Source organism: Rhinoraja longicauda, unplaced genomic scaffold (genome assembly GCF_053455715.1).
Source record: "Rhinoraja longicauda isolate Sanriku21f unplaced genomic scaffold, sRhiLon1.1 Scf000096, whole genome shotgun sequence".
In the NCBI taxonomy this organism is placed as follows: Eukaryota; Metazoa; Chordata; class Chondrichthyes; order Rajiformes; family Arhynchobatidae; genus Rhinoraja; species Rhinoraja longicauda.
Genome location: NW_027601314.1, coordinates 1 through 144,179, shown reverse-complemented (window position 1 = coordinate 144,179; position 144,179 = coordinate 1). Strand labels below are relative to the sequence as shown.

General features: G+C 44.2%; 3 protein-coding genes across 10 annotated transcripts in view; all 3 read left to right on the top strand.

The window, feature by feature from the left end:
* Nucleotides 1–52,454, top strand: part of LOC144589987 (transmembrane protein 39B-like) — a 56,435-nt gene extending 3,981 nt beyond the window's left edge. For 4 of the 5 annotated variants that reach the window (XM_078394907.1, XM_078394905.1, XM_078394904.1 and 1 more), the window contains 7 exons: nt 4,295–4,514; nt 13,399–13,482; nt 17,781–17,935; nt 24,519–24,852; nt 37,076–37,263; nt 37,864–37,984; nt 52,178–52,454. In XM_078394907.1, coding sequence (XP_078251033.1) covers nt 4,295–4,514; nt 13,399–13,482; nt 17,781–17,935; nt 24,519–24,852; nt 37,076–37,263; nt 37,864–37,984; nt 52,178–52,414 — 1,339 coding nt within the window. In that variant the 3' untranslated portion in view covers nt 52,415–52,454. Of the gene's footprint in view, nt 1–4,294; nt 4,515–7,376; nt 7,553–13,398; nt 13,483–17,780; nt 17,936–24,518; nt 24,853–37,075; nt 37,264–37,863; nt 37,985–52,177 lie in introns of those variants that run through there. The other variant, XM_078394908.1, reaches the window with a different exon arrangement.
* A 4,981-nt stretch (nt 52,455–57,435) lies between these two features.
* On the top strand, nt 57,436–118,614 carry LOC144589989 (importin subunit alpha-7). Of its 4 annotated transcripts, none has more exons than XM_078394911.1 (14): nt 57,436–57,522; nt 78,582–78,715; nt 81,256–81,351; nt 93,442–93,541; nt 94,316–94,410; nt 97,669–97,800; nt 102,431–102,519; nt 103,323–103,422; nt 103,612–103,775; nt 104,556–104,634; nt 107,196–107,321; nt 108,671–108,798; nt 112,810–112,988; nt 113,080–118,614. In XM_078394911.1, exons 1-14 carry the CDS (start codon nt 57,519–57,521, stop codon nt 113,265–113,267), a joined length of 1,614 nt encoding a protein of 537 aa, XP_078251037.1. In that variant the 5' UTR covers nt 57,436–57,518; the 3' UTR covers nt 113,268–118,614. The 4 variants fall into 4 exon arrangements, with proteins under 4 accessions (XP_078251037.1, XP_078251036.1, XP_078251039.1 ...); XM_078394910.1 differs by lacking the exon at nt 57,436–57,522 and adding an exon at nt 57,582–57,669; XM_078394912.1 differs by lacking the exon at nt 57,436–57,522 and adding an exon at nt 58,572–58,593.
* A 1,236-nt stretch (nt 118,615–119,850) lies between these two features.
* LOC144589990 (alpha-taxilin-like) lies at nt 119,851–143,983 on the top strand. The gene is made up of 8 exons (XM_078394914.1): nt 119,851–119,910; nt 120,766–120,842; nt 123,317–123,924; nt 134,081–134,172; nt 136,475–136,645; nt 137,535–137,729; nt 142,261–142,380; nt 143,888–143,983. Exons 3-8 carry the CDS (start codon nt 123,330–123,332, stop codon nt 143,981–143,983), a joined length of 1,269 nt encoding a protein of 422 aa, XP_078251040.1. The 5' UTR covers nt 119,851–119,910; nt 120,766–120,842; nt 123,317–123,329.
* The last annotated feature ends 196 nt before the right edge of the window (nt 143,984–144,179 follow it).

The window sequence follows — 144,179 nt, the reverse complement described above, 5'->3', positions numbered from 1 at the left end:
AACACAACATCCCTCATACCTCTTGATCATGTTCCCCCAATGAATACCAGGCCACTGTCTCCATGCCATCACAGATCTGGTCATTTGTGATCTCTCTCCGCAACCTCCAACCTTATGATTCACAAATCCACTACTGCTTGTTTCTATCTCCTACCCAATGAATAAACAAGACAGCACTGCCAGGCACGTTGTTTCTGCATGCTCTTGGCACACTGAATTCCTCCTAATTTGACTCTTTATCTTCTTGATGTCTCTCCCATCATTTTCTGCATCTGGAAAACCTCACTTGCTCTCCACCATTTCAACAAATCCAATTTCCTGTCCCCTGCAACCTCATCTTCACCATGGATGTCCAATCCCAACACATTCTGCTCCCATCAGGAAGGTCTTGGTGTTCTCTATTTCTCCAATTGCCAACACGTTCTTCTACCTAGTAGAATCTGCACTTACCTTGAATAAATTCTCTTTCAACTCCCACTTTCTACTAATCAAAGACAACAGTGGGCACTTACATGAGACCCATGTTCACCTGCCTCTTTATTGGTTAAGTGCGCATCTTTGTTCCAAAATTACTCTCAAATTCTTTCTCTGCTTCATTGATGACTCTCCATTCCTTTCCTCTCTAATTCCTTCATCTGCAGCCCTTTGTTCCCTCCACTAATCACTTCCCAGTATCTGTTGCTGTTTCCATCACTCTTCCCCAACTGACTCCATTCACCAATCTACCCCATCTCAACAGGATCCCTCTGCCAAATCTTACCCCACTCCCTAACCTTTTTATACTGGCTATCCTCCCTCCACTCTTTCAGTCTAGATACAGACTTCTGACCTATAATGTTCTCTGTCCATTTCCCTCTGCAGATGTTGCCAAGCCCACTTAGTTCCTCTAGCAGTTTGTCTTTTCCTCCAGAATCTGCATTCTCTTCTGTCTCCATCCCGACTGTTATATTCTGTGGTCTGACCTATCAAGAGAATTGTGCTATATATCTGCTTCATCACCCTTTCAATCTGTGTTGCAACTTTCGGGAAACTTGACTTGGACCCCAAGATACCTAATCAGCATACTTAAGTGCCTTGGGTGGTGGAGGCAGATACTCAATATTTAAAAAGCATTCCGTTTGAGTCCTTGAATCACCAAGACTTGGAAGGTTATGAACTTAATATGGACAAATAGTATTGGTGTGGGTTATGTGCAACTTTTAACGTGGACATCGTCAGCCAAACGGTCTGTTTCTGTGCTGCATGGCTCGGACTCTATGATACAGGAAAGGCATCATGATTGTATTGGGAAGTATTTGGATGAGGTTTACAAGCATATTGTCTGAGCTTGAAATTGTTGCTCTGAAAAAATGTTGTGTGAGCTGTGCAATAGACACAAAATGCTGAAGTAACTCAGCGCGACAGGCAGCATATCTCTGGACAATAGACAATAGACAATAGGTGCAGGAGTAGGCCATTCAGCCCTTCGAGCCAGCACCGCCATTCAATGCGATCATGGCTGATCACTCTCAATCAGTACCCCGTTCCTGCCTTCTCCCCATACCCCCTCACTCCGCTATCCTTAAGAGCTCTATCCAGCTCTCTCTTGAAAGCATCCAACGAACTGGCCTCCACTGCCTTCTGAGGCAGAGAATTCCACACCTTCACCACCCTCTGACTGAAAAAGTTCTTCCTCATCTCCGTTCTAAATGGCCTACCCCTTATTCTTAAACTGTGGCCCCTTGTTCTGGACTCCCCCAACATTGGGAACATGTTATCTGCCTCTAATGTGTCCAATCCCCTAATTATCTTATATGTTTCAATAAGATCCCCCCTCATCCTTCTAAATTCCAGTGTATACAAGCCCAATCGCTCCAGCCTTTCAACATACGACAGTCCCGCCATTCCGGGAATTAACCTAGTGAACCTACGCTGCACGCCCTCCATAGCAAGAATATCCTTCCTCAAATTTGGAGACCAAAACTGCACAAAGTACTCCAGGTGCGGTCTCACCAGGGCCCGGTACAACTGTAGAAGGACCTCTTTGCTCCTATACTCAACTCCTCTTGTTACGAAGGCCAACATTCCATTGGCTTTCTTCACTGCCTGCTGTACCTGCATGCTTCCTTTCATTGACTGATGCACTAGGACACCCAGATCTCGTTGAACTCCCCCTCCTCCTAACTTGACACCATTCAGATAATAATCTGCGTTTCTATTCTTACTTCCAAAGTGAATAACCTCACACTTATCTACATTAAACTGCATCTGCCATGTATCCGCCCACTCACCCAACCTGTCCAAGTCACCCTGCAGCCTTATTGCATCTTCCTCACAATTCACACTACCCCCCAACTTAGTATCATCTGCAAATTTGCTAATGGTACTTTTAATCCCTTCGTCTAAGTCATTAATGTATATCGTAAATAGCTGGGGTCCCAGCACCGAACCTTGCGGTACCCCACTGGTCACTGCCTGCCATTCCGAAAGGGACCCATTTATCCCCACTCTTTGCTTTCTGTCTGTCAACCAATTTTCTATCCATGTCAGTATCCTACCCCCAATACCATGTGCCCTAATTTTGCCCACTAATCTCCTATGTGGGACCTTGTCGAAGGCTTTCTGAAAGTCGAGGTACACCACATCCACTGACTCTCCCTTGTCAATTTTCCTAGTTACATCCTCAAAAAATTCCAGTAGATTTGTCAAGCATGATTTCCCCTTCGTAAATCCATGCTGACTCGGAATGATCCCGTTACTGCTATTCAAATGCTCAGCAATTTCGTCTTTTATAATTGACTCCAGCATCTTCCCCACCACTGATGTCAGACTAACTGGTCTATAATTACCCGTTTTCTCTCTCCCTCCTTTCTTAAAAAGTGGGATAACATTTGCTATCCTCCAATCCACAGGAACTGATCCTGAATCTATAGAACATTGAAAAATGATCTCCAATGCTTCCACTATTTCTAGAGCCACCTCCTTAAGTACTCTGGGATGCAGGCCATCAGGCCCTGGGGATTTATCAGCCTTCAGTCCCATCAGTCTACCCAAAACCATTTCCTGCCTAATGTGGATTTCCTTCAGTTCCTCCATCACCCTAGGTTTTCCGGCCCCTAGAACATTTGGGAGATTGTGTGTATCTTCCTCAGTGAAGACAGATCCAAAGTAACGGTTTAACTCGTCTGCCATTTCTTTGTTCCCCATAATAAATTCCCCTGCTTCTGTCTTCAAGGGACCCACATTTGCCTTGACTATTTTTTTCCTCTTCACGTACCTAAAAAAACTTTTGCTATCCTCCTTTATATTATTGGCTAGTTTACCCTCGTACCTCATCTTTTCTCCCCGTATTGCCTTTTTAGTTAACTTTTGTTGCTCTTTAAAAGAGTCCCAATCCTCTGTCTTCCCACTCTTCTTTGCTATGTTATACTTCCTCTCCTTAATTTTTATGCTGTCCCTGACTTCCCTTGTCAGCCACAGGTGTCTCTTACTCCCCTTAGAGTCTTTCCACCTCTTTGGAATAAATTGATCCTGCAACCTCTGCATTATTCCCAGGAATACCTGCCATTGCTGTTCTACCGTCTTCCCTGCTAGGGCCTCCTTCCAGTCAATTTTGGCCAGCTCCTGCCTCATGCCTCTGTAATCCCCTTTGCTATACTGTAATACCGACACTTCCGATTTTCCCTTCTGCCTTTCCATTTGCAGAGTAAAACTTATCATGTTGTGATCACTGCCTCCTAATGGCTCTTTTACCTCTAGTCCCCTTATCAGATCAGGGGACTAATGGAAGGAATGGATGACATTTCAGGTCGAGACTGTACAGTAACTGGTAAAAGGATTGAGGAGGTGGTCAGGTTACGACACACCATCTAGAGAGAGTAGTTCACCACCTGAAAGACCTAAACTGTCATGTTTCAAGCAATCTATGCTTTGTACTTGAAAAGCTATGATATCTGGGACTAAAGAACTAATTCTGAAAGAGTGAATTTAACTGGTTGTTTCTGCTGAACAGCAGCCCAATGATCAAATGCATATTTTGTATTTGAATGGTTTTCTGCAGTAAGATCCTTTCCCTCTACAGATGCTGTCTGATCTGCCTAGTTTCTCCAGCACCTTGTTTTTTGTTCATGTACTAGTAAAGCTGGGTGAGGAGGGAAAATATACTAATTTACCGTGAGAAGTGAAAAATAATGTTTGATTAAGTAATTGTGTGATTTCTTTAATTTCTCATAGATAATGTCATGCCACTGGTGGCCTTATAACATCAAATGAAATATCACATCAGCTGATTTCTTTTTTTGTTTCTTTATTTTAGGAGTGGGTCGGGAACTGGCTTGATAAGTCCTCCCCTCGCAACCCAGACTGTGATTCCTTTGAAACACAGCAAGATTCCTGAACTACCTCTTGAGAAAAGCATTCTATTTGAACTTCATCTTCTCTTCTGCCACCTCATAGCTGTGTTTGTTCATTATATCAACATCTATAAAACAGTATGGTGGTATCCCCCTGCTCATCCGCCCTCATTTACATCACTGGTGGGTAACGGGTTATTATTCTAACATTTATTTATGATGATTTATGAGTTCTTTAGATCAAATGTTTTAATAAATTCCAAATACCTAATAGGACATTCAAGTTTAAGCACATCCTATGAAGGAAAATGTAATTCCGTTAATATATATTCTGCTTTGAAATTCATAACATTGTTCTAGCAATTTCTTTAACTGCTATATTGTCTGTATCTAGAACAACAAATGCTGCCATAATGTCCACTGCTCCTATTGTGCTCTGTTGGGAGCTTGGTGCTTTGGGCTTCCGGGAAAACTTTAATAACAGCTGGAGGACTTTGAATTGAGAAAGAGGAGACGTGGCGGATTTGTTAAAAGCTAATCTTTTTGAATGAATGAATAAGTTTATTGGCCAAGTATGCATATACAAGGAATGTGCCTTGGTGCTCCGCTCACAAATGACAACACAAACATACAGTTTACAATGAAGAATAAAGCATAAACACATCAAAACAATAAGGATCCACCATTACGGTCTAAACATGTGGGTGAAAATAAACCAGAGCAAAAAAGAGATTACAGACATTGGTTATTGAGTTGAACTAGCACTCGTGGAAAAAAAGCTGTTTTTATGTCTGGCTGTGGCTGCTTTGACAGTCCGGAGTCGGCTTCCAGAGGGAAGTGTTTCAAAGAGTTTGTGGCCAGGGTGAGAGGGGTCAGAGATGATCTTGCCCGCTCGCTTCCTGGCCCTTGCAGTGTGCAGTTCGTCAATGGGAGGGGTGAAGGCTGCAGCCAACAACCTTCTCAGCTGTGCGAACAATCCGTTTTGGACTATTAAATTGTTTGATGTGGTAACAGTAGGTTAATGAAGGCAATGTAATAAGTGTGTATTTAGAGTCACAAAGTCATACAGCATGGAAACAGGTCTTTTGGCCAACTTGCCCACACTGATAAATATGCCCCATTTACATCAGTCCCACCTGCCCGTGCTTAGCCCAAAACATGTTAAACCTACCCTATCCTTGTACCTGTCCAAATGTCTCTTAATTGTTATGATGGTACCTGATAGTATTTGATAAAAATCAAAAGTGATTTGTGAATTGAACCTCATAGAATTAATCTCATATCCATATTGGCAGGAAAATGGCTTAAAGGTAGAAAGCAGAGACTCTAAACATTATTTCACACTGAAGGATTGTTGATAGTGTTGTTCACCAGGGACAAATGCTGGGACTACTTGTTTTTAATGCTTATTGGAATTGTTTAAGAAAGGATATATTGGCATTGGAAGCAATCCAAACAAGGCTCACCAAACAAATTGATTTATTCACAAAATGCTGGAGTAACTCAGCAGGTCAGGCAGCATCTCGGGAGAGAAGGAATGGGTGACGTTTCGGGTCGAGACCCTTCTTCAGTCTGAATAAATCGATTTGTACCAGCATCTGCAGTTATTTTCTTATACTCACCAAACAAATTGTTAGCTTGAGGCATTGTCCTATCAGAAGTAGCTGAAGAAGCTGGGTCTGAGTTATTTGTAGTTTAGAAAAATGAGAGGTGATCTTATCGGAACATGTAAGATACCTCTCCACGGTTTCATACCCTACCAAAAAGGTAATAATCTATAGATTGCTACCTGAGCCACGATCAAATTGGCACAGGGTCATTCTTTAATTTCATATTCATGTATTTTGTGTTTTATGACTGTTGGCAGATCAACTTCCCTCCTGGGATAAACGAAGTTCATCGTATCGGGTGTGTATGAAGGAACCAAAGATGGACACAATGCTGGAGTAACTCAGAGGGACAGGCTTGTCGGAGAACTGGCAAGGGGGAGAGATGGGGAGAGAGGGCAAGTTCTCTGACCAGTCTTACTGTCTCCGACTACATTTTATCTGTTTGCTTTGTCGTTACCTTCTCCCAGCCAACAAAGATCTATTCTACATTTTCCTTTTGCCCTGTTCTCACACCTACACACTTCCTTATCTATCTATCTATCTATCTCTCTCCCCCCAACGTCAGTCTGAATAAGGGTCTCCACCCGAAATGTCACCCATTCCTTCTCTCCAGAGATGCTGCCTGTCCTGTTGAGTTACTCCGGCATTTTGTATCTATCTTTGGTATTGGCGTCAAGCAGATTAAAGGGTTGAACTTGTGGCTCAAAGAAAAGTATCATATCATATCATATCATATATATACAGCCGGAAACAGGCCTTTTCGGCCCACCAAGTCCGTGCCGCCCAGCAATCCCCGCACACTAACACTATCCTACACCCACTAGGGACAATTTTTACATTTACCCAGCCAATTAACCTACATACCTGTACGTCTTTGGAGTGTGGGAGGAAACCGAAGATCTCGGAGAAAACCCACGCAGGTCACGGGGAGAACGTACAAACTCCTTACAGTACAGCACCCGTAGTCAGGATCGAACCTGAGTCTCCGGCGCTGCATTCGCTGTAAAGCAGCAACTCTACCGCTGCGCTACCGTGCCGCCCTAAAAGTATGTGGGAGAAGTGGATTTGAATTTGTGGGACATTGGCACCAGTATTGGGGAAGGATGGTGTAGATGATATGTGTGTACTCCTTTAATTGATAGTGACGATGTCCATGTTAACCACTCCCTCACTGGTTGGTATAATTGTAGCTTCCCCACCCCTAGCAGGGGCTCCAGTGATCGTGACAGACCATGTGCAGCTAGGGCAGTGATATGTGTACATTAAAGTAGTTAAAGATACAATGGTGTCCGGGAACCATCTCTACATGGTGTCAGAAGTGGTTCTTCCTGCGTCTTCAGTTTGTCGGGTTTTGTTTTCTTAGTTCCAGTTCCCCCTCCCTGTGCCGTGATGGCCTCTGCCTGTCGCAAACCTGACATCTTGGTCTTTGATGCAGACATCACTCATCGCTGGAGTGTGTTCCGACGTGACTTTGAGCATTATGCCACAATCGCTCACCCTGCCGTGGCCCCTGCGGTCAAAGCCTCCCTTTTACTGAACCTGGCTGGTCCCGAAGCGCTTGAGCGGTCGGAGTCATTCATCTATGGACAAGGCGAGAGTGTCCAGGACCCGGTATGTCTGCTTGCTAAATTTACGGCTATGTGTGACCTCCCCACGAACCACATCTTAGAGCGTTTTAAACTGATCTCCCGACGCCAAAACCCTGGGGAATCTGTTGACAATTTCGTGGCCGCGCTGCGCCGAATGGCTCGCCGATGCGACCTGCACGTCCTCACCCCTGAGACTCTAACCCGCGACATCTTGGTCTTTGGTCTACGGGATGGTAAGCTGCGCTCAGAGCTGCTACGTAAGCCTGATCTGACATTCCATGAGGCGTTGTATGCCTCTCGTTTAGCTGAGGCTGTCTCCTCTGCTGTACAGCCACCGGACCCTGTGGTCCACGCAGCTAGCTTCACCTCTGCTCCTCGGCGACAGAGGGCAAGCCCGACGCCGAGCTCTAGGCCGCGCCAACGCTGTCCGAACTGCAACTTTACTTCGCATCGTTTTAATGTCTGCCCGGCGATGGGGAAAACCTGCAATCTCTGCAATAAGCCCAACCACTTTTCGGCGGCCTGCCGTTCCCGTGGGAACCCTGCACAGCCACGGCAGAAACCCTCTCGCTACTTGACACGTGATGATACCGCGTCTGGTTCTCATCTCCAGCATGATGAACTCCCCCTGTCTGACTCTGGCTCTTCCCAGAGCGAAATGAGTGTGTTTTCCCTGCGAGGTGCACCTGCTCTGATAACAGACCCAACCGTCCGAGTCACGGTGAATGGCATGGCCTTCTCTGCTAAGGTGGACACGGGGGCTGCTGCCAATGTTATGTCAACAAGCCTATTCAAGAAGATAAGAGATAATGAGCTCGTTTCTACAGACAGTGCTGTTTTGCGTGCATATGGGGGCGGTGTACTTGTTCCTGTGGGGAAGGCCACTCTCCACTGCAAGGTGCTGAAGACCTCTCGGCCCCTTTCTTTCTTTCTGCTAGACGGTAAATGTGTCCCCCTGCTCGGCGTGGAGGCCTGCCAGGACCTCGGATTGGTGAGATTCCACAGCGATGTCCACATGGTGGAGGCACCCCTAAACCCGCTGGCCGAGTACCCGGACCGTTTTGACTCGAAGCTGGGGAAGTTGCCCTGCAGCTACAAGATTGCCCTCAACCCCGACATCACGCCGGTTGTCCGTCCCCCGCATCGGGTATCCTTCGCCATGAGAGACAAGGTCGAGTCCACTCTTCTCGAGATGGTGGCCACGGGCATCTTGAAGCCAGTAACGGTCCCCACCCAGTGGGTCTCCACTATGGTCGTCGCTGCGAAGAAGGATAAGAGTGAACTACGGATCTGCATCAACCCTAAGGACTTGAACTTGGCTATCAAGCGCCCGCATTATCCTATGCGGACAGTGGAGGATGTTGCTGCACAGGTCGGCCCTGCCACTGTGTTCTCGGTTCTCGATGCCAAGAGCTCGTTCTGGCAGATACCTCTGGACGAGCGATCCTCGCACCTGACGACCTTCAGCACCCCCTTCGGCAGGTACCGCTTCCTCCGCATGCCGTTTGGGATCAACTCTGCCAGCGAAGTGTTCCAAAGGACCATGGAACAACTGTTTGCTGGGCTCCCGTGTGCCATCATTGTCGACGACATTCTGGTTTACGGGAAGAATGTCGCTGAGCACGACCACCACCTTCGCCAGGTGCTACAGCGGGCCCGAGATGTCAACCTGAAGCTCAACCCGAAGAAATGCCGGTTCCGGGTCCCTGAGGTCACCTACGTGGGACACGTCTTCACAGCATCAGGGCTGAAGCCCGACCCGCAAAAGACAGCCGCAATATCCGAGATGCCTGCACCTGCTGACGTGCCTGGCCTACAGCGCTTCTTGGGCATGGCCAACTACCTGGGAAAGTTCATCCCCGACCTGAGTGAACTGAGCGCCCCTCTGAGGGACCTGGTGAAAAAGGACGCTGCCTGGGCCTGGTTCCCGCAACACCAGAAAGCATTCGACACCCTCAAATCTAAGCTGATCAGCATGCCTACGTTGAAGTACTTTGACCTCCAGCGCCCCATCGTTCTCACATGTGATGCATCGAAGTTTGGCCTAGGGGCCGCCTGCCTGCAGGTCCACGACGGGGTGCAACTGCCGGTGTCCTATGCATCCCGCACGATGACGACCGCGGAACAACGCTATGCCCAGATTGAGAAGGAGCTGCTGGCAGTTGTTTTTGCCTGCTCCAAATTCAAGGACTATATCCTGGGCACTTGCTTCACTGTTGAAACGGACCACCAGCCTCTGGTTACCATCCTCAATAAGCCGATACACGTGGCCTCCTCCCGGCTCCAGCGCATGATGCTCCAGCTACAACGTTTTACTTTCACCGTGGTTTATCGAAAGGGCAAGGACATGTTTGTTGCTGATACGCTGTCTCGGGCGCCCCTCCCATCCACAACCCGACATCCATACGAGGCGTCCGATCTGATAGTCCTAAACGTCAATTTCGTGCCCTCCAGTCAGTTGAAGTCCCTGGCCAAGCACACGGCAGCTGACGCTTCGCTACAACAGCTGGCCGCGATCATCAAACGGGGCTGGCCAGGCCGCCGTTCTTCCCTGCCGGCCGCAGCGGTGCCTTACTTCCTGGTTCGTGACGAGTTGGTGCTGCGTGAGGGTGTGATTGTGAAGGGGCACAAGGTGGTGGTGCCCGCAGCACTACAAGAACAATATTTCGAAACTGCTCATCGTGGCCATCCCGGGGCCGAAGCGACCCTTTCCATCGCTCAGAGTCAGTTCTTCTGGCCTGACATGCCTCGCTATTTCCGAGATAGAGTCTCCGCATGCCCTACCTGCAACAGCCTCGCTCCACAGCAACAGCGGCAGCCGCTCCTGCAGCAGCCAGCCCCTAACCTGCCCTGGTCCGCGCTGGCAACCGACATCTTCGAATGGCACGGAAAGCACTTTCTGGTGCTAGTTGACTCTTACTCCAGCTGGTTTGAAGTTGACCAGCTCCACTCCCTATCTTCCTCCGCGGTCATCGAGAAGCTACGCCGCCACTTTGCCACCTTCGGGTCCCCAGCCAGCATGCAATCGGACAACGGCAGCCAGTTCACCAGCGCCGAGTTCCGTGCTTTTGCTGAACGGTGGAATTTTCGGCACTACACCAGCAGCCCGGAATACCCGCAGAGCAACGGCCTGGCCGAGCGCGCGGTCCGCAGCGCTAAAGGACTGTTGGAACGTTGCCGCCTGTCCCGCTCCGACATTTACCTGGCCCTGCTGAACCTCCGCAACATCCCCCGCGATCATGCCCTGGGTTCCCCGGCTCAGCGTCTCATGTCCCGTGTCACGCGGCCCACGGTCCCGGTGTCTCAACAGTCCCTGTCTCCCTCTGCCCTTAAACCTGCCTTAGTCCGGAAACGCATTGCCCGCAGACACGGTATTCAGAAGCGCTCCCACGACGAGTCCTGCCGTGTCCTCCGCCCTCTTCTTCCCGGCCAGGTCGTCCGTATGAGGTCCATTTCTGGCCGCTCCAGACTGGCCGTGGTCGTTGGTTCTGCTGGCTCCCCCCGTTCGTACCTGGTCAACCATGACGGCAAGGTGTACCGCCGGTCCCGCCAGCATCTCCGGCTCGTGAACGAGCCCATCCCTCCCCCGGCGGCTCCGTATGCCCCTCCACTGCCACTTTCGCGGCCCAGTGACTTGCCCGCTCCTCTGGGCCCCCCCCCCCCCCGGTCCTTCTCCTGTCCGTCTTCCGGCTGCGGTCCCGTTTTCTCCGGCTTCCTCGCCCTCCTCCTCCTCCTCGCCGCCCCCCCCCGCTGCCTTCATCGCCCAGGGGTTCTCCCGTCCGTAGCCCACCCCGTGCCCCGGCACCGTCCCCGCTTGTTCCCGTCGGGGAAGGAGGTGATGGCGAGGTTCGGACCCGGTCTGGTCGCCTGGTCAGGCCGCCTGTCCGTTACGGCGATTACGTGTGATTCCGTATTCCTGTGCCTTACTGTCTGCATTTACCCTAGCGCATGGGACGTGGTCGCCCTGTCACTCACTGTTTGTTTTGTAGAGGAAGGATGTAGATGATATGTGTGTACTCCTTTAATTGATAGTGACGATGTCCATGTTAACCACTCCCTCACCGGTTGGTATAATTGTAGCTTCCCCACCCCTAGCAGGGGCTCCAGTGATCGTGACAGACCATGTGCAGCTAGGGCAGTGATATGTGTACATTAAAGTAGTTAAAGATACAATGGTGTCCGGGAACCATCTCTACAGATGGAGCTGTTCCGATGGGAAGGACTGCACTTGAACCTGGCTGGGGTTAGGATCCTGGCAAACTGCATAACAAGGGTCATAGATAGGGCTTTAAACTAAATAATGGGGGGTGAAGGTAAACAAATTGGTAATGTATGGATGAAGTTAAAGGGAAGGAGAGTGCAGGAGAAGTTACTCAAATTTCCAGAACTAATAGAATAGAAAGGTTAAGAAGGAAAAGAGTCTCAGGTCTGGCAAAATTGGGACCACTGTGTAAAGTGGGGTGGTGAACATCCCCGGAATGATTAGGTTAATGTATAATGCATGTTTGAGGGCGCTGGGCCTGTGCTTCCTGGAGTTTACAAGGATTGGGGGGGGGGGGGGAGCTCTTTGGGGCCTGGATAGAGTGGATGTGGAGAGGATGTTTCCACTATCTAGGACCAGAGGGCATAGCCTCAAAATAAAAGGATGTGCCTTTGGAAAGGAGATGAGCACTTTCTGTAGTCAGAAGGTGGTGAATATTTGGAGGTCATTGCCACAGAGGGCTGTGGAAGCCAAGTCATTGGCTACTTTTAAGGCAGAAATTGACAGGTTCTTGATTAGCAAGGATAACATCAAGAATAGCATGTTCCTGGAAGAGTAAAAAGCCAGTACAAATTTAGTGAAACATAAGGCCCATTAAAGATGGGGGGGGGTGCAACCTGCCATCAAAAATACAGTTGAGGTCCTAAAAATTAACAAACTTTCTAGTTGGTGAATTCAGTCAAAGGTAATGTGAATGTTTCATTAGGTTTAGGGTTAGTGCATAAATAGAGGAGGTACTCTATGCTCCCAACTCCCAATTCACTAGATATTTTCAAGAGAGAGTTATATATTGCTCTTGGGGCTCATGGAATCAAGGGATAAGGTGGGAAAGCAGGAACGGGGTACTGATTTTGGATGATCAGCCATGATCACATTGAATGGCGGTGCTGGCTCGAAGGGCCGAATGGCCTATTCCTTTAGTTTAGTTTAGAGATGGAACAGATGCTTTCGGACCATTGGGTCCGCGCCGACCAGCAATTCCCGCACCTAACTATCCCCCATCAGGGACATTTTTTACATTTGCCATGTCAATTAACCTATAAACCTGTACGTCTTTGGGGTGTGGGAGGAAACCGAAGATATCGGAGGAAACCCAGGGGGAGAACATACAAACTCCGCACAGACAGCACCCATAGTCGGGGTCAAGCCAGGGTCTCTGGAGCTGCATTTACTGTAAGGCAGCAACTCTACCACTGCGCCACCGTGGCCGCCCAACCTGCATCGAAATAGGTGCCTTCTGCACCTATTTTCTATGTTTCTATGACTCTGCTTGTGAAAAGAACTATGTCAATATAAATTTCCATAATGTTTCCATGAACATTTGGTAGTAGGTTGTTGATATTGTTAGGAGTTTTATGTGAGAATGTTTAAAATTATCTCCTAGTGGGGACATTTTCACTGTAAAGTCTGCATGATTCTTTAGTTGTTTAAAAAAATTGTGTATATTCTGTAATGTTTTGTCAATGATCATTTAACTAATTGAACATATAGAGTCCAATGTTAGATTAGATGAAACGTCTGTTTAATTTGTTTCATGGTCTGAATAAACAAATCGCTGCTCCAGAATATTTGCCTTGGCTGAACTGTTTCTTCTCTTTCCATTATAGAACTTCCATCTGATTGATCACAATTTATTAATCCTCATTACTATTGTATTGGCGCGTCGTTTTATTATAGCAGTTGTGAAAGAGGTAAGTAGCGTGCAGTTTTTAATCAAGGTCAGTATTAGAAATCTAGCTGACAGGTGGTTGAAATGTCAATGGGGAACATTTTAGTGATAATGGCAACAACAATGGAAGTTTCAAGGCAGTTATTGAAAGTGATAAGAATGGTCCAGAAAATAAGGGGAAAGCCGCTTTCAACATCATAAGACAGGGTGTGGCAAAAGTAAATCAGGAACATCTGCTTGCTGTTTTTCTGTATCAAATTAATAGGAATCAATCCAAAATGTCAGAGTCTGAAGCCAACTTGATCCCCGGATGGAGGAAGGTAACATCAGCGAGTCCAAGGAAATAAATGTCACTGGAGATCGAAGCTTGGATATAGGATTTTTACGTAGATGGGATGGTTAAAAAATTTGCAGACCACACCAACATTTGTGGAGTTTCAGGCAGTGAAGGATGTCAAAAGATGGATAGATCAGTTGTAGATATGGGCTGCGAAATGGCCAATGGAGTTTAGAACTTATAACAGGAGATTGTAGACAGCTGTAGGTCAAATAAGCTTGTTAGAGTAGGGGATTTTAACCTTTCCAATATTGACTGGGAAAATCATAGTGTGAAACGTTTAAATGGGGTGCAATTCCTCAAAAGTGTTCAGGAGAGTTTTCTTAAACAGTATGTAGACACGTGAGAGGACAACACTGGATCTAGTATTGTGAAGGGCAAGCTAATGAAGTGTTTGTGGGGGAGCCTTTTGGGACCAGTGACCACAGTTCGATTAGGTTTAAGATAGTTATGGATAGGGACGGAGAGGATCCACATGTTAAAATGCTAAACTGGGATCAGGCCAACTTTGAGGGTTTGAGACAAGGTCTCACTCAAGTTGACTGGGGCAGGTTATTTGAGGGGAAAAGAAGATCAGCCAAGTGGGATATGTACTCAGCATATGTACGTCCCCGTTAGAGTGAAGGGCAAAACAGGCAAACGTAAGGAAGCTTGGCTCACAAGGGAAATTGAGGCATTGGTCAAAAACAAGAAGGATGCATGCGACAGGTAAAGGCAACTGGGATCAAGTGCATCCCTGGTGGAGTTTCTGGATTTAACGAGGAAACTAAAAAGGGAGATGAGAAGGGCAAAAAGGGGCCAGGAAATAGTTCTGGCGGGTAGCATTAAGGAAAAACCCAAAAGATTTTATAAATATATAAGTGGAAAAGGGATAACTATAGAGAGACTGGATCCCCTCAGGAATTAAAGCGGTCATTTCTGTGTGGAGCCACGGGAGATGGGCAAGGTCCTCAATGAGTATTTCTCCTGTGTTTACCAAGGAGAAAGACAGTCGGATGGAGAAACTTGGGGCAGTTAATGGAAGTATCTTGAAAGCAGTCAGTGTTACTGTCGAAGAAGTACTGAAGGTGCTATCGTGCATGAAGGTAGACAAATCTTCAAGGTGTGATCAGATATATCTGAGGACATTGCGGTAAACTAGAGAGGAAATTGCAAGAGCCCTGGTTAAAATTTACGAGTCGTCCTTAAATACAGGAGAGGTGCCGGAAGACTGGAGGGCTGCAGGAAAAATGCTGGGAACTATAGGCCGGTGAGCTTAACGTCTGTAGTTGGAAAGTTACTAGAGAGTGTTCTGAGGGATAGGTTATACAGGCATTTGGATGGGCAAGGGCTGATTAGTGATAGTCAGCATGGTTTTGTACATGGGAGGTAGTGTCTCTCAAATCTGATTTTTTTTTTGAAGATGTGATGAGGGCAGAGCTGTAGATGTTGTGTACCTAGATGTCTGTCAGGCGTTCGACAAGGTTCCGCATGGTAGGTTGCTCTGTAAGCTAAAGTTGCATGGGATCCAAGGAGAGATAGCTGAATGGATTGCAAATTGGCCCCCTGGAAGGAAGCAGAGGGTGATGGTGGAAGGTTACTTCTCAGATTGGAGGCCTGTGACTAGTGGTGTGTCTCGGGGTTCGGTGCTGGGCCAGTTATTGTTTGTCATATACATCAATGATTTGGATGAGAACATACAGGGCAAGATTAGCAAGTTTGCTAATGATACAAACGTGGGTTATTTTGCAGATAGTGAAGGTGGTTGTTAAAGATTGTAGCAGGATCTGGATCGATTGGCCTGGTGGGCTGAGGAATGGTTGATGGAATTTAATACAGAAGTGTGAGGTATTGCATTTTGAGGTCTAACAAGGGCAAGACATACACAGTAAAATGTAGGCCTCTGGGGAGTGCTGTAGAGCAGGGGGATCTAAGTGCAGGTGCATGGTTCCTTGAAGGTCGAGTCGCAGGTAAATAAGATGGTCAAAACGATTTTTGGCACATTGGTCTTCATCAGTCAGTATTGAGTATAGAAGTTGGGAGGTCATGTTGCAGTTGTCTAAGACTTTGACCGCATTTAGAATATTTTGTAGTGTAAGAAAATAACTGCAGATGCTGGTACAAATCGAAGGTATTTATTTCACAAAATGCTGGAGTAATTCAGCAGGTCAGGCAGCATCTCAGGAGAGAAGGAATGGGTGACGTTTCGGGTCGAGACCCTTCTTCAGACTGATGTCAGGGGGGCGGGACAAAGGAAGAATATAGGTGGAGACAGGAAGATAGAGGGAGAACTGGGAAGGAGGAGGGGGACAGAGGAACTATCTAAAGTTGGAGAAGTCAATGTTCATACCGCTGGGCTGCAAGCTGCCCAAGCGAAATATGAGGTGCTGTTCCTCCAATTTCCGGTGGGCCTCACTATGGCACTGGAGGAGGCCCATGACAGAAAGGTCAGACTGGGAGGGGGAGTTGAAGTGCTGAGCCACCGGGAGATCAGGTTGGTTAAGACAGACTGAGCGAAGGTGTTGAGTGAAACGATCGCCGAGCCTGCGTTTGGTTTCGCCGATGCAAAGAAGTTGACATCTAGAGCAGCGGATACAATAGATGAGGTTGGAGGAGGTGCAGGTGAACCTCTGTCTCACCTAGAAAGACTGTTTGGGTCCTTGGATGGAGTTGAGGGGGGAGGTAAAGGGACAGGTGTTGCATCTCCTGCGGTTGCAGTGGAATGTGCCTGTGGATGGGGTGGTTTGGGTAGGAAGGACCAGGGAGTTACGGAGGGAACGGTCTCTGCGGAACGCAGAAAGGGGAGGAGATGGGAAGATGTGGCCAGTAGTGGGTCCTGTTGTAGGTGACGGAAATGTTAGAGGATGATTTGTTGGATATGCTGGCTGATGGGGTGGAAGGTGAGAATGAGGGGGTTCTGTCCTTGTTACGAATGGGGGGAGGGGGAGCAAGAGCGGAGCTGCGGGATGTAGAAGAGCCTCATCTATAATGGAAGAGGGGAAGGCCTGTTTCCTGAAGAATGAGGACATCTCTGATGCCCTAGTATGAAACACCTCATCCCGGGCGTGGACGGAGGAATTGGGAGTAGGGGATAGACGTTTTGCAGGAGACAGGGTGGGAAGAAATGTAGTCCAGATAGCTGTGCTGGTCAGTGGGTTTATAGTAGATGTCAGTCACTAGTCTATCTCCTGTGATGGAGATGGTGAGGTCTAGAAACGGGAGGGAGATGTCGGAGATAGTCCAAGTATATTTAAGAGCAGGATGGAAATTGGAGGTGAAGTGTATGAAGTCAGTGAGTTCTGCATGGGTACAAGAGGTAGCACCAATGCAGTCGTCGATGTAGCGTAGGTAGAGTTCGGGAACCATGTTATTGGAAAGATATTATCAAGCTTGAAATGGTTCAGAAAAGATTTACAAGGATGTTGCCAGGACTAGAGGGTGTGAGCTTTAGGGAGAGATTGAGTAGGCTGGCTCTCTATTCCATGGAGCGCTGAAGGATGACGGGTGATCTTAGAGGTGTACAAAATCATGAGGGGAATAGATCAGGTAGATGCACAGTCTCTTGCCCAGTGTGGGGGAATCGAGGACCAGAGGGTGGTGGGTGTATGGAACAAAGCTGCCAGAGGAGGTAGTTGAGGCTGCGACTATCCCGTCGTTTAATAAACAGTTAGACAGGTACATGGATAGGATGGGATTTGGAGGGATATGAACTAAGTGCAGGCAATAGACAATAGGTGCAGGAGTAGGCCATTCGGCCCTTTGAGCCAGCACTGCCATTCAATGTGATCATGGCTGATCATTCACAATCAGTACCCAACGTTCCTGCCTTCTCTGAGGATGTGAAACTTGGATAATCTAAAAATAGGAATGCAGATTAAGATTGGTAGCGTTTTACCTCGATGTAGAACCAAAAATAGCAATTTCATATCAGACCCATTTTCAATGTGTTACTCTTGAATTTTGTATTGCCTCCAAGCATCTTAATTTATCTTTTTATTTTTCAGGCCTCTCATGGAGGTAAAATCTCAGTACGCCAGTCAGTTATTTTTGTAACAACTCGATTCGCAGTTTTGACTGGAACAGGGTGGAGCCTGTGCCGATCACTCATTTACCTCTTTCGAACTTATTCTTTTTTGAATTTATTGTTCCTTTGTTATCCGTAAGTTGCCAACTTCCAAAGACTTTCTATTGTTCATGAAAAATAACTAGTATAATCGAACATTTAAATGGGAATTCAAAGAGCATTTCTTATGCTTGAAGATGTTCTTGGTTAAAAACAAATTAGTGGGACAAGGACAATGAGGTAACTGGAAAATAGCTTATTGATATTGAACGTATCTAAAACAGGGGTTAAGAAGAATAGAGACAAAATAAACTGCAGGGCAAAACACCAAGTGCTGGAGGAACATGGGTCAGGCAGCATCTAGGGAGGGAATGGATAGACAAAGTTTCAGGTCAGGGCCCTTCAGACCCGAAACGTTGTCTTCAATTCCCTCCACAGATGCTGCCTGACCCACTGAGTCAGCATTTTGTGTTTCGTTGAGAAAAATAGTTTATTCCAAGATTCATTTTGAGTGAGGCCCATCATTAAAATGGTTTGGACAGGAACAAAATAAATCAAAAAGACTTATGGAATGCTATCATGTCTTAAACTTGAGTGCAAGGATATAAGAATTACGATGCATCTTTACCATACCATGGTTCACCCTTTACTGATGTGTTAAATGGATCCGAACTGCTATGTCAAACATTTGGTGTTGCAGGTGCATTCATGAAGTGGCAATCACTCGGTTATACAGACAATCCCCCCCCCCCCACCCCATGGTCCATTATAACAAGGGTTTACACTAATTGCTGACTTCTCTGAAAAGATTTTGAATTATTAAATTGCTTCCTAATTTTGATTCTTCAATTTTTAATTGGATTTTTGTAGTAGGCTTATTTTAGTGCAGACCGTCAAATATATTGAATGGTTCAAATGTTTACATTACAGTGTTTAAACGACATTTAGACATGGATAGAAAAGGTGCATAGATAGGCGCATGGATAGGAAAGGTTAAGAGTGATTTGGGCTAAATGTAGGCAATGAGACTAGCTGAGCTAGACATCTTGGTAGGCATGGATGAGTTCAGTCGAAGGGCTTGCTTCCGTGCTGCATAACTCTATGATACTATTTGATATTCTTCTGTGTTGCTACCAATCCATGAGATAATAATCGCTTTGTTCCCATCCTGGACCTTTGCAATTCTGCATCCCTGCAAATTTGCCTTCTGTTATTCTACTACCCAGATGATCATCATCACTAATTTGAGATATAGTACCTTTGTCTCCTCATCTAAATTATTGAGATAATTTATGAACACTGGAGTCTCAGCACTGATCCCCATGTCACCCTACTCATCACAACCTGTCAACGCTAAAGTGAATCATAGCATCTCGCCCCGGTCACTCCCTCTTCTCCCCTCACCCATCGGGCAAGAGCTACAGAAGTGTAAAAACTTACACCCTCCTGATTCAGGGACAGTTTCTTCCCAGCTGTTATCAGGCAACTGGACCATCCTTTCACAGAAACATAGAAAATAGGTGCAGGAGTACGCCATTCGGCTCTTAAAGCCAGCACCGTCATTCCATCTGATTATGGCTGATCATCCAAAATCCAAGTCATCCCTGCAGCCTCATTGCACCCTCCTTGCAACTCACACTGCCACCCAGCTTTGTGTCATCTGCAAACCTGGAGATGTTCAACAACTAGAGAGCACTACTGAGCTACTATAAACCACAATGGAGCCTGGGACAGTCCGTCTTTAATCAGACTGTACTGGACTTTATCTTGCACCAATGTTATTTCCTTTGTTGTGTATCTCCACTGTGGACGGCTTGATTGTAATCACCTATAGTCTATCTACTGACTGTTTAACACGCAACAAAAAGCTTTACACTGTACCTCGGTACACGTAACAATAAACTAAACTAGAAACGGGGCCTTTGGCCCACCATGTCCATTCTGACCATTGGACCCATCTCTACTCATCCATTTTGTCACACATTAGGTTCATCGCCTTCTCTTCCTTTGTGAATCAATTATATGTGTAGATGCTTTTAAATTTTGTGCGAGCCTCTGCCTCCACCACCTCAGTCAGTGCATTCCAAATTCTGACCATTCTATGTGGGGGAAAATCCCCCCTCGGATCCTCACTAAACCCCCCGCCTCTCCAATCGTAACGCTCTGTTTACTTGGATGATTTTATTCCGACTGACTGTTAACCAATGCCCAGTACATTCGAGAATGTATTCCAAATCCCAGATGTTCTAATGGAGACATGAGAGACTGCAGATGCTGGAATCTTGAGACAAATACAAACTGGTGGAGAAACTCAGAATCAGGCAGCATTTGTGGAGAGAAATGAATTCTTCAAGTATTTGCTTTTGCCCATGTCATGGTGCCATATGCCATGGAAATAGAACCTTTGACCGAATTTGTCTGTGCCAACCAAGCGAGTCCAATTTACCCACATTTGACCCGTATCATTGTAAACCATTCATATCCATGTACGCGCTCAAATATATCCACCACGGTGCATTCAAAGTTGTCCCTCAGCTTCCTATTAAAACCTTTCTTCTCTCATCTTAAAACTCAAAGTTCTTGATTCCCCTACCCTGGGGAAAAACTCTGCATTAATTCTATCTGTTAACCTCATGTTTTTATGCACCTCAAGAAGATCATCCCAAAGCCTCTGGTATTCCAAGGAATGAAGTTCAAGCTGATCAACCTCTCCCTATTGCATCGGCCTTCGAATCTGGGCCATACCCTTGTGAATCTACTCTGCACCCTTTACAGTTTAGTGGCATCTTTTCTACAGCAGGGTGCCCAAAAATGAACACGGTACACCAGTACTCCAGTGGCTTCAAAAATGTCTTGTATAACTAACATAACATCAAGGGGAATTAGCAGGTCCTTTTCAGAATGGCAGGCTGTGACCAGTGGGGTGCTGAAACATTTTCACCCAGAGAGTTATGAATCTGCGGAATTCTCTGCCACAGAAGGCAGTGGAAGGCAATTTGCTGGGTGTTTTCAAGAGAGTTAGATTTAGCTCTTGGGGCTAACGGAATTAAGTGATATGGAGAAAAAGCAGGAACGGGGTACTGATTTTGGATGATCAGCCATGATCACATTAAATGGTGGTGCTGGCTCAAGGGGCCGAATGGACGACTTCTATTTTCTCTTTTTCAATCACAAATTCTACATTCAATCCTGGTTTGATGTGCCAAACTAGGCAACATTTTTGGCTTCATCTGCAAATTTACTAACAATTTTAACTATATTGTTATCATCCAAATCATTAATGTAGATAACAAACAGCAGTGGATCTGGCACTCACCCCAGTGACATTCCATTGGTCACACGCCTCCAATCAGAGAAACAACCCTCCACAGTTACGCTTTGATTCCTTCCTCCAAGCCAGTTTTAAATCCAGTTGGCTAGCTCACCTAAGATTCCATGAACTCTTATTGTTCCAGACTAGCCTGCCATCTGGGACGTTGTCAAAGGACTTGCTCATGTCCATATAGACAACATCCACTGCCCTTCCTTTATCAGTCATCTTGGTGACCTCTTAAAATATACCTATCAGATTTGTGGACACCGTTTCACCATTAGTGATAATTTTTCAAAACTCTTTAGATTCTGGAGTAGTTCCTGAGGATTGGAGGGTAGCTAATGTAACCCCACTTTTTAAAAAGGGAGGGAGAGAGAAAACGGGGAATTATAGACCAGTTAGCCTAACATCGGTAGTGGGGAAAATGCTAGAGTCAGTTATTAAAGATGTGATAGCATCACATTTGGAAAGTGGTGAAATCATTGAACAAAGTCAGCATGGATTTATGAAAGGCAAATCATGCCTGACGAATCGTATAGAATTATTCGAGGATGTAGCTAGTAAAGTGGATAAGGGAGAACCAGTCGATGTGTTATATCTGGACTTCCAGAAGGCCTTCGACAAGGTCCCACATAGGAGATTGGGGTACAAACTTAAAGCACACGGTATTGGGGGTTCAGTGTTGAGGTGGATAGAGAATTGGTTGGCGGACAGGAAGCAAAGAGTAGGAATAAACGGGTCCTTTTCGGAATGGCAGGCAGTGACTAGTGGGGTACCGCAAGGCTCAGTGCTGGGACCCCAGTTATTTACAATATATATTAATGATTTGGATGAGGGAATTGAATGCAATATCTCTAAGTTTGCGGATGACACGAAGCTGGGTGGCAGTGTTAGCTGCGAGGAGGATGCTAGGAGGCTGCAGAGTGACTTGGATAGATTAGGTGAGTGAGCAAATGCATGGCAGATGCGATATAATGTGGATAAATGTGAGGTTATCCACTTTGGCGGCAAGAACAGGAAAGCAGAGTATTACCTGAATGGTGGCCAATTAGGAAAAGGGGAGATGCAACGTTACCTGGGTGTCATGGTGCACCAGTCATTGAAAGCAAGCGTGCAGGTGCAGCAGGCAGTGAAGAAAGCGAATGGTATGTTAGCATTCATAGCAAGAGGATTTGAGTATAGGAGCAGGGAGGTTCTGCTGCAGTTGTACAGGGCCTTGGTGACACTGCACCTGGAGTATTGTGTACAGTTGTGGTCTCCTAATCTGAGGAAAGACATTCTAGCCTTAGAGGGAGTACAGAGAAGGTTCACCAGATAGATCCCTGGGATGGCAGGACTTTCATATGAAGAAAGACTGGATAGACTAGGCTTATACTCACTGGAATTTAGAAGACTGAGGGGGGATCTTATTGAAACAAGAGGTTGGAAAGGCTAGATGCGGGAAGATTGTTCCCGATGTTGGGGAAGTCCAGAACCAGGGGTCACAGTTTAAGGATAAGGGGGAAGTCTTTTAGGAACGAGATGAGAAAACATTTCTTCACACAGAGAGTGGTGAGTCTTTGGAATTCTCTGCCACAGAAGGTAGTTGAGGCCAGTTCATTGGCTATATTTAAGAGGGAGTTAGATGTGGCCCTTGTGGCTAAAGGGATCAAGGGTTTTGGAGAGAAGGCAGGTACAGGTTACTGAGCTGGATGATCAGCCATGATCATATTGAATGGCGGTGCAGGCTCGAAGGGCCGAATGGCCTACTCCTGCACCTATTTTCTATGTTTCCCTTGCACCACGCCATGCTGACTATTCCTAATCTGTCCGTTCCTATCCAAATGTTGGGAAATTCTGACCAACAATCCCCTCTGAAGTCAAGGCTGATGCCTGGAGCTCCGTGTCTTGTCCTTGCTGGTTTTCTTTAATAGCAGTACATTAGGCGCCCCCCAGCCTTAAGGACTTCACCTGTGGCCAAAGATGATGCAAATACTGCTGCAAGGGCCTCCTCAATTTCCTCTCCAGCTTCCCACAAGGTCCGGTTCAACTCGTCCATGCCAACCAAAATGCCCCACCTAAGCCACTCTCGAATGTCAGTTGAGTTGAATAAAATAGGATTAGTGTGAATGATGGTCGGTGGGGACTGTTTTGTGCCATATTTCACTGACTATGATGATATTGGTGAGTTTATTAAGATGGCAGAGTAATCAAAAGTGAAATTTAATTCTCATGAGTGATATTATTCACATTGGGAAGAGCTAATATGGCTTTGGAATAAATAATGAATGGTAGTGCCCTCAGGAATATTGAGGACCAGAAACCAGAGGATCCTTGGTGTACAAAGTGGCAGAACAGGTGAGTAAGATAGTGAACATGGTGCACAGAATATACAGGGCACAATTGAGGCTATAGTCCAACATTATAAAATATGGATTAGGCTGCAGTAAGAATACTGACACACTATAGGAAGAATGTGATTGCACTGGAGATGATGCAGAGAAATTTCACCAGGGTGTTGCAAGGGAAGGATGAGCTGGGCTTGTTTTCCATGGAGTAGAGCTGTCTGATGAAGAAACTGACAAAGCTGCAAAAAAATAAGACATTTTCTTCCCCATAGCAGAGTTGTATAAAAGCCAAATGAATAGGTGAAGGTGAGGGATGTTGGATTAGAGGTAATCTGATGAATTGTTTTCACCCAGAGGGTGGTTATGTTTTGGAAAACACTGTCTGAGTGGACAGGTTGGTGGGATATCCTACAATATTTAAGTATCCAGTTTGCCACTTTAATCACCAAAGCACAGTAGACGGTCCAAATACTGAACAATGTGATTAGTAGCTATGTCACTGCCAGGCTTTTCCCTCCTGCCCTCTTGAAAAGACAGACAACATTTTTTGTCTTCCTGTTGTCTGGTACATTTGTGGTCAGCAAAGATTAAAAAATCTCAGTTAGAGCTAATGCAAACTCTTCAGTTCCGCTGCTCACAGCCTGTGATAAATTTCTTATGGCTCCGGAAGATTTTCACTATCAAGCTTTCTGAAAATATTAAATTCCTCTTTATTTATGGAGACTTGCAGTAGAATTTCACTTTCCCCATTGCATTCTCCCAACTCAAATCCTCTGACCTTTCCTGACGGGGCTTTGCATACCTTTTTTCTAATCCTGAAGTGCTGAGTGATCTTCTGACTCATAAATTAATGCATATTTGTCAGTAAGAAATGCAGCAATGAATTATGATAGGTAGACAAAATGCTGGAGTAACTCAGCAGGACAGGCAGCATCCTCTGGAGAGAAGGAATGGGTGACGTTTCGGGTCGAGACCCTTCTTCAGACCTGTCTTTGTAATGAATTATGATAGTCGCTCTTTATATTTATTGTTTTTGCAGGTTTGGAATGTACATCCCTTTCTTCCGTTTGAAATACAATGCAAAAAAGTCTAATCTCTCATCTGTGGCGAACATAGGCCCCAATGAAACAATAACAGCAGTTGAAAGAAGTAAAGATTATTTAACAGTTTTGAAGGAAACTTTAAAAAATCATACAAACCAGCTGCACAGCTTAAATTCTATGCCAACACATGCATGCTGCTTGTCTCCAGACTTGATAAGAAATGAAGTGGAACACCTGAAAATGGACTTCAACTGGCGCATGAAGGAAGTTCTGGTTAATGCAATGCTCAGTGCTTATTATATAGCATTTGTGCCTGTTTGGTTTATAAAAGTAAGTAATGCAGTTTCTAATGCATTGTGTATAATGTTTCAAGGCTCATTGTGCTTGCAAATAATGATTTACAAGTTTTCGTAAATAACAAAAGGAAATTGACGAATGTGTAACTTTAGGATCTTGACTTGCACATAGCTTATTTTATTTTGCAAATGAAACTACATTGTTATACACAAGTCAGGATGCTTTGCGATGGAAGCTGCAAGGTAATATAGCTGTTTTTTCTTGCTTTGATGAGTATTGGTAGTCAGCTGGGAGTGGTGTTGATGACATTTACAATTTTTAAAAACACTTGGACAGGTTCATGTATAGGAAAGCTTTAGCGGGGTATGGACCAGACACAAGTAAAGGGAGTTAGCTTAAGCATCTTGGTTGCCATGGACGAAAGTCAAGTCAAGTTTATTTGTCACATACACGATGTGCAGTGAAATGAAAGTGGCAATGCCTGCGGATTGTGCACAAAAAAAGAATTACAGTTACAGCATATAAATAAAGTTAATAAGTTACTATAGTGTAGACAAAAATTTAGTCTCCGGAGTTATAAAAGTTGACAGTCCTGATGGCCTGTGGGAAGAAACTCCGTCTCATCCTCTCCGTTTTCACAGCGTGACAGCTGAGGCGTTTGCCTGACCGTAGCATCTGGAACAGTCTGTTCCTGGGGTGGCAGGGATCCCTCATGATCTTGCTTGCTCTGGATCTGCACCTCCTGATGTATAGGTCCTGCAGGGGGACGAGTGTAGTTCCCATGGTGCGTTCTGCCGAAAGCACTACTCTCTGCAGAGCCATCCTGTCCTCGGCAGAGCTGTTCCCAAACCAGACTGTAATGTTGCCGGACAGGATGCTCTCTACAGCCCCAGAGTAGAAGCAATGAAGGATCCTCACTGAATTTCCTCAGCTGTCTAAGGTGCTAAAGGGGTGCTAAAGGCGCTGCTTTGCCTTACCCACCAGTGCGGCAATGTGCGTTGCCCATGTCAGATCCTCTGTGATGCGGACTCCCAAGTATTTAAAACTGCTCACCCTATCCACAGTAGACCCATTTATCTCCAGTGGCGTGTACGTTTAGCCCTTCTAAAGTCCACAATCAGCTCCTTCGTTTTAGTGACATTCAAGAGGAGGCTATTGTCCTGAAACCAGAGTGCCAGATCAGCCACCTCCCGGTAGGCCTTCTCATTGTTGTTGGAGATCCGGCCCACCACCACAGTGTCATCAGCAAACTTGATGATGGAGTTTGAGCTGAACCTGGCCTGTTTCTGTGCTGTATAACTATAAATTTATGTCGGGTGCAGCTTAATCTTTGCTTGTCTATTCCATTTGTGTAAACTGTCAACAAGTCTCTGAGAGTCAGGACTGAAAGTTTATTTTCTTTTGTTTCCTTGATAGATATTGAGGTTATTAAATTTGGAGATGAGCATCCATGCTTCAGTATTAGGCAATGTCAATTGCCAAAATTTGAATGCTAACCAAATTTTGCACCATGCTGGATTATATGGATTAATTATCTGATGAGTTGCACATTTTGAAATCATTCACATCTCCATTTACCACCTTGTTTTGGTGGCCAAATATAATTGAAGCTATCAAATGTGATTGGATTTAGGACTGGTGTTGAAAATTACACAGCACTGTTCATGACTCATTCTTGAGTGAGCCCATGACATCTAACAGCAGTGTAGCGAGACGGATAATTTTATTATGACAATTGTAGCCATCCGTTATGTTGGGTATGTTGGCATTGTGATTTTGCACATTGTAGTGGCTTGCTTGGCTAATTCTGTTATTTATGCTGTTTTGGTCTGGAATTACACATGGGTCAGACCAGATAGGGGCAGCAGGTTTGCTTTGCAGAAGGAGTTGTAAGTTGAATTTTATGCTTCACTGGTTTCATATTTACTATGTCTGAAGGAACTGCAGATGCTGGTTTAAACCGAAGATAGACACAAAAAGCTGGTGGATAGAGAGGGAATGCTGGGGTTACTTGAAGTTAATTAATATTCATACCACTGGGCTGTAAGCTGCCCAAGTGAAATATGAGATGCTGTTCCTCCAATTTGTGTTTAGCCTCACTCTGACAATGGAGGAGATCTAGAACAGGTAGGTCAGTGTGAGAATGGGAAGGAGAATTAAAGTGTTTAGCAACCGGGTGATCAGATGGGTCCCGGCACACTGAGCGAAGGTGTTCAGCGAAACGATTACCCAGTCTACGTTTGGTCTCCTGTCTTCATATTTACTATGTGTAGGAAGGAATTGCAGATGCTGGTTTAAACTGAAGATGGACACAAAAAGCTGGAGTAACTCAGCGGGACAGGCAGCATTTCTGGAGAGAAGGAATGGGTGACCTTTCGGGTCGAGACCCTTCTTCAGACTGGTTAGGGAACCATCTGCCGCTGAGTTACTCCAGCTTTTTGTCTCTTCATATTTACTTTTATTGATGGTCCATCCTTTTTTGAAATTTAATTATTTTATATTACCCATTTGTAATGGTGAGATTCAGAATTTTGGTTCTGGTTCATTGATCTTTGCCTCAAGATAATGATGAACAATTTAAGACACAGGAGAGCTTGTGGTTTATTGATTCTGTTCGAGTTCAAAAAGAGATTACCTCTTTTATTTTTCCCTCTATCTGAAATATTTTCACGAGAATAATTATGTTCTTCTCAGATCTGTGCACAGTATTCTAGTTGGTGTCTCTCTGGGTCTGCACACAATTTGGAGTATATCATCACAGAGCTTGAAAAAAAACATTTTTTTGTAACACAGATTCATAAATCTGTTTTGGTGTCCTCTGCAACGATGTTTTTGTTATACTTTTTAACATATAAACATTTCAGGATTTACAGCTGCATTGGAGGGCCAACAATTATATTTCTTAAAGTAATGAGGGGCTTGGAGGACAATAGACAACAGGTGCAGGAGTAGGCCATTCGGCCCTTCGAGCCAGCACCACCATTCAATGTGATCATGGCTGATCATTCTCAATCAGTACCCTGTTCCTGCCTTCTCCCCATACCCCCTGCGTATGGTGTTCCCATGTGCATGTTGCTGTTTTTTTTGCTTTCTGGGAAATGCTGTTTGGGTAATTAGGGGAAATAACTAGTGTACTTTGTAGATAGCGTACACTATGGTGACCTGACAGTTGGAAAGCATTGGTTTTAATTTATAGTTTCCTTTGACAAATTGCATGTCAGTACTTTAGCACAGCATCCTGTTTGAATTTTATTGGTTTCTGTGAGATCTCTACTCAATCCTCTATTCTTGGTGAATATAAGTCTAATTTACCAAGTTTCCTTACAATACGATAGAACTTTATTCATCCCCGGAGGGAAATTGGTCTGCCAACAGTCACAACACACAACAAGTTCCATGAAAACTTGAAATTAAAATTAAATTAAAGTGAAAAAAAAAGAAAAAGACAAGCGACTGTTGGCTGGTTGCTGTGTGCACAGCGCCTTAACCGGAACAAACAAACAAATGCAGGCTTATCCCCATGGCAGAGGATTCTGAAACTAAAGCCCCCCCCCAACCGGGTCCCCCTTTGTTCTCCCACCGTCCCTCACAACAGGAAACAGGATTCTTGCTATTGAGGGCGTGCAGCGTAGGTTCACTAGGTTAATTCCCGGAATGGCGGGACTGTCGTATGTTGAAAGGCTGGAGCAATTAGGCTTGTATAAACTGGAATTTAGAAGGATGAGGGGGGATCTTATTGAAACATAAGATAATTAGGGGATTGGACACATTAGAGGCAGGAAACATGTTCCCAATGTTGGGGGAGTCCAGAACAAGGGGCCACAGTTTAAGAATAAGGGGTAGGCCATTTAGAACGGAGATGAGGAAGAACTTTTTCAGTCAGAGAGTGGTGAAGGTGTGGAATTCTCTGCCTCAGAAGGCAGTGGAGGCCAGTTCGTTGGATGCTTTCAAGAGAGAGCTGGATAGAGCTCTTAAGGATAGCGGAGTGAGGAGGTATGGGGAGAAGGCAGGAACGGGGTACTGATTGAGAGTGATCAGCCATGATCGCATTGAATGGCGGTGCTGGCTCGAAGGGCTGAATGGCCTACTCCTGCACCTATTGTCTATTGAAACCAGGTCGCATCTTCCATTTTGCCAATCTGTTAATCTGACATTCTTTTGGAAAAACAAAGTGGATAATTTCATATTTAAACACATTAAACTGTATTTGTTTAACTTCTGTAAATATCAATTTTTGGGACGTCAGCAAACTTTGTTAATAACAGCTCCTGTGTTTGTGTCTAAGTCACTAATGCATGTAACACACAACAATGCTCCCAATTATATTTTGTGGCCCTCTTTCCTCTCAAATCTTTTTGTAGGTGCTCCCTGACCTGCCTCTTCACACACTATATAATAAATATATGCTTTGCTTTTTTTCTTTATCAAACCCTTGGTAACCCTAGACATCAAAGGACCCCTGGACTTCCTGTCCTTGCAGGGACATGTTTGCCCTGAACTATTACTGTTTAAAAAGACTCCTACTTCCCTTACCTGCAGGTATCTGCTCCCAGTTTGTTTTCCAATCTTCTTTAATGTTGAAATTGTCCTTTCCCCAATTTTGTCACAGTTTCTGAACACTTGTGGTCCATTTTTGTAACTACTTTGAAACTTTGAGTTTGGCACTGTGCCCAAAGTGCTTTACCACCGGCACAATCATTCGCCTGGCCTCTAGGATTGTGAATCACTGATGGAATAAAGGGGATTCATGATTACACATGAGATGGAAAAGGAGGGCTGAAAGGGGACATAAGATAGCTTTAGCAGAAAAGATCAGGGAGAATCTAAAGAGTGTTTTTATATAAAGGAAAAAAAGAGTAGCTCAGGAGACAAAGTGGACCTCTGTATGGTGCCAGAGAAGATGAGCAGCAGTATTTCTCCTGTTTTTTACAGTGGAGTAAGACACAAATATGACAACCTGGGAAAGTTAATGGGCAATTCTTGGGGATAGTCCACATTACAGTGGAGTAAGTGCTGGATATCTGAAAACATAGGAAGCTAGATAAATAGTTGAACCTGATCGGGTATATCCAATAATTCTCAGAAGCTAAAGAATAAATGTTGGGTGTTAAGGTACTGGAGGGGATTCTGAGGAATAAGATGCATGTGCATTTGGAAAGACATGGGTTGATCAAGGAGTTACTGGAGGGGATTCTGAGGAATAAGAAAACGGGTTGATCAAGGATTTACTGGAGGGGATTCTGAGGAATAAGAAGACATGGGTTGATCAAGGATTGTCAGTATGGCCTTATGCTTGGAGATCATGTCTCAAGAATTTGATTGAGTGTTTTGAAGAAGATGTATAAGGGCGGATGGAAGACATCGTTTATATGGACTTCAGGTTTTGATATGGTTCTGCATGTAAGGCTGCTTCGGAAAGCTAGATTCCAAGGAATTCAGGGAGAAATACCATAATTGGCCTGGAAGCAAAGAGTGGTGGTGGAAGCTTGTTTGGGATGGAGACCTGTGACTACTAGTGTGTCTTAGGGTTAGGTGTCGCAGATGTTTGTGCAGGGCCCATTGTTGTTTCTCACCCACAACGATTTGCATGCAAATGTGTAAGGCTATGTCAGGTTGGTAGATGATACAGGTGATATCACAGGTCATGAAGAATGTTATTAAGAATTGCAGTGGGTTCTTGATCAGTCCATCTTACAGGTGGGTAAGTAGATGGAGGAATGGGAAATAAAGTTTAATTCAGCTAAGTGTGCAATGTTATATTTTGCAGAGTCAGGCCAGGGTAGGGCCCTGGACATTGTTCTAGAACAGAGAGATCAAGAAGTATAACCGACGATAGACACAAAATGCTGGAGTAACTCAGCAGGACAGGCAGCATCTCTGGGTAGAAGGAAAGGGAATGGGACACATACATGGTTCCCTGAAAGTGATGTCACAAATGGGCATCATGTTGAAGGCTTTTGCAAGCTGTTCGTGAGCTACTCATGGCCTTGATGAGTAGTTCCTACTCATCAAGGCCATGAGTAGGGACATTGAGATGTTATGTTGCAGTTGTACAAGATGTTGGTGAGGTCGCACCAAAGAAATTCTGTTCAGTTTTGATAATCCTGCTACATGAAGTCTTGCTATTATAATACTATTATGATGTTGTAAGGACTCAAGTGCCTGAGCTATTGGGAGAGGTTGAGCAGGCTAGGACTTTATTCCTTGCAGCGTAGATGATTGATTGGTGATCTTACAGAAGTGTATAAAATCATGAGGGACACAGAGAGAGTGATACAGCTTTATCTACATATGGGGAATCAAGAATTGGAGGGCATAGGTTTCAGGTGAGAGGGGGAAGATTTCATAAAAACATTTTCACACAATGTTTTGTATATTGAACGAGTTGCCGGAGGAAGATATAACAACAACGTTTATTTGGATAGGTAAATGAATAGGAAAGGTTTGGAGTGATATGGATAAAATATTGGCCAATGGGGCTAGCTTAGAAGGGGCATCTTAGGCAGTGTGGATAGGTTGGGCTGAAGGGCCTGTATCTGTGTTGTGAGTCAATGATCTGTTTAAATGTCTTTTAAGCTTTGTAACTATTCCTGCTGTAATATTTTAAATGGACCTGAAGGGCATTTTTTGGCACAGATGGTAGTGCATGTATGGAATTAGCTGCCGGAGAAAGTGGTTAAGGCAGGTACGATAATAACGTTTATGAGATTTGGGCAGGTACATGGATAGGAAAGGATTAGAGGGACATGAGCCTAAAGCAGGCAGTTGGGACTCGCTTTGATGAGCATCTTGGTCGCCAAAGGCAAGTGGGGATCAAAGGGTCTGTTTCCAGGTTCTTCTAATCTATGGCTCCGGATTTTGATAGTGTGCACTTGGTGATGTTAATATGTAACGGGTGGAAGGGTGTGCTCTCTCTTGTTGGAAGTGAGCATTCCTAGACACTTCTCTGGCATGTATGTTTCTTGCCACTTATCAGCTCATGCCTGAGCATTTAAGTCATTTTGCACATTCACATGAACTGTTTAATCATTAAAGAGTTAAAATGGAAATTAACTTTTTGGATTTGAATATTGAGCCAACATCCTCAGTCCCAACCTTATAATAAAGGAAGGTGATTTGTGAAGATTGTTGGGCCAAGGAAACTACCTTGAGGAGCCTCTGCATTTGTAACTTGGAGTTGGGATGTTTGATCATCAGCAACCACAGACATCTTACTTTGAGTACGGTACGATTGCAAAGATTTGAGTATTTTCCCTTTTTAATGCTCCTTCCAGTTTGACAAGTCACTTTGATGCATACTTGGCCAATGGTGCCTTAACTTCAATGTTATTTGCTGTGCTTGTCTCTGGAATTTATTGCTTTCAGTCCATAATGGGACCAGGGCCATGATAAGGGTTGGAGCTGAGTGGTCTAGTTAATGACAAGTAAATACCATTTGACAACACTTGTCAACAACACATTTCATCTCTGTTGATTATTCAAAATAAATTGATTGATAAATAGTGGACTTTATTTACACGCCTGGGCAATTTTCCATATAGTCACTGTTGTGATTGTTATTGAGTCACACAGCATGGAAACCAGTCCACTGCCTAACTTGCTCATCCCAATCAAGATGCATCATCTACACTTGTGCTGTCTACCTGCATTTCGCCCATATCCCTCTAAACCTTTCCTATCTATGTAGCTGTCCAAATGTCTTTTGAATAGTTCTGAATAATTTGCCTGGAGTTGTAAGTTGTCCTGAAGCACAGATATTATTACAATATCTGGGATGTTGACTAATCCCTCTGTTTTTTAGAAATAAATCCAGTGCTCATCCATTTGTTTTATTTTGTGAAATGACATCCAGCTTCTTTAATGATGAGGATCTCGGGAAGAAGTCGAGATATATCATGTACTTCTTGCTTCTGGCTGAGTGCTGAATGTTTCAGAGTCGAGAGAAATTTGAGAAGTGCATTGACCTTGATGCCTATCTGCACGCATAGGCATTAGGCCCGTAACCCTCCATTGCCTTCCCATCCGTCCAAATGCTTCTGAAACTTTGTAATTGCCAGCTCATTCCAGATATTCATCATGCCCTGTGGAAAAACTTACCAGATCACCTTTACATTTATTTCCTCTCACCTTAAACCTGTGCGGTCTAGTTCTAGATTCCCCTGCCATGACAAAAGATTCTAAGTGCCTATCTCATCTATGGCTCTTATAATTTTATAAACCTCTAAGATCATCCCTCGGCTCTACGTTCTAGCCGGAATAAATTGAGCCTGTCCAATTTCCCCTTATAACTAATATCACCCATTCCAGGCATCATCCTCATGAATCTTTTCTGTTCACTACCCATTGTTACCACATCTTTCTCATAGTGTTATGGCTTGTGCAACTGCAACATGACGTTTCAACTTGCATTCAGTGCCCTGGCCTGTGGAGATGAGCATACCGAATTCCCCTTTCATTATCATATCCAGCTGTGTCACCATTTTCAGAGAGCTTTAGACTTGCATCCAAAGGCCTCTGTCTCAACATATTTGATCTTCCAAAATATATAGCATCACACTGGCATGGAATAAATTCCTACTGTTTTGCCCAACTTTCCAGATGATCTTTTTCCGTTTTAGACAATTGCCTTTGTTATCTTTAGCTCCACCAACTTTCTTGTCTTGTCTTGTAAGAGGCAACCGTGACTGACAAGGGAAGTTAGAGATGGAATAAAACTAAAAGAAAAGATGTATAACATAGCAAAGAGTAGCAGGAAGCGAGAGGATTGGGCAACTTTCAAAGGAAAACAGAAGATAGCCAAAAGGGCAATACGGGCTGGAAAGCTGAGGTACGTAGCGAAGCTGAGGTACGTAGCGAAGCTGAGGTACGTAGCGAAGCTGAGGTACGTAGCGAAGCTGAGGTACGTAGCGAAGCTGAGGTACGTAGCGAAGCTGAGGTACGTAGCGAAGCTGAGGTACGTAGCGAAGCTGAGGTACGTAGCGAAGCTGAGGTACGTAGCGAAGCTGAGGTACGTAGCGAAGCTGAGGTACGTAGCGAAGCTGAGGTACGTAGCGAAGCTGAGGTACGTAGCGAAGCTGAGGTACGTAGCGAAGCTGAGGTACGTAGCGAAGCTGAGGTACGTAGCGAAGCTGAGGTACGTAGCGAAGCTGAGGTACGTAGCGAAGCTGAGGTACGTAGCGAAGCTGAGGTACGTAGCGAAGCTGAGGTACGTAGCGAAGCTGAGGTACGTAGCGAAGCTGAGGTACGTAGCGAAGCTGACCACGAATATAAAGGACAGTAAAAGCTTCTTTAGGTATATTAAGAGAAAAAGATTAGTAAAGACAAATGTGGGTCCCTTGAAGGTAGAAACGGGTGAAATTATTATGGGTAACAAGGAAATGGTGGAAGAGATGAACAGTTACTTTCAGAAGAATGAGAGGCGATCTTATTGAAACGTATAAGATCGTGAGGGGCCTTGATCGGGTGGATGCGCTAAAGATGTTTCCGATGATCGGGGAGACTAGAACTAGGGGGCATAGTCTTAGAATAAGAGGGGGCTCTTTTAAAACTGAGATGAGGAGAAACTTCTTCACTCAGAGGGTGGTTAGTCTGTGGAATTCGCTGCCTCAGGGAGCTGTGGATGCAGGAACGTTAAATAAATTTAAAACAGAAATAGATTGTTTTTTAATAGACAAGGGAATTAGGGGTTATGGGGAGTGGGCAGGGAAGTGGACATGAGCTATGGTTAGTATAGTAAGACCTGAGTAATCTCCTGGACAAGTTTCGATCGCCTAGCTTGGGGTCGGAGAGAAATTTCCCGGATTTCTTTCCCAAATTGGCCTGGGTTTTAATCCGTTTTTTTGCCTCTCCCAGGAGATCACACGGTTCTTTTGAGTGGGAAGAAGGGCGATAGTGGGAAGGGGGTTGGGGTAGGATCAGCCATGATCGTATTGAATGGCGGAGCGGGCTCGAGGGGCCGGTTGGCCTACTCCTGCTCCTATTTTCTTGTGTTCTTGATCTGTCTTCACTAAGGAAGACACAAACAATCTCCCAGATGTAGTAGAGGACAGGATCTAGGGGGATAGAGGAACTGAAAGAAATTTGCATCAGGCGAGAAATAGTATTGGGTGGACTGATGGGACTGAAGGCTGATAAATCCCTAGGGCCTGATGGACTGCATCCCAGGGTACTCAAGGAGGTGTCTCTAGAAATCGTGGGCACATTGCTGATCATTTTCCAATGTTCAATAGATTCAGGATCAGTTCCTGTGGATTGGAGGGTAGCTAATGTTATCCCACTTTTCAAGAAAGGAGCGAGAGAGAAAACGGGGAACTATACACCAGTTAGCCTGACATCGGTGGTGGGGAAGATGCTGGAGTCAATTATTAAAGAGGTAATAACGGTGCATTTGGATAGCAGTAAAGGGATTGGTCCAAGTCAGCATGGATTTATGAAGGGGGAATCCTGCTTGACTAATCTGTAGTTTTTTGAGGATGTGTCAAGTAAAATGGATGAAGGGGACCCAGTGGATGTAGTGTATCTAGACTTTCAGAAAGCCTTTGATATGGTCCCACATGGGAGGTTGGTGAGCAAAATTTGAGCACATGGTATTGGGGGTAGGATATTGACATGGATAGAGAATTGGTTGGCAGACAGGAAGCAAAGTGTAGGAATAAACAGGTCCTTTTCAGAATGGCAGGCAGTGTTGAGTCGTACGCCGTAAGGCTCAGTGCTGAGGCCGCAACTATTTACAATATTTATGATTTGGATGATGAAATTAGAAGTAACACTAGCAAATTTGCAGATGACAAAGCTGGGTGGCGGTGTGAACTGCGAAGAGGATGTTAGGAGGTTGCAGGGTGACTTGGACAGGTTGAGTGAGTGGGCAGATGCATGTCAGATGCAGTATAATGTAGATAAATGTGAGGTTATCCACTTTGGCGGCAATAACGAGGCAGATTATTATCTCAGTGGTGTCAGATTAGGTAAAGGGGAAGTGCAACGAGACCTTGGTGTCCTTGTACACCAGTCACTAAAAGTAAGCGTGCAGGTACAGCAGTTAGTGAAGGAAGCTAATGGCATGTTGGCCTTCATAACGAGAGGATTTGAGTATAGGAGCAAGGAGGTCCTGCAGTTGTATAGGGCCCTGGTGGGACCACATCTGGAGTATTGTGTGCAGTTTTGGTCTCCTAATTTGTGGAAGGAGGTCCTTGCTATTGAGGCAGTGCAGCGTAGGTTCACGAGGTTAATCCCTGGGATGGAGGGACTGTCATACGAGGAAAAACTGGGCTTATATTCACGAGTTTAGAAGGATGAGAGGGGATCTTATAGAGACGTATAAAATTATAAATGGACTGGACCATCTGGATGCAGGAAAAATGTTCCCAATGTTGGGGGAGTCTAGAACCAGGGGCACAGTCTAAGAATAAAGAGGAAGCAATTTGAAACTGAGGTGAGAAACCTTTTCACCCAGAGAGTTAGTTGTGAATTTGTGGAATTCTCTGCCACACAAGGCAATAGAGACCAATTCACTGGATGAATTTGAAAGAGTTTGATAGAGCTCCTGTGGCTAGTGGAATCAAGGGATATGGGGAGAAGGCAGGCACAGGTTACTGATTGTGGATGATCAGCCATGATCACAATGAATGGCGGTGCTGGCTCAAAGGGCCAAATGGTCTCCTCCTGCACCTATTTTCTATGACTTACAAATCAAATCCCTTTCATTCTCGTCCAAGTCAGTAAACAACAAAATACCAGCACCAATTAACTGCAGTGCACCACTTGTTATAGACTTTGAGTTGGAAGAAAAACCCAGCCCATTTCAGATCTTATTTGCCCACAAGTATCAGATCGCCTGTTTATTAACTTTTTGAATCATGTGGGCCTTGTCAAAAGCAGTACGAAGTCAGGTGTAAGTTCGTGCCATCTTGTTGGTTGCTTGGACACACCCCATGAAAATTTATGGGATTTGCTTGAAACCAATATTTAATTATTTCCATCTCTAAATAGTTAGTGCAAATAAATCATGTTCCTCTGTGGGTTTATCCACCAATGGATAATATGTGTAAACTGAAAAAGGAAAACCTGTAAATAAAGGTAGAGAATAAGGACTTTGGCTTGTGAATTGTCCACTAGCTTAATCATCTTTGATTTCAGCATTTAAAAAAATCAATTTCTGTGTAATTGATATGTGCATACAAATTCTCAAATTTTTTTTTTTCATCCCAAGAAAATAATATGTATTCAGTAATATGTTAATATATTTATGTTTTTACAGAGTACTCAATATTATGACAAGAGGTGGTCGTGTGAGCTTTTTATCTTGGTTTGGGTCAGCACCTGTGTAATACTCACAAGGCACCTCTTACCACCACGCTATTGTGACCTGCTGCATAAGGCAGCATCACATCTGGGTTGTTGGCAGAAAGTAGATCCTACACTCTGTTCCAATGTACTTCAGCACCCGTAAGTAACTTTTAAAATCTCAAGCACTACATTCCTTGCTTTTACCAAATTTTTGGTTGAAGTATTGATGAGGTTCGTACCTTTTTGTCTTTTATTCAGATTTGTATTGTTTATCTGAGTATGTAGTGTCATGCTAAAACCATTAACACATTACCGTCCAGTCTACTTTAAACAGAGTTAAAGATTATTTCCAAACAAAATGACTGTGTTCTTGTAATGTAGAATAAAAATTATTTTAAAAATCGTTATGAATGTATCCTTTGAAATTTCAGCAAAGTTCATACGTTCTAGGAGCAGAATAAGGCCATTCGGCCTATCAGGTCTACTCTGTTAATCAATCATGGCTGATCTATTTTTTCCCCTCAACCCCAAAAAAAGTTGTATTGCATGAAATTTGGAGGAATGCATTGAGGAATTAAGACCACCTTGCAGTTCAGGAATTGAATATTTTTGGGCAGAGTTCCTAGATTACTGGCGTATATTTTATTTATATATATATATATATAATATGGCTTTAAGTTTGGAATAGTGACTAATAGAAGCTGGTTATTTTTTACTTTGAATATATATTGATTGCTTTTATTTGTTCCATACTTCTAGCTGGTCAGAAGAGTATATGTGGCCACAGGGAGTATTAGTAAAACATAATAAGAATGTATACAAAGCTATGGGAAATTACAACGTGGCAATTCCTTCCGACGTTTCACACTTCAGATTTTATGTAAGTATGGCTTAGCATCTTAAGAGAATTTTCTATTTTTATTATAACAACTATATTTGTAATCATTTGATTTTAAGAATTCCCTACTTTGTATTTATTTTAAATGTGAAATGTTCTTTGTCACAAAGCACAGAATCAGGCCCTTTGGCCCAACTTATCCAGGCTGACGCAGTTGCCTAACCAAACTTGTCCCTTTTACCTGCACCTGGCCCACATTCCTCCAAGCCTTTCCTATCCATGTACCAGTCCAACTATCTGTAAAATGTTGTTCCAGCTTCTATGACATTCTATCCTGTAATCAATACAATACCAATGAAGGCAAGTGACCAATAGCCTTTTTCACAACCCTATTTGCCTTTGATGCCAACTTCATGGAATTGTGTGCCTGCAGCCCTTGGTCTTTGGTTTACAACACTTCTTTGGGTCCTATACATAAGTCCTATCCTGGTTAACTGTGCCAAAATACAGCAGTTTATTTATCTGATTTAAATTAAATTACAAGAAGTCATGGTCATACAGTACGGAAACTTGCCCATGGTGACCAAACTGCTAACACTCCACTAGTCAACCTGCCTAAATTTGGCCCACAACACTCCATGTCCTTTCCTGTCCATGTACCTGACCAAATGTCTTTTAAATGTTCTTGTAGTGAATGAATGAGTTTATTGGCCAAGTATATGCTATGCATATACAAGGAATGTGCCTTGGTGCTCCGCTCACAAATGACAACACAAACACAGTTAACAATTAAGAATAAAGCATAAACACATCAAAATAATAAGGATACAACATTACGGTAAACATGTGGGTGAAAAATAAACCAGAGCAAAAAATAAACTACAGACTTTGGTTATTAAGTAGAACCAGCTATCAAGACAGATGTGTATAGCAATTCATTCTTCCCTCGCACAATTAAAGCGTGGAATAGTCTTCACCCTACTATAGTTACTCAACCAGACGCAACTAAACTTAAGGCAGCTCTTCTCCAAGAAGCCCTTCTTGCTAAGTCCATACTCCGCCACCTCCAGTTTAAATTCCATTTAGAATATTTTGGAGGACCAAGAACCAAGACTGAGGTAAAACCACATCCAACTGATGGAGCATGGAAATTGGCCATTAGGTCCACCATATCCACACCAACCAGTGGTCACCCGCCACATCCAGAGTTGGCCCATGGCCTTCTATACGGAGGCAGTTGTCTTATCTGGAAAATTGGCTTACTGGAAGGAAACAGAGGGTGATGGTGGAAGTTAGGGTTAGGCCTGTGACTAATGACTGACTACTGATTCAGGTTTCATGCCAAGACCATTTCTGTTAGTCATCTGTATCAATGATTTGGATGAGAACTTACAAAGCATGACTAGTAATTTTGCAGATGACACTGAAGTAAGTGGGTGGTAGCGAAGATTGTTGTGAAAAATGCAACAGATCATGATCGGTTGGACAGGTGAGCTGAGGAATGGTTGATGAAATTTAATAAAGAGAAATGTGAGGTGTTGCATTTTGGGATGTGTAACCAGGGCAGGACCCTACACAGTGAATGTTGCAGCTTTGGGGAGTGTTGTGGAGCAAAAGGATCTTGGAGTGCTGGTACATAGTTCCTTGAAAGTAGCGTCACAGGTGGTCACAAGGGTTTTTGGCACATTGGCCTTCATCAGTCAGAGTACTGAGTATAGAGGTTGGGAGGTCATGCTACAATTGTACAGGACACTGAGGCCACATTTAGAGTTGTGTTCAGTTTTGGTCACCCTGTTATAGGGAAGATGTTGTTATGCTGGAAAGGGTGCAGAGAAGATTTACGATGGTGTTGCCAGGACTCGGGCGGCCTGAACGATAGGGAGAGGTTTAACAGGCTAGGGCTTTGTTATTTGGAACGCTGTAGGATGAGGGTCTGGGAGGTGTGTAAGATCATGAGAGGATTAGATAGGGTAAATGCACAGTCTTTTACTTGGAGTAGGGGAATCAAGACAAGGCAAGGCAAGTTTATTTATATAGCACAATTCAGCAACAAAGCAATTCAATGTGCTTTACATAAAACATTAAAGAGCAGTTAAATGCAATTAAAAACAGTCATTAAAGAGAATAGAAAATAAAAACAAGTTAAAATGGAATAAGACAGGTATAAAATACAAATTTAAAAGATACAGTGCAGTGTAAGAAATGAATAAATATTTGATTTAATAAAAGGCAGCGTCAAACAGAATAGTCTTTAGCCTCGATTTAAAAGAACTGAGAGTTGCAGCGGACTGCATTTTTCTGGGAGTTTGTCTCGTATATGTGGTGCATAAAAACCAAACGTTGCTTCTCCATGTTTAGTTCTGACTCTGGAGACAGAAAGCTGACCTGTCCCAGTTGACCTGAGAGGTATTGATGGTTCATAATATAGCAGCAGATCAGAAATGTATTTTGACCCTAAACCATTCAGTGCTTTATAAACCAACAGTATGCCCCCCCCCTAAAACCTGCGTACGTTAGGCACAAACGTGACGCAACTCACTGACTAGGTGTTGAGGGTAGAGAGTGACTTCCCAGACTCCATGGTCATTGTTTTGGGGGACTTTAACAAGGCCAACCTCAGTCGTGAGCTCCAAAAGTACAGACTTCATGTTACCTGCCCCACCAGAGGGGAGAGGACACCTGATCACTGCTACTTTTCAATCAAGCACGCATATTGCTCTGTTCCTCGGGCAATTCTGGGTCTCTCCGATCATTGTTTAGTTCACCTTATTCTTACCTACAGGCAGAAACTAAAATCTGCTAAACCTGTGGTCAAAACAACAAAAAGGGGGTCAAGCGAGGGCATTGAAAAACTAAGTCCTGCTTTGACTGCACTGATTGGAATGTGTTCAGGGAAGCAACCACAAGCCTCGGAGTACATAGACACTGTGACATCAAATGTCAGCTTTTGCGAGGACAGTTGCATTCCCACGAAGACCCGGATCTGGTTCACAGCAGAACTCAGACAGCTCTGTCAGTCAAAAGATGAGGCCTACAGGAGCGGGGATACAGACCTACAGGCAGGCCAAGTACAAGCTGAGAAGAGGAATCAGAGCTGCCAAGGAAAGGTACTCTGAGAAGCTGAGGAAGAAGTTCTCAGCTAATGACCCTTCTTCAGTTTGGAAGGGCTAGCAAGAAATCAGCTACAAGAGGAAAACCTCCGCGCTCCTTGGACAATCATCAGCTGACCAACGACCTGAATGAGTTTTACTGCAGGTTCGAGAAACAGAAACATAATCCTGGGATCCTCCCCCCCCCCCCCCTCCAATCATCACTTCACATGTACTCGCAGCCTGACCGTTCTGAAAAGACTGGATCCTTCCCCACCCATTCCTCCCCAAGCAGCAATTCACACCTACTCACAGACATACTCCAGTTTGCAAAGACCAATTTGCACATACAGCCTGACTCCAGACTGGGCCCCCGTCCTCTGCCCAACGTCAGTCTGGCCACTTCTTCATCTCCAACAATAGAAATTGCGGAGGTGGAGAGGCTATTCAGGAAACAGAAAAGCCGGAAATCTCCAGGACCGGACAATGTTTCGCCCTCTACCCTCAAGCTCTGTGCTGAAAAATCTAGCACCGATCTACACAGACATTTTCAACCAGTCCCTGCAAACCTGCACTGTCCCTGCCTGCCTCAAGGTCTCCACTATTGTCCCTGTACCCAAAAAGACAAGGATCACTGGTCTTAATGACTACAGGCCTGTCGCACTGACCTCTGTAGCCATGAAGACCTTTGAAAGACTTGTGCTGGCCCAGCTGAAAAACATCACAAACCCCCTGCTGAACCCTCTGCAGTTTCCATACAGGGCCAATAGATCGGTGGATGACGCAGTTAACCTAGGCCTGCACCTAGACCGCAAGGGGACCTATGCCAGGATTCTGTTTGTGGACTTTAGCTCTGCATTTAACACCATTGTGCCAGAGCTACTACACTCCAAACTATCCCAGTTGACTGTTGCCTGAACCCCTCTGTCAGTGGATCATCAACTTCCTGACAGACAGGAAGCAGCATGTGAGGCTGGGAAAGCACATCTCAGACCTGCAGTCCCTCAGCATAGGAGCACCGTAAGGCTGTGTACTCTCCCCTCTCCTTTACTCTCTCTACACCAACGACTGCACCTCCACAGACTCCTCTGTCAAGCTCCTCAAGTTTGCGGATGACACAGCCCTGATTGGACTGATCCAGGATGGGGAGGAATCTGCCGACAGACGGGAAGTGACACAGCTGGCGTCCTGGTGCCATCGCAACAACCTGGAGCTCAATGGTCTTAAGACAGTGGAACTAATTGTAGATTTTCGAAGAGCTCCCCCTCCCCTCCCCCCACTCACCATCAACAACACCACAGTCACATCTGTTGAGTCATTTAAGTTCCTTGAAACCATCATCTCCAGGGACCTTAAATGGGGGGCCACCATCGACTCCACAGTCAAAAAGCCCCAACAGAGGATGTACTTCCTGCGGCAACTGAGGAAACACAATCTGCCACAGGCAATGATGGTCCAATTCTATACTGCTATCATTGAGTCCGTCCTCACCTTCTCCATCATGGTCTGGTTTGGCTCAGCCACCAAGCACGACATCCGGAGGCTGCAACGGATCGTTCACACAGCTGAGTATGTTGCTGGCTGCAACGTTCCCCTCATTGACGAACTGTACACTGAGGGCCAGGAAGCGAGCGGGCAAGATCATCTCTGACCCGCCTCTCACCCTGGCCATAAAATCTTTGAAGCACGTCCCTCTGGAAGGCGACTCCGGACTGTCAAAGCAGCCACAGCCAGACATAAAAACAGCTTTTTTTCCAAGAGTAGTGGTTCTACTCAATAACTAAAGTCTGTGGTCTCTTTTTTTGCTCTGGTTTATTTTCACCCACATGTTTAGACTGTAATTTTGTATCCTTATTGTTTTGATGTGTTATGCTTTATTCTTAATTGTTAACTGTGTGTTTGTGTTGTCATTTGTGAGCGGAGCACCAAGGCACATTCCTTGTATATGCACATACTTGGCCAATAAACTTATTCATTCATTCAACAGTAGTATTTTGAAATCAATTATTTGACAGACTGGAAGCCAGTGTCAAGAACTGGAGTGATGTGATCCACTTTCTTGGACTTAGTGAGGACTCGAGCAGCAGCGTTCTGAATCAGTTGCAGCTGTCTAATTGATTTTTTTAGGGAGATCTGAAAAGACAGCATTACAATAGTCAAATCTACTGAAGATAAATGCATGAACAAGTTTTTTCCAAATCCTGCTGAGCCATAAGTCCTTTAACCCTTGATATATTCTTAAGGTGATAGTCGGCTGACTTTGTAATTGACTCAATGTGGCTGTTGAAATTCAGGTCTGAGTCCATGACGACACCAAGATTTCTGGCTTTGTCCGTGGTTTTTAATATTGCCGATTGAAGCTGAGCGCTGACTTTTAATCGTTCCTCTTTGGCTCCAAAAACATGACCTCAGTTTTGGTTTCGTTTTGGCATATCCAATTGTTGATTTGTTCACTGACTCAGTGTTTGTAATGGACCACACTCCCCTGGTGATATTGTTATGTAACTTTGTGTGTTGTCGTTCATTATGGTAACTAATTTTGTTGTTTTCCATAATCCGAGTCAGTGGAAGTATGTAGATGTTAAACAGAAGTGGCCCCAGAATGGAGCCCTGGGGAACTCCGCATTGTCATATTTGTCCGCTCTGATGTGTAATTACCTGTATACACAAAATAGTCCCTGTTCTTTAAGTAGGTTTCAAACCAGTTTAGTACTGTGCCAGAAAGGCCAACCCAGTTTTCCAATCGGTCTAGTAATATGGTGCGGTCGACCTTGTCAAATGCAGCACTGAGATCCAGTAATACTAAGACTGAAATCTTGCCACTGTGCATTTAAGTGGATGTCATTGGAGACCTTAACAAGTGCAGTCTCAGTGCGGTGGTGTGGACGAAAACCTGACTGGAAGACATCAAGCTGTTGAATAATAGCTTTTTCAATAATTTTACAAACGGGAAATAAAAATCAAGAACCAGAGGACATGGGTTTAAGGTGAGGAGGGAAAGATTTAATAGGAACATGAGAGGCAACTTTTTTTGTACAAAGATGATTATTATATGGAATGAGCTGCCAGCGGTGGTGGTTAAGGCAGGTACTATCACAATGTTTAAGAAACTTTTGGACAGGTACATGGATAGGAAAGGTTTGGAGGGATATAGTAGGTGGAAATAGTTGTTGGTGGGCAAGATGGTCAGCATGGGTCAGTTGGGCTGCTTCCACGCTATATGACTCTGTAACTATTAAATACTGTCAGCCACTCTGCATCCTTCAGTTTTTCAGGGTATTTCTGGTACTCGCCACTCTGGGTGAAAAAGATCCTCCACAGATACACTACAAATCTCTTGCCCCTTATGCTAACCATATGTCGTGTGATTTTATCTATCCCTGATATGGGGGAAATGCCTTGCATTCTACCTTAGTTACACCTCTGATGATTTTGTATTACTCAATCATATTCCCCCTGAATCTCCTCAAGGGAAAACTGATCCAGTCTCTCCATTTTCTCCTTGTACCTGAAATGTTCCATCCCAGACACCATGCTGGTGAATCTCCTCACATAACCCCACCGATGAGCACCAGACCTTAATCACTAACACCATCACTGAGTTCACCAATTCCGGAGCTCTGCCCTCTAATGCCTCCAACCTTATCGTTCCCCAGCCCCGCATGGCCTGATTTTACCTTCTCCCTAAAATCCACAACAGAATTGTCCTGGAGACCCATTGTTTCTGCCTGTTCATGTCCCACCAAATTAATCTCCACCTGCCTCGAGCTCCATCCTATCCCCCCTGGTCAAATCCCTCCCCACCTATGTCCAAGACACCTCACATGCTCTCCGTCTCCTCAATAACTTCCGGTTTCCAGGCCCCCACTCCTTCATCTTTACCATGGATGTCCAGTCACTCTACACTTCTATCCACCACAAGGATGGTCTTGAAGCTCTCCGTTTCTTTCTCGACCGTAGAACCAGCCAATCCCCATCTACTAACAGTTCTCCACCTAGCAGAGCTGGTTTTTATCCTCAACAACTTCTCCTTCGACTCCTCCCACTACCTCCATGCCCGAGGCGTAGCTATGGGCACTCGCATGGGCCCTAGCTAAGCCTGCCTCTTTGTCGGGTACGTCGAACAATCCCTGTTCCAGACATACACTGGCCCCATCCCAGAACTCTACGTCCGCTACATTGACGACTGCATTGGTGCTACCTCTTGTACCCATGCAGAACTCACTGACTTCATACATTTCACCACCAATTTCCATCCTGCTCTTAAATATACTTGGACCATCTCCGACATCTCCCTCCCGTTTCTGAATCTCACCATCTCCATCACAGGAGACAGACTAGTGACCGACATCTACTACAAACCTACTGACTCCCACAGCTATCTGGATTACACTTCTTCCCACCCTGTCTCCTGCAAAAGGTCTATCCCCTACTCCCAATTCCTCCGTCTATGCTTCATCTGAGCCCAGGATGAGGTGTTTCACACTAGGGCATCAGAGATGTCCTCATTCTTCAGGAAACGGGGCTTCCCCTCTTCCATTATAGATGAGGCTCTCACTAGGGCCTCCTCTATATCCCGCAGCTCCGCTCTTGCTCCCCCTCCCCCCATTCGTAACAAGGATAGAGTCCCCCTTGTCCTCACCTTCCACCCCATCAGCCAGCGTATCCAACAAATTATCCTCCAACATTTCTGTCACCTCCAACGGGATCCCACGACTGGCCACATCTTCCCATCTCCTCCCCTTTCTGCTCTCCGCAGAGACCGTTCCCTCCGTAACTCCCTGGTCCACTCATCCTTTCCTACCCAAACCACCCCCTCCCCAGGCACTTTCCCCTGCAACCGCAGGAGATAATAGACAATAGGTGCAGGAGTAGGCCATTCAGCCCTTCGAGCCAGCACCGCCATTCAATGCGATCATGGCTGATCACTCTCAATCAGTACCCCGTTCCTGCCTTCTCCCCATACCCCCTCACTCCGCTATCCTTAAGAGCTCTATCCAGCTCTCTCTTGAAAGCATCCAACGAACTGGCCTCCACTGCCTTCTGAGGCAGAGAATTCCACACCTTCACCACTCTGACTGAAAAAGTTCTTCCTCATCTCCGTTCTAAATGGCCTACCCCTTATTCTTAAACTGTGGCCCCTTGTTCTGGACTCCCCCAACATTGGGAACATGTTTCCTGCCTCTAATGTGTCCAATCCCCTAATTATCTTATATGTTTCAATAAGATCCCCCCTCATCCTTCTAAATTCCAGTGTATACAAGCCTAATTGCTCCAGCCTTTCAACATACGACAGTCCCGCCATTCCGGGAATTAACCTAGTGAACCTACGCTGCACGCCCTCAATAGCAAGAATATCCTTCCTCAAATTTGGAGACCAAAACAGCACACAGTACTCCAGGTGCGGTCTCACCAGGGCCCGGTACAACTGTAGAAGGACCTCTTTGCTCCTATACTCAACTCCTCTTGTTATGAAGGCCAACATTCCATTGGCTTTCTTCACTGCCTGCTGTACCTGCATGCTTCCTTTCAGTGACTGATGCACTAGGACACCCAGATCTCGTTGAACATCCCCTCTTCCTAACTTGACACCATTCAGATAATAATCTGCCTTTCTATTCTTACTTCCAAAGTGAATAACCTCACACTTATCTACATTAAACTGCATCTGCCATGTATCCGCCCACTCACACAACCTGTCCAAGTCACCCTGCAGCCTTATTGCATCTTCCTCACAATTCACACTACCCCCCAGCTTAGTATCATCTGCAAATTTGCTAATGGTACTTTTAATCCCTTCATCTAAGTCATTAATGTATATCGTAAATAGCTGGGGTCCCAGCACCGAACCTTGCGGTACCCCACTGGTCACTGCCTGCCATTCCGAAAGGGACCCATTTATCCCCACTCTTTGCTTTCTGTCTGTCAACCAATTTTCTATCCATGTCAGTACCCTACCCCCAATACCATGTGCTCTAATTTTGCCCACTAATCTCCTATGTGGGACCTTGTCGAAGGCTTTCTGAAAGTCGAGGTACACCACATCCACTGACTCTCCCCTGTCAATTTTCCTAGTTACATCCTCAAAAAATTCCAGTAGATTTGTCAAGCATGATTTCCCCTTCGTAAATCCATGCTGACTCGGAATGATCCTGTTACTGCTATCCAAATGCTCAGCAATTTCGTCTTTTATAATTGACTCCAGCATCTTCCCCACCACTGATGTCAGACTAACTGGTCTATAATTACCCGTTTTCTCTCTCCCTCCTTTCTTAAAAAGTGGGATAACATTTGCTATCCTCCAATCCACAGGAACTGATCCTGAATCTATAGAACATTGAAAAATGATCTCCAATGCTTCCACTATTTCTAGAGCCACCTCCTTAAGTACCCTGGGATGCAGACCATCAGGCCCTGGGGATTTATCAGCCTTCAGTCCCATCAGTCTACCCAAAACCATTTCCTGCCTAATGTGGATTTCCTTCAGTTCCTCCATCACCCTAGGTTCTCCGGCCCGTAGAACATTTGGGAGATTGTGTGTATCTTCCTCAGTGAAGACAGATCCAAAGTAACGGTTTAACTCGTCTGCCATTTCTTTGTTCCCCATAATAAATTCCCCTGCTTCTGTCTTCAAGGGACCCACATTTGCCTTGACTATTTTTTCCCTCTTCACGTACCTAAAAAAGCTTTTGCTATCCTCCTTTATATTATTGGCTAGTTTACCCTCGTACCTCATCTTCTCTCCCCGTATTGCCTTTTTAGTTAACTTTAGTTAACTTTAAAAGAGTCCCAATCCTCTGTCTTCCCACTCTTCTTTGCTATGTTATACTTCCTCTCCTTAATTTTTATGCTGTCCTTGACTTCCCTTGTCAGCCACAGGTGTCTCTTACTCCCCTTAGAGTCTTTCCGCCTCTTTGGGATAAATTGATCCTGCAACCTCTGCATTATTCCCAGGAATACCTGCCATTGCTGTTCTACCGTCTTCCCTGCTAGGGCCTCCTTCCAGTCAATTTTGGCCAGCTCCTGCCTCATGCCTCTGTAATCCCCTTTGCTATACTGTAATACTGACACTTCCGATTTTCCCTTCTGCCTTTCCATTTGCAGAGTAAAACTTATCATGTTGTGATCACTGCCTCCTAATGGCTCTTTTACCTCTAGTCCCCTTATCAGATCAGGATCATTACACAACACTAAATCCAGAATTGCCTTCTCCCTGGTAGGCTCCAGTACAAGCTGTTCTAAGAATCCATCTCGAAGGCACTCTACAAACTCTCTTTCCTGGGGTCCATTTCCAACCTGATTTTCCCAGTCTACCTGCATGTTGAAATCTCCCATAACCACCGTAGCATTACATTTGTGACACGCCAATTTTATCTCCTGATTCAACTTGCACCCTATGTCGAGGCTACTGTTTGGGGGCCTATAGATAACTCCCATTAGGGTCTTTTTACCCTTACAATTCCTCATTTCTATCCATACTGATTCAACATCTCCTGATTCTATGTCACCCCTTGCAAGGGAATGAATATCATTCCGTACCAGCAGAGCAACCCCACCCCCTCTGCCCACCTGTCTGTCTTTTCTATATGTTGTGTACCCCTGAATATTCAGTTCCCAGCCCTGGTCCTCTTGTAGCCATGTCTCAGTGATCCCTACAACATCATACTTGCCCATGACTAACTGAGCCTCAAGCTCATCCACTTTATTTTTTATACTACGCGCATTTAAGTACAACACTTTAACTTCTGTATTTACCTCCCCTCTCACATCGGTCACAAATGGCCCTGCCCTTAATCTCTTTTCCCCTCTAGAACTTCTGTTCCCATTCTTCCGAGAGTCTTCTGCAATATCTCCTGTATTCCCTTTAACCTCATCTTCATATTCACAATTTGTTAACCGCTCCCCCGCACTACTTAGTTTAAAGCCACAGGTGTCGCACTAGCAAACCTGCCTGCCAGAATGTTTGTCCCCCTGCTGTTAAGATGTAACCCGTCCCTTTTGTACAAGTCACCCCTAGCCCAGAAGAGATCCCAGTGGTCCAGAAATCTAAATCCCTGCTCTCTGCACCAGCCCCTCAGCCATAAATTCATACCCTCTATCTCTCTGTTCCTGGCCTCACCAGCACGAGGTACCGGTAGCAGTCCAGAGATAACCACCTTCGACGTCCTACTTCTCAGTCTTTTTCCTAACTCTAAACTCCCGCTGTAGCACCTCCTTCCTCTTCCGCCCGACGTCATTCGTGCCCACGTGCACAACGACTTCAGGTTGTTCGCCTTCCCTCACTAGGATTTTCTGAAGCCGGTCCGTGATGTGCTGAACCCTGGCACCAGGGAGGCATCCTCAAGTCCCTCCTGCCACAGAATCTTCTGTCCGTCCCTCGGACGATGGAGTCACCCACCACTACGGCTCTTCCTGACTTCGGTCTCCCCTGTCGAGTATCCTTGCCAACAGGTCCGCCACTCGGACTGGAAACGTCTTCTGCCCCGACAGTTCCCAAGAGGGTATACCTATTTGCAATAGGCACAGCCACTGGGGTCTCCTGTAGTCCACGTCCACTCCCCCCTGAAACAGTCTCCCACCTTCGCTCGACCTGAACCCTTGGCGTGACAGCCTCACAATAGGTCCTGTCGAGGAAACTCTCGCATTCCCGGATGGCCCTGAGGTCATCCAACTGCCTCTCCAACTCCACCACACGTCCATTCAGGAGCTGCACCTCGACACAGTTCTTGCAGGTGTAGCTCCCAGAAGCTCCAGCGACTTCCCTATCTTCCCACATCCTGCAGGAAACACACTGCACCAACTTTTCCGCCATTACTTTGTGTCTATAAACAGTTCAGGCTTAAAACAATCGTAACCTCCTCACCTCAGCCTCCTCGCCGAAGACTCGCAGCCAAAGACTCGCACTTTTCTTACTGGGCACTAAGACTCGCACTTTTCTCACTGGGCACTAAGACTCGCACTTTTCTCACTGGGCACTAAGACTCGCACTTTTCTCACTGGGCACTTTTCTCACTGGGCACTTTTCTCACTGGGCACTTTTCTCACTGGGCACTTTTCTCACTGGGCACTTTTCTCACTGGGCACTTTTCTCACTGGGCACTTTTCTCACTGGGCACTTTTCTCACTGGGCACTTTTCTCACTGGGCACTTTTCTCACTGGGCACTTTTCTCACTGGGCACTTTTCTCACTGGGCACTTTTCTCACTGGGCTGCACCCTTTTGCAAGTCTTGCTTATATCACCAATTAAATTGCCTGATTGTCCAATTTACCAGACTTCTCACTTAAATGATCAACCAATCCACGTATTCACTTCTAACTGACTTATTACACTGTAATTGCCACTCACTTACTTTCAGCCAACGGTGGTCCTCTCTCCAACTTCCCGACCTTTACAGACTGATTAACAGTGCCCTATTGGCGCTCTTTTTAAACTGCCGTTCCTACCACTATTAGCAGGTACTTACTTTCAGCCAACGGTCGTCCTCTCTCCAACTTCCCGACCTTTACAGACTGATTAACAGTGCCCTATTGGTGCTCTTTTTAAACTGCCGTTCCTACCACTATTAGCAGGTACTTACTTTCAGCCAACGGTCGTCCTCTCTCCAACTTCCCGACCTTTACAGACTGATGCAACACCTGTCCCTTTACCGACTCTATCCAAGGACCCAAATAGTCTTTCCAGGTGAGGCAGAGGTTCACCTGCACCTCCTCCAACCTCATTGTATCCGCTGTTCCAGATATCAACTTCTCTACATCAGCGAGACCAAACGCAGGATCGTTTTGCTCAACATCTTTGTTCAGTCTTCCTTAACCAACCTGATCTCCCGGTGGCTGAGCACTTCAACTCCCCCTCCCAGCCTGACCTTTCTGTCATGGGCCTCCTTCACCGTCATGAGGCCCACCACAAATTGGAGGAACAGCACCTCCTATTTTGCTTGGGCAGTTTACAGCTCAGCGGTATGAACATTGACTTCTCTAACTTTAGATAGCTCATCTGTCCCTCTCTTCCCCTCCCCCTTCCCAGTTTTCCCATTGTCTTCCTGTCTCCACTTATATCCTTTATTTGTCCCGCCCCCCCCCCCCCCCCCCCCCCCCGGACATCAGTCTGAAGAAGGGTCTCGACCCGAAACATCACCCATTCCTTCTCTCCAGAGATGCTGCCTGTCCCGCTGAGTTACTCCAGCATTTTGTGATAACATCTTTCCTAAAAGTGTGCTGAATAGAACTGCATATGGATCTCCAGCTGGAGGCATGTGTGGTCAGCAGGTGTGATTGTGGGATCTCAGCTGGACAAGAATGGTTCTGTTCCGATTTAAATTAGGCCAAAATTATTGTCATCACTTTTTTTTTAACTTCTTTATGACCCGGTGTGGGGGCACCGCTGTGAGGGAGGGAGGGGGAAGAACAATGGAGACCCAGCGTGGAGGGAGGGAGGGAGGGGGAAGAACAATGGAGACCCAGCATGGAGGGAGGGAGGAGGAAGAACAATGGAGACCCAGCGTGGAGGGAGGGAGGGAGGGGGAAGAACAATGGAGACCCAGCGTGGAGGGAGGGAGGGAGGGAGGGAGGGAGGGGGAAGAACAATGGAGACCCAGCATGGAGGGAGGGAGGGAGGTAGGGAGGGAGGTGGAAGAACCATGGAGACCCAGCGTGGAGGGAGGGATGGGGAAGAACAATGGAGACCCAGCATGGAGGGAGGGAGGGAGGGGGAAGAACAATGGGGACCCAGCATGGAGGGAGGGAGGGGGAAGAACAATGGAGACCCAGCATGGAGGCACGGGAGGGAGGGAGGGGGAAGAACCATGGAGACCCAGCGTGGAGGGACTGCTGGGAGGGGGAGAACATAGGTGGACCTTGTGAGGGATACTTTAACTTTGTCAACACCCTTTATATGGCGACTTTACAAGCAAAGAATTTTGCTGTGACTTGTCACATGTGACAATGAAATATTCAATCAATCAATCATGACGTAATATTTCTACTCATTTTCGTCTGTGTTCGTTATGCATGCTGCAAATTTACTGCTTACACCATTGCTACCAAATGATGCCTTCATTCAAAAAATGAAAAATATGTAGCAGGACTGAAGTTTGCTGCACATGTGGCTGTTGAGTAAAAGTTCTGGTGTATTTTATCTCTCTGCAGTTTTTCTTCAATAAACCACTGAGGATCCTGAATATTCTTATAATTATAGAAGGACTCGTCATCCTCTATCAGTTGTACTCCTTAATATGTTCTGAAAAGTGGCATCAAACAATATCTCTTGCATTGATTCTCTTCAGCAATTATTATGCCTTCTTTAAACTACTCCGAGACAGAATCGTTCTGGGCAAAGCATATTCATATTCTGCAAATGGAAATTCGGAGAGTAAAGTAAACTAGATATGTTGCCCCTTACCCACAATGTCTATTAAAACGATCAAGCTTTGTATTTTTTGTTACAGTTCTTTTCGTGTAACTTGCATTAAAATATTTTTGTATGTCAAACAGCCATTATTCTTTGATCTTTTGTGCTTGATGACTTTCTGAAAAAGATAATTAAGCTTGCTCTGCTTGTCAATAAACTCTGCTGATCTCCTCATCCTAACATTGACCATTTAAAAAAAAAACTGGTTATGTTGGAAACCTGAATTGAAAACAAAGTGCGAAAAACATTTTGCACTTCAGGGAACATAGTGAAAAGAGAAGGAATTTTGAGATTCACTTTACACATTGCTGCACGACCTCCTGCATGTTTTCAACACTCGTTTTCTACCTCCCCTTAGTTTTTCTGATACACATGACTGCAAATTTGGACAGTTACGTAGATAGGAAAGGTTTAGAGGAATATGGGCAAATGGGACCAGTGTAAATGGGGCATCTTGGTCGACATGGGCACGTTAAGCCGGAGGGTCTGTTTCCATGCTGTATGACTCTGATATTATTTTGGTCTGTTTTATCCATAGAAGACAGAGTTGTGGTGAAAGGTATCTTCTTGCGTTTGAGGCAGCAGAATTATGTGACGCCCTCCAGGCGCTGTAGCCAGTGCAATGTGCTATTGTCGACGGCCGTGAGATCTACCCCTCCACCAGGGGGACAGAGGACAGTGCAGTCGAAAATGAAGTGCTGCGCTGTTTGCTGGTCTGCTCCACACATGCAGGCTGCTGATGAAAGCAACCCCCAACGATGCATGTTGGCGTTGAACCGGCCGACCCCTGTCAGGAGCCGGTTCAGGGCGACCCACTCTTTGCGGGGCATGTCTGAGCCGGGTGGGGCTAGGGTGTTCGGAGTGACAGTGAATTGAGGAGGTCGCGATGTCTGTTCCCAGCTGGTTCTCCATGCTCCTAGTATGTTGAAACCGGAGCCACAGAGAGTCGCTGCATGACGAGAGAAAGGGCGACGAGATGACAGGCGTTGAGGTCCCAGTTGCTGTGAATCCTGGGCGAGGTGGTGCAAAGGATGTTTGGTGAAAGGTATTATTCTGGCTGGATGTCTGTAGCAAGTGGTGTTCCGCAGGCATCTGTAGTGGGACCTCTGTTTGTGATATGTATAAATCACATGGACGTAAATGTAGATGGTTAGTCAGTTTGAAGATGACACCACAATTGAAGTTACAGACAGTGAGGAAGGTTGTCAAAGAGTGAAGGAATAGATCGTCACAGAAATGGACAGAGAAATGGCAGATGGAGTTTAAGCTGAATGTGAGGTGTTGCATTTTAGGGAGGTGGAATGCAAGGGGAAAGTATACAGTTATTGGCAGGACCCTTAACAGCATTGATGTACAGAGGGATTTTGGAATTAAATTTCACAGCTCCCTGGAAGTGGTAACACAAGTAAATAGTGGTAAAGAAGGCATAGAGTATGCTTGCATTTATCGCTCAGGCATTGAGTACAAGACAGAAAGTCTTGTGTATGGAGTGCACAGCCTCAGGTTGTAGGTCAAGGGTAGACATCCAGGCCAGGGCAGCATCAGTTGCTGGGTGGATGGCCTTGATGCCACCAGGGAAAAGCCTCAGTGAGCAGTCATTCACGACGTGTGGGATGGCCTGGTCTGGATATCCGCAGTCACAAGAAGGGCTGTCTTTCATCCCCCACTTGTGCAGGTGATGGGCTGTTCTTGCATGGAGGGTGCGGATCCTGTTCAGGATTAGCCATTGCTTGCGATGGTGGTCAAATCCCGGTGGTTTCACTGGGGTCTGTGATGACCTCTCCGTTGTTGGTGTTGGCATCTTTCCAGGCTCTGCGCCACTCAGTCTTGGGGTCAAAGTCTTCCAGAGATTTGGCTGAAGACCAGAAGGGTTTGCGGGACTTCAGGCGTATGTTCAAGTCAGCATGGATGGAAAGGTTAGGGTTAGCCTCGATGGTGCACCAATCTTTCAACATCCTCTCCCTTCTGCGTATGCTGGGAGTGGCGATGTGGGAGTGGACAGGGAGCCACTGCAAAGGTGTTGACTTAAGCGTCCCTGTGATGACCCGCATTGTAGAGTTAAGGACAGTGTCAACTCGTTTGGTGTGGCAGCTATTAGACCAAGCTGTTGAGCAAAACTCAGCTGTTGAGTAGACCAGGGCTAAGCTTGCGGTACGGAGGGTGTGTACATTGGATCCCCAGCTGTTGCCTGCAAGTTTCCTGATGATGTTGACCCTTGCTTTCAGTTTATCAGCCACCCTCTTCAGGTGTTCACGATAGGTGAGGGTGCAGTCCAGGGCAACTCCAAGATACTTGGGGAATTCCTCATTCTTCACCAGCTCACCACAAAAGGACGCTCGGATCTTTGCATTGGCGAGCCAATTGCTGAGGTGAAAGGCAGTGATAGTTGTCTTGGAGCGATGTCGCCATAAGGTGAAGTACTCCTCCATCCCCTTCAAGTCTTGGTTTAGCACTCTGCTGATATCTTCAAGGGCAGCTCCCTGGTAGGCAAGGGCAAGGTCATCTGCATATGCAACCTTCCTGGACAAGGTATTGAGTACAAGAGACAGAAAGTCATGTTGATTTTATAGGATTTTGGTTCAGCCACATTTGGAGTATTATGTAGCTCTGGTCATCCCATTATAGGAAGGATGTGGAAACTTTGGAAAAGATGCCGAAGATCTTCATGGCTGACCCTTATTATGGGTTTGCAGCCCCTTATTCTTGATATGTCAACGTTGCATCTGCACTTTTGAGCCTGTTTGGAATTTTGTGTGTGTCAATGTGATCACCTCTGATTCACATTAACTTTCGAGTAAATGCGTGGTCACTGTAACCTCTCCTCTTGCAGCCATTCTCCATCCCAGCAATCTGTCCAGTAAACCTCATTACACTCCCTCTATTGCAAGTATATCTCATCGTGGGTAGCAAGGCCAGACCTACACACATTATTTCAAGTGTAATTTCTCTTGGGACCAATATAATTTGAGAATGACATCTTTATGTCTGCAAATTCTTTTGTGATAAAAGCCAATGTACCGGTTGCCTTCCTAATTGCTTCCTTAACCTGCTAATTTGTGGTATTTCCTGGGCTGAGACACTAGAGTTCCTCTGAACCCAAAACCTTTCAATTTGTCATCATTTGAAGAAAAACGTTTTCCTACCAAGATGGATAGCCTTTCTTAAAATATTTTATTGAATTACTGTTATCATTTTTTTCTAACTGACCCTGTCTGTGTTCTTGAAGCTTCATTCCCACAAGTTACACTGTCTTCACCTGAGTGTCATCAGCAAACCTAGATGTGCTATATTTGGTGCCCTCATCAAAATCATAAGGTCATAAATGATAGCAGAATTCGGCTATTTGGCCCATCCAGTGTACTCCGCCGTTCAATCGTGGCTATCTATCTTTCCCTCCTAACCCCACCCTCCTGCCTTCTCCACATAACCCCTGACTGCCGTACTAATCAAGAATCTATCTCTGCCTTCAAAATAGTAATTGACCTGGCTTCTACAAATAATTCCAGATTCACCTTCCTCTGACTAAAGAAATTCCTCATCATCTCCTAAAGGAATGTCCTTTAATTCTGACGCTCCGACCTCTGGTCTTAGGCTCGCCCATTAGTGGAAACATGCTCTCCACATCCACTCTATCAAAGCCTTTCACCAATCGGTAAGTAATGAATATATATTGTGAACTACTGGAATTCCAGCCTGATCCTGCAGCACGAGACGTGTCGGATGAACCCAGGTGCAGAGGGGTTGATTGGGTGTGGGGCGGGCAAGGGTGAAGATCGCACGAGGCACGGGGAGCATAATTGGAGACTATGGAGGGCTGCAAATTATGGAACCATTAATTCTGATCGAAAACGTTGAATCAAATGAGGGAGGAGAGGAAAGCCAGTGGACAAAGTATGTCGGTGATGGGCAGATGGCATTGGGGGTGAGGGGTGGAAACTAAATGATGGGGGGGGGGGGTTGAAAAAAGAGTATGTGAGAGGACCAGAGCATATGGGAGGAGAGAGCAAGGGATAGAGGGGGAGCTGGTTACCTGAAATTGGAGAATTCAATATTCATGTCTTTGGTTTGTATATCACCTCGACTGAATATGAGGTGCAACTTCTAGTTTCTTCTAATTTGTATTTGGCCTTGGACAAGCAGGGGAGGAGGCTGAGGACTGCCTAGGTCGGCGTGGGGAAGATGAATTCTCCAGGTGACCAAAACAGGAGTGTTGTCATCTCACAGTGAGTCATCTCGCTGATGTAGAGGCAGCATGTCTAGGACACTGGATCTAACATGAGTTGGAGGAGGTGCAAGTACATTTCTGTCTAACCTGAAAAGGTTGTCTGGGTAGTGGTGCAGCAGGAGGAGGTGGTTAGGGACAATGTTGGTTGCAGGGGAAATGCCCAGAGAAGGGTGGGGTGTGTGCTGAGGTTTGAGTGCGGAATGAGGGAGTTTCGGGGAGAGTGGTCTGTGCGGAAGCAGAAAGTTTGGGGTGGGGGAAGAGAGGAAAGAAATGAGTGGGGGTGAAGCGCCGGGCAATGGCAGAAAAGTGGGACTCTGGTAGAATCTCACCTGTGGTCTGGAAGGGAAGGGGGATGGGGAGGGGAGGGGAGGGGCAACTGCAGCTCTCTGTCGCTGCTGCCTCCATTGTATCTTATCCAAGGTTGTCTCAAAGTCTTTATGCCCACGGTCTCTGAACATTCTTTTATGTAATTGTCAACGTTGTTATTTATTTAACATAAAAATCCAATATAAAACATGAAAGCTGGTGTTGGGTGTGTTTTGTTCCGCTCGGCCCGATCACTTCAACCGGACCCATGTTTGGAACGAATCGCAACCGCAGCGCCGCCACTCGGCTTCCGTAGCGCCGCCACTCGGCTTCCGTAGCGCCGCCACTCGGCTTCCGTAGCGCCGCCACTCGGCTTCCGTAGCGCCGCCACTCGGCTTCCGTAGCGCCGCCACTCGGCTTCCGTAGCGCCGCCACTCGGCTTCCGTAGCGCCGCCACTCGGCTTCCGTAGCGCCGCCACTCGGCTTCCGTAGCGCTGCCGCCATCTTGGTTGTGAAACATTCTGGAAACGGCGCGCGGGAGACAAACCATGGGTGAGTGGGGAACACGGGGAGTGTGACACACGGACACACGGGAGTGTAACACACGGACACGGGGAGTGTAACACACGGACACGGGGAGTGTAACACACGGACACGGCCCGGAAACATTCTGGAAACGGCGCGGGGAGACAAACATGGGTGAGTGCGGACACCGGGGTGTGGAGACACGGTCATGGGGAGTGTGGAGACATGGGGAGACATAGACACGGAGGGAGAGAGACATGGGTGAGGGGCGAAGACACACGGATATGGGCGAGTTTGGGGGGCAAAAGAGTGCAAGGTCAGGACAAGGGGGAGACACGGACACAGAGACATGGGGATGTGACCGGGGGATAGGGGAGTATGGGCACGGGGAGACGGGGGAGTGACGGAGACTGGGGGAGACATGGAGAATGTGGAGAGACCGGGGGAGTGTGGGGAGACATGGAGTTATGGGAGAGACGGGGAATGTGGGGAGAAATGGAGGGTGAGTGGGTAGAGAGACGGGGAAATGGGTGTGAGTGGGGAAGTGACACGGAGAGTGGGGGGAGACTGATGGGGAGAGTGTGAGGGGAGACGGGTGAGTGGGGGGAAGACAGGCACGGGTGTGTCGGGGAGATAAGGGGTGAGTGTGAGGGGTGAGAGGGATGTGGCGCCAGAGACGGGATATTGGTGAGTGAGGGGAGACAGGGACAGGGATGATATGGGGTGAGAGGGATGGGAGGGGAGAGAGACAGACATATATGGGTGAGTCAGGTGAAGAGTGAGGGCAGACAGGGAAGATAGAGGCATAGGTTAATGCGAGGGGAGTGAGGAGAGGCATGGGTGAGTGTGTGGGGACGGGGGAGACATGGGGGAGTGAGAGGAGGGAGGGGCAGGCAGAGTGAGTCAAGGGGAGAGTGTGGGGGGAGAGGGTTAGAGGGAGATACAGGCGTGGGTGAGTGAGGACGGGGAGAGGGGAGGGAGAGGAAGAGGCATGGGTGAGTGACGGGAGATGGGTGAGCGTGGGGAGACAGGAACAGGGGGAGACATGGGGAGATAGGGGCATTGGTGAGTGACGGGGAGAGGGAGACAGAGATACGGGTGAGTAAGGGGAAGACAAGGGGATGGAGGGAGAGTAAGGGAGGGACAGAGATATGCAGGTGAGTGTGTGGGGAGAGACAGGGACAGGGGGAGACTTGGGTGAGTCGGATGGGGAGAGAGGGAGATATGGGTGAGTTACAGGGAGTGGGGGAAGAGTGTGAGAGGAGATGCAGAGGTGGAGACATGGGTGAATCAGTGTGAAGGGGACAGAGACATGGGTGAGTGTGAGGGGAGAGGGACGGGGACAGTGAGACATGGCTGTAAGTCGAGGGGAGGCGGTGCAAAAACCTTGGCTGGGATGAGCAGGTCTATCTGCTATAACCAAAATTCTTCATATTGGGGCCCGTTAAAATAAGGGTTAACTGTACTTCTATCAGGTCACTGCCTTAAGGAATACAAGCCCAGCCTGTCCAATCTCTCCCCAGAACTAAAATCTCTAATCCAGGCAACATCCTGGTGAATCTCTGCACTTTCTCCAATGCAATCGCATACTTTCTATGTCATGATCAGAATTACTTTAGGTTTAGTTTTATTATTGTCATGTGTGGCAAGGTTCGGTGTTTTGTACACTATCCATGATATGCATATGATGAGCGTTTGACGGCTCTGGACCTCTCCTCGCTGGAGTTTAGAAGTATGTGTGGGGACCTCATTGAAACTTACCGAATAGTGAAAGGCTTGGATAGAGTGGTTGTGGAGAGGATGTTTCAATTAGTGGGAGAGTCTAGGACCAGAGATCGTAGCCTCAGAATAAAAGGGAGTTCCTTTTAGAAAGGAGATGAGGAGGAATGTCTTTAGTCAGAGAGTGGTCACAGCTTGGTTTGGGAACAGCTCCATCCAAGACCGCAAGAAATTGCAGCAAAATGTGGATGCAGCCCAGACCATCACACAGACCAATCTCCCTTCTATTGACTCCATTTATACCTCACGCTGCCTCTGCAAGGCCAGCAGCATAATCAAGGATGAGTTGCACCCTGGCCATTCCCTCTCCTCCACTCTCCCATCAGGCAAAATATATAGCAGTATGAAAACGCATACTTCCAGATTCAGGGACAGTTTCTTCCCAGCTGTTATCAGGCTGCCTCAGAAGGCGGTGGAGGCCAATTCTCTGAGTGCTTTCAAGAGAGAGCTAGATAGAGCTCTTAAAGATAGCGGAGTCAGGGGGTATGGGGAGAAGGCAGTAACGGGGTACTAATTGGGAATGATCAGCCATAATCACATTGAATGGTGGTGCTGGCTCGAAGGGCCGAATGGCCTATTCCTACACCTATTGTCTATTGTCACTGAATCATCCTACCACAACCAGAGAGCATTCTGAACTACTATCTACATCATTGGTGACCCTTGGACTATCCTCAATCGGACTTTGCTGACTTTACCTTGCACTAAATGTTATTCCCTTATTATGTATCTATACACTGTAAATGGATCGATTGTAATCATGTTTTGTCTATCTGCTGACTGGTTAGCACACAACAAAAAGCTTTTCACTGTACCTCGGTACACGTGACAATAAACTAAACTGAACTGAGCTGATGAATCTGTGGTATTCATTGCCACAGAAGGCTGTGGAGGCCAAGTCAATGGATATTTTTAGGGCAGAGGTAGATAGAATCTTGATTAGTGCGGGTGTCAGGGGTTATGGGGAGAAGGTAGGAGAATGGGGTTGAGGAGGAGAGTTAGATTAGCCAAGATTGAATGGCAGAAAAGACTTGATGTGCTGAATGGCCTAATTCTGCTCCTATCACTTATGAACATGACATATCCAATCAAGTCAGATAATACTATACATAAATTCAAGCAAGCAAAACTCGAGTACAATAGGTAGAGCAAATGGGAAAATATATTGTGCAGAATATAGTTCTTAGCATTGTAGCGCACATAATACGAAAATAGGTGGAGGGGCAGATAGTGTCGAGAAAGGAGGGAGTCTGCAGAAGGACCTGGACCGTGGCAGAGAAGTAGCAGATGGAATATAGTGTAGCAAAGCGTGGAGTCCTGCATTTTGGTAGTACGAATAAAGGCGTAGACTATTTTCTAAATGGGTAGAGAATCCAGAAATCGGAGGTGTAAAGGGACTTGGGATTGCTGGTGCAGGATTTCCAAAAAGTTATTTTGCAAGTCGAATCGGTAGTAAGACGGCAAAAACAATGCTAGCATTTATTTCAAGAGGACTAGAATACAAAAACAGGGATGTAATGCTGAGGCTTTATAAGGTGCTGGTCAGGCCTCATTTGGAGTATTGTGAGCAATATTGGCCCCATATCTGAGGAAGGATGGGCTGACTGGGCTCCAGGGGAGGTTTAAAAGAATTATCCCAGGAATGAGTAACTGGAGCCTGGGTCGATGGAGCCCCCAATGCCAGAGCCTGCATTGATGGAGTAGAGGTGTCAGGAATGGACCCAGTGGCGATCGTCGAGGAGGTCGATGCAGCAGTCATCAAGGTAGCCGGTGGTTGGGAACGGGCCACGTGGGAGCTGGAGATTGCGCCGCCTGGAACCGAGGAGGACCCGGCCTGGGGGGGGGGGGCAGGAACCAAGGAGGACTCGGCCTAGAGGGGGAAGGGGGGCAGGAACCAAGGAGGACTCTGCCTAGAAAGGTGAGGCAGGAACCAAAGAGGACTCAGCCTGGGCGGGGCAGGAACCAAGGAGGACCCGGCCTAGGTGGGGGGAGGGAGGAACCAAGGAGAACTCGGCTTAGAGGGGGGGGGTGGGGGGCAGGAACCAAGGAGGACTCAGCCTGGGGGGGTGCAGGAACCAAGGAGGTCCCACCGTGGGATACTTTGTAACTTTGTTGGCGCCATTTATGAAGCGGCTCTTTGCATACCTTGCATATGCAAAACAAAGAATTTCACTGTGACGTCACATGTGAATAAAGAATTCGTTCATTCATTCATTCATTCATTCACTGGGCCTGTACTCGCTGAGTTTAGAAAGATGAGAGGGGACCCCATCGAAACTTACCGAATCATGAAAGGTTTGGATAGTGGATGTGGAGGGGATGTTTCCACTAGTGGGAGAGTCTAGGACCAGAGGTCATAGCCTCAGAATTAAAGGATGTTCCTTTAAGAAGATGAGGGGGAATTTCTTTAATCAGAGGGTGGTGAATCTGTGGAATTCATTGCCACAGATGGCTGTGGAGGCCAATGGATATTTTTAAGGCAGGGATAGATTCTTGATTAGCACGGGTGTCAGTAGTTGTGGGGAGAAGGCAGGAGAATGGAGTTAGGAGGGAGAGATAGATCAGCCATGATTGAATAGCACAGTAGACTTGATGGGCCGAATGGGCCTAATTCTGCTCCTATCACTTATGAACAATAAGTATGACCAAACCAGTGGATTATAAAGTTACAATGTAAGTTCACAACTCTTATATTCTATGTCCTGACCTAGGAAGACAAGCTAGCCATTTGCCACCTTCATTCTGTTGATCTGTGTTGCCCCTTACAGGGATCTATGGACTTGGACCCTCAAGGTGTCTGTTCATTGACATTCTTTAGTGCCCCACTGTTTACAGTATATGTTTTACCCTGAGCATGGACCCTCCAGGAGGAGTACCTCTCTCTGCCTACCCTTCCTTTAGGATTCCCTACCCCATACTTACTCTTCGTACTGATGTTAAACTCCACCTTCCAATAACTTCTTCCAATTTCTGACTTACTCCTCTGGTTTCCACCCCATGACCTCTCTAGTTTAAGCCCTCCCGAGTAGCAGTCTTGCAACCCATCCCTCTTGTGTGGATCAGGTCTGTTCCAGAAGAGATCCAGTGGTCTAAAAATCTGAATCCCTGCCCCCTGCACCAGCTCCTGAGTCACACATTTGTCTGGCCTAGCTGCCCATTTCTACCCTCACCAGCAGGTTGAGTTTATCATTGTCATGTGTACCGAGGTATAGTGAAAAGCTTTTTGTTGTGTCGGTCCGCATTGACAAAACTGATCTCCCGGTTGGCCGAGCACTTCAACTCCCATTCCCAGTCTGACCTTTCTGTCATGGGCCTCCTCCAGTGCCATAGTGAGGCCCACCGGTAATTGGAGGAACAGCACCTCATATTTCGCCTGGGCAGCTTGCAGCCCAGTGGTATGAACATCGACTTCTCCAACTTTAGATAGTTCCTCTGTTCCTTATTTTCCCCTCCTCCTTCCCAGATCTCCCTCTATCTTCCTGTCTCCACCTATATCCTTCCTTTGTCCCGCCCCCCTGACATCAGTCTGAAGAAGGGTCTCGACCCGAAACGTCACCCATTCCTTCTCTCCTGAGATGCTGCCTGACCTGCTGAGTTACTCCAGCATTTTGTGAATAAATACCTTCGAGGACATAAATTTAGACAGGTTGGTTAGTAAGTTTACAGATGACATCAAAATTGGATGGAGTTGCAGTGGAATCTAGATCAGTTTCAGAGATAAATTCATAAATTTTAGGAACAGAATTAGGCCATTCGGCCCATCAAGTCTACTCCGCCATTCAATCATGGGTGGTCTATCTTTCCCTCTCAACCACATTCTCCTGCCCTCACCCCATAGCCCCTGACACCCGTACTAATCAAGAATTTGTCAATCTGCGCCGTAAAAATATCCATTGACGACCTCCACAACCTTTTGTGGCAATGAATTCCACAGATTTACTACTCTGAATAAAGAAATTCCTTCTCATCATCTTTCGAAAGGTACGTCCTTTAATTCTGAGGCTATGACCTCGGGTCCAGTGGAAACATCCTTTCCAAATTCACTCTATCCCAACACAGCAATACCATATGGAGTTTAATCCGAGCAAGTGTTACATGTTGCTGGTTTAATGTAGGTAGATAGTTTTCAGTTATTGGCAAGTCTTTAACAACGTTGATGTGCAGAGGAGTCATGGGATCCAGGTCCACAGTTTCCTGAAAGTGGCACACCAGTAGATAGAACGGTAAGGAAGGCACGTATAATGCTTGCCTTCATTGGTAGGGGCATTGGAGCATTGTGTGCCATGCTGGTTGTCCCATTATAGGAAGGATGAGCTTGCTTTGGAGAGGGTGCAGGAGAGGTTGGGCAAACTTGGATTCTTTCCTCTGGAACTTCAGAGGTTGAAAGGCGACTTGTTGGAAGTATATAAAATTGCGAGAGGCATTGATATGGTAAAATCAGAACCCTCTTCCCAGGATGTAAATGTCAAATATTAGATCAAATAAATAAAAATTAAATAACACAAACTTTCCCTCCTCTCAAAGGAATCAATCACATTGTTCATCTACAATCTTTTCTTAGTTTTAGAGCCATTGCATGGAAGGAGGCCGCTCAGCCTGTCAAACCCGTGTTGACTTGCGGCAATACTCTTTTTATTTTGAAAGCCACGATTAAATTTGCTTCCATTGACTCTTCAGGCAGTGAGTTCCAGATCAGAGCGATTCATTACTTCAAAGTAAATCCAAGCTGACGACTCTTGATTAATCCATGACTTTTTAAATGAAAATGTGTAAATGGCTTCTGAATTTTCATTGTTTTTGTCCCACTGACATTTGGCTAATTGGCCTTTGTTATACGTTACTTTGCGATGCAATGTTCGAGACTGACTGAGCAAGTTTGCAGTTTGGTGCTAGGAATGCTAACAAATGGAGAACCCACTGCTTTATTCCTGTGCTATAACTTAACCATTGGTGTTTTGCTGTCATGGAGTTTGGAAGATGGAAAGCAAATCACAAGATTTGACATTTCAACAGCTATTGTAAATTGCACACCCCAGAAGGTGGAATGCTCCACATTATACACCATGATGCTAGACTGCCTGCACATCTGGGCACGGACAGTCACCCTCCATCGTCCAGCTGTGAGAATGAGCAGAGTCCACAAGAATGCACAAAGGGCTGCAAGAAGTGTTTCTTCAGCTTCATGATTGGCCATTTCATGATTTGAATAATCTTTCTTAAACCATTTTCACTGAAAAAAATCCCATGGTTCCCATATGGGTGGGTAGGTTATCTTTGCAAACAGAAGTCATTCTATTCAATGGATGTGCTTGGATACTAGGTAATGCATTTTTTAGTGCTTTTTCAAACATACTGGCTACCAAAAGGTTACCATTTTCCATTTATCCATATGTTTTAATAAAGAGTAACTGATAAATAATTTACTTTGCATTTTAAATGCAGGAAACACCTCAAGGGGACAGACCATACATTAATGCTCAGATACTTGCAAGGCTTGCGTTCACCCTGTGATCATGTGGGTTTCCTCCAGGTGTTCCAGTTCCTACTACATCCCAAAGATATGTGGGTTAGCAGGTTGATTGGCCACTGTGAATTGCCCCAGTGTGTAGGTGAGTGGTAGAATACGAGGAAGGTTGATGAGAATGTGGCGAAAATTGTTTAGAATGAAATGAGTATAAAAATGGGTGTTCAGGTATTCGCACAGACCTGGTGGATCCATGGTCCTGTATCTGTTTTATCGCTCCAAACTCCCTCTCTTATTCATTTGTCTCTGAACATTTGTCCTTTGCTTATGTAACAGTGACCTGTATTACTGCTTTTGGTAACAGAAACTTGCCCTTGCATAATTTACAAATCACCACAAAATATTGAGACGTACAATAAAATTCGCTCTCATGGTATTTATGTGAGAAAAGTAACTGAATAAACACAAAATACATTCTTTTTTATAAATTAACGATTGTAGATGCATGTCCTGGTGTACCATGGATCATTTTCGAGGAACAAACGTCGCTTAATGCCGGGGTTACCTGTACCCACAGCAAACGTTACTAAACTAACAAGTCACTGAAAGGAAGCATGCAGGTACAGCAGGCAGTGAAGAAAGCCAATGGAATGTTGGCCTTCATAACAAGAGGAGTTGAGTATAGGAGCAAAGAGGTCCTTAGCAGTTGTACAGGGCCCTAGTGAGACCACACCTGGAGTATTGTGTGCAGTTTTGGTCTCCAAACTTGAGGAAGGACATTCTTGCTATTGAGGGAGTGCAGCATAGGTTCACGAGGTTAATTCCAGGAATGGCGGGACTGTCATATGTTGAAAGGCTGGAGCGATTGGGCTTGTATACTCTGGAATTTAGACGGATGAGAGGGGATCTTATTCAAACATATAAGATTATTAAGGGATTGGACACAATAGAGGCAGGAAACGATGTTGGGGGAGTCCTGAACCAAGGGCCACAGTTTAAGAATAAGGGGTAGGCCATTTAGAACGGAGATGAGGAAAAACTTTTTCACTCAGAGAGTTGCGAAGCTGTGGAATTCTCTGCCTCAGAAGGCTGTGGAGGCCAATTCTCTGGTTGCTTTCAAGAGAGAGTTAGATAGAGCTCTTAATGATAGCGGAGTCAAGGGATATGGGGAGAAGGTAGGCATGGGGGTAATGATTGTGGATGATCAGCCATGATCACGGTGAATGGCAGTGCTGGCTCGAAGGGCCGAAGGGCCTACTCCTGCACCTATTGTCTATTGTCTAAACCTTGCCTCACAGTAATTTTTTGGTCAATCTTTAGCTTCAGCATTGTTAAAAGAGCTGTTGGACACTTTAAAATTAGGATGGTTGATAATTAATTATTAAATGTAGCAGAATTTTTTACAGGACTGTTTGTCGTACGCATTGACAATAGAACAATTACATTCTTACTTGCAACAACATAACAGGCATGGAAACACAATACATATGGATAATGTACAATAAACAAAAATTCTTTAAATTAGTGGCCCCAATACAAATGCAAAAGAGCCTGAAGTCCTTGGTGCCACCAAAGACCATCTATCGTTCAAAGGGTGGTGTTGTTCAGTGCTCAAGAGTCTCGTGGTTGTTGGAAAGAAGCTGTTCTTGAACCCGGTAGTCACGTCATTTCAATAGACAATAGACAATAGGTGCAGGAGTAGGCCATTCAGCCCTTCGAGCCAGCACCGCCATTCAATGCGATCATGGCTGATCACTATCAATCAGTACCCCGTTCCTGCCTTCTCCCCATACCCCCTCACTCCGCTATCCTTAAGAGCTCTATCCAGCTCTCTCTTGAAAGCATCCAACGAACTGGCCTCCACTGCCTTCTGAGGCAGAGAATTCCACACCTTCACCACCCTCTGACTGAAAAAGTTCTTCCTCATCTCCGTTCTAAATGGCCTACCCCTTATTCTCAAACTGTGGCCCCTTGTTCTGGACTCCCCCAACATTGGGAACATGTTATCTGCCTCTAATGTGTCCAATCCCCTAATTATCTTATATGTTTCAATAAGATCCCCCCTCATCCTTCTAAATTCCAGTGTATACAAGCCCAATCGCTCCAGCCTTTCAACATACGACAGTCCCGCCATTCCGGGAATTAATCTAGTGAACCTACGCTGCACGCCCTCCATAGCAAGAATATCCTTCCTCAAATTTGGAGACCAAAACTGCACACAGTACTCCAGGTGCGGTCTCACCAGGGCCCGGTACAACTGTAGAAGGACCTCTTTGCTCCTATACTCAACTCCTCTTGTTACGAAGGCCAACATTCCATTGGCTTTCTTCACTGCCTGCTGAACCTGCATGCTTCCTTTCATTGACTGATGCACTAGGACACCCAGATCTCGTTGAACTCCCCCTCCTCCTAACTTGACACCATTCAGATAATAATCTGCCTTTCTATTCTTACTTCCAAAGTGAATAACCTCACACTTATCTACATTAAACTGCATCTGCCATGTATCCGCCCACTCACACACCCTGTCCAAGTCACCCTGCAGCCTTATTGCATCTTCCTTACAATTCACACTACCCCCCAACTTAGTATCATCTGCAAATTTGCTAATGGTACTTTTAATCCCTTCGTCTAAGTCATTAATGTATATCGTAAATAGCTGGGGTCCCAGCACCGAACCTTGCGGTACCCCACTGGTCACTGCCTGCCATTCCGAAAGGGACCCATTTATCCCCACTCTTTGCTTTCTGTCTGTCAACCAATTTTCTATCCATGTCAGTACCCTACCCCCAATACCATGTGCCCTAATTTTGCCCACTAATCTCCTATGTGGGACCTTGTCGAAGGCTTTCTGAAAGTCGAGGTACACCACATCCACTGACTCTCCCTTGTCAATTTTCCTAGTTACATCCTCAAAAAATTCCAGTAGATTTGTCAAGCATGATTTCCCCTTCGTAAATCCATGCTGACTCGGAACGATCCCGTTACTGCTATCCAAATGCTCAGCAATTTCGTCTTTTATAATTGACTCCAGCATTTTCCCCACCACTGATGTCAGACTAACTGGTCTATAATTACCCGTTTTCTCTCTCCCTCCTTTCTTAAAAAGTGGGATAACATTTGCTATTCTCCAATCCACAGGAACTGATCCTGAATCTATAGAACATTGAAAAATGATCTCCAATGCTTCCACTATTTCTAGAGCCACCTCCTTAAGTACTCTGGGATGCAGACCATCAGGCCCTGGGGATTTATCAGCCTTCAGTCCCATCAGTCTACCCAAAACCATTTCCTGCCTAATGTGGATTTCCTTCAGTTCCTCCATCACCCTAGGTTCTCCAGCCCCTAGAACATTTGGGAGATTGTGTGTATCTTCCTCAGTGAAGACAGATCCAAAGTAACGGTTTAACTCGTCTGCCATTTCTTTGTTCCCCATAATAACTCATCCGAATATCCACGGATATAAGACAAAATATTCAGACAATAAAATATCATTATACGCTGATGATGTACTTTTGTACATCACAAAGCCTCATATCACTATACCCAATATTTTAAATTTAATTGAGGATTTCGGTTCATTTTCAGGTTACAGAATAAACTGGAGTAAAAGTGAAATCATGTCAATAAAACCGAAAGATTCTATACATCTCGTACAATTTCCTTTTAAAATAGCGGGGGGAAAATTTAAATACTTGGGCATTGAAATTACTAGAAGATACCAAGACATGTTTAAAGCAAACTATAACCCTATACTTAAGAAATTACATAATTTAATTAAATTCTGGAAAACCCTCCCGATGTCTTTAATAGGTCGAATAAATGCCATAAAAATGATTTTTTTACCTCAAATTCTATACTTGTTCCAATCAATCCCACTAAATTTACCCAAAAAGTTTTTTAAAAAATTGGACTCAGATATTACAAATTTTATTTGGGATTATAAGACCCATAGAATACAAAGATCACACCTGAATAAACCCAAAGTAGTAGGGGGATTAGCACTCCCTAATTTTATGTATTATTATTGGTCGGTAAATATTAGAAACATGATTCAATTGTTGGATAACGCTCTTCATCAACCGGAATGGATCATTATGGAAAAAGAGGATTGCTCCCCATTTAATATTGGTGCAATCCTTCTTTCACCAATGACGGTGAATAACACAAACTACAACAAAAACCCAATTATACATAGTACAATCAGAATTTGGAAACAAATAAAACACAATTTAAAATTAAGAAACTTATCTCTCCTATCTCCTATTGCTAAAAACCCTTTGTTTAAACCCTCGATTATAGACAAAGCATTCATACATTGGGAAAGAGTAGGAATTAAAACTTTGGGAGATTTGTATGATACGGGAAAACTATTATCATTTAAACAATTACAACTAAAATACAATCTGGGTAGCAATCAGTATTTTAAATATTTCCAAATATGTGATTATTTGAAAAAACATGCGCATGAATTTCACAACGTCCCATCAGACTTACTAGATGAAGTAATGAATACAAAGGCGGAATCACCAAATTTAATTTCACATATATATAATATTATACTAAATGCAGTAATACCAACAACGGAAGGTATTAGAGGTGAGTGGGAAAACGAACTAAGCATAAAAATTTCCACTGAAAGGTGGAAACAATACTTATTAAATGTGCACAAATGCTCAATTAACGTAAGACATACTTTAATACAATTTAAAATCATACATAGATTATACTACTCAAAAACTAAATTAAATAAATTTTTCCCTAACGTTTCACCAATTTGTGATAAATGCCATTGTCAAGAAGCTACTATAGCGCACTCATTCATCTTTTGTACAAAAATTCAAAAGTTTTGGACTGAAATTTTTGAAATTTTCACAAAAGTGTTTAAAATAAAAATGACACCAATGCCAGAATGGATTATTTTCGGAATGACAGAAGGTAGTTCGGAATTAAATGCGTATCAAAAGAATTTATTTGATTACGGTTTAATAATAGGAAAAAAATTAATCTTAAAATTCTGGAAAAATGCTCCTATACCAACATTAAATATGTGGATTTCAACTATGTTTGAAACACAACATCTGGAAGATATGAGACTCCGCCTGGAAGGAAAATCAGAACGCTTCTATCAGACGTGGTCTGCATTTATAGAATTATTACAAAGATAGGGTGGAGGAGTACCTCGGGCCTTGGTAGGGGGGGGACGGAAAACTATCGAGTTGGTGGATTCCTTTTGCGTGATAAAAGGTTTTTGTTTTTTTTTGGTTTTTTTTCTCTCTTTTTTTTTCTCTCTCTTTCTCTCTTTCTTTCTACTATTTTTCTTTTAAAGCCATAAAATTATGGGGTACAATGATTGTAACAAGATATATGTGAAGTACATTGATGTATTTAACCTCTAATAAATAAATAAATAAAAAAAATAAAAAAAATAATAAATTCCCCTGCTTCTGTCTTCAAGGGACCCACATTTGCCTTGACTATTTTTTTCCTCTTCACGTACCTAAAAAAACTTTTGCTATCCTCCTTTATATTATTGGCTAGTTTACCCTCGTACCTCATCTTTTCTCCCCGTATTGCCTTTTTAGTTAACTTTTGTTGCTCTTTAAAAGAGTCCCAATCCTCTGTCTTCCCACTCTTCTTTGCTATGTTATACTTCCTCTCCTTAATTTTTATGCTGTCCCTGACTTCCCTTGTCAGCCACAGGTGTCTCTTACTCCCCTTAGAGTCTTTCCACCTCTTTGGAATAAATTGATCCTGCAACCTCTGCATTATTCCCAGGAATACCTGCCATTGCTGTTCTACCGTCTTCCCTGCTAGGGCCTCCTTCCAATCAATTTTGGCCAGCTCCCGCCTCATGCCTCTGTAATCCCCTTTACTATACTGTAATACCGACACTTCCGATTTTCCCTTCTGCCTTTTCATTTGCAGAGTAAAACTTATCATGTTGTGATCACTGCCTCCTAATGGCTCTTTTACCTCTAGTCCCCTTATCAGATCAGGATCATTACACAACACTAAATCCAGAATTGCCTTCTCCCTGGTAGGCTCCAGTACAAGCTGTTCTAAGAATCCATCTCGAAGGCACTCTACAAACTCTCTTTCCTGGGGTCCATTTCCAACCTGATTTTCCCAGTCTACCTGCATGTTGAAATCTCCCATAACCACCGTAGCATTACATTTTTGACACGCCAATTTTATCTCCTGATTTAACTTGCACCCTAAGTCGAGGCTACTGTTTGGGGGCCTATAGATAACTCCCATTAGGGTCTTTTTACCCTTACAATTTCTCATTTCTATCCATACTGATTCAACATCTCCTGATTCTATGTCACCCCTTGCAAGGGAATGAATATCATTCCTTACCATCAGAGCAACCCCACCCCCTCTGCCCACCTGTCTGTCTTTTCTATACGTTGTGTACCCCTTTCCCGATTGTTGGAGTGAAATTAGATCTTGGCCAGGGTGGTGCGGGTCCTTGATGATGCCTTTTGGAGACAGTGCCTCCTATAATCTCTCGATAATGGGTAGCCAGACTCAGTTCCCACAACCTTCTCCACAGTGCAATTCCATCCATTTTCATTTTGTCTGCAAACTTGCCAACCAACCCATCTACATTTACATCCAAATCATTTATATATATCACAAACAGCAAAGGTCCCAGCATTGATATCTGGAGAACACCACTGGTCACACTCCCACATCCCTGTCTTCTACAGTTAAAACAATTGTGAATTCAGACTACCAAGTTACTGTGGATCCCATACATCTTAATCTTTCACATCTAGCTACCATGAGGGACATGGTCAAATGTTTTCCTGAATGCCATATAAACAACATCCATTGCCCTACTCTCATCAATCACCTTTGTCACTTCCTCAAAAAACCCATTCAAGTTTGTACGACACGACTTGCGTGACAAAGCCATGCTATCACTAATTAGACCATTCTCTTCCAAATGCGAATAAATCCTGTCCCTAAGAAACCTACCTTTCCAATAGCTTTCTTACCACTGATTTTCGGGTCACTAAACATATTGTGTGGTTTTGTTAGACTAATAATATTGATCAATCATGAGATGCTACTTGGAGAGGGAGGAGAAATAAGATCATTTGTATGTGACATTTGTCTGAGCATTGTTTACACCTTTGTGACCTCACAAAGAACTACACCCAATCATTTGCTGCTGAAATATAGTCACTTTTAGGTAACCATTCACAGGGTAAGATCCCTGAGATGAATGGCGACTTGATCTCTTTTTAGTGATGTTGGTTGAGGAATGAATGTTGGCCAGGATAACGGAAGAATTTGCTTCTCATTTTTGGGAAAAACTGAATGGAATCCTCTACATCTTCTTGACCACACAAACAAGGTCTCTATTTTATCATTCTTCAGGAGGTGGGCATCGCAGGGAAGGCAGGAATTTATTGACAGTTCCTAGTTTTCCTTGAAGGTGGTGCTGGATCTTGCCGAAGCCATGTACTGAAGGTATTACCACAATGTTGTTAGGTAGGGAGTTTTCTGCTTTTGATCCAGTAACGATATGGAGTCATACAGCATGGAAACAAGCCCTTCGGCCCGACTCGCACACACCGACAAGGTTTAGGTTCAGAGGGATATGGGCTGGTGGGCTAGTGGTATGTGGTATTTCCATTTATTCCATTGTATGCTCACTTGATAACCCATTCAAGTATTATCGCAGCATTCAATAAACATTTAGACAGATACATGGATAGGATAGGTTTAGAGGGATGTGGGCCAAATGCAGGCAGGTAAGACTAGTGTACTTGGGACATGTTGGTTGGCTTGGCAAGTTGGGCCAAAGTTTTCAAGCTGTATGATTCTTTGACTCTCACGGCCCATTTACACCAGTGCGACCTGTCTACGTTTGGCCCAAATGCTTCGAAACATATCCTATCCACGTAAACTAAAACAATAAACTAAACTGAACCGAACTAAAGTCCAAATATCTTTTAAACATTGTGATAGTACCTGCCTCAATAATCTCTGGCATCTAGTTCCATTTACCCACCACCATTTGGGTAAAAAAGGTTGCACATCAGGTTCCTATTAAATCTTTCCCCCCTTACCTTCAGTTCAGTTTAGGTTATTGTCACATGTACCGAGGTACAGTGAAAAGCTTTAGTTGCATGCTATCCAGTCAGCAGAAAGACAATACATGATTGAAAGACACCCAGTCTGAAGAAGCGTCTCAACCTGAAACATTACCCATTTCTTCTCTCCAGAGATGCTATCTGTATCGCTGAGTAACTCCGGCATTTTGTGTCTACGGTGTAAACCAGCATCTGCAGTTCTTTCCTACACATTAAGTTTTAGATACATGATTATAATTGAGCCATTTACAGTGTATAGTTACATGATAAGGGGATAACGTTTAGTGCAAAAGAAAGCCAGTAAAGTCCGATCAAAGATAGTCTGAGGGTCACCAATGAGGTAGATAGTAGTTCAGCACTACTCTCTGGTTGTGGTAGGATGGTTCAGTTGCCTGAAAACAGCTGGGAAGAAACTATCCCTGAATCTGGAGGTGTGCGTTTTCACACTTCTGTACCTTTTGCCTGATGGGAGACGAGAGAAGAGGGAGTGCAGAGAGAGGCAGGGTGAGGTATAAATGGAGTCAATGGAAGGGATCACGGGTTTTTGTTGCAATGACAAAGCTAATGTGGGAGGTAAGAGAAAATAAGGATGTTGCCAGAACTAGAGGGTCTGAGCTACAGGGTGAGGTTGAGCAGGCTAGGACTCTATTCCCTGGAGCACAGGTGGAAGAGTCACCTTAAACCTCTGTCCTAGTATGGTATGGTAATTTGTCCAAAATCAAAACATTAGTGACTAATTAATCAATAAGAACTAGGAGCATGGGTTATATTTTATGTTTTTATTCTGAATGTATGATTATAATTCTATGCGATCTTGAGCTATAGGTGTGGAGTTGGAGAAATGAAAAGTTACTAATTTAAGAAGGGAGGTGAGAATGTAGTGACCAACTAACTACAGGTCTGTCAACCTAACGTGAGTAGTCAGCAAATTGTTGGGTGTCAGCAGTTTCTTGGGTGGCATAAAAGTTTTACTCTGCAAATGGAAAGGCAGAAGGGAAAATCGGAAGAGTCAGTATTACAGTATAGCAAAGGGGATTACAGAGGCATGAGGCAGGAGCTGGCCAAAATTGACTGGAAGGAGGCCCTAGCAGGGAAGACAGTAGAACAGCAATGGCAGGTATTCCTGGGAATAATGCAGAGGTTGCAGGATCAATTTATCCCAAAGAGGCGGAAAGACTCTAAGGGGAGTAAGAGACACCTGTGGCTGACAAGGGAAGTCAAGGACAGCATAAAAATTAAGGAGAGGAAGTATAACATAGCAAAGAAGAGTGGGAAGACAGAGGATTGGGACTCTTTTAAAGAGCAACAAAAGTTAACTAAAAAGGCAATACGGGGAGAAAAGATGAGGTACGAGGGTAAACTAGCCAATAATATAAAGGAGGATAGCAAAAGTTTTTTTAGGTACGTGAAGAGGAAAAAAATAGTCAAGGCAAATGTGCGTCCCTTGAAGACAGAAGCAGGGGAATTTATTATGGGGAATAAAGAAATGGCAGACGAGTTAAACTGTTACTTTGGATCTGTCTTCACTGAGGAAGATACACACAATCTCCCAAATGTTCTAGGGGCCGGAGAACCTAGGGTGATGGAGGAACTGAAGGAAATCCACATTAGGCAGGAAATGGTTTTGGGTAGACTGATGGGACTGAAGGCTGATAAATCCCCGGGGCCTGATGGTCTGCATCCCAGGGTACTTAAGGAGGTGGCTCTAGAAATAGTGGAAGCATTGGAGATCATTTTTCAATGTTCTATAGATTCAGGATCAGTTCCTGTGGATTGGAGGATAGCAAATGTTATCCCACTTTTTAAGAAAGGAGGGAGAGAGAAAACGGGTAATTATAGACCAGTTAATCTGACATCAGTGGTGGGGAAGATGCTGGAGTCAATTATAAAAGACGAAATTGCTGAGCATTTGGATAGCAGTAACAGGATCATTCCGAGTCAGCATGGATTTACAAAGGGGAAATCATGCTTGACAAATCTACTGGAAGTTTTTGAGGATGTAACTAGGAAAATTGACAGGGGAGAGTCAGTGGATGTGGTGTACCTCGACTTTCAGAAAGCCTTCGACAAGGTCCCACATAGGAGATTAGTGGGCAAAATTAGAGCACATGGTATTGGGGGTAGGGTACTGACATGGATAGAAAATTGGTTGACAGACAGAAAGCAAAGAGTGGGGATAAATGGGTCCCTTTCGGAATGGCAGGCAGTGACCAGTGGGGTACCGCAAGGTTCGGTGCTGGGACCCCAGCTATTTACGATATACATTAATGACTTAGATGAAGGGATTAAAAGTACCATTAGCAAATTTGCAGATGATACTAAGCTGGGGGGTAGTGTGAATTGTGAGGAAGATGCAATAAGGCTGCAGGGTGACTTGGACAGGTTGTGTGAGTGGGCGGATACATGGCAGATGCAGTTTAATGTAGATAAGTGTGAGGTTATTCACTTTGGAAGTAAGAATAGAAAGGCAGATTATTATCTGAATGGTGTCAAGTTAGGAAGAGGGGATGTTCAACGAGATCTGGGTGTCCTAGTGCATCAGTCACTGAAAGGAAGCATGCAGGTACAGCAGGCAGTGAAGAAAGCCAATGGAATGTTGGCCTTCATAACAAGAGGAGTTGAGTATAGGAGCAAAGAGGTCCTTCTACAGTTGTACCGGGCCCTGGTGAGACCGCACCTGGAGTACTGTGTGCAGTTTTGGTCTCCAAATTTGAGGAAGGATATTCTTGCTATTGAGGGCGTGCAGCGTAGGTTCACTAGGTTAATTCCCGGAATGGCGGGACTGTGGTATGTTGAAAGGCTGGAGCAATTAGGCTTGTATACACTGGAATTTAGAAGGATGAGGGGGGGTCTTATTGAAACATATAAGATAATTAGGGGATTGGACACATTAGAGGCAGGAAACATGTTCCCAATGTTGGGGGAGTCCAGAACAAGGGGCCACAGTTTAAGAATAAGGGGTAGGCCATTTAGAACGGAGATGAGGAAGAACCTTTTCAGTCAGAGAGTGGTGAAGGTGTGGAATTCTCTGCCTCAGAAGGCAGTGGAGGCCAGTTCGTTGGATGCTTTCAAGAGAGAGCTGGATAGAGCTCTTAAGGATAGTGGAGTGAGGGGGTATGGGGAGAAGGCAGGAACGGGGTACTGATTGAGAGTGATCAGCCATGATCGCATTGAATGGCGGTGCTGGCTCGAAGGGCTGAATGGCCTACTCCTGCATCTATTGTCTAAATCAACATTTTGAGTGGTAAAAGTTATTCAATATGAATCTCTTGGGGTCATTTGTGTTTTGACTGACAGCAGATCAATCCAAAAAGTTGCAATCCTCAGAATGTGAAAGTTCAATTGTAAATTTGCTCAGTGACAGGAAGCTCTTAATTGTTGACAGGAATTTTAGTGACTGGATTACTGTATTTAATGGGATTCCATGGTGCTCACTATATCGTCCCATTGTATTTGTGGCAGAAACATAGAGCGATACATGGAACAGGCCCCGTTGCCCAACCTGTCCGTGCCGACTAAGTTGCCGAACCAAGCTCGTCGTATTTGCCTGCTTTTGGCCCCTATCCCTCAAAATATTTTCTATCCATTTACCTATCTAAGAATCTTTTCAATGCTGTAATAGTACCTGTCTCTACAATTCCACTGGTAGCTCGTTCCATACATATACCACCCTTTGTGAAAATGTTGACAGTCAGGTCCCTTTTAAATCTTTCCTCTCTCATCTTAACCCGTTTGTTATAGACTTTCCTGTGGGGAAAAAAGTTTATTCGTCCATCTTTGCCTGACTTGATTTTATAAGCCTCTAAAAGGTCTCTTGGCTTCCTACGCTCCATGGAATAAAGAGTCAAGACTATTTAATTGTCACATGAACTGACAACGGAACAATGAAATTCTTACTTGCAGTAGCATCGCAGGCCTGTAAACATAATACACACGGATAATATAACACTGGATGGTGTCCAGCATTTTTTTAAATCTCCTTCGTTCCTTGGTGTTTGAGTTGCCGAACCAGGCCTTAATGCAACCTGTCAATATACTCCCTGCTGTACACCAGTAGAAATTCATGAGCGTATTTTCATTTGACGTACCAAATCTCCTCAATCTTCCAAGGAAGTAGAGGTGTTGATGGTTTTTTTTAATGATTGCTTCAATGTGCTTGGCCCAGGATATTGAGATATGTACACTTAGAAATTTGAAGTTATTAACTCTCTCCACCTTCAACCTGTCATTGAAGACAGATTTGTGGCTCCTTCCATGACTTTGATAGGTTTGGAAGAGCTGATGAAGTTGACCATCGAGCTATAGTCTAGGAACAGCTTGATGTATGTGTTCTTATTGTCCAAGTGTTCCAGTGTAGAGGGAGAGCCAGCAAGATCGCACCCCCCATTGGCCTTCACCACCACAGACATTAGTGCCACTGGTCACTAGTCCACCCTATCACTAGTCACTGAAGCATGTCACCTTGCTCTTCTTGGGCAGCGATATTATTTATGCCCTCTTAAGGCAGTGGGACGCCTTGAACATTAGTAATGGGAGATTGAAGACGTCTACAAAAGCTCCAACCAGTTGGTCCATGGACAGGTAAACCATCAGGTTCAGAAGCTTTCTGAGGGTTCATGCTTGTGAAGATTATCTGCCGTCAGCCTCAGTGACTGTTACAAAGCCATTGGGAGCTAAGGGAATGAAAAGGTACATTGGTGTTTTGCCTCTTGAAGCAAACATAGAACACAAGTAGACAGAATGGTAAAACAGGCGTTAACATATGCTTGTTTTCATTGGTTGGCACACTGAGTATAGGAAGTCATGATGCACCTTTATCGTACTCTGGTTGGCCACATTTTGCATGAAATTCCAATCGCCACATTATTGGAAGTATGTGGAGGCTTTGGAGCTTCATAACTTCATGTAATTTGAGCAGAATTTAGCTATTCGCCCCATCAAGATTACAGAAGAGGTTTACCTGAATGCCATTTGGATCAAGAGTATTTGTTATAAGGAGAGGTTTGGACACACTTGCACTGTTTTCTCTGGAATGCCGGAGAACCTGATAGTAGTATATAAAATCATGCGAGGCTTCAATAGGTCAGAATCTTTTTCCGTGGTGGACTAGAGGGCATGGCTTTAAAGTGAAAGGGGCAAAGTTCACAGATGTACGGGCAAGTTCTTTTACACACGAGATGGTGGGTGCCTGGAATGCTTTGCCAGGGATGGTGGTGGAGGCAGATATAATTGTGCTCTGTATGAGCCTTCTAGATAGGCGCATGGATATGCAGGGAATGGTGGGATATGGATCATGTGCAGGCAAATGAAATTAGTCTACCTTCGCATCATGTTCAGTACAGACATTATGGGCCAAAGGCCCTGTACCTTTCCTGATATTTTCTCTTTTATATTTTAAATTAGGGTATAAATTCATGATTGGAAGATCAGGGAGCACACAATGGAGTTTTAATGTAAGCTGATTGCCACCATTCAATGAAAATCAAAAAAGCCTGCTGGACATTAGAAATAAAAACAGAAAATGCTGGAAACACTCAGAAGGTCCGGCAGCATCTGTAGAAAGAAAAGTAATATTTTGGAGACATTTCCTCCAGTTCTGACAATTCCCGGATTAGAATCATTAACTAGATTTCTCTTTCCAGGTGTGTTGCGTGGCTGGCTGAGTGCTAACGGTGGTATCTGTTAGGGAGTTAAGTTGCATTGTTTACATTTTTTTTTTCTTTTCACTTTAGAAACCACCAGCAGTCCAGCAAAAGAAAACTATAGAATGAATCGTTACAAGAACAAAGCATTAAATCCTGAAGAGATGCGTAGGAGAAGGGAGGAAGAAGGAATTCAGCTAAGGAAACAAAAACGAGAACAACAGGTATAGCACTATCTTAAGGATTGTTTATTGTAGACGACACAATGCAAATACAAATTCACCAATTTAAACAACTAAAGGCAAAGAGTGGCAATAAAGGGGGCTTTTTCTGGTGGGCTGCCAGTGACTAGTGGTGTTCTGCAGGGGTCGGTGCTGGGGCCGCTATTCTTCACTATATATATAAATGATTTGAATGAGGAAATTGAAGATTTTGTGGCCAAGTTTGCAAATTGTACGAAGATAGGTGGAGGGGCAGGTAGTGTAGAAAAAGCAGGGATTCTGCAGAAGGACTTGGACAGTTTGGGGGAGTGTGTTTAAGAAGTGGCAGATGGAATATAGTGCAGCAAAGTGTGGAGCCATGCATTTTGGTGGTAGGAATAAAGGTGTAGAACATTTTCTAAATGGGGAGAGAATTCAAAAATCGGAGATGCAGAGGGACTTGGGAGTGCTGATGCAGGATTCCCAAAAAGTTAATTTGCACGTCGAAATGATAGTGAGGAAGGCAAATGCAATTCTAGCATTTATTTTGAGAGGACTAGAATATAAAATCTGGAATGTAATGCTGAGGGTTTATAAGGCACTGGTCAGGTCGCATTTGGAGTATTGTGGGCAGTTTTGGGCCCCATATCTGAAGAAGGATGCGCTGGCTCTGGATAGGGTCCAGAGGAGGTTTAAAAGTATGATCCCAGAAATGATCGAGTTAACATATAATGAGCGTTTGACACCACTTGGCCTATACTCACTGGACTTTAGAAGGATGAGGGGACTCATTGAAACGTACTAAATAGTGAAAGGCCTGGATAAAATGAATTTGGAGAGGATGTTTCCACTCGTGGGAGAGTCGAGGACCCAAGGCCATAGCCACAGAATAAAAGGACGTACCTTTAGGAAGGAGATGAGGAGGAATTTATTTAGTCAGAAGGTGGTGAATCTGCGGAATTCATTGCCACAGATGGCTGTGGAGGCCAAGTCAATGGATATTTTTAAGGTGGAGATTGACAGGTTCTTGATTAGTACGGGTGTCATGGAGTTATGGGGAGAAGGTAGGAGAATGGGGTTAAGAAGGAAAGATAGATCAGCCATGATTGAATGGCGGAGTAGACTTGATGAGCCAAATGGATCAATTTTGCTCTGATGATTTATGAACATGAATAAAGTTCTGGGTGGAAATATAGTGTTAAATATTGTCTAGAAAATGTGAGCATTTTTTAAAATGAGGTGTCGATCAATTCAGAATTGATATGTTTGTTATTCAACACTGACAGTATAAAACTGAAAAAAAAAAGTTGAGAAGGAATAAAAACAGGAACTTCTAGAGATGGGTGGCAGGCATGACACAAGCAGTAAAACTAGTTATTGGATATTATCTGGGCAAATGAATTTTGATCAACACCTTATGCAAACAACTAGGGAAATAGAAACCATAAGTGAATAAGTTAAAAGAGATGTGGTCGGAGGATGAGGATTGGTTGATGGAATTTTATATAGAGAAATGTGAGGTGTTGCATTTTGAGAAGTCTAACATGGGCAGGAGCTACACAGTAAATGGCAGAGCTCTGGGGAGCATTATAGAACAGAGGGATCAAGGAATGCAGGTACATAGTTCCTTGTAGGTGGAGTCGCAGGTAGGTAAGGTGGTCAAAAAGGCTTTTGCACATTGAACTTCATCAGACGTTGGGAGGTCATGTTGCAGTTAATATAAGACGTTGATGAGGCTGCGTTTAGAGTATTGTGCTAGGTTCTGGGCACCGTGTTATAGGAAAGATGTCAAGCTGGAAAGGGTGCAGAGAAGATTTACAAGGATGTTGGCTGGGCTAGAGGGTGTGAGCTATAAGGAGAGGTTAAGTAAGCTGGATCTCTATTCCTTGGAGCGCAGGAGAATGAGGGGCGATCTTAGAGAGGTGTATAAAATCATGAGAGGAATAGATCGAGTAGATGCACAGTATCTCTTGCCCAGAGAAGGGGAATCGAGGATCAGAGGACATAAGTTTAAGGTGACGGGGAAAAGATTTAATAGGAATCTGAGGGGTACCTTTTTCACACAAAGGGTGGTGTGTGTATGGAACGAGCTGCCGGAGGAGGTAGTTGAGGCAGGGACTGTCACAACGTTTAAGAAACAGTTAGACAGGTACATGGATAGGACAGATTTGGAGAGATACGGGCCAAACGCAGGCAGGTGGGACTAGTGAAAATGGGACATGTTGGCCGGTGTGGGCTAGTTGGGCCGAAGGGCTGCTTCCACACTGTATCATTCTTTAACTCTCGCTCTCAACATGAGAGCAGACGTCCCTCAATGTTAAATGATCTTGGAAGAAGAGTGGCAGTGAATTAAATAGTTTTGTAAAAGAAAGCAAGTGATTATTTGACTGACTATTACTATTAGACTATCATTGAAGGAAAATTCATCCCATCTTTTTACCTACAAACTTCTTGATTACTGAAAGTCATCAACTCCGATTTCCTAGTTTTGTTAATCTCAAAATATTTTTCTGCAGATTGTACTTGTAATTTCTTGAGATTTGATTAATCTTATTCTTTCTCAGCTGTTTAAAAGGAGAAATGTGGAACTTATCAATGAAGAATCTGCCACATTTGAAAGCCCTCTCCTGGATTCGTTTGTTAGCTCTTCTGCAGCAGGGGTAAGAATTGTATGATTTATAATTCCATTCGACTAGTGTCAATGGTTCTCAAAAAGCAACGAGTTTGTGAATTCATGTGTCGAATTGAAAAACTAAATTCAATACAATTTCTAATTTTTAGAATAGGAAAAATGAATAATACTGAACTATCATTATTTTTTTGTTAAAACAGTGAAACCTTCAAGGAAGGAAAGCCACCAATACCTACAGTGGCTTGCAAGCGATTCAGCTTGACATTGCTGACAGGCTATCTGGCCAGGCATAAAGCAAAATTGCAGTTTAATTCTCATAAGCAGTGTACGACATTAAGGGACAGACTTTAACAGTAATATTGCACCACTGAATGCAGTCAAATCGAAGGATTACAGCAAAACGACAGAAATTTTAATAGGAATCCGAGGGGTAACTTTCACGCAAAGGGTGGTGGGTGTATGGAACAAGCTGCCAGAGGAGATAGTTGAGGTTGGGACTATCCCATCGTTTAAGAAACAGACAGGTACATGGACAGGACAGGTTTGGGGGGATATGGACCAAGGACAGGTAGGTGGGACTAGTATAGCTGAGACATTGTTGGGCGGTGTGGGTAAGTTGGGTCGAAGGGCCTGTTTCCACACTGTATCACTCTATGACACTCTAATCATGGTACTTGGATCCGCAAAGAATCAAGCGCATCTCTTTCAGAGTATTTAGGAACAATGGAATACCTAGTGGAACAATAAGGAACAATGCAATACATCTGTTACAGTTGACGCGTGTTTGTGAGTGCTCTTTCCATTTGGCTTTGGTATCTCATCAAAGTATCTTGGGCTATAAATAATGTTTAGTCTGGATAAAGCTCGTGGCATATTTAGAAGCATAAAACTTTAAAAGTTAATACAAACACATACACACTGATCCATCCATTGGATCACAGATGGAGCAGCAGGACACCAGATGCCTTTGGCAGGGGCTACGGACTATAACTAGCTACCGGTGAAGCCCCCCCCTCAACCGGAAGTCACAATATGATAAGTTTTACTCTACAAATTGAGAGGGACAAGGGAAAATCGGAAGTGTCAGTATTACAGTATAGCAAAGGGGATTAATGAGGCAGGAGCGAGCCAGAATTGACTGGAAGGAGGCCCTAGCAGGGAAGACGGTGGAACAGCAATGGCAGGTATTCCTGGGAATAATGCAGACGTTGCAGGATCAATTTATCCCAAAGAGGAGGAAAGATTCCAAGGGGAGTAAGAGGCACCCGTGGCTGACAAGGGAAGTCAAGGACAGCATAAAAATAAAAGAGAAGAAGTACAACAAAGCAAAGAAAATTGGGAAGCCAGAGGATTGGGACTCTTTTAAAGAGCTACAGAAGATGACTAAGAAGGCAATACGGGGAGAAAAGATGAGGCACGAGGGTAAACTAGCCAATAATATAAAGGAGGATAGTAAAAGCTTTTTTCGGTATGTAAAGAGGGAAAAAATAGTCAAGGCAAATGTGGGTCCCTTGAAGACAGTAGCGGGGGAATTTATTATGGGGAACAAGGAAATGGCAGACGAGTTGAACCGGTACTTTGGATCTGTCTTCACTAAGGAAGATACAAGCAATCTCCCAGATGTTCTAGTGGCCAGAGATCCTAGGGTGACGGAGGAACTGAAGGAAATCCACATTAGGCAGGAAATGGTGTTGGGTAGACTGATGGGACTGAAGGCTGATAAATCCCCAGGGTCTGACGGTCTGCATCCCAAAGTATTTAAGGAGGTGGCGCTAGAAATTGTGGACGCATTGGTGATCATTTCCCAATGTTCTATAGATTCAGGATCAGTTCCTGTGGATTGGCGGGTAGCTAATGTTGTCCCACTTTTTAAGAAAGGAGGGAGAGAGAAGACAGGAAATTATAGACCAGTTAGTCTGTCATCAGTGGTGGGTAAGATGCTGGAGTCAATTATAAAAGGGGGCGTGGCTGCGTTCTGCAGCTGCGGCTCACCGGCAGTCTCTCTGTCTTTTTTTTGTTTTTGTCTTTGTTATCGTCTAAATGTTTCTTTTGATTTATTTTTAACTCTGTATATGTGGGGGGTGGGGGAAACCTTTTTTTCTAATCTCCTCCTCAACGGAGATGCGACCTTTACCGTGTCGTATCTCCGTTCGTGCTACGGCCTAACACCATGGAGTCGGCGGCCTCCAGCTGGGATCGACCTTGAAGACTCCGGTCGCAGGGCCTGGACTTACCATCTCGGAGGCTTCAGCCGTGGGCCCTGCAGACCGCAACATCGGGAGCTTGCAGGTCCCTGGCTGGCGACCGGCTTTCGGGAGCTCCAGCCGTAGCAACTTCGACCGCCACGGAGCGCGAGGTTTGATCGACCCGCTCGCAGGCCCTTCATCGCCCTGCGTGGCCTGGCCGCGGCACTTTCCATCGCCCGGTGGGGGCTCAGGACCTTCATCGGCCTGCTCGGCTCGGCCCAGGGACTTTCCATCGCCCGGTGGGGGCTTCAAAAGTCGGGAGCCTCGATCGCCTCGTGGCACCATGGGAGAAGGATGAGGAGGAGATAAGACTTTTCTTTGCCTTCCATCACAGTGAGGGTGTGCCTGGAGCAATCACTGTGATGGTTGTTTGTGTTAAAATTGTAATTGTGTGTCTTGTGTTTTTATTGTCTACTGCCGGACCCTGACGTGAGAGGACGCTGGCGCTATTTGTTCGCCGCTTCTCCGTCAGGATAGTTCGTCTGTTTGTTTTTATGTCATGACTGTTTTTGTAAAGCGTATTTGAGCACTTGGAAAATCGCCATATAAAATAAATGTTTATTATTATTATTATTATTATAAAAGAAATTGCGGAGCATTTGTATAGTAGTAACAGGATTGTTCCGAGTCAGCATGGATTTACGAAGGGGAAATCATGCTTGACTAATCTTCTGGAATTCTTTGAGGATGTAACTAGGAAAATTGGCTGGGGAGAGCCGGTGGATGTGGTGTACCTTGACTTTCAGAAAGCCTTTGACAAGGTTCCACATGGGAGATTAGTGGGCAAAATTAGAGCACATGGTTTTGGAGGTAGGGTACTGACATGGATAGAAAATTGGTTGACAGATAGAAAGCAAAGAGTGGGGATAAATGGATCCCTTTCAGAATGGCAGGCGGTAACTAGTGGGGTACCGCAAGGCTCGGTGCTGGGACCGCAGCTATTTACAATATACATTAATGACTTGGATGAAGGGATTAAAAGTACCATTAGCAAATTTGCAGATGATACAAAGCTGGGTGGTAGTGTGAACTGTGAGGAAGATGCTATGAGTTTGCAGGGTGACTTGGACAGGTTGTGTGAGTGGGCGGATGCATGGCAGATGCAGTTTAATGTGGATAAGTGTGAGGTTATCCACTTTGGTGGTAAGAATAGGAAGGCAGAGTATTATCTGAATGGTGTCAAGTTAGGAAAAGGGGACGTACAATGAGATCTGGGTGTCCTAGTGCATCAGTCACTGAAAGGAAGCATGCAGGTACAGCAGGCAGTGAAGAAAGCCAATGGAATGTTGGCCTTCATAACAAGAGGAGTTGATTATAGGAGCAAAGAGGTCCTTCTGCAGTTGTACAGGGCCCTAGTGAGACCGCACCTGGAGTACTGTGCAGTTTTGGTCTCCAAATTTGAGGAAGGATATTCTTGCTATTGAGGGCGTGCAGCGTAGGTTTACTAGGTTAATTCCTATAAAGGTGGGACTGTCATATGTTGAAAGACTGGAGCGACTAGGCTTGTATACACTGGAATTTAGAAGGATGAGAGGAGATCTTATCGAAACATAGAAAATAGGTGCAGGTGTGGGCCATTCGGCCCTTCGAGCCTGCACCGCCATTCAATATGATCATGGCTGCTCATCCAACAGTATCCCGTACCTGCCTTCTCTCCATACCCCGTGATCCCTTTAGCCGCAAGGGCCACATCTAACTCTCTCTTAAATATAGCCAATGAACTGGCCTCAACTACCTTCTGTGGCAGAGAATTCCACAGATTCACCACACTTCCCCAACATCGGGAACAATGTTCCTGCATCTAGCCTGTCCAACCCCTTAAGAATTTTGTAAGTTTCTATAAGATCCCCCCTCAATCTTCTAAATTCCAGCGAGTACAAGCCGAGTCTATCCAGTCTTTCTTCTGGATAGTCCTGCCATCCTAGGAATCAATCTGGTGAACCTTCTCTGTACTCCCTCTATGGCAAGAATGTCTTTCCTCTGAAACGTATATGATTATTAAGGGGTTGGACACGTTAGAGGCAGGAAACATGTTCCCAATGTTGGGGGAGTCCAGAACAAGGGGCCACAGTTTAAGAATAAGGGGTAGGCCATTTAGAACTGAGATGAGGAAACACTTTTTCAGTCAGAGAGTGATGAATCTGTGGAATTCTCTGCCTCAGAAGGCAGTGCAGGCCAATTCTCTGAATGCATTCAAGAGAGAGCTAGATAGAGCTCTTAAGGATAGCGGAGTCAGGGGGTATGGGGAGAAGGGGAGAAGGCAGGAACGGGGTACTGATTGAGAATGATCAGCCATGATCACATTGAATGGTGGTGCTGGCTCGAAGGGCCGAATGGCCTCATCCTGCACCTATTGTCTAAGTGCCGGCTCCTCCTCAGCTGATGACGTGAACTCTTTTTATGCACGGTTCGAGACGGGTAACACCACCAGCTCGCCGTCTAAAAACAACACCGACGGGGCGCTGGCTAGCGAGGCTGGAGGGGGATCCACCGCCGGGGATGTACACACATTCTCGGTGTCCGAGCACGACGTGAGGAGGGCTCTGACGCTCGTGAACTCGAGGAAAGCTGGAGGCCCAGATGGTATATCTGGGCGAGTGCTATAGTCTTGTGCTACTCAGCTTGCTCCAGTGCTCACCACAATATTTAACCTCTCCTTGGCCAAGTCTGTGGTCCCTGCGTGCTTCAAAAGATCCATTATTGTACCAGTGCCAAAGAATGCCTCTCCAGCTTGTTTAAATGACTACCAACCGGTGGCCCTCACCTCGGTTGACATGAAATGCTTCGAGAGACTAATCAAGAAGCACATCTGCGCCCTCCTTCCTCGCAACATGGACCCACTACAGTTCGCATACCGTCCGAACAGATCCACGGATGATGTGGTCTCCCAGGTTCTGCACACTGCTCTCTCTCATCTGGACAGCCAGAAGGGGGGTTATGTGAGGATGCTGTTCATTGACTTTAGTTCAGCTTCAACACAATAGTCCCCAGCAGACTGGCTGAGAAGCTGCTGGAACTGGGGCTTAGCACCCCTCTGTGTGCCTGGGTCCTGGACTTTCTCACCGCCAGGCCCCAAATGGTCAGGATGGGAGAACACACATCTAGCCCCCTCACCCTGAACATAGGATTCCCCCAGGGTTGCGTCCTTAGCCCCCTACTGTACTCCCTGTACACACATGATTGTGTAGCCAGGTTCAGCTCAAACTCCATCATCAAGTTTGCTGATGACACTGTGGTGGTGGGCCGGATCTCCGACAACGATGAGAAGGCCTACCGGGAGGAGGTGGCTGATCTGGCACTCTGGTTTCAGGACAATAGCCTCCTCTTGAATGTCAAAAAAACTAAGGAGCTGATTGTGGATTTTAGAAAGGCTAAACATCCAAGGACGTACACGCCACTGGAGATAAATGGGTCTACTGTGGATAGGGTGAGCAGTTTTAAATTTTTGGGAGTCCACATCACAGAGGATCTGACATGGGCAACGCACATTGCCGCACTGGTGGGCAAGGCAAAGCAGCGCCTTTACCACCTTAGACAGCTGAGGAATTTCAGAGTGTCTCTGAGGATCCTTCATTGCTTCTACTCTGGGGCTGTAGAGAGCATCCTATCCGGCAACATTACAGTCTGGTTTGGGAACAGCTCTGCCCAGGACAGGATGGCCCTGCAGAGTGTAGTGCGTTCGGCAGAACGCACCATGGGATCTACACTCGCCCTCCTGCAGGACCTATACATCAGGAGGTGCAGATCCAGAGCAAGCAAGATTATGAGGGACCCCTGCCACCCCGGCAACGAACTGTTCCAGATGCTACGGTCAGGCAAACGCCTCCGCTGTCACGCTGTGAAAACGGAGAGGATGAGACGGAGTTTCTTCCCACAGGCCATCAGGACTGTTAACTTTCATAACTCCAGGGACTACATTTTGTCTTCTCTGTATTAACTTTATTTATATGCTGTAACTGTAATTCTTGTTTTGTGCACAATCCATAGGCATCGCCACTTTCATTTCACTGCACATCGTGTATGTGCATGTGACAAATAAACTTGACTTGACTTGACTTGGTGGAGGCATTTTAGAACTTTATACCAGGATCTTCGATCAAATATCAGAGTAAATCTAAGGAGGAGAGGTCTGCTTTCTAATTAAGTGCATGATGCTTGGACATAATGATCCTGGCGAACTCCTGCTCTCCAGAACTGGAATATCTTACAGTGAAGTGCTGTCTCTTCTACCTGCTATGGAATTCACTTTGGCTATCCTGACTGCAGTCTACATCCAACCCCAGACTGATGCTAAGCTTATGCTGGAGGTACTAAACACTGCCACCAATAGCCTTGAAACAAAGTATTCCGAGGCCTTTATCATAATAACCAGGGACTTCAATCAGGCCATCTGTAAGAGCATGCTGCCAAAATACTATCAGCAAGTCTCTTGCCCAACCAGAGGTCCAAACACCTTCAAACACCGACACAGCCATCAAAAATGTATTCCAGCAAATATTGTGTCAATGTCCTCAGCATCCTCTCCAATTCAATCATGTTCTTACTAGAATGCAGCAACGGATTGTAACCTAACCCTAACCAATTGCAGTTGGAAGAAAAAATCAGATAGCTTAGGTTTGTTTCCTGGTGTGGTGGAGGCTGATTGTTTACAAACTCATGAGGAACTTGATGGGGTCTTTTATCTTAGATGGGGCATCTAATACAGGAGGGCTTAGTGAGAAGTAGAAGGTTTAGATAGGGTCCAACAGGGAATGTTTTAATGGGATGTCTGGAACACACAAGGCAAAGGCAGAAACATGTTCCCAATGTTGGGGGAGTCCAGAACCAGGGGCCACGGTTTCAGAATAAGGGGTAGGCCATTTAGAATGGAGATGAGGAAAAACTTTTTCACTCAGAGAGTTGAAAATCTGTGGAATTCTCTGCCTCAGAAGGCAGTAGAGGCCAATTCTCTGGATGCTTTCAAGAGAGAGTTAGAAAGAGCTCTTAAGGATAGCGGAGTCAAGGGGTATGGGGAGAGGGCAGGAACAGGGTACTAATTGTGGATGATCAGCCATGATCACATTAAATGGCAGTTCTGGCTCGAATGGCCAAATGGCCTACTCCTGCAACTATTGTCTATTGTCAAAGCAAACTGAATCAAATTTGATAAACAACTTGGCAAATTTGTTCAGAATCTTGGATACACAAGGAACTGCAGATGCTGGAATCTTGAGCAAAACACTGGAGAAACTCAGCAGGTTAGGCAGCATCTGTGGAGGGAATGGACAAATAATGTTTCAGGTCGAAACCCAAATCGTAGACTGTCCATTCCCTCTACAGATGCTGCCTGACCTGCTGAGTTCCTCCAGCACTTTGTGTTTTCCTTCAGATTCATAGTATGAGCAACAACATCACGTCCATCGCCAAGAAAGCCCAGCAGCGCCTCTACTTCCTCCGCAAACTGAAGAGAGCGGGAGCCCCCACACCCATCATGTACACTTTTTACCGAGGCGCCATCGAGAGCATCCTCAGCAGCTGCATCACTGTGTGGTTCGGAAGCTGCACAGCCTCCAGCCGCAAGACCCTGCAGCGCATAGTGAACACTGCTGAGAGGATCACTGGCGCCTCACTCCCAACACTCCTGGTCCTTTACACCACCCGCCTCACCCGCAAAGCATTGAGCATTGTGGGTGACCCCTTCCACCCCTCCAACAGCCTCTTCACCCTCCTGCCTTCAGGGAGAAGGTTTCGCAGCCTGAGGTCAAGCACCACCCGACTAAAGAACAGTTTTTTCCACCAGGCTGTCAGGATGCTGAACTCTCTCCCCTCCCTTCCTCCTCTCTCCCCTGCCCCTATTGGACCTGGACTTTAACACCCCACACACACGCACATCCAGCACCAGACACTTTAAAAAAAAAATTTTTTTAACGCATTTGAAGTGACTATATTTTATATTTTATATTTTATGTTGATTGTTGTTTGCTGTGCCTTTTTAATTTTAACTTAGTTTTATGCACTTTGTTCCTCGGGATTGTGGGAAACGGTATTTCGATTTTCTGTCTGTGTAAACTGGCTGAGGATTGACAATAAAATTGACTTTGACTTGACTTTGATGTTTCAATCAAGTTACATGACTTTTCTAAACTCCAATGAGTGTAGATCCTGCCTACTCAATCTCTCTTCCTACATTAACCCTTTCAACCTAGAAATCAACCTGGTGACACTTGTCAGCGCTCTCTTCAGTGCTAATTCATCCTTCCTTAAATAAGGACTCACCACGCCCTGTAAAATGGAAGTGACACGTGTGTGGACAGGTATTGCATCTCAATTGCAGGGGAAATACCTAGGAGGCGAGGTTTTCCATTTGTGGTATTTCCATTTATTCCATTGTATGTCCATTTGATAATGCATTCAGGTACCATCACAACTTTTAAGAAACATTTAGACAGATACATGGGTAGGATAGGTTTCGAGGGATACTAGACCAAGTGGACCCATTGAGCCCAAACCTCTCCTGCATTGGTGCATGGGACATGTTGGTTGGTCCTCTCCCCTGTAGATGGGACATGTTGGTTGGTTCTCACCCCTGTAGATGGGACATGTTGGTTGGTGTGGGCAAGTTGGGCTGAAGGGCCTGTTTCCACACTGTATCACTGTGTGACTAGTGTAGATGGGACATGTTGGTTGGTCCTCTCCCCTGTAAATGGGACATGTTGGTTGGTCCTCCCCTCTGTAGATGGGACATGTTGGTCGGTGTGGGCAGGTGGGACTAGTGTAGATGGGGCATGTTGGTCGGTGTAGGCAGGTGGGACTAGTGTAGATGGGACATGTTGGTTGGTTTGGGCTGAAGGGCCTGTTTCCACGTTGTATCACTCTGACTAGTATAGATGGGACATGTTGGTTGGTCCTCGCACCTGTAGATGGGGCATGCTGGTTGGTGTAGGCAGGTGGGACTCGTGTAGATGGGACATGTTGGTTGGTGTGGGCAAGTTGGGCTGAAGGGCCTGTTTCCACGCTGTATCACTCTGACTAGTGTAGATGGGACATGTTGGTTGGTCCTCGCCCCTGTAGATGGGACATGTGGGTTGGTTCTCTCCCCTGTAGATGGGGCATGTTGGTTGGTGTGGGCAAGTTGGGCTGAAAGACATGTTTCCACGTTCTTGAATTCTTTGATTGCCAATTAATTTATCCCGACCACTCCCTTAACTATGCCAATTAGCCAATGAGAGGGTACAGTCTCTAAAGGGATCCAGATAAATTGAGTAATTTGTCCAAAAAAAATCATTAAATGGATTGGGTGGAGGAGTCAGAGATGTTCAGAATGGAGACCTGTGACAAGAGATGTACCGCAGGCTTGGTGCTAGGAGCATTGTTGTTGTCCTCATCTATATTAACAATTTGGATGAGAATGGACTTTGCATGGTTTGTAAGTTTGCAGATGATACTAAAGTTGGTGGTTTAGTAAACAGTGAGGAAGGTTATCTTAAGATTTCAGCAGGATCTAGGTCAACTGGAGAAGTAGGCCAAGGAATGGCAAGTGAAATTTAACTTTGACATGTGTAAAATGTTGCATTTTGGTATGTTAAACCAGTTTAGGACTTGCACGGTAAATGGCACTTGGAGAGTGCTATGGAATAGAGACACCAAGAGATGCAAGTACATAACTCTTGGGAAGTAGTATCAAAGGCAGACGGCATCAGGCTTGCTTGCCTTCATTAGTCAGGCCATTGAGTACAACTGGACCTGACTAGAGGAAGTGGTGAAGGTGGGTACAATTATAATTTTTAAAAGACAGGGGCGGCATGGTGGCGCAGTGGTAGAGTTGCTACCTTGCATCACCGGAGACCCGGGTTCGATCCTGACTATGGGAGTTTGTACGTTCTCCTTGTGACCATGTGGGTTTTCTCCGGGTGCTCTGGTTTCCTCCCACACTCCAAAGACGTACAGATTTAATTGGCTTCTGTAAATTATAAATTGTCCCTAGTGAGTAGGATAGTGCAAGTTCACAGGGCGATTGCTGGTCGGCAAGGTAGGCAACTTGGCATGGATGATTTGGGCAGAAGGGCCTGTTTCTGTGCCGTACGACTTGATAATTAGAATATGGGAAAATAAGAGGCCTTCACTGCTTTGTAAAAACCAACAAACCTTCAGTAAGAACCATAGAAAAAGATGCATAGATGAAAGAGCCTGTTCTGTCATTGGTGATGAGATGATTCTATGCCTCACTTTCTAAAATTGTTTGGCGCCAATAAAATCCATTGCTCAGTCTTAAATATATTGTGTCAGAGTATGCATAAGGCCCCTGAAGAGGAAAAATTCCAGATATTTATCACCTCTGAATAAAGGAATTTGTCAGATTGAGCATGAGGGAGAGTACACTCTTCTCATGTGAGCCCTCGTTGCCTTATTCTATTTGTGTAACTGATTTCATGTTCAGGTCATGGAATTTCCACAGAGAACAACTGCAGATACCACGAAGCCCATCTTATTTGTACTCCAAGTTTCCCAATTAAACATAAACTAAAACATCTAAATACTGTGATGTCTTGAGAGGTCGGGTGCTTTTCTCTTGAAGGTTGGGAGGTGTGGGTGCCGGAAATGAAGACAGAAAAGTTCTTGTTTTCAAACTTAAATTCCATACATTTAGTCTTTTCCAAAACAGGTAAACTTAATTGTTTGCAGACAGGTACACAAACCCAAAACAGGTAGTTAAATCGAAACTGTAGCTTGCTGCCTTCTTACAAAATATAACAAACACTGCTTCTCTCCCTGTCTGCTCCAGTCGTTGTCTCTCCCTGTCTGTCTGCTCCAGTCGTTGTCTCTCTCCCTGTCTGTCTGCTCCAGTCGTTGTCTCTCTCCCTGTCTGCTCCAGTCATTGTCTCTCTCCCTGTCTGTCTGCTCCAGTCGTTGTCTCTCTCCCTGTCTGTCTGCTCCAGTCATTGTCTCTCTCCCTGTCTGCTCCAGTCGTTGTCTCTCTTTTTAAATACACTGCTTCCCTTCCCTTTTAGCTCTCTCACTGAGGCAATCAGCTTATCTGGTTCAGCTGGGCAGCAATCAATGTCAGCAGCAATCAGTGTCAGCAGCAATCAGTGTCAGCAGCAATCAGTGTCAGCAGCAATCAGTGTCAGCAGGGCAGGCAGCCCTGCTGACTATGGGTTTTGTAATCTTTTGCTGGCAGCCATGATGGTTTGTAGTCCTTGTTGCATCCACCAGGAGGAAATGTATCTCCCCTCTATGACTTTACCTCTCATGATATCACAATACTAAAAGGAACTTGTATTAGTTAACAAGCTGTTTCCATTGAACTTGCGAGCAGGGGAAGATTTTGAAATTACAAGGCATGTAACCAAAACAACACACACCAGAGCCACTTGACTTCAAGTGGTTTAGAAACTGACCATTTTTATAACATCCGTGTATGTTTCCACATTTATAACATCCGTGTATGTTTATTCAACAACATTTTCAGGACAGGACCTGCAGCTATCAGCACTCATAGGGACTTAAGTCCCTATGAATTAAGTCCTGACAGAGAAATTTTGGTTAAGGTTTTACTTAACACTTGAATTAGTACAGATGAAATGTTTGATACTGTAGATAGGTAATGTTAAAACACTGCAGATTGTTATTTATCTGCAAGTAATTACATTACAATCTCCTTTAAACTTTCCTAGTTGTCTCCTGGCAGAGGAAAATGCATATTCATAATTCAAGCACAGTACTTCATGAACAAATGTATCCAGATTTTCTTCTTGGTAGTGTTTGCATTACAAATCTGGGTGGTAGTTCCAGACTTGTTAACTAAGAATACCTTTGTAAAGCCATTTTGTTCCACCCTCATGTTAAAAAATAAATTATGCAGCTTAAATCTTGAAATTATATTTCCACTTTAGGAGGGGGTGATCACAAGAGAAATGGTGCAGATGCTTTTCTCTGATGATACTGAATTGCAACTAGCTACCACTCAAAAGTTTCGTAAATTGCTTTCCAAAGGTAATAAAGCTTCAGATATTTCTTCAATGTTTAAATGAGTGATATGATGGCGAACTGAATAACTTGTCTCGTCAATAGCTGATGCAAAAATATTTTGTAGTTAACTTTCTTAATCTGAAAACTTGGATGATTATTAACTTTAAATTGATTTATTTGTACAGTATTGACAATCCACTTGTTAAGTATGGTGCTAATGTAAGCTCAGAGGCAGCTTTACTTGTATTTATTTATCTTGAAAAAGAGGTCAACTTTTGTGAATCTCCATTCATCTGGTACGTCACTTGTGTCTAGTGAAGAATAAAAAATCTCAGTCCCAGCAATCTCTTGAGTCCTGTGGCAGTCTGAGATAAATCTCATCTGGCCCCTTGGGATTTATCCACTGTTAAGCCCGCAAAAGCATCGAGTACCTCCTCTTTATGAATGAAGACTGGCAGTGAAATTTCATCTTCTCCTTTGCTCAATCCTGCAACTAATACTGTAAGTCTGTTTCATTAGTGAACACCAAAGATTGTATTCATTTCGGGCCTCACCTGTACCTTTTGGTTCCACACACATATTGCACATATTGACCTAACAGGCCCTAGTCTTTCACTGATTATTCTTTAGTCATTCATATGCTGAAAATATCTTCATCTTAACTTAATCCTGTCTGCTAATGATATTCAAATCCAAGTCAATATAAGGACACCATGACAAATTCAAATTGGATGTATTTTTATAAAACATTAAAGACACATTATAAACATAATTTAAATCTTGTGTTTATCTTTGTAGAGCCAAATCCCCCCATTGATGAAGTGATCAACACATCTGGCGTTGTGGAAAGATTTGTTGAATTTTTGAAAAGAAATGAAAATTGCACATTGCAGGTAAACTTTTAATCACACACTCTTTGTTTGAGATGGTGTATGGTGGTAATAGCAAGTGCTAAAGGTGAGGACTGTGTTATTGCTTGGTTTAATATACTTTGCTGTGGTTGATAAGAAAAGGGACTTGAGATGCAGATTGAAGATTGTGCACTTTAAATGTGGAATAGATTGGTGGTGTCGAAAGCTACCACTTTGTTCAATAACAGCAAGGAATTGAGTGGGAGAGAGTCATAAATATAAAAATATTAACCTTTACCTGAGTTTGTAACCTGTATATGTAATACATGGGCCATTGTTTCATACTATCTATCCTATCTATCCCCTGAATAAGTTTGCAAAGGTTTGTCAGGTCCTCCTTCAGCCTCCAGAACTCCAAATGCATTAAAAAATTCAGCATGGTGGCGCAGCTGATAAAGAAGCTGCCTCACAGCATCAGAAACCTGGGATCGATCATGGGTTTGACCTTGGATGCTGTCTGTGTAGACTTTGCACTTTCTCCTCATGACCAATGGAGTTTCCTCCGAGTACTCCAGTTTACTCGAACATCCCAAAGACCCGCAGGTTTGTAGGTCAATTGGCCTCTGTAAATTGTCCCGAGTATGCATGTACAATATACAGACTAGCAGCAAAGGAAGATAACATTGAACTAATATGAACTGTATTCGATGGTCGGCCTGGACTATGTGGCCAAAGGGCCTGTTTCCATTCAATTAATCAAAAACTGAGCCTATTCAGTCAGTCTCCATAACTGAAATCTTCCATTCCAGGTAACGTTTTGGGGAATTTCCTTTGCAATGCTTTCCAGTGCAATCACATCCGTCCTTCTACATATGATAGCAAGAACTATACAAAGCACTGTAGTTGTGGCCAAACCAATGTTTTATAAAGTTGTGCTGTGACATTCCTGACCTATCATAAAGTTATACACACAGAAACCGCCCAACCCATTCCTGTCAATCAAGATGCAATATCTAAGCTAGTCCCATTTTCCTGTGTTTGGCCCATATCCCTCTGAACTACTCCTAACAATCTGCAGTATTTAGACTTAAGGTAGATTTAGACACAATTTTAACACCACCTTTCTAGGTAGTGACCAGACCTATATGTGGTAAATGGGCACACCGATGTTTTATACACTTAATTGTTCAGGGAGAACTAGAAGGGGATCAATTAATAGATTATTCAGTGCTGGAGAATGTAATGTTGGTAATACTTTCTATCCCTTTGAATAGACAGTGTATTTACTGAAGTTATAATTTGGCAAGATTGAATTTGTCTTGCTCTCTGTGGGCAGAATAATTCTTCAAATGGTTGGCTAGATGTAGAAGCTATTTTCTCTGCAACGTAGGGCAGCACAATGGTATAGCAGTAGAGCTGCTGCCTTACAGCGCCAGAGTCCTAGGTTCGATCCTGACTACAGGTGCTATGTGAATGGAGTTTGTACATTCTCCCTGTGACCTGTGTGGGTTTTCTCTGGGTGCTTCGGTTTCCTCACACACTCCAAAGACGTACAGATTTGAAGGTTAATTGGCTTTGGTAAAAAATTGTAAATTGTCCCTAGTGTACATGGTGATAGCTGGTCAGTGGGCCGAAGGGCCTGTTTCCATGCTGTATCTCTAAAGTCTAAAGAAAAAAGTCTAAAACCAGACAATATTCAAGCATGGCTGATAAATGAATAGCAGATGCATCAGTACATCACTACCTGAAGTCACACAACATCGTAGCTTGGAAAATGAGACTTAATAATGCCAATGTTAGGTGCCGTACAGGAACAGCATTAGAGACTTATATTATAAGAAAATAACTGCAGATGCTGGTACAAATCGATTTATTCACAAAATGCTGGAGTAACTCAGCAGGTCAGGCAGCATCTCGGGAGAGAAGGAAGGAGATTATTAGAGACTTATGGCCATTATTAGAGACTTATGCTGGAGCACAGGAGGCAAGAATTTAAAAAAAGCTTCAATAATAAAATTGGGGAATGACCCAATATTGATTAAAGCACAAGGTTTGAACAGAGGGAAGGAAGTCCCAAACCATTCGGAATGGACAAATCCTGCTCATGGTGAAGACGGGACGAGATAACAAGGAGATGCGACTTTCTAGCTGCACCAACAGCAATGTGGTAGATGGAGAATGATGTAGAAAAATGTGAGGTTATCCACATCTGTAGATAAAAAAAGAAATGACACATAGATTTTACATGATGAGAGATGGGGAAATGTTAATGTTCAAATGAGTGCAAAATTTCTTGTACACAAGGTACTGAAGAGCAATGTGCAGCCAACTGGGCCTTGGTGAAACCACATCTGGAGGATTGTGCACAAAGTTAATCTCCTTTCTTAAAAGAGAACACACTTTCTACAGAGTGAGCACATCACTGGTGGGATTGGCTGTGAGATGGCAGGGTTGGCACATGAGGCATTAGGATGTCGGCTCATGTAATAATATATTCCTTTATTCATCCCACACCGGAGATTTACAGTGTTACAGCAACGAAGTGGATAGCAAGAGATCATTCATTATAAATAAAAGTAAAGACAAGGATAAATTGTCATCAGTTTTCTGTGTGTTCTTAACTATTACTGTTGACTCGTCTGCTGGGAGCAGTGCTGGTTGTGCAGTCTCACAGCAGTGGGAAGGAAGGACCTCCTATATCTCTCCTTCACGCACTTGGGGTGAAGGAGTCTGTCACTGAAGGAGCTACTCAGTGCAGTGACAGTGTCCTGCATGGCGTTGGAGGAGTCGTCCAACAGCGATGTTAACTTTGCCATCATCCTCCTCTCTCCCACCACCTGCACTGAGTCGAGGGGGCAACCCAGGACAGAGCTGGCCTTCCTGACCAGGTTGTCGAGTCTCTTCCCTTCCGCCGCTGAGATGCTGCTGCTCCAGCAGACCACTCCATAGAAAATGGCCGATGCAACCACCGTGTTGTAGAAGATCCTTAGGAGTGTCCCCTGCACTCCAAAGGACCTGTCTCCTTAGCAGATAAAGTCTGTTCTGGCCCTTTCTGTATAGCGCATCGGTGTTTTCGGTCCAGTCCAATTTATTATTGAGGTAAACACCCAGGTACTTATAGGAATCCACCCTCTCGATGTCCATTCACTGGATGTTCACCGGTGTCAGGGTGATATGCTCAAATTTAGATGAATGAGATGTGACTTCATTGAAATGTACAAAATTCTTTGAAGCCTTGACAAGGTTGATACTGGGAGGATATATTGACTTGTTGGTTTTCACTTTGTTTTTCTTTTCAAGTTTGAAGCAGCGTGGGCTTTGACAAATATTGCGTCAGGAACATCTCTCCAGACCAAGGTGGTCATAGAGGCTGGTGCTGTGCCCATTTTTATTAAGCTACTAAACTCTGAGTTTGAGGATGTTCAAGAACAGGTAAGATGCCTTTTCCATTTCAACCAGAATTTTTGCACCGGAAAGACCAAGTATTGTTTTTTCAATGTTGATATTTGTGAGTCCTGAAGGACATCATTAACCAAGTATTCCCATGACAAAGATCAAATATCTTCTATAAGGCCACTGACTATCTCCTTCCCATGAAACTTAGCGAATTCCCAAGTCTTCCATTTTCCTTTTGAAGCATGTGTGTCCAGTCTCTCTTTGAAAGTTGATATTGAATCTCTACCAATCCTTTGATCAGGACTCCTTGCTATTGGTTCTTCTGTTACTGATAACAATTGTTAGTCTAATAGAGTTTTACAGCACAGAAATGGGGCTTTACCCACCACATCAATGCTGACCTTTGTATCCATCTATATTGATCTAATTTGCCTGCATTCATCTTGCCTATTCCAAGTGTCTATCGAAATATCTCTTAAATATGATCATCGTATTTTATTACTCCTCCTCCTCTGACAGAGGGAGCTAGATCAATCATTCTTCATGCTTAAAAAAAGACCTTCCCCTCCAATCGCCTTTAAAACGCCTTCCTCTCAACTTGTCTTTACCCTCTTGTTTTTGATACCTCTATTTTGGGGAATAGAGTTTGACTACTCTATCTATGCTTCTTGTAATCTTATATTACTATTACTAGGCCGCCATTTAGCTTCTATTGCTGCAGGGAAAACAAACCCAGCCTATCCAAGGTCTCCCCATAACTAAAGTCCAGCAATTCACGCAAAAGGCTGGTAAACCACTTCTGTACACTCCAGTGCAGCCACATCCTTCTGATAATATGGTGACCAGAGCTGCACACAATACCCCAAATGCTGTGTAACCAGTGCTTTATAAAGTTCAAGAGTACTTATTTGTCATCCACACCGGATATGAACTCGATGCATAGATAGATACATAGAAAATAGGTGCAAGAGAAGGCCATTCGGCCCTTCGAGCCAGCACCGCCATTGTGATCATGGCTGATCATCCAAATCAGTAACCTGTGCCTGCCTTCTCCCCATACCCCTTGATTCAGCTAGCCGCAGGAGCTCTATCTAACTCTCTTTTAAATTCATCCAGTGAATTGGTCTCTACTGCCTTCTGTGGCAGAGAATTCCATAAATTCACAACTCTCTGGGTGAAAACGTTTTTTCGCATCAGTTTTTAAGTGGCCTTCCTTTTATTCTTAGACTGTGACCCCTGGTTCTGGACTCCCCCAACATTGGGAACATTTTTCCTGCATCTAGCTTGTCCAGTCCTTTTATAATTTTATATGTTTCTGTAAGATCCCCTCTCATCCTTCTAAATTCCATTGAATACAAGCCCAGACTTTCCAATCTTTCCTCATATGACAGTTCCACCATCGTGGGGATTAACCTCGTGAACCTACGCTGCACTCCCTCAATAGCAAGGATGTCCTTCCTCAAATTAGGTGACCAAAACTGCACACCAAGCTCCAAATGTGGTGTCACCAGGGCCGTGTACAACTGCAGAAGGACCTGTTTACTCCTATACTCAAATCCTCTCGTTATGAAGGCCAACAAGCCATTATCTTTCTTCACTGCTTGCTGTACCTGCATGTTTACTTTCAGTGACTGATGTACAAGGACACCCAGGTCTCGTTGCACTTCCATTTTTCCTAATCTGACACCATTGAGATAATAATCTGCCTCCTTGTTCTTGCTGCCAAAGTGTATAACCTCACATTTATCTACATTATACTGCATCTGCCCACTCACTCAACCTGTCCAAGTCACCCTGCAACCTCCTAGCATCCTCTTCGCAGTTCACACTGCCACCCAGCTTTGTGTCATCTGCAAATTTGCTAGTGTTATTTTTAATTCCATTATCTAAATCATTAATATATATTGTAAATAGTTGCGGCCCCAGCACCGAGTCTTACGGCACTCCACCCGCCTCTGCCTGCCATTCTGACAGGGACCCGTTTATTCCTACTCTTTGTTTCCTATCTGCCAACCAATTCTCTATCCATGTCAATACCCTTCCCCCAATACCATGTGCTCTAATTTTGGTCACTAATCTCCTGTGTGGGACCTTATCAAAGGCTTTCTGAAAGTCCAGACACCGTACACTACATCCACTGGCTCTCCTTCATCCATTTTACTTATCACATCCTCAAAAGATTCCAGAAGATTAGTCAAGCAGAATTTCCCCTTCATAAATCCATGCTGACTGGAACAATGAAAATCTTGCTTGTTGCAGCTTTACAGGCACATTGGACGCAACACAACAAAAATAAATATATCATAAATGATCAGTTATTGTAAGTGGATTAGACCATGATAGTGCGTAGAACAAAATTGTAAGATAACACCCCAACTTTGATATTCGGTGCCCGGACCGTCCTTGCCATCCTGTCCATCTGTGATAACATTTTTCTACTATTTACCATATTTTGTATATCCTACCCTTATTTGGCTTCCCAAAATACTCTCATCACTTATTGGGATTAAATTTCATCTGTCAATGTTCTGCCCAACTTTCCATCGGATCTATAACCTGCTGTAGCCTTGAACAACCTTCTTTGCTACCCACAACACCAACCTTTACCCCACCAACCTCTACCACTAGCTGCCACAAGATCTCATCCTAGCCAGACCTTCTCCATCCCGCCCCTTTTATCCTTCGTGCAATCCTGGTCATCACTTCCCCCTTCAATGGTAGGAAGTGCTACACATGTTCTTGCATCTCCCTCACCACTATGTAGGCAAAGATGCACATGCAGCATCTCCATCCTTGTCAAGGGACTTCATCTGCATGAACTGGCTCCACATGTAGTTTACCCCTATGACCTCTAAAGGGAACTACTCTGGATGTACTTTTCACATGTCTTGGGATCATAACAAATGTGATGAGAAGACACTTAGAAAATACCAAAATAATTAGATTGTGTAGACTCATGAAAGTGAATTTATGCTTGACAAACTTGGAGTGTTTTGAAGATGTAACTGGTAGAAAACTAAAAAGAATTTGTTATTTATTTTAATTTTCAGACAAGTTTTGTTGATCTCCCGCATAAGAGGTTACTGTGCAGAATTAGTTTAGTTTTGTTTATTGTCACATGTACTGATACAGTGGAAAGTTTTAGGAAAGAACTGCAGATGCTGGTTTAAATCGAAGGTAGACACAAAATGCTGGAGTAACTCAGTGGGACGGGCAGCATCTCTGGAGAAAAGGAATGGGTGACGTTTCACAAAATGCTGGAGTAACTCAGCGGGACAGGCAACATCTCTGGAGAGAAGGAATGGGTGACATGTCGGGTCAAGAAGTCTGAAGAAGGGTCGCGACCCATAATGTCACCCATTCCTTCTTTGCAGAGATGCTGCCTGTCCCACTGAGTTAATCTAGCATTTTGTGTCTACCAGTGAAAAGCTTTTCTTGTTTTCATGAGATAATTAGATTTAGCTCTTTGGGCTAAATGAACCAAGGGATATGGGGAAAAAGCAGGAACGGGGTACTGATTTTAGTTGATCAGCCATGACCCTTGTCAAGGCTCGAAGGGCCGAATGGCCTACTCCACCTATTTTTCTATGTTTCTATGTTTATTGCGTGCTATCCAGTCAGCAGAAAGACTATACATTATTACAATCAAGCTGTCCACAATGTACAGATACAGGATAAAGGGAATAACGTTTAGTGCAAGGTAAAGTCCGATTAAAGATAGTCTGAAGTTCTCCAATGAGGTAGATGGTTGGTCAGGACTGCTCTAGTTGGTGATAGGATGGTTCATTTGTCTGATAATAGCTACTTAAAACATGTTGAATCGGGTAATATACTACAATATGTTGGCAAATTGGTTGGAAAAGAAGAAATGGGCTAGGAATAAACAAGACTTTCTCAGATACCTGAAGAATTTAGCTGGTCACACAGTATCTGAAAAGTGTCCATTTTGGGTCGGTGACCCTTCCTCAGAACTCATGAATTGTTTATTTTGCAATTCTCTCGCCTGTTTGTCCATCAACACTCACCATTGTCCTCTGCACAGCACTGTCCCATGGAACTGCAGGAGATGTAACCTCTCTTTTACTTCACCCCTTCACACTGCTCACATTGCAGCCTTTGGAACAATATCTAATTGAGCAATTTCAGATAACGTCTCAACAACAGTTTGACTTGAATTTCACGGCTTTAACATATCTCCTTGTGTATGTATAATCTCTCTCGCTCTTTCTTTAACTGCCCTCATGACTCCATCAACAAAACAGCCTATAACTTCAGTAACTCTGGCCTCATTCTGTCAGAGATATTCCCTTTGTCCCATCCCTCTTCCAGCCACTGTCCACTAGAATTGACTTGTATTCTCACTTTCCCTGAAACATTAACTCTACAGTATTTCTCTTTACACAGCATTTTTTGTTTTTAATTTTGGGTCCACTCATCTTTCCATGTAACTGAATTTCTGGTATTCTAGAAAATGTCCAGGACAGTCTTGATAGGCTTTTTGAATTCATAAACTCGTTCAATTGTTTGCGGAGTTCCCGTCCATTTTTTGTATTCCTTTTAGTACAGAAGACAGTTGTGCCATTGCTCTTTCTGCACCTTTCTAGAACATGGCTGTCTTTTAATAAAGTGTTTATCTTGTTCTTTAAAGTTTGAATTTATTTCCTAGGCAGTTTGGGCCTTGGGAAACATTGCAGGTGACAGTGCAGTGTGCAGGGACTTTGTGCTTCATTGTGGGATCCTTCCACCTTTGTTACAGTAAGTATTTGCATTTGTCTCTAGGCCAGTGAATTTCATTACAAAATTTATGGTTGAAAGTTTGAGTTTTTATTTAGTCAAATTGTACATAAAATAATGTAATTGGACTTCTTGGATCAGGGATTGAGATGCAATAACACTTGTGGAAAGGGACATCTATTGAAATATTAGGACACAAAGCTGTGTGGGGTTATCATGGAGTCATACAGCAACATTTTTATGAAGTAACTTTTCTGGTCCACGTGAAATGTAATTTTCCTCTTTAAACTTGAGGATATGTTCTTGTTTACAACATGCTGTTTTATAGTAATCTGATAATTACAATAGACTATAAAATGTAGAACCGGCCCTCTGGCCCCAATGTCTGGGCCAGACATGATGCCAGCATAAACTAGTCACGTCTCTAACCTCACATACCTTGCTTACTCATATTCCGATCTAAAAACTTCTTAAACGCCACAATCGTCTCTGGTTCCACCTCCACCCCGACAAAAACTTGCCCTACACCTCTTATGCACCCTCTCCAAATCTCCGTATCCCACCCGTGATGGGGTGACCTGAACTGCATATATTACTTACTCTAAATGTAACCGAACCAAAGTTTAATAAAGCTGCATCATAACTACGTGGCCGATGAAAGCAAGCATAGCATGTGCCACCTTTACCAACCTATCTACTTGTATTGCTACTTTCAGGGAACTATGGATTTGGACCCCTAGATCCCTCTTGTACATCAGTGCTGTTCAGGATCCTGATGTTAATAGCTACAAAATTGTGTGTGTGTAATTTGTTTTCTCTTGCAGATTATTGACAAAATCTAATAGACTCACAATGACAAGAAACGCTGTTTGGGCTCTGTCCAACTTATGTCGAGGGAAAAATCCACCTCCTGATTTTGAGAAGGTAAATATGCTCCTTTAAAATGCACTTGCATCACTATGACCTGCAACTTCAATACTTCCGAGCTGTGCTTTACTTTTGTAATTGACAGGCTATTGTCAGGAATGGATGGATAATTTCAATGCTTTTAACATATACAGTATTCAATGTACAAAGTAGCTAAAATGAAAAGACCTCCATTTTTACTTGCAGGTATCCCCGTGTTTAGCAGTGCTGTCCAGATTATTGTTCAGCAGTGATCCTGACTTACTTGCAGATGCTTGTTGGGCATTGTCATACTTGTCAGATGGACCCAATGAAAAAATTCAATCTGTTATTGACTCTGGGATTTGCAGACGATTGGTGGAACTCTTAATGTGAGTTTATTCACTGTGTGACGGTACTTTCTTTCATGGTCTGTTTAATATTTTAGCTGGCCTAGCAAAGTCCAGAATGTCAATGTGAAATGATTTGTGGTTTCAATTAGAAGCTTGCAAGGAAAAACAATTATTGGAGTACTTCGCCAGTTTATTTTCCCTTATCATTAAATTAAACTCACCAAATTTAACTCACTTATAACAGATTTGTAAATGTACATTGTATTTTCTGCTTATGTGGCATAATTACATTGCATGATTCCTTTTGCAGCTGACGGTTTGTTTAATGGCTTATTTCTCTCAGTTTTAGAAAGGTGAGAGATATGAAAGTTGCAATAAAATCTCTACCCTATCCCCAACATTACTAAGATCTGGAAATTGCCTCTCTGGAATGTTCTGCCAGACTGCCTCCTACATTGGTCTGTGCCTTAAATAATGATGCTGGAAATACTTAGCAAGTCAGACGGTATCTGTGAACAGCGAAACAGTTAATGTATTAAGTCGAACATGAAAGATTATCAGTAATGTTAACTGGTTTTCTCTCGCCTGATGCCTGACCTGCTACGTATTCCTGGCATTGTTTTTATTTCAAATTCAAAACATGTGCTGTGTTTTGCATTTATTTTGTAACTTGCTATACTTGAAGCAAGAAATAATTTTAGAAATAATTACTGGAAGGAGACATACCAAGCAATGAATCCTGATTACTCTGACGTATGAAATAGCCCGTTAGCCTGTTGGATGCAGAATTTCTGATCGTTTTTTGTGCATTTCTTACAGGCACAATGATTACAAAGTTGCATCACCAGCATTAAGAGCTGTAGGTAACATAGTGACTGGTGATGATGTCCAGACACAGGTAGGTGCATCATAGTTGTGTGAGTTTAGAGGCAATTGTAGCTTTCATTTAAAGTCAGTAATTAAACTGTTACAATATTGTTGCAATTCTCAAAGCAAAAGACAATTTGGTGAAATTCACCCACTTGCTTTAGGTTGCGAGACTGACTTTTTATTTTGCCTTTTTGCTAAAAGTCTCGTTCCTTTTGAGAATTTTGTGAATTAAGAAGATCTCTTAAGGAGTATAGAATGTGTAAGCAGGTCATAAGACAGAACATAGGAAGGTAAAGAGAGGCTACATAGTATCACTAGCAGTCGAGATACGGAAATACCAAGACATTTAGAAGTACATTAAGGGCTAGAGGGAGACCAGGGAAAGAGTGGGGCCCAAGAGGGAACAAAGAAGCAGTCTGAGTTTGAAGATACGAGTGAGGTCTTAAATGAATAATTTTGACCATTTATTAAGGAGGAAGACATAATTGTAGGTTATCAAAGCGGGGTCAGAAATATTCAAAAAAATGATATGAATAAGAAGGATGCCTTAGATATTGTAACGGTAGATAGATTCCCAGGATAGTCATAGTCAAAGAGCACGTAAAGAGCCTCTTCAGCCCAACTTGCCCATCCCGAGCAATATGCCCTATTTTCGCTTGTCCCACCTGCCTGCATTTGGCCCATATCCCTCTATATCTTCCCTATCCATGTACCTGTCTAATGTCTCTTAAATGTTGTTATCAGGATGTATTGCAGTCTGTTCTGGGAACCAAGAGAGCAGATTTGTGTGGCTCTAGCAGAAACATATATTCTTGGCCACAGGTGAGGTGCCTGACATTTGGAGGAGAGAAAATATGATGTCTTTATTAAGGGTAGCTGGACCAAGCCAGGTAATTATAGGCCGGTGAGCCAAATGTCAGTGGTTGAGATTTATTGGAAAAAGTCCAGAGGGATGGGATAAATCTGCACTTAGAATGGCAGGGATTGATCAGGGATCATGTTTCAGTCCATTGAATTTGATTGAGTTTTTTGAATTGTTCACCAAAAGCGTTGTCAAGGACAGGGGGGTAGACATTGTCTACATGAACTTCAGCAAGGCTTTTGACAAGCCTGGTAATCTAGTCTGGAAGGTTAGAATACATGGGATCCAGGGAGAGGTAACAAATAGTTTGCAAAATGGCTCCGAAATGCTGACTATCTTTAATCTGTGTGATCAATACTAGGTCATGTATATTAATGATTGGGATGAGAATGTCGGTGGTATGATAAATTAGCACATGATTACAACATTGGAGGTATAGTTGACAGTGAGGAAGGGTGTTTCAGGTTTGATTTGGTTAGGGTTAGGGTTTCGATCAAGTGGGAAAGGGATTGGCAGATGCAATTTAACTCTTGCCAAGTTCACAGTGATGCATTTTGGGTAGTTAAACCAGAGCAGGACATGCTGAATAGAGGAACCTGGGGATGATGGCTGAACAGAGAGGTCTTGGGGTAGCAATACACAGTTGCCTGAAAATGGGAAGACAGGTTGGTGAGGATGGCTTTTGGCATTCAATGCCTTCATTGATCAAGCCACTGAATATAAGAGTTGGAATGTTGTGTGCGGCAGTTGTTCAAAACTCTGGAGTATTGTGTGCATTTCTGGTCACCATGGTACAGGAAATGATACACCAAAGTTTCACATGAATGTTGTCTGGTTTGGAGGGCTTCTGTTTTAAGACAGGTGGGATTAGCTAGGTCTGTTTTCCCTGGAGTGAAGATCGCTGAGAGATGACAAGATAGAGATTTGTATATTATATTGAATATAAAATTATGAAAGGCATAGAATGAATGGATAGCCAATGTCTGTTTCCCATGGTAGCATGTCTGAAACTAGTGGACATAGGTTTTAAGGTGAGAGGGAGGAGGTCTAAAGAAGGTATGAGGGGTAAATTGTTTACATAAAGAGTTGTTTGTATCTAGAATAAACATCCAGAGGGAGTAGAGCCAGGAACAGTAACAACACTTAGAAGACATCAGGACAGGTACTTGAATGAGCAGAGTACACAGGAATATGGAGTAAATGCAAGCAGGTGGGATTAGTGTAGAAGCATGATTGTTGGCATAGATGAGGTGGGCCATAGGCCCCGTTTCTTTTTGTACAAAGCTGTGACATTGTATTGATCAACTAGTAACTTGCAGATTGAATTTAGGTGATGCATTTTGGGAGGTCTAATATAGCAGAATGTACACGATGAATGGGTCGAGCTCTGGGAAGTTTGAAGAACAGTGAGCGGTTAATATACAAGTCGTCAAGTTTATTGTTATACGCACGAGTACGGTGTGATGCATTACAATGACAATTGTGCTTGTAGTAGCAGTAGAAGGAACACGCAAATTATACTAAATGTTTTAGACCAGAATTTTTAAAAATATTCCAATTTCAGCTTAACCAAAGTCCTGTGATGTTGCAAATGACTTCCTAGATGGTTGGCATGGACATGGTTTTCTGTGTTGTACAATTCTCTGAATCTAAAAGGAGTTAAAATACATTCTGGTCACTTTAAATGCAACGTTTTATTTACGGAATGTTACTTTTGTTTTGGCCAGGTCATATTAAATTGTTCAGCTTTGCCATGTCTCCTGCATTTATTAAGTAGTCCGAAAGAATCCATAAGAAAGGAGGCCTGTTGGACCATTTCAAACATTACAGCTGGGAATCGAGCCCAGATTCAGGTAGAAAAATATCTATCTTCTATATACTAAAACTCTCGTTTGTTTGTTTGTTTGTTTCTGAACTACAGCCAAAACGGTACACGATAGCATGACAATTTTAGTCCCACCTTACTCACCGTCGTCCCTTTGGTGCTAATGGAAGAAGTTTCATTGAAATTGGTGTTATATTTTTTAAGTTATTTGCATTTTAAAGTTTAAATTTCCTATCTCCTAGGTAGGGAGGGGGGAAGGATGGAGGGAGGGGATGAGGGGGAGGGAGGTAGGGGGAGGAGGGGGATGGAGTGGGGAGAGAGGAGTGGGGAGGAGAGGGTGCTGCACCAATGCAGGAGAGGTTTGGGCCCAACAGGTCCACTTGGTCGAGCATACTTTAAACTTGGAAATAAAGCATGGAAACAGGCTCTTCGGCCGACTGAGTCCTCGCCAACCAACAATCACCCCGTACACTAGCACTATCTTACACACTAGGGACAATTTACAATTTTACCAAAGCCAATTAACCTACAAACCTGCTTGTCTTTGGAATGTGGGAGAAAACCAGAGCACCTGGAGAAAACCCATGCAGGTCACAAGGAGAACGTACAGACAGCACCTGTAGTCAGAATATAACTCTGGTCCCTGCTGCTATAAGGCAGCAACTCTATCACTACTATGCCACTGTGCGCCCACATATATTTGACTTGAAATAAGTGAATTTAAATAAGCAGAATCAACAACAATTCCATCGGATTCATTTAAATTTACATAAATCAGTATGGTAATAGTGAATTTCCAAACTGTTTACTTTGTAACCTTTATATACTGATTTACTTTTGTTGGATTGAAAATTCTAATAAGACTAAAGATGTAATGGAAGTATTTTTGGTTTGCTAAAACAGGCACTGTAATCAAGCACTGTATTTCAATTATTTAGCAGAAATATATGAGGTGCATCCGATGGCACTATTTAGATTGTGGTTTCTTGCATCTGAATTCAGTCAAAAGTATTCAATCAAGACTGCTGTAGTTCAACTAATTGTGATCAGAATTCTCATGTTCCATTCATCTTGTTGCAGAGTTTTATCTGAAATATGTATTCCAGAGATAATACTGAATAGGTACAGTGCAGAAACAAGGAACTGCAGATGCTGGTTTACAAAAAAAGACAAGGTTCTGGAGTAACTCAGCAAGTCAGGCAACATCTCTGGAGAATGCGGATAGGTGATGTTTATGGTTGCGAACATGCGTGAAATATCACCTATCCACATTCTCCAGAGATACTGCTTGACCCGCTGCCTTACTCCAGCACTTTGCATCTGAAAATAGATATCATCTATTGTAAATGTACAATTGCCTTCCCTTTCTCATTGAAGGCTGTAATAGATGCAAGCATCTTTCCAGTGCTTATTGACCTACTTCAAAAAGCAGAATTCCGGACGAGAAAAGAAGCAGCATGGGGCATAACAAATGCAACATCTGGAGGAACGCCAGAACAGATTCAGTAAGAAATTAATGCTTTCAAATTTTCTCTTCGATTCTTTCATTTTATTCCTTGAAGACATCTTTTCTTATTTTTTGGAGCATGTTTCCCAATGAAGTATGTTTCCCAAATGCCTGCCAAAAGGCAAATATCTTGACATTCTGTCAAAGAAACATAGAAAATAGGTGCAGGAGGAGGCCACTCGGCTCTTCGAGCCAGCACCGCCATTCATTGTGATCATGGCTGATCATCCACAATCAGTAACCTGTGCCCAACTTCTCCCCATATCTTTTGATTCCACTACCCCAGAGCTCCATCTAACTCTCTCTTAAATTTATCCAGTGATTTCGCCTCCACTGCCCTCTGTGGCAGAGAATTCCACAAATTCACAACTGTCTGGGTGAAAAAGTTCCTTCTCAGTTTTAAATGGCCTCCTCTTTATTCTAAGACTGTGGCTCCTGGTTCTGGACTCCCCCAACATTGGGAACATTTTTCCTGCATCTAGCTTGTCCAGTCCTTTTATAATTTTATATGTTTCTGTAAGATCCCCTCTCATCCTTCTAAACCCCAGTGAATATAAGCCTAGTCTTTTCAATCTTTCCTCATATGACAGTCCCACCATCCCAGGGACCAATCTCGTGAACCTATGCTGCACTGCCTCAATTACAAGGATGTCCTTCCTCAAATTAGGAGACCAAAACTGTACACAATACTCCAGATGTGGTCTTACCAGTGCCCTATACAACTGCAAAAGGACCTCTTTACTCCTATAACTCAAATCCTCTCGTTATGAAGGCCAACATGCAACTAGCTTTCTTCACTACCTGCTGTACCTGCACGCCAACTTTCGGTGACTGGTGTACAAGGACACCCAGGTCTCGCTGCACTTCCCACTTACCTAACCTGACACCATTGAGATAATAACCTGCCTCCTTGTTTTTGCCACCAAAGTGGATAACCTCACATTTATCTATATTATACTGCATCTGCCACGCATCTGCCCACTCACTCAACCTGTCCAGGTCACCGTGCAACCTAACATCATCTTCTTAGTTCACACTGCCACCCAGCTTTGTGTCATCTGCAAACTTGCTAGTGTTATTTCTAATTCCTTCGTCCAAATCATTAATATATATGGTAACCACTTGCGGCCCCAACACCGAGCCTTGCGGCACTCCACTCGCCACTGCCTGCCATTCTGAGAAGGACCCGTTTACTCCTACTCTTTGTTTCCTGTCTGCCAACCAATTCTCTATCCATGTCAACATCCTACCCCCAATACCATGTGCTCTAACTTTGCTCACCAATCTCCCGTGTGGGACCTTATCAAAGGCTTTCTGAAAGTCTAGATACACTACATCGACTGGCTCCCCTTCATCTCTTTTACTTGTCACATCCTCAAAAAATCCCAGAAGATTAGTCAAGCATGATTTCCCTTTCATAAATCTATGCTGACTTGAACTTATCCTTTTACTGCTATCCAAATGCACCGTTATTACCTCTTTAATAATTGACTCCAGCATCTTCCCCACCACCGATGTCAGGCTAACTGGTCTGTAATTCCCCGTTTTCTTATAACTCATATCATCCAGCTCCAGCAACATCCCCATCAATCAATCTCCTGTGTATCCTTTCTAGTTAATTGATATTCGTCCGATAGTAAGACAACGGGAACTGTATAAATACTCCATATGTGGTCTTGTACAGCTGTAATGTGAGGTCCTGACTATAACTGTGTCTCTCACCTCACTTCTGCAATTTAATTCTGGGATCTATGCTTGGTTCAAGGCTGAAATGAGGTCTGGAGCAAAATGGGCTTGGAAAATCAAACTGTTTCATTGGTGTGTAAGTGTCATTTGATAGCATCGTCAATGACTTCCCCCAAACCTAGTAACTATGTTCTTTCTTTCAAGTTATAGAGCTTCATAGAATCATACAGTGTGAAAACAGGTCCTTCAGCCCAATTTTTCCCCGCCAACCAACATGCCTCAACTATACTAGTCCCACCTGCCCGCATTTGGTCCATATCCCTCTAAACCTAACCTATCCATGTACCTGTCTAAATGTTTCTTAAGCATTATGATAGTACCTGCCTCAACCTTCTCCCACTGGTGGTATCTAGTCTGTCCTATACCCTATGGAACTTGTATTTCAGTAAGATGCCCCTCATTCTCCTAAACAGTGAAGAGGATTGATGTCGTTTCTGAGCACTGCTGATAGGACACCCTCTAATATTATTCAACATTGCTTGGTCACGGAGGACAGTGTCATGATGGAGAGTCCACATGTTATAGTTGAATTAGGCAAATCGGCCCATCGAGTCTACTCCACCATTCAAGCATGGCTGATCTCTGCCTCCTAATCCCATTTTCTTGCCTTCTCCCCATAACCCTTGACACATGTTCTAATCAAGAATTTGTCTATATCTGCCTTAAAACTATCCACTAACTTGACCTCCACAGCCCTCTGTGGCGACGTGTCCACAGATAAACTACCCTCTGACAAAAGAAGTTCCTCCTTCCACATTCCAAAGATTTGCAGGTTTGTAGGTCAACTGGCTTACATAAATGATTCCTCGTGTGCAGGATAGAACTAGTGTTTGGATGATCGTTAGTTGGCGTGGACTTACTGGCCGAAGGACCTGCTTCCACGCTGCATCTCTGAACTCTAAAGGTCAGGCAGCATTTCTGAAGGACACAGATCGGTGATGTTTCTAGTTTTGTTCATTCTTCCAACTGATTGTGGATGGAAGAGAGGAGGGACAGGACAAAGCATGGCAGATAATATGGGGATCCAGGTGGGGGGGGGGGGTTGAGGTTTGATAGGCAGATGTTTGATGATGGCCAGAAATGAGAATGCAGTATATGTTAGACAAAAGGATTGAAGAGTTGAGAATTGTGAAGCTAGATGAAGGAATGTAGGTGGAAGTGGAGGGGGTGTGGAGATATACGGAGAGCCCAGGTGGGGCACAGTGAAGATACTGAGGGGGACGGGGCTTGGGGGTTGTAGTTATCTAAATTGGAGAATTCAATGTTCATACCACTTATTGTAAGCTACCCAAGAGAAACATGAGATGATGTTGTGTAAGTTGTTCCTCCAGTTCACTCTGGCAATGGAGGAGGCCCAGGATAGAAAGGAGAATATGGGACACGGAATGCTGGATAACTCAGCAGGTCAGGCAGCATCACTGGAGAACATAGATAGATAGACATTTTGGGTCGAGACCATTCTTCAGGCTGACCAAGGGAAGAGAGAGAAGAAAGATGCAAAAGATGGAGGCAGAAACAGCTGGCAGGTAAATAGGTTGAGGGAGAGGGGATTTTGATAGACAGATGGTTGGAACAAAGGCCATAGATAAGAAAGGAAGAAAGGTGTGAGACAAGGTTTGAAGAGTTGCGGATTGTAAAGCCAGAGGGAGGAAATTGGCATTGTCGGAGTTGGGAGGCAGGGGGTTTGATTGGTTGGAGTGAGTGGTTGGTTGGAGTGAGTGGGGGGTTGGTTGGTGTCCAGGTGGGGCATAGGGGAGTGGGAAGAGAAGGCAGGGGCATTGGGGGTGAAAGTTGGGGGGAGTGGTCCTGCCTCTCCCCTTTTCCAGCTTCCTTATTTTTTAAGCTTTGTACTTTGCCAATTTGCAGATTGTTTCTTTAAATGCAAAATAATTTTGCATTTCCTGGGATATGAATGGAATTCTTCCTTTTTTGATGGATGAAAGGAAAGGGATGTGTGAGAAACATCAATTACCATTGCGAGGCGAAGTGAAATTGCAAAGCGATAGTAATAAGTTTTCTTTTATTCTGTTAATAAATTAAGCACCAAATTAATTATTAGAAATTTAACATAATTTAATAAGTAAATGTTCTGATTTTTTTCTTTAATAAATGTTTTTTAAATATTGACAATGAGAAGCTGTGCCTTAACCAATTTGTTCTGGATGTCCTGGAAGCCCGAGTACATGATCCACTACTGTGAAATAACAATAAACTTTTAAACTGTACATATTTATTTTTGTTTATTTTCCTCTTGATTTTAAAGGTACCTTGTAAATTTGGGTTGCATTAAGCCATTGTGTGATCTACTGACTGTTATGGACTCAAAAATAGTTCAGGTTGCCCTAAATGGGCTGGAGAATATCTTAAGACTCGGAGAACAGGAGGCAAAACAGAATGGAACAGGAATCAACCCATATTGTAGCCTTATTGAAGAAGCCTATGGTAGGAGTAGTTGCAATTGACTTTATTTTCCCTATAAAATAAGAATGTTGTTTACCAACAGCTAATAATAAACTGTATTTCTTAATCCCAGGTCTCGATAAAATAGAATTTTTGCAGAGCCATGAGAATCAGGAAATCTATCAGAAGGCGTTTGATCTCATTGAGCACTACTTTGGTGTGGAGGAGGAGGACAGCAGCATTACTCCACAAGTGGATGAAAGTGCACAACAATTTCTATTTCAGCAACAAGAGGCACCTATGGAGGGTTTCCAGTTGTAATGAGTGCAGCAAAATACAAGCAGCCAAATGCAGCCTCACCCACCTCCTCGCTCCCCCTGTCCCAATCACCACCACATATTAAGTTGAATTGAGAGGTAATTTTTTTTCATTCCGTCAGGGAAAAAGTGTTTGAAGAGATAAATGAATTTGGTACAAAATGTTGTACCCTCTACTTCATTTGAGTCTAAGGAGTTGTGGGGTAACTGTTGCACTTCCCTTTGTTTAATTCCCATAACATTGGAACTTGATTTATTTTCTGTGTGTGCAACATACCTCATGCATATGTAAAAGGCAATTCTCCCAGAAATAAAGCTGGTCGAAATCCAGTATATATCTTAATTCTGCTGGATTGAATGCTTTAATACAACAGTATCAAAGTTTATGGAGAAAAGTTGTGGGTTTGCAGTCAATGTTATAACTGTAAAATTTGTAGGTTGTTTCTGTAGAGTCCTTATGACTGTTTGCTACATTATTGAGTAAACATGCCATTTGAACAATTGGTGTCGGAAAAAAACTGTTGGAAAAAAATATCCTTTGGATTTTTGCCTGTGTTACTTTTCTTTGCTGACCTGGATAATGACAGCCTGAGATATTGCAGTATCTTTGTTATATAATATAAAATGAATGAGTATGGGCTTCTGATAATTCTCAGCATGGTGAACTTGCAGATTTATTGAAATAATCAGTTGCAATTAACATGAATCAAGGGCGGTGCCAAGATTTTGACTGGAGGGTTAAGAGTAGTGTATTTGGGAAACCTATCAACATTCAGAATTGGCATATTAGTATTTTGAGCAGATTAAATGTATATTTGCTACGAGTAGAGCTGTTTTTGGTGTTAAAAAAAACTTAAGATTGACGCAAAAGGCTGGAGTAACTCAGCAGGTCAGGCAGCAGCATTAGAGAAAATGGATAGGTGATGTCACCAATCCATGTTCTCCAGAGATGCTGCCTGACATGCTGAGTTACTCTAGCATTTTGTGTCTATCTTTGGGATAAACCAGCATCTGCAGTTCCTTGTTATTGCATTTTTTTTTAACTTAAGTTAGGTTTGCTTGATTATGGCTTAATTTGAACATTCAGATATAATTGGTACATTTTTCTTTGAAAGGGAAGGGTGTTACAAGTTTTGGGAATGATTTGGGAAAGCAGGACACAGCTTTTGGTATGAGTTGATAATGCAGTTGGCTATAAAATGTAAGCTATGTGCTGTGTTGATGAAATTTCCAGTGTCTAACCTTGCCATGTGTTGTGTAGGAGCAGCTATTGATCATGTGCTTAAAATGCAGACTTGATTTGTTTAGGAATTGAGTGTATTTAATCTGTAAACTGGAAGCTGCACACTGCAGTCTTGTGAATATCAGCCATTATTTATTTCACCTGTTACATTAAAATAAATATTTATATCCCTTGCCAAGCATGTGATATAAGACCACTGAACATGGCCATCTCCATGCCAAGTTTGAAAACACAATTGGATACCTTTGAGTTTGTAAACTTACTTCAGTTTTCTCAGGGGGTGCCTCCTGAATATCCAATTTCCTGGTTTATGTCAAACTACTGTGCTAAAACCACCTGCCTTGAAAAGAGATTGGATGATAATTGGAATTATCTACAGTTTTTGTACCACCTTTTGCTTTGGGAATTCAAATTCATTTTTGCTGAAGAAGCTTTGCAATATTCCCTCACTCCCTCGAACAATAAAATTATCTCTCTAAGTACTGCTTGTGGCAGTTGGGAGACAAACTGTCAATCCAGTTAATAGCTGGATTTAGATCCTATTTGCTATGATCTCGGATATTAACTAGGCATGTAATGGAGATGCTCATGTTGATTCAAGAAGCATTTATCCATGTGTATTTGAAATAGATTTGAATTTACAAGCTGAGTAAGGTGCTGCTGAATCTTGCGTTATCTGTGATTGAACCTTTGGGATTTAAAATGGAATGGAAAAAGGAAATTTAATTTGCTGGGATATGAGGAGGAAAACATGAAAAAAAACTTGAAGCAAGTATAAAATTCACACTAACTTTATTAAAAAGGAAACGTTTAAAAAAAAAATTAAATTGATAACCTTGGTGCTTTGGCAAGGGAATAGTTGTCAATATTTTAACAGATTTGATGTTATTTGCACATTTTAAAACACTTACTAGCATATCGTTCTACAGTTTAACATTTACAGTTTTAAAGGAAATGGCTTCCATCGTGAATTTGAGATACAAATCATTATGAAAAGCAGGGCTTTTGTGTGCTGGGAGACTGCATTCTATAATCAGTTCATCCATTTTTCTCTACCTCTGCTGTGGCGATCAGCTTAGCTGTATCGGGAAGATAAATTGCACGACGGGTATTAGAGAACCACTCTGAACTGGGATTTCATTTGAGAGCAATTGGTGTGGTTTTAAATTGATAGTTTTAATTTTGGTTGGAGTTCTGGAAAATCAGCTCTAATGGATCAGCATATTAGATACATATTGTATACATACATAGTATGTATTGCAGTAAAGATCATACCTTCGGGTATGTTATGTTAGCTTGGTTTAATTTAACTTGGTTCTCTTACTACAAGTCACTCAGACGAGTGTGACACTGACTGTCTTACAATTTCCAATGCTTCAGACCAGACAGTTTCAATCTTTCTGGTGTGTACATATTCAACATCATAACAATGGACACAGAACCAGATTTTCAAAGATTTTACAGTAGAACAAAGATTAAGCTACTAAAATTTAGACATCAAAATTACCTGGTTGCATACTGTAGTTTAATAATTTATTTTAATAAATAATCTTTATTGGGATTATCTCAAAACATTTTCTTAACTGGTAACTATCATGCTTATTTAAGAAGTGTCTCGACCTGAAACGTCACCTATTCCTTCTCTCCAGAGATGCTGCCTGACCCACTGAGATACTCCAGCTTTTTCTGTCTATCTTATGCTTATTTGGTCTTTAGGACCTGCTATCACTACATACTTAGTTTTAATTAGAGCTGCTATTCATTTCTACCTGTTGAGGGAGGATTGTTTTCTCTTCAATTGCGTAGAATCATTAAAACAACATTTTGCGTCTTCAGCTCAAATTAAATTTTGTTGACTTTTGGCTCGTGGTCTTTGCTAAAGAGCAAAGGAAATAATAAAAAGAAGAAACCTGGTATGAAGAGTTGGGACTTTAAAAAATATCTTTGAGGATGGTTTAAGCATTTCTACATGAATTGGAAACACTGGACGACTGAAATTTGTTGCACTCTTGGAACCATGTAAAGATTAAACATGTTCATTGTAGGATAAGAAAGGGTCTCGACCCGAAACGTCACCCATTCCTTCTCTCCCGAGATGCTGCCTGACCTGCTGAGTTACTCCAGCATTTTGTGAATAAATGTTCATTGTAGGAATGCTTTTCAGTGCTAGAGTTGACAATTGTGTTCCATATAATGTTCTTTATGCTCATTTTATACTCATCTTTATAACAGTACAATATGTTGGATATTTTACTGACTTTTATTGAATGACTCATGAAAACATTGAATTGGGTGGCTCTTTTGATGGGCGGAGAATGAGTACGTTTTCTTTTTTTTAAATGCTGATCTCTAATTTTATAAACATGGTTAAAATCAATAATGAAAATCTTAAATTCTGTTACAAATGTGAAGTTCAATCTGGATTCAGATGCTTCATTTTTGTCAGGAAGAAAGTGTAGATTGTAGTATTGACCTCAACAGTGCTTCAATGTCAAAGATGAATGTATTCCTTTATTTCAAACTCTATGGTGTATTTAGAGCTTAATCATCAACAGATGGATTTACTTGTTGCTATCTATACTGCACTTTAGGTTTAAATTTCACTGGCAGATTATTTCATAAAAACAAAACTATCATTTGCCCCAAAATTCCTACTGCTGACAAAAGTGTTTAATGTGAAGATGCTGTGAAATTGAAATGGTGCCTGAGTATATTCCATATGTTGATGTATTCCGTTACCTATTTGTTGTTTCAGTGGCATGAATTGGTAATGGAGCTTTCACTAACTAAAATGCTAGAAGCATCTATAACCATAGATATTTGGGGATTTTCTGGTTTCAATAGTGAGCAGAACAGCAAATAATTTTCCTTCAAGGATACTGCATGCAAATTTCACACAATTTAAAAAAACAACAGAAATTGACACTCGTAGCATGTCATGCCACTGCAATTTGTCATCCAAAATTCAAGAACTTCCATTTGCCAACTATGCAAATTTTTGCTTGAGGCCTTCCAGTCAGGATTCTCTCCTTTAGTATTTCAATGTTACAACGCATCTTTGTCGAGTGGATTTTTGTACAGTTTTTCTACAGATATTTTGATATATAATGCTTAAATGTGCAATTTGGCAGGGAAAGAGTTTCAATTTGAATGGATTTGAGCTGTTATAATTTGCAATACTGTTGCTGCGAATAATTCTGTGGAGCAACCACTGGCCAACACAGCTCATTTTTAAGTGCTGACATTAGGCTGCTATAAGTACGATGACTTTTGTATTTTTAACTTGTAACTGACACTTATTTTACGTACGTTTTTTGCACTTGTTGCCATTCCTTGCAAAGATATAACAGACTTCCTGTAGAACAAAAAAATCAAAATTCTAATGCACTCCTGTTCTTTCTTCACACAAGTGCCAATCTGACCGCGAGTCCATGAAGATTTGGGTTTGTCTTGAACAATTTTTGTTTACTTGAATGAACACTTTTTTAATGAATATGTGGACACTTGCTGCTCTTTATTCCTTAACTGCCTCAAAGACAATACTTGGGTAATATTAACATTGGGAAGTATCAATCTTACATGCACTTGTCCATTGATTAGGTGGGTTTGGAATATCATTGAGAATTAATCACAAATGAGAAAATCCAACTCTTGATGCCTGTGACCAGGATTTTTTATTTGCTGTTTTGCAACCAAGTGTAGAAGGTTTAATATTTTACAATTGTTTGAACGTGTAGCTTAAAAATACATAACCAAAAAAAGTATTTCTATTTATTTTCATACATATTATGACAAGGTTTTGTTTACTTGGTCTTCTACAGATGTTTGTAAATTTAATGTCCATGTCCAAATTAATACGCATCAAAACTTGAATAAAACTGGTTCTCTTTTTCCCATGATTTAATTTTGGGAGGGTCCGTCACTACTCAGATGTCTGACAGCCGATGGATATGCCAGTGCGAATGTGCAAGACGACAGGAACAGTACAACAGAATGTGTACTTAAACATATACACACTCTCACCACACACACACACACCTACAAATGTTGTTCCTTTGTTTAAACGCTGTAAATGTACAAGTATGAAATAAATCTTGTTACAAATCTACATTTTGTATCTTACCTATTACAGATAATCTTGCAAGGGTTTAGATAGGGTGAAAGTGTGTTCAGGAATATTTTCTCAGGCAATATGTAGATTTCCCTCCAAGGGAGAGCCTGACCTACTCTGAGGAAATAGGGGAAGGCAAGTGACTGAAGTGTCAATGGGTGAGCGCTTTGGGAACAATGTTGGGGGAGCCCAGAACCTGGGGTCACAGTTTAAGAATAAGGCGTAGCCCATTTAGGACTGAGATGAGGAAAAACCTTTTCACTCAGAGAGTTGCGAATCAGTGGAATTCTCTGCCACAGAAGGCAGCGGAGGTCAATTCACTGGATGTTTTCAAGAGAGAGTTAGAGTTAGCTCTTAGGCTAACGGAATCAAGGGATATGGGGAGAAAGCAGGAATGGGGTACTGATTGTGGATGATCAGCCATGATCACATTGAATGGCAGTGCTGGCTTGGTAGGTGGCTGGGTTATCTTTGGGTGGGCTCCTGCCGCTGCTGCTCGTGCTGCTGCTGCAGCACTTGGTGTCCAGTATCTTTGCTGCTGCTGGTACTGCTGTAACTGGTGTCCAGTATCTGCTGGTGTCCGGGCTCCTGCTGCTGCTCCTGTACCTGGTGTCCCATATCTGCTGGTGTCCGTGCTCCTGCTGCTGCTGTTCCTGTACCTGGTGTCCAGTATCTGCTGGTGTCCGGGCTCCTGTTGCCGCTGGTGCTGCTGCTGTACCTGTACCTGGTGTCCGGGCTCCTGCAATACCTGTACCTGCTGCACCTGCTGCTGTACTTGGTGCCCCTGTACCTGGTATACTGGGGTCCAGTATATCTGCTGGTGTCCAGTATATCTGCTGGTGTCCAGTATATCTGCTGGTGTCTAGGCTCCAGTTGCTGCTGGGGTCCGGTACACCTGCTGGGGGCCTGTGTGCCTGCTGCAGTCCAGTATCTGCTGCTGTACCTGGTATCCAGTATATCTGCCGGGGTCCTGTGTGCCTGCTGGGGTCCAGTATCTGCTGGCATCTGCCCGGTGCGTCCGCCGGCGTCCGGTATAGCATGGGGGTCCGGTATAGCATGGGGTCCGGTATAGCATGGGGTCCGGTATAACCGCCGGGGTCCGGTATAGTGGGGGGGGGGGGTCCGGTATAGCGCTGGGGTCCGGTTGCGGAGCGGAAGTGCCCGTTGCCCGGGTGCGATTGTGACGCAGCATCGCGTCGTCCGATTGGTTGACGTCAGGAGGCTGCGCGGTGACGTCCATTCACTTCCGTCGCCCAACTGGAAATTCCGGAGAAAACTCGGGGCCGCTCGGTGGTGGGAACCGGGGCCGCGATACGGGGAGCGCGGATACGGGGGGGGATGGTGGGGACGGGGGATACGGGGAGCCAGGGGATACGGGGGGGAGGGGAAACGGGAGTGGAGGCCGGTGAGCGGGGACGCCAGGGCCGCTCGTAGCTGTTGGGAGGCCGGGGATTGGAGGGGAGGCTGGGGGTGAGGGGGTTGGGAGGCCGGGGGTTGGGGGGAGGCCGGGGGTTGGGGGACGGGGAGGCCGGGGGTGGGGGGGTTGGGAGGCGGAGGGGGTTGGGGGACGGGGAGGGTTGGGGGACGGGGAGGCCGGGGGTGAGGGGGTTGGGGGCCGGGGGTGAGGGGGTTGGGGGACGGGGAGGGTTGGGGGACGGGGAGGCCGGGGAGGCCGGGGGTGGGGGGTTGGGGGCGGGGAGGCGGGGGGGGTGAGGGGGTTGGGGGACGGGGAGGCCGGGGGACGGGGAGGCCGGGGGACGGGGAGGCCGGGGGTGAGGGGGACGGGGGACGGGGAGGCCGGGGGTGAGGGGGACGGGGGACGGGGAGGCCGGGGGTGAGGGGGACGGGGAGGCCGGGGGTGAGGGGGACGGGGAGGCCGGGGGTTGGGGGACGGGGAGGCCGGGGGTGAGGGGGACGGGGAGGCCGGGGGTGAGGGGGTTGGGGGACGGGGAGGCCGGGGGTGAGGGGGTTGGGGGACGGGGGTGAGGGGGTTGGGGGACGGGGAGGCCGGGGGTGAGGGGGTTGGGGGACGGGGGTGAGGGGGTTGGGGGACGGGGGTGAGGGGGTTGGGGGACGGGGCAGCCGCCGCCGCCTGGACCCGGCCACTGGGAGCGGCACCGGGTGACTGACGCTTTTTGTGCCTTTCAGGAACATCAAACGACTGAAGGTTTCTCGGCTTCCTGCTGACCGTTTACTTCTTGTCTCCAACCATCTTCATCTTATCGGTAAAGTTGTGTAAATATTCCCAACAGTAACAGAGCAAGACGGTCTAAAGAAGACCCGAGACGTCACCTCTCCATGTTCTCCAGAGACGCTGCCTCACCCGCTGAGTTACTCCAGCACTCTGTTCTTTTGTGTATTATCCAGCATCTGCAGTTCTTTGTTTCTAAAAACCACAACGTCCTTATATCCCCATCTGTTGCCTTTACATCTCGAGCTTCGTTTGCATTGGTTGTGTATGGGTTGGTAGAAAATTCACAGCAAAAGAGAATTTGTCTTGTGGTTGCAGGAGATGAGAGTGCCTCGACCTCACCTTCTATCTCTGGGACCTGACGGCCATGGCCCTTCGAGTACACTTGCTGTTCACATGTGAAGTAGCTGCACATTCTGCCTGCAAGCTCAGTGTCCCTACCCTCATTTCTCTTTAATCCTAGTGCCATTCACATAAACTTATCTTTCTGACCTATACTGGGGAAAATAATACCTTTATATATATATATATTTTAAATTTTATAAAAGGTCTTGATTCTCAGTTCAATGAAGTCTCATAATCACAGTTCATATCTGTACCAAGGATGTAGATAGAAGTCGCCCTCCTGCTGATGATAGGGAGCAAAGAAGGTTAAGTGGTCAGCTATCAAACGTTAGAGATAGGTTTACGAGTGCCACGTATTCGTGAATACAAGTATAAGGAGATGAATGTGCGGCTGGTGATAGTGCCTGGGCATTGGGTCATGCAAGAATTTTGATTCCTGAAGAATTGGGACTGTTTCTGGAGACAGTATAATGGGTCATACCTCAGAAGAAATGAGACCCTTGTTGGGTGAAGGGTTGCACATGCCATTGGGGAGGGTTTAATCCAACAGTAGGAGAATGGGACCTTGAGGATTAAATCAGAAGCAAAGTAGAAGATAAGGGTTTAGTAAAAGAGTATTTGGGAATAGGGCAAGAAGGGGAAGAATAGCCAATGTACTGGAAGGTGGCAAATTGTGCCTGTGTAAGAAAAGGCCAAATAGAATCAGACAAAACGATGAGATAAAATTAAGGTTCTTTGTCTGAATAAACATAACATTTGCAATAATATAGATGAGTTGATGGCACCGGATACTGTATAGTATGTAGGCCATCGACAGCAGATTGTAAGATACGGTATAAATCAAGGAATAGCAACGCTTGTAGGAAATGTACTGCAATAGTCATTGATCTTAATGGTGATATAGGCGAGGCATGTTAAATTAGAAAGGGAAATCCTGAGGACAAGTTCACGAAAAATATTTGAAAGGGCTTGGAGCAATTCATAAAGTCAAACCAGGCTGATTTAGATCTTGCATTGTGCAATACCAGGGTTAATTAACTCATTATAAAGAATCCTCTGGAGAAAGTGATCATAGCATGGCAGCATTTCAAATTCAGTTTGAGGGCAGGGCAGTTGTGTTTGAAGCTAGAGTAATGAATTTTAAAGAGAGGGCAATTATAAAATTGCCTAGCAAAGATAATTGAAGGGTTTAGACAGTAGATTATCAGTGGGAAACATTTAAGGCGATATTTTATAAATTTCATATTCTGATAAGGTGAGGCTCAACAAAAAGGGTGCATGATTCCTGGCTAACAAACAGATCGGGAAAAGACAGACAAAATTGCAGTTGTGCAAGCCAGAGGATTGGAATTAAATTTTAGAAAATAGGAATATGACTAAAAAGGAATAAAGAATATGAGTGAACTAGTACATAATATAAAAACTAACATTAGGTCCCTTATAAAATGGAAAGGAATAGTAAGAATGGGATTTAGTGAATAATATGGAATTCTAAATAATTATTTTGGATTGATCTGGTAAAAAGTAGTTGGGACACTAATAGGGTTCCAATACAAGTTCTTGGTCCTGAAGGCCTGCATCCTATGATCTTAAAAGAACAGGCAGCAGAAAAGGTGAATGGGTTGATTGGAATCTTCCAAAATTCCTTGGATTCTGAAGCTACCCCTGAGGATTAGAAAGAAGCAATCATAACACCAGAAAGCAGGACATTTTACAGCAGCTAACCTAACATCTGACATTGGAAAATGCCCAATTCCAATATTGATAAACAATCTACATTTAATATGGGGCAATTTAGGAATTAATTGCAAGATTAACCACATTATTCATTTAGAAACAGTGTTTCTAAACTCTTGGATTAACGAGCTAACTAATGTAGGAAGGAATGGCAGATGCTAGTTTAAACCGAAGGTAGACACTAAAAGATGGAGTAACTCAGATGGGTCAAATAGCATCTCTGAAGAAAAAGAACAGGTGACGTTTTGGGTCGAGACCCCTGAAACGTCACATTATTTTTCTCCAGAGATACTGTCTGACCCGCTGAGTTACTCCATCATTTTGTGTCTACCTTCGAGCTAACAAGTGTATTGGAATTCAGCAGATTATCATTGTAATTTTAGAAACTAATTATAATCTCTAAAAATAACACTTGTTTTTGTGCAGTAAAAGATAAACCATGAAAAATCAAGACTCTGAAAGTAAGCTCAGCCCATCTGCTGGTGGTCTTGAAGCACTCGTTCGTGTCACAGCAGCAGAGGGGACAGAGGACAAGCTGAGCGTTCTTGGATCTGCAGGCCTTGAAACTATTTGCCAAACTATTGAAAAGTCTGGTGGTCAAAACCATGATAATATAAAAACCAATGAAGATGTTCTGAAACATACACAAACCAGAAACAGCAGTGAGGCATCATTAGTTGTTCAAGAAACTTCAACTCCTGAGAACTTGAATAGCGTCCAGCCTGAGACGTCAACATCTGATGTCTCGGATGAGCTTAGCAGACAGCTTGAAGACATTCTGAACACGTATTGCTGCACTCTGGATGAGCATGGTTCTTCAGTGCAGCCTGAGGAATCTCCTGAGTTGGAAGAGCTAGAAAAGTGTGCAAACAATGAGGCTCTGAGAAATGGTGTGCGGGAGATAGAATGTGGGGAGATGACTGAAGAAACCGAAAAAGTGGTGAAGGTCGGAGCTGATGTGAAAGAGAATGGAGATGTTCCCAACAACAAGGATCAGAAAAAACCTCCAGAGAAAAAGAAAGCCAAAGCACTAGGTGGGCCAAAATTCTCTTACTTTGTATTGTTTTATGGATTAAATTTAGCCCATTTAGTTTTCTCAGTTAAGACAAGGATATTGCCAACTGTTGAAATGTGGGCACATTAGCGTACACAGTGAGAACATATTTGCACAGTTCTCAGAGTTCTCGGAGTACACAGTGAGAACAATGCAGTGCATGTTTGCACTGACTGTGAGGAAATTCTGATTAATCCCTTCTGTCACCACATGGTCTGTATCACTCTCATCCTCTTAATGCCTCTCAGGGAGCTGTGAACTTGCAACCCCAGATGTATTTACATAAGGGTCCTGCCATTAACGACATACTTTTCTCTTGCACTTCACAACTCCATTTGTCATTACTCCACCCAAATTTCCAAATGATCTCTATCCTGCTGTTTCTTTAGACAACCTACCACCAATTTTCATATTGTCCACAAATTTACTAACCAAGCCACCTGCCATCATGCAAATTGCAAGCAACATAGGTCCTAGTGCTGATCCTTGTTAAACACAACTGGTCAAAGAACTCCAGTCAAAAAACACCCCATCACCATTTCCCTGTCTTCTGTGAGGCGATTGGTTAGATAGGAGGTCCCTAAACCTCCTCCCTCGACTCTGTCCAGGGACCCCGACAATCCGTTCAGGGTGGATGGAGGTTTACTTGCACCTCCTCCAAACTCATCTACTGTATGCGTTATTCAAGATGTAGACCATTATACATCGGCGAGACCAAACATAGGCTAGGCAATCGTTTTGCTGAACACCGTCGCTCAGTCCGCATGGAGCTACCTGATCTCCCGGTTGCCAAACACTTTAATTCCCCTTCCCACACTGACCTTTCTGTCCTCGGCCTCCTCCATTGTCATTGTGAGGCTAATTGCAAACTGGAGGAACAGCATCTCGTATTTTGCTTGGGCAGTTTACAACCCAATGGTATGAATATTGATTTCTCTAACTTCAAGTAACCCCTGCATTCCCTCTCTGTCCATCCCTATCCCACACTGATTGCAGCAGGTTCTCAGTTCTCGTTCTCACCTAGCAAATCGCTAACAATGGCCTGTTTCCTTTATCATTGTTACTTTTTTGCATATCTTTCATTCATTTGTTCTATATCTTCTCAATCTTCTCGCTGGAATTTAGAAGATTGAGGGGGGATCTAATAGAAACCTACAAAATTCTTAAGGGGTTGGACAGGCAAGATGCAGGAAGATTGTTCCCGATGTTGGGGAAGTCCAGAACAAGGGGTCACAGTTTAAGGATAAGGGGGAAGTCTTTTAGGACCGAGATGAGAAAGTTTTTTTTCACACAGAGTGGTGAATCTGTGGAATTCTCTGCCACAGAAGGTAGTTGAGGCCAGTTCATTGGCTATATTTAAGAGGGAGTTAGATGTGGCCCTTGTGGCTAAAGGGATCAGGGGGTATGGAGAGAAGGCAGGTACGGGATACTGAGTTGGATGATCAGCCATGATCATATTGAATGGCGGTGCAGGCTCGAAGGGCCGAATGGCCTACTCCTGCACCTATTTTCTATGTTTTTATCTCTCTACACTTGCTGTCTATAATCTCTCGTTTCACTTTCCCCTGACTAAGGGAAAAGAAGGGTCTCGACCCGAAACATCGCCCAAAAAGGTTTGGAGGGATATGGGCCTGGTGCAGGCAAGTGGGACTAGCTCAGTGTCATGGTTGGCATGGGCAAGTTGGGCCTTTGTCTGTGTTCCTACTCTAGTCGAATTATCCCCCTTGCTCTGCCAACCAAGGTATGCAGTTGATTGATGGGATAAAAGTGAAGGGCACATGTTCTGTATGACGTGGCCAATACTGTCACAAATATTTAATGACGGAGAAAAATGTTTTCTTCCATTTGCTTCAAATAAGTATTTCACGTGATATTCAACAAGATAACAAGGTATGTAGGTTAATTGGCTGGGTAAATGTAAAAATTGTCCCTAGTGGGTGTAGGATAGCGTTAATGTGCGGGGATTGCTGGGCGGCACGGACTTGGAGGGCCGAAAAGGTCTGTTTCCGGCTGTATATATATATATGTAGGTTAATATGTAGATATGATAAATATGCTGGTTCCTTTTTGTTAACGCGCGTCTCATCCTTGAAATTTATCTGATTTGGCACAACTCCACATGGATTGTGCAAAAGTACGAGAAACTCAGTAACTGATTGCAGTTTCTTGTGAACCAACGTGGATTGATATATATTAACTACTTGAAATTGTGCTTTCCCCTGTTTTTGCCAGAATGCGTTTATTAGATGACACTTAATCTGTGCAAAACTGTTTCAAAAACTGATTTGTCAATGCCTTGTTATTGAAGTGAAGATGATGTAACTGAGTGGTTATGTAATGTTTTTATAAACTGCGTTCCCTTGTCTCTTTGTAACAAGTCCTGATAAACAAATTCTAGCTACTAAGTGGTAACAGGAAGAGACAGTTTAAACCTAAGTGTTGGTGTATCTTTAAACATTTGCCTGAAGAGGAATGAATTCATGCAGTAAGTCATCTTTGTGTGGGGAATCTTCAAGTTGCAGCATATGGTTCGTGTTGAATTTCTTGATATCCGACAAGTATATTTTACAATTTGTAAGATGTGAAAGCCTGGTTTAAAATGTTTTGCATTGTATGTAGTGTATAGGATGTAAAGAATGATCTAGAATAGTCATTTTATTTACTTCCTACAGAAGTGATGATTTATATTTTATCTGGTGCACATTGTTTTTCAAACGTAGCCGTCACAAATGAAAGGATTAGGGTTAGAGTAACAGTTGTTCCCTTGTAATGGATTATCAGTTGAGGTTAATTGTGCATTGTATATTTCCTTGCATATAGGCTTGCAGTACCAACTATTCCTTGAAGTAAGGGAGGAGGGAGAAGATTCCCCCTGTTTTAATTGAGGTATCATGCAAAGGGATATGGGAATTGGGGTAATGGGAAACAAAGTGGGAAAATGTAAAAGTATTTGCATTGGGAATAATGCTAATACTCTGGAAGCCAAGATTTTCCTTGTTACTCATTTTGGATTGCAGGCACTACCAGCATGGCGGACATTTACTGCGTCTTCCTGATTGCCCTTGGGTTGGTGGTGGGATGTGGTCTGTGTTCTACAATAACACTTCAATGCTGCAGTTCAACCTCGTGGCAATGAAAGGACAACAATATGTATTGTATTACTTGGAGGGAAATTGTGAATTATGTTATCCAGTGCTCACTGCCTTTTGTGCCTTAGAACACCTAGTTGTGTGATGGTGAACACGTCCAAGGGGCACTGACCCTGAGGAATGTATTGGTTGCCATTCAAGATGGCTGCTTTGTCAAGTTGCACTCCAAGAAGGCTGCTGTAGCATTAGAATTTCAGCAGGATGTTTCCTGGAAACATTGCCAGAGTGAGGCTACACACAAATTGGAGGAACAGCACCTTTCGCTTACAACCCAGCGGCAGACCAATTTCCCTCCGGGGTTGAATAAAGTTTTATCGTATTTATTGTATCGTATATGAGCGTTGAATTCTCCCCCCTCCCCCTGTTGTTTCACCAGTTCCACAGGTCTCTGCATTGTATTGCTCTTGACTTCCTCAGCCAACAATGGAACCACCAGGTAACCACTCTGCCTGAGGTCATATGTGCCTGGCCCTGATTGGTCCTGGTCTTTTCCCGCCTCCAGCACTTCATCCTTTTTCTCCAGAGACATTGCCTGAGTTACTCCAGCACTTTGTGTCAAATGGGGCCAGCTTAATTACTAAACCTGTTTAGTTTAATTACACGGCACGGTAGCGCAGCGGTAGAGTTGCTGCTTTACAGCGAATCCAGCGCCGGAGACTCAGGTTCGATCCTGACTACGGGTGCTGCACTGTAAGGAGTTTGTACGTTCTCCCCGTGACCTGCGTGGGTTTTCTCCGAGATCTTCGTTTTCCTCCCACACTCCAAAGACGTACAGGTATGTAGGTTAATTGGCTGAGTAAATGTAAAAATTGTCCCTAGTGGGTGTAGGATAGTGTTAATGTACGGGGATCGCTGGGCGGCACGGACTTGGAGGGCCGAAAAGGCCTGTTTCCGGCTGTATATATATATGATATATGATATGATAAACCTGTTTCTCCATCGCTGCTCCCAACCTCTGGAACTCACTACCCCAAACCGTCAGAGACTCCTCCTCACTCACCACATTCAAAACATCACTGAAGTCTCACCTGTTCAGCACTGCCTTCAACCACTGACCGTCACCTCTCCTTCTGTCTCCTTTTTCTGTTCGTTTACTTATTTATCTATTTATTTTCTTCTCTGTGTTCTAGTAATCCCTGTAAAGCGTCTTTGAGTGTTTGAAAAGCGCTATATAAATGTAATGCATTATTATTATTATTATGGGTGAGTTAGGCCAACATTTCTATTTCCATGCTGTATGACTCTGACTATTCTCACTAGAATGTATCAGGCTGAGAGGTGATCTTGTAGAGTTCATAAAATTATGAGGCACATAGACACTATCTTTCCTTGGGTGGGAGAGTCTAACACTAGAAGCCATAGTTTTAAGCTGAGAGGAAAGAAATATAAATGCAGTGAATGCCATGAATGCAGGATCGATGGAAGCAGTGATACACTGAGAGATCCTGGTGCAAGCCACAGGTGAAAGTGACCGCATGAATAGATGTGGTAGTAAAGAGGGCATATGGTACACTTGCCTTTATCGATCAGGGAATTAGTTACAAAAGTTGGGAAGTTGTGTTGCACCTGGTAAAACGTTGGCCTGGTCACTTCTAGAGTATTGCGTGCAGTTCAGGTCAACGCATCACAGGAAGGATGTGGAGGCTTTGGAGACGGTGCCAAAGCAATTCATCAAGATGTTGTCTCCAAAGAACGTACTATCTTCAAGGAGAATTTGGAGTCGGGTTGTCTTGTCTGGGACTGGAGTGTCAAGGCTGACAGAAGTATATAAAATTTAAGAGTTGCATTAGAGTAGAAGCTTAGATTTGAGGTTAGAGGGGTAAGTTTAAAGCAGATCAAGGCAAGGTTTTTTACACAGTGGTACTTGCTGATGGAAGCAGATACATTAGCAACATTTAAGAGGCATTTAGACATATGAACATATACAGAATAGAGGGATATAGACCATATATAGATAAATGGGATTATTTTAAATTGGCATTATAGTTAGCAAGTGGAGGGATTGGGCAGTTGGGATGCCAATCAAGTCGACTGCTTTATCAGGGATGACGTTCAACTTGAGAATTGTTGACACTGCACTTTCCCAGCCGAATGGGAATCTATTCCATCATGATCCCATTTGTAATTTGTAGATGGTGGAAAGATCTTGGTGTGTTAAATTTCGGGAGCCAAGAGATGAAAACTAGCTGAGCATTGGGAAATGGTTACCTAGATAGAGCACAGAGATAGAGTTGCTGCCTCACAGCCCAGGGACCCGGGTTCGATACTGGCTACGGGTGCTGCCTGTATGGAGTTTGTGCGTTCCCTCTGTGACCGGGTGGGTTTTCCCCGGGTCCTCCAGTTTCCTCCCACATTCCAAAGGCGTATAGGTTTTTAGGTGAATTGACTTAGGTAAAATTGTAAATTGTCCCTAGTGTGTAGGATAGCGTTAGTGTCTGCTGGTCGGCATGGGCCGAAGTGCCTGTTTCCGTGCTGTATATCTAAACTAAACTAAAGAGTGATGCCTTCCATCCCATGGTTTGAAAATGAAGGTAAACAGAATGAACAGTGATTGACTAAAGCAAAAATCAAAACTGCTGGAGGAACTCAATGGGGATTGAGCATCTGTGGAGGGAAATAAATGATGCTTCGGGTTGGGACCCTTAATTTGTCTGAAGAAGTCTGGAGGAGACTCACTGTGATGGATGTTTCTTTGATGGATGTTTCTTTTTTGTGTGTTTTTGGGGTTGGGTGGTTTGAGTGCCTGTTTGATGCATTTATTGTTGGACTGTGTTTTGGGGGGTTTTTGGGGTTGGGTAATTTGGGTGCCTGTTTAGTGCTTTTATTGTTGGACTGTGGGTGATTGAATTAACATTTTGTTCAAGATGGCCGCGCCGTTGTGTTTGGCTGCCTGCCACTGTATGTTTCTTTTTTTTTCCTAGTCAGATGTGCAGCACTTTGGTCAACGTGGGTTGTTTTTAAATGTGCTATACAAATAAATTGAAAAAAAAAAAAAAAAAAAACCTGAAATGTGAGTTGTCCATTTTCTTCCATAGTTGTCACCTGACCCACAAAGTTCCTCCAGCAGTTTTGTTTTTGAACAAGCATCTGCAGTCTCTTGTGTCTCTGGTAATTAACTATGCTTGTCCTTTTTCTGGTTTAGGTATATCTGGAGAAATGTATGCATTATCAAATGGGTGGCAAAATGGCTGTACAGTGAGACTTGTCTAATGGTGCAAGTACAATACAATACAAACGTTATTGTCATTGTGCAGTGTACAAGTACAGAGACAACGAAATGCAGTTAGCATCTTAACCAGAGTGCATGTGATGGAATAGTAAAACATATAATATATACAGTAATTCAGTAGCGGTAGTGGAAATTCCGGTGAGCGAGATCAGTCACTGATGGGAGGAGTGCCCAAGGGGGGGGTTGGGGTGGGGTGGCAGCAATCACCGAAGCGCAGAGTTAAGTAAGGGAACGACCGCAGGAAAGAAGCTGTTCCTGAACCTGCAGGTCTGGGAACGGAGAGACCTGTAGCGCCTCCCAGATGGGAGGAGGGTAAACAATCTGTGGTTAGGGTGAGAGCTGTCCTTGACGATGCAGCGCGCCCTTCGCAGACATCGCCTACTCTGGATAGACTCAATGGAGGGGAGTGAGGAACCGGTGATGCGTTGGGCAGTTTTCACCACCCTCTGCAGTGTTTTCCGGTCGGAGACAGAGCAGTTGCCATACCATACTGTGATACAGTTAATAAGGATGCTCTCGATAGTGCAGCGGTAGAAGTTCACCAGAATCTGAGGAGACAGATGGACCTTCTTTAGTCTCCTCAGGAAGAAGAGACGCTGGTGAGCCTTCTTGATCAGTGTTGAGGTATTGTGGGTCCAAGAGAGGTCATCAGAAATGTTGACACCCAAGAACCTGAAACTGGAAACACGCTCCACCTCCGTCCCGATGGGGGTGTGTGTACCACCCCTAGTCCTTCTGTAGTCCACAATGAGCTCCTTGGTCTTCTTGGTGTTAAGGACCAGGTTGTTGTCAGCGCACCACGTTGCAAGTAGCTGGACCTCCTCCCTATAGGCCGACTCATCGTTGTCGCTGATCAGGCCAATCACCGTTGTATCATCTGCAAACTTAATAATGGTGTTAGAACCATGTACAGGTGTGCAGTTGTAGGTGAAAAGGGAGTAGAGGAGAGGGTTCAGCACACAGCCCTGTGGAACGCCGGTGTTCAGGGTGATGGTTGAGGAGGTGTCGTTGTCTAATCTAACAGACTGGGGTCTGTTGGTTAGAAAGTCCAATATCCAATTGCAGAGAGAGGGGTTGATGCTCAGGTCGTTGAGTTTGGCAATCAGTTTGGAAGGGATGATGGTGTTGAATGCTGAGCTGAAATCGATAAACAGCATTCTCACGTAGGTGTCTCTGTTGTCAAGGTGGGAGAGGGCGGAGTGAAGTGCCGTGGAGATGGCATCCTCTGTACTCCTGTTCTGGCGGTAGGCGAACTGATAGGGGTCCAGTGTGGGAGGTAGGCAGCCTTTGAGGTGTGCCAAGACCAGCCTCTTGAAGCACTTAGTGAAGATGGGAGTAAGTGCAACTGGGCGGAAGTTGTTGAGGCTCGCTGCAGTGGAGTGTTTTGGCATCAGCATGATGGAGGTGGTTTTAAGACTCGTAGCGACAGCTGCTTGGGCAAGTGACAAGTTGAAGATGTCAGTCCAAACATCTGTCAGCTGCGCAGCGCAGACCCTGAGGACGCGCCCGGGGATATCATCAGGGCCAGCAGCCTTCCGTGCATTAATCCTGCTCAATGCCGTACACACGTCGGTGGGGGTGAGTGTGAGGTGCTGATGATCAGCAGGGAGCACAGCCTTGATAGCCACCTCTTGATTGTCCCTGTCAAAGCGGCCATAAAAGTGATTAAGCTCCTCAAGGAAGTAGGCCTACAAAATGAGATATGATATTGTGGAAGCCTTAATTTATCCAATGCAATGTCAGACTTTGGTGTCATGGAGTCACTGTTCAGGTTCCTATTAAATCTTTCCCCTCCTCACCATAAACCTATGTCCTCTATTCCTTGATTCCCCTACTCTGGGTAAAAGACTCTGTGTTTACCTGATCTCTCATGATTTTCAACACCAATAAAAGATCACCCTATCCTCCTGCGGTCCAAGAAACAAATCCCAAGACTGCACAACCTCTCCCGATCCCTCAGGCCCTCGAGTCCTAACATCATTATCGTAAATCTTCTTTGTGTCCATTCCAGCTTGACAACAAGCCTTCCTATCACATGGTGACAAAAACTGAACACAATACTCTAATGTGGCCTCACCAACTGTAACATGTCTTCCCAACTTCTATACTCAATACTCTGACTGATGAAGGCCAATGTGCCAAAAGCCATTTTGACTTCCCCATCTACCTGTGATGCCACTTTCAAGGAACTATGTACATGCACTCCTTGATCCTTCTGGTCTAGAATACTCCCCAGAGCCCTACCGAGCACTGTGCAGATCTTGTCCTTGTTAGACTTCCCAATATGTAACACCTCACATTTCTCCTTATTAAATTCCATCAACGTTCCTCAGTCCACCTGCCCAACCGATCAAGACACTGCTGCAATCTTTTACAACCAACCACTCACTTTAATGTTGAAAGGAACTGAAGATACTGGTTTACACCGAAGATGGGCACAAAATGCCGGATAACTCAGTGGGATAGGCAGCATCTCTGGAGAGGAATGGGTGACATTTCAGGTCGAGAAGAGTCTTGAGCCGAAACGTCACCCATTCCTTCTCTCCAGAGATGCTGCCTGTACCGCTGAGTTACTCTAGCCACGTGGGTACTTTCGTGTCTACCCACTTTGGTGTCATTTGCAAACTTGCATCATGCCATGTACGTTCTTATCCAAATCACTGATATAGATAACAAACAGCAATGGGCCCAGCACCGAACCCTGAGGCATACCACTAGTCACAGGCCTCCAATCCAAAAAGCAACCAGCCACCATCGTCCACTGCTTTCTTCCATAAAGCCAATTTTCTGTCCATTCAGCTATGTCTCCTTCGATCCCATACAATCTAACCTTCCTGAGCAGCCCACCAGGTGGAATCTTGTTGAATTACTTTTCTATCATATGGTGTCAATCAGGTTGGCCAGAGGCAACCATCAGTGTTGGAGGGGGCTGCATTAAGCCATAGTTGAGGATGTATTTGGTGGTGCTTCTTTCTCTTTGGTAATTTAGTTGCCTTCACAGCAGTGTGGACTAATTCGTATCAGTGTAATCCTATGTTGTGCCATTAGTTTGACGTTTCAATTTAAGATACATCTGTCGATGTTCATGTCATCCTCCACATCATTCCTTTGATCTCTTGGCTTAGTGATAATATTAGCAACAAATATGCGAATGGAAACCACCAGAAATGTCAGCAGATCAGGCAGCTTCAGTGGAAAGAAACAAAGTTGACATTTAGATCAATAATTTTCATCACAACTGCTCTTCTGTAAGAACATCGAGTTGAAATGGGGAGAAGGCAGGAACGGGGTACTGATTGAGAGTGATCAGCCATGATCGCATTGAATGGTGGTGCTGGCTCGAAGGGCTGAATGGCCTACTCCTGCACCTATTGTCTATTGAAATAACTATTTTTGTCTTCACAGATGTTGATGTACTGAGTGATTCCACAATTTTCTGTTTATAATTCACAATTTTAAACACCTGCAGTTTTTTGCATATATTTTATTGAGTTGCAAGGTAGTGTATTGTGGAGGATAGTTTTGATGCTCAAAAGCAGCTCGTGCGTGTTTAGTTTTGACTTAGATTTTTTATGAAGCCATTGGCTCTGCCACCGCCCTTTAGCTCACCACTACCACCTGCTGATTCTGTCATGTCCTCTCCTCATAAAGCTGAGAAGAACTAAAGACCAAAATATGTTGGGAAATTTTCAAACATTGATCAACTGCTGAAAGATGTTCTTCCTGTTACATTTCTAATACGTGATCATGTTTTTCAGGAAAGGAAATTACGTTGCTGATGCAGACGTTAAACACTTTGAGTACCCCAGAGGAGAAGCTTGCTGCACTCTGCAAAAAATATGCAGATATGGTGAGCAGAATGGTGTAAAATGTATGATTGTTATTCAGGCTGCTAACTACTATCAACACACAAGCTAATTACTGTGTTGACATTACAATATGTTAATCATGCACACTATATGGAAAAATAGTGAACCTGGGTTTTGTTATTAAAAAGTTTGACAAAATGGATCTTGTGCCACATCTCACATGAACCAGTTTTTCTTTGGCACGGCCAATCAATGCCAAAGTGCTGGATGAACTCTGGGTCAGGTTACATCTGGGGAGGAATGGACAGGTAATGTTGCAGATAGAAACATAGAAAAATAGGTGCAGGAGTAGGCCATTCATGGCTGATCATCCAAGATCAGTGCACCAATCCTAGTTTTTCCCCATATCCCATGATTCCTTTAGCCCTTGGAGCTAAATCTAACTCTTGAAAACATCCAGTGAATTGGCCTCCACTGCTGGCAGAGAATTCCACAGATTCACAACTCTCGGGGTGAAAAGGTTTTTCCTCATCTCAGTCCTAAATGGCCTACCCCTTATTTTTAAATGCCTTATATTCTTAATTCACAAGATCAGGGCCCTTCTTCAGACTTTGATCAAAGACCCTCCCCTGTATACATCTATCGTTTGCCAGGCTTTGTCCTGCCCACACCTTTCTGTTCCAGCTTTCTCCCTGCTACAACAATCAGTTTGAAGAAGGATCCCAACCTGAAACGTTGCTTCTCCATTCCATCTGAGTTCCTGCTGAGTTCCTCAAGCACTTTGCTTTTTCCTCAAAATTCCAGCATCTACAATTCCTTACAACTTCATGATTCTGAACTAAATTGCCAAGTTGAATAGAACCATAGAGTCCGACAGCTCAGTCGTGCACTTTGGTAGTAGGAATAAAGGTATAGACTATTTTCTAAATGGGGAGATATTCAGAAATCGGAGGTGCAGAGGGACTTGGGAATGCTGGTGCAGGATTCACAAAGGCTAATTTGCAAGTTGAACTGGTAGTAAGATGGGCAAATGCAATGTTAGCATTTATTTTGAGAGGACTAGAATATAAAACGGGAATATAATGCTGAAGTTTTATAAGGTGCTGGTCAGACTGCATTTGGAATGTTGTGAGCAATTTTAGGGCCCCATATCTGAGGAAGGATGTGCTGATGCTGGAGATGTTTCAGGGCTGGATTACGAGACCGATGTTTAGAAGGATGAGGGGGGACCTCATTAAAACTTTCTGAATAGTGAAAGGCCTGGATAGAATGGATGTGGAGAGGAAGTTTCCACTAGTGGGAGAGTCTAAGGCGAGTGGGCACAGTTACAGAATAAAAGGACGTACCTTCAGAAAGGAGATGAGGAGGAATTTCCTTAGTCAGTGGGTGGTGAATCTGTGGAATTCATTGCCTCAGATGGCTGTAGAAACCAAGTCATTGGGTATTTTTGAAGTGATTGACAGATTCTTAATTAGTAAGGAAGTCAAAGGTTATGGGGAGAAGGCAAGAGAATGGGGTTCAGGGAAAGATTGATCAGCCATGATTAAATGGTGTAGACTCAATGGGCCGAATGGCCTAATTGTGCTCCTATGACTTATAAACCTATGAATATCATCACCGCAATGTTGTATGATTCTTCCCTCCCAGCCCTTCCTTCGAGTTGCTTTTATTTTTCCTGTATTAGATGATTTTTACAGGTAAAATATTGCGTCAGTGGTCACAAGTTCACGTTATAGTAGAATTAGGCCATTTGGCCCATTGAGTCTACTCCGCCATTCTGTCATGGCTGATCTCTGCCTCCTAATCCCATTTTCCTGCCTTCATCCCATTACCCTTGACATCCATTCTAATCAAGAATTTCTTTATCTCTGCCTTAAAAATATTCACTGACTTGGCCTCCACAGCCCTCTGTGGCAATGAGTTCCACAGATTAACTACCCTCTGACGAAAGAAGTTCCTCCTCATCTTTCTAAAAGAGCGCCCTTTAATTCTGAGGCTATGAACTCTGGTCCTAGACTCTCCCACCAGTGGAAACATCCTTTCCACATCCACTCTATGTGTTTCATTATTCTGTAAGTTTCAATAAGGTGGCCGCTCAACCTTCTAAACTCCAGCGAGTAGAGGCCCAGTGCTGTCAAACGCCCATCATATGCTAACTCACACATTCCTGGAATCATTCCTGTAAACCTCCTCTGGACCCTCTCCAGAACCAACATCCTCAGATATGGTCTTGAATTTTATTTTCATAACATGCTGAAATTGCACGTTCAGAAAAATATTTTCTTTTTCACTTGAAAATATACAATGTAAGATTGGTACCAACTGTAAGCAGTCTTTCTGCAGCTTGAAGAACATAGAAATACTCAAAAGCAAATGAGATTACTGCAAAAGAAGCAAACGCAGATGATCCAAGAGAAGGACCACATGCGGGGTGAGCACAGCAAAGCTATTCTAGCAAGGAGCAAGCTGGAGAGCTTGTGTCGTGAGCTGCAACGGCACAATCGAACTCTGAAGGTAAGCTGGTCTGGTGGTTCGAGGCAGGTCGACAGACCATATCACCGAGCTACTTAATATGACACTTGCGATTTAAGTTATTTTATATCTATTTGATAATAAATTTTCTCGTCTGGGAGAGTGGGAACTGTGTACCACAGTTAGTTTGGCTGCATGCAATAGGACAAAAGACCATGGGATCTATAAACCTTGGGCACATTAGAGCAGTCTATTCCATTCCCTGTGGAGTATCTACAGAGTTTTATGGGAGAAGTTGGTCCAAAGGCCTGTTTCCATGCTGAATAACTGAATCTAATTGCATTTTCTGCTTGATCCCCAACCCCTCTATTCCCATTTAATTCAAGGATCTATCTGTGTTTGCCATAACCGTGTTTGAAGACACAGCATCCACACTGCTTTTATAGTACAGGCCTCAATATTTTATCATAATTTCCAGGAATCTATCTGGTGAACATTAATTGCTCTGTCTTTAAGGTAGTTTTATCCTTCCTTACATTGGAAGACTTGAACAATGCACAGTGCTCCAGATTTAATCTTGGCAAAACCCTACACAGTTTGAATTAAGCCTTCCTTACTCTAGTCTGTTGCCCAGGCAATAAAGAACAGTGCTTGTATGATGGTAATTACTTGAGCACTAATTTTCCTGCTCTTGTACAATGGAACTCCAATATCGTTGACTAACCTATAATGATGAATTGCCATTGAAATCTGTTAGCGTCTTGTACCTTCTGTACCTCATCTTTATGTTTCTTGCTGACAGCACAAATGAGGCTGAGTGCTCTCTGTTTGAAAATGTGAAATATGCAGCAAGTAAGTTCAGGATGTCTATGTGTATTTGTCACTTTACAAAGTTTTGGAGGAGTATTGTCATTTTATCTGTTTTCCACAGGAAGAAGGTGTTCAACGTGGAAGAGATGAGGAGGAAAAGCGCAAAGAGATCACTTCTCACTTCCAGGTAACTCTAAACGATATTCAGGCACAGATGGAACAACACAATGAACGAAACTCCAAACTGCGCCAGGAAAACATGGAGCTGGCTGAGAAATTAAAGAAACTTATCGAGCAGTATGAGCTGCGAGAGGAGGTAAATTAACAGAACTCAACTCTAATGTTTATCGGAATATTTCCTGTATCAGAGTGAAATAACAATAGACAATAGACAATAGACAATAGGTGCAGGAGTAGGCCATTCAGCCCTTCGAGCCAGCACCGCCATTCAATGCGATCATGGCTGATCACTATCAATCAGTACCCCGTTCCTGCCTTCTCCCCATACCCCCTCACTCCGCTATCCTTAAGAGCTCTATCCAGCTCTCTCTTGAAAGCATCCAACGAACTGGCCTCCACTGCCTTCTGAGGCAGAGAATTCCACACCTTCACCACCCTCTGACTGAAAAAGTTCTTCCTCATCTCCGTTCTAAATGGCCTACCCCTTATTCTCAAACTGTGGCCCCTTGTTCTGGACTCCCCCAACATTGGGAACATGTTATCTGCCTCTAATGTGTCCAATCCCCTAATTATCTTATATGTTTCAATAAGATCCCCCCTCATCCTTCTAAATTCCAGTGTATACAAGCCCAATCGCTCCAGCCTTTCAACATACGACAGTCCCGCCATTCCGGGAATTAATCTAGTGAACCTACGCTGCACGCCCTCCATAGCAAGAATATCCTTCCTCAAATTTGGAGACCAAAACTGCACACAGTACTCCAGGTGCGGTCTCACCAGGGCCCGGTACAACTGTAGAAGGACCTCTTTGCTCCTATACTCAACTCCTCTTGTTACGAAGGCCAACATTCCATTGGCTTTCTTCACTGCCTGCTGAACCTGCATGCTTCCTTTCATTGACTGATGCACTAGGACACCCAGATCTCGTTGAACTCCCCCTCCTCCTAACTTGACACCATTCAGATAATAATCTGCCTTTCTATTCTTACTTCCAAAGTGAATAACCTCACACTTATCTACATTAAACTGCATCTGCCATGTATCCGCCCACTCACACTATAGCTATTATTATACATATCATAGAGTGATATAGTGTGGAAACAGGCCCTTCGGTCCAACTTGCCCACACCAGCCAACATGTCCCAGCTACACTAGTCCCACCTGCCTGTGGTGGCCCATATCCCTCCAAACCTGTCCTATCCATGTACGCGTCTAACTGTTTCTAAAGCATTGGGATAGTCCCAGCCTCAATCACCTGCTCTGGCGGCTCGTTCCATACGCCCACCACCCTTTGTGTGGAAAAAGTTACCCCTCAGGTTCCTATTAAATCTCCCCCCCCCCCCCCCCCCCAAAATCTTAAACTATGTCCTCTAGTTCTCAATTCCCTGACTGTGCGTCTACCATAGTATGGGAACTGCAGAGGCAATTATTAACCACTTCAAGACAAATTCTATTGCCTCCCATTTCTTTGATCACACAAAGGGTGGTAGGTGTATAGTACAAGCTGCCGGAGGAGGTAGTTGAGGCAGGTATTATCGCAACATCTAAGAAGCATTTAGACAGGCACAGATAGGACAAGTTTAGAGGGATGTGGGCGGGTGGAACTAGTGTAGATGGGACGTGTTGTTCGATGTGGGCAAGTTGAGCTGAAGGGCCTGTTTCCACGCTGTATGACAGGGTTGCATGCAGCACGGATCAAATTGGGATTTTTTGGTAGAGAGTATTTGAAATGAGCTGACGTATTTCTGTAGTATTTGCTTGCTTCTGCAACTATGTAAGAAGTTAAAATGATAAAACTATATTCTATGCAATTGTGTCAGAAAATAGACTTTGGGGGTTAGATATCGGAGGGCCCTAAGTAAATGGGAACATTAATCTGTTAGTTTCTCTTGAGTCTGAAATCGCCCTTTCATGTTTACTTTTGAAGTATTTTGGTGTCTGTATCAAATTAAATGATCTGATATCAGAGAAAATCTGATCAGTTTCCTTTGCATTACAACTTTAGGAACAACATAAATGATGTCTCCTGCATGTGTGGCTCTTTCAGCACTGATGCCTTTACGATAGGTTAGCAGTATTTAATTGCAAATATTAACCAGTTTACCAAAGATAGACACAAAATCCTGCAGTAACTCAGTGGGTCAGGCAGTATTTGGAGAAAATGGATAGGTGACGTTTTGGGCCGAGACCCTCTGGGTCTGTACAAAACAGCATCTGCAGCTCCTTTTTATTACAACCTGTTTACCAGGTTGGGGTACTGATTAAAAGTATGTTTGGACTATTTAGACACAATATATAAAGGCATATTAGAAACATAGAAAAATGGGTGCAGAAGTAGGCCATTCAGCCCTTCGAGCCATTCAATATGATCATGGCTGATCATCTAAAATCAGTACCCTGTTCCTGCTTTTTCCCCATATCCCTTGATTCCGTTAGCCCTAAGAGCTAAATCTAACACTCTCTTGAAAACATCCAGTGAATTGGCCTCCACTGTCTTCTGTGGCAGAGAATTCCACAGATTCACAACTCCCTGGGTGACATTTTGTTTTCCTCATCTCAGTCCTAAATGGCCGACCCCTTATTCTTAAACTGTGAACCCTGGTTCTGGGATCCCCCAACATCAGGAACATTTTTCCTGCATCTAGTCTATCTTGTCTGTCCATTCCCGTAAGAATTTTATATGTTTCTATAAGATCCCCTCTCAACCTTCTAAATTTCTATGAATACAAGACCAGTCGACCCATTCTTTCATCGTGTGTCAGTCCTGCCATCCCGGGAATTAACCTGGTGAACCTAAGCTGCACCCCAATAGCACGAATGCCCTTCCTCAAATTAGGAGACCGCAGTTGCACACAATACTCCAGGTGCGGTCTCACCAGGGCCCTGTATAACTGCAGTAGGACCTACTTGCTTCTAAACTCAAATCTTCTCGCAATGAAGGCCAACATGCTTTATTAGCTTTCTTCATGGCCTGCTTTACCTACATGTTTACTTTCAGTGACTAATGTACAAGCACACCCAGGTCTCGTTTCACCTCTCCGTTTCCTAATCTGACACCATTCAGATGATTATCTGCCTTCCTGTTCTTGCCACCAAAGTGGATAACATCATATTTATCCACATTATACTGCATCTGCCCACTCACCCAACCTATCCAAGTCACCCTGCAGCCTCATAGCATCCTCATCGCAGCTCACTCTGCCACCCAGCTTTGTGTCATCCGCAAATTTAATTCCCTCGTCTAAATCGTTAATATATATTGTAAATAACTTGGGTCGCAGCACTGAGCCTTGCAGGACCCCACTAGTCACTGCCTGCCATTCTGAAAAGGACTCAATAATTCCTACTCATTGCTTCCTGTATGCCAACCAGTTCTTCATTCATGTCAATACCCTACCCCCAATACCATGTGCTCTAATTTTGCACTCTAATCTCTTGTGGGACCTTGTCAAAGACTTTTTGAAATTCCAAAAACACCACATCCACAGGCTCTCCCTTATCCATTCTACTTGTTACATCCTCAAAAAATTCGAGAAGGTTAGTAAAAAAATGTCAAGCATGATTTCCCCTTCATAAATGCATACTGACTTTGACCGATCCTGTCACTGCTTTCCAAATGACATCTTTAAAAATCGACTCAAACATCTTCCCCACTACTGATGTAAGGCTAACTGGTCTATAATTCCCTGTTTTCTCTCTCGCTCCTTTCTTAAAAAGAGGAGTTACATTGGCTACCCTCCAGTCCACAGGAACTGATTCAGAGTCGAGAGAACGATTTCTCGGGCCACCTCCTCAAGTACTCTGGGATGCAGACCATCAGGCCCTGGGGATTTATCTGCCTTCAGTCCCAACAGTTTACCTAACATCATTTCCTGACTGATGTGGGTTCCCTTCAGTTCCTCCCTCCCACTAGATCCTCGGTTCCCAAGTATTTCTGGGAGATTGTTTGTGTCTTCCTTAGTGAAGACAGAACCAAAGTACTTGTTCTGCCATTTCCTTGTTTCCCATTATAAATTCCCCTGTCTCTGATTATAAGGGACCTACATTTATCTTGGGGCAGTGGGCAGGTGCGAGAGTCCTGCACGGGAAGGTCGATGCTCCCACTCCCACGAGTCTCGGGCAGATGAGGCTTGTCAGCCTGGGAAGGCAGTCCATCTAGGAAAGGGAAAACTTTGATCTAAAACCTCCATTGCCTTGTGGCCATATCCAGTCATGGAAAAGGCTCCAAGAGTAAACCTCAAGAAAAATCCGTAGTCGGAGTCCCGAAGGCAGTTTGTCGTTGTCTACAACCTGGTTCTGGCAGCTCCTGCAACGGTGCTGGTGCCAAATGGTAACGGCTCTGCTGTTCCTTTGGATCAATCAGCGACGTGGAGAGGGGGGCAACAACCTGTCCTTCATATGACATCGCCCAGGCTTGCATCCGACCACACATCACTGCAAACACACTAGCCGAGGTGCGGAGCAAGCAGCCAACTGATGCATCACCCATGGTCAGCCATGATCGAGGGGGCCTAAGAAGAAGAGAAAGAAACATTTATCTTCACTAATCTTTTCCTTTTTACATATCTGAAGAAGCTTTTAGAGTCAGTTTATATATTCCCTGCAAGCTTTCTTTCATGCTCTTTTTCCCCCCTTAATTATTTTTAATAATGAAAACTTGTTCACAGCACATTGACAAGGTATTTAAACACAAAGATCTACAACAACAGCTCATCGATGCCAAACTCCAGCAGGCACAGGAGCTGTTGAAAGAAGCAGAGGAAAAGCACCAGAAAGAGAAAGATTATGTGAGTATGTAATCTCTAAACTTCTCTCTCACCAGTGTTATTCAACATGCTGATGTGACAATATGCTTTTACAATGATACCTTAAAAGGATTTAAATGTTTCAAGGCAATTTGCCCAGTGTAAACAGACACAAATATTCACACTGCAAGAGCAGAAGCTATTTGGAGGGGTGGGAAAGAATTGTGGCATCTTACAGACAGATCTTTCAGCCCCCCATGCCCTGCCTAAACATTATGTATCCATCAAAACTGATTCTATTTACCAGGACTTGATCCCAAACATTCTGTGTCTTGGCGACTCAAGTGTTTGTTCAGATTTTTGAGAGTACCTTTTTCACCACCTCGGGTATTTTGTTGTGGATTACAACTACATTAGGTGAAGGAAGTCTATGGTTGGGTCCCCTCAAATCCTTTTACTACTTAAACCTCTGGGGAAAGGTGTCTCTCTCACTCTCTCCACCCCTCCCTCTCTCCACCCTCTCTCTCTCTCCCCCCTCTCTTTCTCTCCCCCCCTCTCTCTCTCTCCCCCCTCTCTCTCTCTCTCTCTCTCCCCCCTCTCTCTCCCCCCTCTCTCTCCCCCCCTCTCTCTCCCCCCCCCTCTCTCTCCCCCTCTCTCTCTCTCCCCCTCTCTCTCTCTCCCCCTCTCTCTCTCTCCCCCTCTCTCTCTCTCCCCCTCTCTCTCTCTCCCCCCCTCTCTCTCTCTCCCCCTCTCTCTCTCTCCCCCTCTCTCTCTCTCCCCCTCTCTCTCTCTCCCCCTCTCTCTCTCTCCCCCTCTCTCTCTCTCCCCCTCTCTCTCTCTCCCCCTCTCTCTCTCTCCCCCTCTCTCTCTCTCCCCCTCTCTCTCTCCCCCCTCTCTCTCTCTCCCCTCTCTCTCTCCCCCCCTCTCTCTCTCTCCCCCTCTCTCTCTCACCCTTGCTCTCTCCCCCCTCTCCCTCTCCCCCTCTCTCTCTCTTCCCCCCTCGCTCTCTCCCCCTCCCCCCCTCTCTCTCCCCCCTCTCTCTCCCCCCCTCTCTCTCCCCCCCTCTCTCTCCCCCCCTCTCTCTCCCCCCCTCTCTCTCCCCCCTCTCTCTCCCCCCTCTCTCTCCCCCCCTCTCTCTCCCCCCCTCTCTCTCCCCCCTTCTCTCTCCCCCCTTCTCTCTCCCCCTTCTCTCTCCCTCCCCCTCTCTCTCTCCCCCTCTCTCTCCCCCTCTCTCTCCCCCCTTCTCTCTCCCCCCTCTCTCTCCCTCCCCCCTCTCTCTCCCCCCCCCCCTCTCTCTCTCTCTACCTCTCTCTCTCTCCCTCCCCCTCTCTCTCAATATAGGAGGCCTAGGACAGAAAGGTCTGTATGGGAATGGGAAGGGAAATCAAAGTGTTTGTCAACCAGGAGATCAGGTAGGTCCAGACGGACCGAGCAAAAGTGTTCAGCGAAACGATCACCCAGGCTATATTTGGTCTCACCGATGTATTAGAGACCATATCTTGAACAATGGATATATGTGTTCTAATATATTATCTTATCTCATCTTCAGCTGTTAAAGGAAACAGTGGAAAGCCAAAGAATGTGTGAATTGATGAAGCAACAGGAGGTCCATCTGAAGCAGCAGGTATTGTTTGTAGGTGTATAAGACATGGATCTACAGGTATGATCTTTGTCAGTCGTGATCTCTGCTCTCCAAAATGATTTGAAATTTGGGTTCCTTGCAACAGGCATCTCAAAACACTAGAGAATTGCCACATTATCTCCCCAAAATCTTCCACATTCACTGACTGGAGAAGCAAGTCAGCACCACTTGCTTTTTCAGGCCAATATCCCAACCCTAA

Excerpts from the sequence above, each read along its gene's own strand:
- LOC144589989 (XM_078394911.1), top strand. Across the intron at positions 97,801-102,430 it reads TTGAGGATGTTCAAGAACAG|GCAGTTTGGGCCTTGGGAAA; the intron begins GTAAGATGCCTT and ends TTTATTTCCTAG. Across the intron at positions 107,322-108,670 it reads GGAATCGAGCCCAGATTCAG|GCTGTAATAGATGCAAGCAT; the intron begins GTAGAAAAATAT and ends TTCTCATTGAAG.
- LOC144589990 (XM_078394914.1), top strand. The coding sequence starts at position 123,330 with ATGAAAAATCAAGACTCTGAAAGTAAGCTCAGCCCATCTGCTGGTGGT. Across the intron at positions 123,925-134,080 it reads AAAGAAAGCCAAAGCACTAG|GAAAGGAAATTACGTTGCTG; the intron begins GTGGGCCAAAAT and ends CATGTTTTTCAG. Across the intron at positions 136,646-137,534 it reads GGCACAATCGAACTCTGAAG|GAAGAAGGTGTTCAACGTGG; the intron begins GTAAGCTGGTCT and ends TGTTTTCCACAG.